Source organism: Silene latifolia, chromosome 1 (genome assembly GCF_048544455.1).
Source record: "Silene latifolia isolate original U9 population chromosome 1, ASM4854445v1, whole genome shotgun sequence".
Classification (NCBI taxonomy): Eukaryota; Viridiplantae; Streptophyta; class Magnoliopsida; order Caryophyllales; family Caryophyllaceae; genus Silene; species Silene latifolia.
Window position 1 is genome coordinate 162,349 of NC_133526.1, and position 127,237 is coordinate 289,585.

At 38.2% G+C, this 127,237-nt stretch overlaps 14 protein-coding genes, 1 long non-coding RNA gene and 1 other non-coding gene across 34 annotated transcripts in view; 5 read left to right on the forward strand and 11 right to left on the reverse strand.

Moving 5' to 3' along the window:
- The window catches only part of LOC141591274 (uncharacterized), a 7,189-nt gene extending 6,826 nt beyond the window's left edge, over positions 1 to 363 (forward strand). For 5 of the 8 annotated variants that reach the window (XR_012520810.1, XM_074411615.1, XM_074411619.1 and 2 more), the window contains exon 17: positions 1 to 363. This exon is cut by the window's left edge. The gene's annotated coding sequence lies outside the window, so the exon portion shown is untranslated. The other 3 variants (XR_012520811.1, XM_074411639.1, XM_074411621.1) reach the window with 1 other exon arrangement.
- Positions 364 to 2,178: 1,815 nt separating this feature from the next.
- Positions 2,179 to 4,203, reverse strand: LOC141591139 (uncharacterized). 2 transcript variants are annotated; one of them, XM_074411556.1, is made up of 3 exons: positions 3,585 to 4,203; positions 2,983 to 3,129; positions 2,179 to 2,843 (listed from the first exon to the last, which is right to left on the reverse strand). In XM_074411556.1, the coding sequence occupies exons 1-3, from the start codon at positions 4,028 to 4,030 to the stop codon at positions 2,384 to 2,386; spliced, it is 1,053 nt and encodes a 350-aa protein (XP_074267657.1). In that variant the 5' UTR covers positions 4,031 to 4,203; the 3' UTR covers positions 2,179 to 2,383. The 2 variants fall into 2 exon arrangements, with proteins under 2 accessions (XP_074267657.1, XP_074267653.1); XM_074411552.1 differs by having other exon boundaries at positions 2,983 to 3,132.
- Positions 4,204 to 17,936: 13,733 nt separating this feature from the next.
- On the forward strand, positions 17,937 to 20,327 carry LOC141591339 (uncharacterized). The gene is made up of 6 exons (XR_012520816.1): positions 17,937 to 18,244; positions 18,810 to 19,046; positions 19,164 to 19,311; positions 19,388 to 19,471; positions 19,563 to 19,635; positions 19,981 to 20,327. It is a non-coding gene; the product is annotated as an uncharacterized LOC141591339 (long non-coding RNA).
- Positions 20,328 to 22,578: 2,251 nt separating this feature from the next.
- LOC141591347 (dihydroorotase, mitochondrial-like) lies at positions 22,579 to 26,389 on the reverse strand. 3 transcript variants are annotated; one of them, XM_074411662.1, is made up of 8 exons: positions 26,301 to 26,389; positions 25,133 to 25,278; positions 24,872 to 25,053; positions 24,295 to 24,431; positions 23,723 to 23,888; positions 23,525 to 23,641; positions 23,233 to 23,393; positions 22,579 to 23,117 (listed from the first exon to the last, which is right to left on the reverse strand). In XM_074411662.1, the coding sequence occupies exons 2-8, from the start codon at positions 25,213 to 25,215 to the stop codon at positions 22,926 to 22,928; spliced, it is 1,038 nt and encodes a 345-aa protein (XP_074267763.1). In that variant the 5' UTR covers positions 25,216 to 25,278; positions 26,301 to 26,389; the 3' UTR covers positions 22,579 to 22,925. The 3 variants fall into 3 exon arrangements, with proteins under 3 accessions (XP_074267763.1, XP_074267778.1, XP_074267770.1); XM_074411677.1 differs by lacking the exon at positions 26,301 to 26,389 and adding an exon at positions 26,164 to 26,286; XM_074411669.1 differs by lacking the exon at positions 26,301 to 26,389 and adding an exon at positions 26,134 to 26,213.
- Positions 26,390 to 27,523: 1,134 nt separating this feature from the next.
- LOC141591159 (uncharacterized) lies at positions 27,524 to 29,074 on the reverse strand. 2 transcript variants are annotated; one of them, XM_074411565.1, is made up of 2 exons: positions 28,539 to 29,074; positions 27,524 to 28,499 (listed from the first exon to the last, which is right to left on the reverse strand). In XM_074411565.1, the coding sequence occupies exons 1-2, from the start codon at positions 28,981 to 28,983 to the stop codon at positions 27,754 to 27,756; spliced, it is 1,191 nt and encodes a 396-aa protein (XP_074267666.1). In that variant the 5' UTR covers positions 28,984 to 29,074; the 3' UTR covers positions 27,524 to 27,753. The 2 variants fall into 2 exon arrangements, with proteins under 2 accessions (XP_074267666.1, XP_074267662.1); XM_074411561.1 differs by having other exon boundaries at positions 27,524 to 28,220; positions 28,260 to 29,074.
- Positions 29,075 to 32,435: 3,361 nt separating this feature from the next.
- On the reverse strand, positions 32,436 to 53,252 carry LOC141591371 (uncharacterized). The gene is made up of 27 exons (XM_074411686.1): positions 52,862 to 53,252; positions 52,649 to 52,714; positions 51,604 to 51,690; positions 50,779 to 50,835; positions 50,556 to 50,620; positions 49,374 to 49,543; positions 48,234 to 48,295; positions 48,037 to 48,120; positions 47,670 to 47,829; positions 46,329 to 46,444; positions 44,593 to 44,721; positions 43,401 to 43,472; positions 43,108 to 43,207; positions 42,416 to 42,489; positions 41,390 to 41,518; positions 40,987 to 41,157; positions 39,545 to 39,748; positions 39,213 to 39,326; positions 38,888 to 39,120; positions 37,540 to 37,600; positions 37,206 to 37,454; positions 36,236 to 36,466; positions 35,519 to 35,610; positions 34,186 to 34,405; positions 33,407 to 33,763; positions 33,073 to 33,146; positions 32,436 to 32,983 (listed from the first exon to the last, which is right to left on the reverse strand). Exons 1-27 carry the CDS (start codon positions 52,955 to 52,957, stop codon positions 32,887 to 32,889), a joined length of 3,570 nt encoding a protein of 1,189 aa, XP_074267787.1. The 5' UTR covers positions 52,958 to 53,252; the 3' UTR covers positions 32,436 to 32,886.
- Positions 53,253 to 57,656: 4,404 nt separating this feature from the next.
- LOC141591179 (uncharacterized) lies at positions 57,657 to 61,945 on the forward strand. Of its 4 annotated transcripts, XM_074411580.1 has the most exons (5): positions 57,690 to 57,777; positions 58,323 to 59,381; positions 59,935 to 60,012; positions 60,347 to 61,157; positions 61,285 to 61,945. In XM_074411580.1, the coding sequence occupies exons 2-5, from the start codon at positions 58,323 to 58,325 to the stop codon at positions 61,398 to 61,400; spliced, it is 2,064 nt and encodes a 687-aa protein (XP_074267681.1). In that variant the 5' UTR covers positions 57,690 to 57,777; the 3' UTR covers positions 61,401 to 61,945. The 4 variants fall into 4 exon arrangements, with proteins under 4 accessions (XP_074267677.1, XP_074267681.1, XP_074267669.1 ...); XM_074411576.1 differs by having other exon boundaries at positions 57,657 to 57,777; positions 58,330 to 59,381; positions 60,347 to 61,945; XM_074411568.1 differs by having other exon boundaries at positions 60,347 to 61,945.
- A 12-nt stretch (positions 61,946 to 61,957) lies between these two features.
- LOC141591216 (pentatricopeptide repeat-containing protein At4g01990, mitochondrial-like) lies at positions 61,958 to 65,535 on the reverse strand. The gene is made up of 2 exons (XM_074411586.1): positions 65,146 to 65,535; positions 61,958 to 63,510 (listed from the first exon to the last, which is right to left on the reverse strand). The coding sequence occupies exons 1-2, from the start codon at positions 65,467 to 65,469 to the stop codon at positions 62,269 to 62,271; spliced, it is 1,566 nt and encodes a 521-aa protein (XP_074267687.1). The 5' UTR covers positions 65,470 to 65,535; the 3' UTR covers positions 61,958 to 62,268.
- A 2,759-nt stretch (positions 65,536 to 68,294) lies between these two features.
- On the forward strand, positions 68,295 to 69,536 carry LOC141591229 (uncharacterized). Its single transcript, XM_074411592.1, has one exon. The coding sequence runs from the start codon at positions 68,441 to 68,443 to the stop codon at positions 69,239 to 69,241; it is 801 nt and encodes a 266-aa protein (XP_074267693.1). The 5' UTR covers positions 68,295 to 68,440; the 3' UTR covers positions 69,242 to 69,536.
- Positions 69,537 to 70,265: 729 nt separating this feature from the next.
- LOC141591385 (pentatricopeptide repeat-containing protein At4g01990, mitochondrial-like) lies at positions 70,266 to 73,381 on the reverse strand. Its single transcript, XM_074411692.1, has 2 exons — positions 72,956 to 73,381; positions 70,266 to 71,986 (listed from the first exon to the last, which is right to left on the reverse strand). Exons 1-2 carry the CDS (start codon positions 73,280 to 73,282, stop codon positions 70,748 to 70,750), a joined length of 1,566 nt encoding a protein of 521 aa, XP_074267793.1. The 5' UTR covers positions 73,283 to 73,381; the 3' UTR covers positions 70,266 to 70,747.
- Positions 73,382 to 79,121: 5,740 nt separating this feature from the next.
- Positions 79,122 to 93,283, reverse strand: LOC141591241 (pentatricopeptide repeat-containing protein At4g01990, mitochondrial-like). Of its 2 annotated transcripts, none has more exons than XM_074411604.1 (2): positions 92,998 to 93,283; positions 79,122 to 80,585 (listed from the first exon to the last, which is right to left on the reverse strand). In XM_074411604.1, the coding sequence occupies exons 1-2, from the start codon at positions 93,277 to 93,279 to the stop codon at positions 79,356 to 79,358; spliced, it is 1,512 nt and encodes a 503-aa protein (XP_074267705.1). In that variant the 5' UTR covers positions 93,280 to 93,283; the 3' UTR covers positions 79,122 to 79,355. The 2 variants fall into 2 exon arrangements, with proteins under 2 accessions (XP_074267705.1, XP_074267700.1); XM_074411599.1 differs by lacking the exon at positions 92,998 to 93,283 and adding an exon at positions 82,695 to 83,078.
- Positions 84,911 to 90,542, reverse strand: LOC141617489 (pentatricopeptide repeat-containing protein At4g01990, mitochondrial-like). Its single transcript, XM_074434692.1, has 3 exons — positions 90,266 to 90,542; positions 90,118 to 90,176; positions 84,911 to 85,570 (listed from the first exon to the last, which is right to left on the reverse strand). Exons 1-3 carry the CDS (start codon positions 90,540 to 90,542, stop codon positions 84,911 to 84,913), a joined length of 996 nt encoding a protein of 331 aa, XP_074290793.1.
- Positions 93,284 to 102,846: 9,563 nt separating the features above from the next.
- On the reverse strand, positions 102,847 to 107,130 carry LOC141591405 (pentatricopeptide repeat-containing protein At4g01990, mitochondrial-like). Its single transcript, XM_074411715.1, has 2 exons — positions 106,745 to 107,130; positions 102,847 to 104,383 (listed from the first exon to the last, which is right to left on the reverse strand). The coding sequence occupies exons 1-2, from the start codon at positions 107,051 to 107,053 to the stop codon at positions 103,151 to 103,153; spliced, it is 1,542 nt and encodes a 513-aa protein (XP_074267816.1). The 5' UTR covers positions 107,054 to 107,130; the 3' UTR covers positions 102,847 to 103,150.
- An 884-nt stretch (positions 107,131 to 108,014) lies between these two features.
- LOC141591396 (pentatricopeptide repeat-containing protein At4g01990, mitochondrial-like) lies at positions 108,015 to 110,830 on the reverse strand. Its single transcript, XM_074411702.1, has 2 exons — positions 110,323 to 110,830; positions 108,015 to 109,552 (listed from the first exon to the last, which is right to left on the reverse strand). Exons 1-2 carry the CDS (start codon positions 110,650 to 110,652, stop codon positions 108,314 to 108,316), a joined length of 1,569 nt encoding a protein of 522 aa, XP_074267803.1. The 5' UTR covers positions 110,653 to 110,830; the 3' UTR covers positions 108,015 to 108,313.
- A 345-nt stretch (positions 110,831 to 111,175) lies between these two features.
- LOC141591412 (beta-carotene isomerase D27, chloroplastic) lies at positions 111,176 to 114,549 on the forward strand. Of its 4 annotated transcripts, none has more exons than XM_074411738.1 (8): positions 111,176 to 111,394; positions 111,629 to 111,736; positions 111,848 to 111,949; positions 112,373 to 112,472; positions 112,572 to 112,663; positions 112,778 to 112,858; positions 112,938 to 113,006; positions 114,027 to 114,162. In XM_074411738.1, exons 1-8 carry the CDS (start codon positions 111,191 to 111,193, stop codon positions 114,075 to 114,077), a joined length of 807 nt encoding a protein of 268 aa, XP_074267839.1. In that variant the 5' UTR covers positions 111,176 to 111,190; the 3' UTR covers positions 114,078 to 114,162. The 4 variants fall into 4 exon arrangements, with proteins under 4 accessions (XP_074267839.1, XP_074267822.1, XP_074267845.1 ...); XM_074411721.1 differs by lacking the exon at positions 114,027 to 114,162 and adding an exon at positions 113,082 to 113,383 and having other exon boundaries at positions 111,179 to 111,394; XM_074411744.1 differs by having other exon boundaries at positions 111,181 to 111,394; positions 111,644 to 111,736; positions 114,027 to 114,549.
- TRNAK-UUU (transfer RNA lysine (anticodon UUU)) lies at positions 111,996 to 112,067 on the reverse strand. The gene has a single exon. It is a non-coding gene; the product is annotated as a tRNA-Lys (tRNA).
- Positions 114,550 to 127,237: the final 12,688 nt, after the last annotated feature.

Below are 127,237 nucleotides of genomic sequence, written 5' to 3' on the forward strand. Positions count from 1 at the left end.
TCTGCTCTACTCATCCTTGCCTAGCACAGAGTATTATGGAGAACATTGTGTCAAGGGAAAACGTAAAGTACCCGATTAGTATCAGTTGACTATCGCAACTTTGTCGAGAGGCATTTATGGAATTCTAGTGAAGACCCCTTGATGTTCCTGAGAGCTGAGACTCTGAGTTACCTCCGTCATTTGATTAACTTTCCTAGATAATGCGGAACTCTTGACTAGTAGTTGTGGATCATGCTCATTGTTAGTTGTAACATACTTGTGTAGCTATCAAACCCAACTTTTGTATCATTTGATGGGCAGCTTACCCTAAGCTTGTTTCATCTGTGTATTTACTCCTGCGTGCAAAAGTGTCGGTCTTTTTTTAGCGACTTGTTTATGTCCTCTAACTTCTACCACGGAACTGCTCACCTTAGACTGACAAAATTACATGCATGTTTGTTTACATTGTTTCTTGTTTGGTCGTTCTAACAAGTTGGTTTCCCGAGTATAATCCCTACGGAGTACTATTTTAGGCCAGTTTTGGCGACATAAATTGGATAAATAGGCCCATACCTGCCTTTGTAGGGAAATGGGCCCACATTATTCACAAGGTTGGTTTATTTGTACATCATTTAGTCCTTTAATATAAAAAGAACTCTTAAAGAGTAGGTCCTATGAGAGACGGTTTTAATAAATGTATTGGCACAAAAAGTAATTAAACGCGTACGTTTAATAATATAAAATCGTTTAGAGCTATGATAAAATGAATAAGTTTGTTATAAAAGTTATGTTTTTACCAAATGAAAGAATTATTTTGAGTGACGGTAAATAATGAAAGGGTTGGGAAAAAATCATAATTCTATGTTTGGGAACCTTGAATTGAAATTGAATTCCAGAATTGAAATATTTCAAGTGTTTGGGAACCCCTAGAATTTGGAATTGGAATTGACTCAATTCCTTATCAATTCCAAGCTAGTTAAAATTTGGGGTTCTCAAATACCTACCATATACTAGTCATTTCAATTCCATGACTTCTTACGTTTTATTTTGTGACGCAAATTTCGTCACAATATTTTTATTTATGATATTTTTTTCGATCGCAAATATTTTTCGAGACAATATTTAATTTTTTCAAATATAAAACATCCAACGGTCTCGACCCATACCTGTCTCGCCCAAATTCAATTCCAATTCCAATTCCAATTCCAATTCCACGGGTTTCCCAAATGTAATTTTGGAATTGGATTTGGAATTGAATTCAAACATTTCAATTTCTACAATTGAAATTATGGAAATGAAATCAATTTCGTTTATCCAAACACTACCTAAAGGAATTTGGAAAAATTTGGTCTCTCAATTACACGGCGAGACTTGAGAGATTGTATTTTATAAGTGGTGAACTCGTGATCAGTTCAATCTATTTAGATTAACAATGCACTTGAAACATTAAGAAGCGAAGTCTATCATCAAGTTTACAATATTTGTACTACGTAACAAATGGAAAGGACAAAACAGAAGGAATGCACTTGAAACATTAAGAAGCGAAGTCTATCATCAAGTCTACAATATTTGTACTACGTAACAAATGGAAAGGACAAAACAGAAGGAATTCACCAATTGCTATGCATATATTAAGCTCAATTTCCCAGACAAACACATGCAAAACCTAACCCTAATCCTAAACAACACCTATTCTCCTAAACAGAAGGAATTCACCAATTACTCTTCCTCTTTTGCTTGCTTTCTTGCATTAATTATCCTTTTTCCCTTTGTATCTTCACTTGTTCCTCTATTGTATTTGTATACAAGCCACTAGCACATGTAGGCTGTACCTACTCACTCCTATTCATTATGATGTTACACATTGTTTTTTGGATAGTTTTTAAGAGAATTGAGATTTGGCTTATTCTTTATCAACGTTTGGCTTTACCATTAACCATTAGTACAAGGTAATCAAATGATTATTAAGACGCAGAAAATACTTGTGTGTCTGCCCTTGGAGTACAAGGTAATCAAATGATTATTAAGACGCAGAAAATACTTGTGTGTCACTGTAGCTTATCATAACTCATAAATACTAGTCTTATTCTTTATCAATCAACGTTTGGCTTTACCATTAACCATTAGTAGCCAATTTAGACAGGAAAATTAACCATTAGTAGCGAATTTGACAAATTACACTAAATAAACAAAAGAAAGTAATGTCAATGGGTACTACTACTACTACTAGAGTGAAATTTACAATGAAGTTTTTAGTATTTGTGAAGGCGAAACTAGGGAGTAGTAGAGAGATTAGACTACCTAGGATGAGTAATTTAAGAGAGTAAAAATATTACTGAACCAAGTCAGCTATAACTATAAGTGAAGGAACAATGTCTTGAATAAAGATATGATAATCTATCTACTAACAGTGGTCTTGCTGGTTGTTGAAAAAACAAGGAACAATGTCTTCAAGTAAGCCATTGTCAGTACTGAAAGCAGTAGCAGCATTACGCCTTTGTTGGGCAGACAACATAGGACAGCTTGTACTACTATTTTGTGACCACATATTTCCAAATTGGTTCATCTGATGAGGTACCACCATGCTATTCACATTATTAATATTGTTCATTTGATGAAGATGTTGCAATAATAAACTCGATGAGTTGTTATTACTGATTTGCATAGCAGGCAGCATATAGGAGGCGGCAGAGGCAGAGGTTGCTGCACCTACACCGGAGAGCGGCATCATACCACGCGGTAGGATAGTGCAGGGGTGAGTGTGTTGGCCTTCATAGGTAGTCACTACTATGGAAGGATCATTTAGTAACCTCTCCACTCTCTTCTTTACATTACATGATGTGCTTGTGCACCGGTAGTAACTCCTGTCACCATTTTAATGAGGTAGGTAAATTGATTGGAGGGATGACACTGAATTTAATGAGGTAAATTGATTGGAGGAACAAGTAAATAATGTAAAAAGTAGTAAAATGAAAGGAAAGGGGGTGTGATAAGTGATACTACCTTGGAAAAGGGCTGTTTTTGACAGCCTTTTGACCGTACTTTCTCCAACGATAACCATCTTCTAAATGATCAACTTCACTCTTTGTCATGAACGCAACTCTTGCTTCCCTCTCCCGCTTCTCTTTTGTCGTCTTTTTCTCATTTCTCCTTCTTTTTTTTTATTAAATAATATTAAAGGAAGGTTCTTCCGTCAGAAAATATACAACTCATAGTCATACAAATTAAAACATTATATTATACAGTAATTAATTAATTAATTATATAGGGAAATGATGCAGAAAACAAAGGACTATCATCTTACTGCAATGATCCAAGACATACATATGGACTGACTGACACTAGTACCACTAATAATCTGCTTATTATAAATAAAGATTATTATTTGTACCGACAAATCTTGATATAATTCCAAAATAAAATCCCGCTTTTCACGTTTTTGTCATACTCCTACACATTTCATGACTCACACAATCCCAGATCAAGGAAACATACATAATTACATACATACATACATACATACATACATACATACATACATGTCTTTATGTCTTAAGTGTGAAACGGGTATGTACAAAGGAGGGAGGGCGAGGGAGGTGACTTACTGTTTCTTAGCTTGTGGTGGTCCATCTTCCTCTTGTTCATCATTAGAAGCAGAGGAAATAGAAGACGAGTTTGGTGTCCCCGCATTATTATTATTATTATTATTATTATTATTATTATTATTAAGCACTTCTGAAGATTCCGGAGTAGGGAAAGCTTCAACCTTGTTAATCATATCTTCTTCCTTAGTATCATTATCATTATTATTATCATTAATGATAGTACTAAAGAGACAAGGGTTAATGTTAATCATATCTTGCATACCTAATAACTCCATAAACCCAACTGCTGCTGCTGCTGCTGCTGCTGTTGATGTTGTTGTTGATGTTGTTGATGATGATGATGGTTGTAATAATGAAGGGTCATTTTGTGTTAAATACTTGTACTTGGAATCACCCATTATTAAACTCTCAATCTTCACAGCTTCACCACCTTGTTTTGTTTCCATGTTTTATTTATTTTAAAAAAAAAAAGGTAACAAGGATGATAATGTTGTTTTTATCTTGTTTCAAATGAGACAATTATATGTCTCTTCCTCTTACAAGGATTAATAATAAATTAGGAAAACAGATATCAAATGAAAGGGACTCTTTTTGTATGAGACAGACAAAGAGTTTTGGATTCTAGGACCAACGCGTTTCTTACTAATATACAAGTAATTGTCTTTTTTTATACACTACGAAGTACTTCTCATTTATTTTAAACTAGGGTTATTAGCTTCATTAACAACATAGGACTTTAACTAAATACTACGTACATCTTCGTATATATGGAGTAGTTACTATATAATAAAAAGAAGTTCTTCCATACAAATAACGTTGCTCAATGCTACTTTAAAGATATTTTTATCTTCGAATAGAGACATTTTATGCGTCTTAATTTCAGACGTTTGTAATCATAATTTACCCTCTCTGATTAAAATTTTGAAGATGTCCCTTATTCATGGGGACAAGTGGAGATTGTGTATGGAGTTAGGAGTATAGTAGATGTTCATTTATGATAATTGTAGGCTTAGTAGCTCGATTGTGGAAAGGGACAGTTGACTGAAAAATGATACGGAGTACTACTAGGAATACAAAAACAAAAAAAATAATGAAATACGTGGCGTAAGTGGCATTAAATGCTGCGACGAGAGTGTTTGGTCGACGGACGGAAGGTGATGATGGTCACATACTCACACCCGTCCCCTTTCATACTTGTTGTTTACTATTCTACCTTTGACCATCATAATAAGTTGATAACTCTACTCATCTACCTACGTAATAGGGATTTGGGCCTCTTCTGCACCAGTCCGTCTCATTATAGTTATAGACGGATAATGGTTCTCTCACAAAATTAAAGTGGGAGAACAAGTGGGGGTATCCATTTCCCACACACTTACACTACCCACCTTTATTTGTGAGAGAGACACTATCCGTCTATAACTATAGACGGATAGTATCCGTCTATAATGAGAATTTGTGCTTCTGCTCCCACATTTGGGCTATACTTTTTCAGCTAATAGCTTCTCAATTTCATTCTTGCCTATCCTAACATCTTTTTCAACACGCTAATATTCATCGAGATAAATAGCAATGTCATACGATGAAGTTATGGGAGCGGGTAATCGAGCAGAGGCTTAGGAGATGTGTAGACATCTCGGAAAATCAATTTGGATTTATGCCCGGGAGATCGACTATGGGTGCGATTTTTATCATGAGGCAGTTGATGGAATACCATCGGGACAAGAAGAAGGACTTACATATGGTTTTTATTGACTTGGAAAAGGCATATGATAGAGTACCAAGAGAAGTACTTTGGTGGGCTTTGGCGAGAAAGGGTGTGTCGCGAAAATATATTGACCTCATAAAGGACATGTATGAGGGGGCTAGTGCAAGTGTTCGCACTAATGTTGGGAGAACGGAAGAATTTCCTATTACCACCGGGGTGCATCAAGGTTCCGCTCTTAGTCCTTTTATCTTTGCTATAGTTATGGACGAGTTGACAAGGGATATTCAGGACGACATCCCTTGGTGTATGATGTTTGCTGATGATATTGTGCTGATTGATGAGACAAAAGAGGGGGTGGAGAGAAAGTTGGAATTGTGGAGGCAGACTTTAGAGACTCGTAGGTTCAGGCTCAGCAGGAGTAAGACTGAGTATCTGAGGTGTCAGTTCACTAAGGTGGCGGGGTTGAGATCGACAGAGGCAGGGAGTATTATTTTCGATGGGAATGTTGTTGAGGGTTCGGATTTCTTCAGATATCTAAGATCTATTATTCAAAAAGATGGGGAGTTAGATGAAGATGTGGCTCACAGAATTAAAGCGGGATGGTTGGAATGGAATAGTGCTTCAGGGTTTCTATGCGATAAAGATATGCCCCAAAGATTAAAGGGAAAATTTTATCGCACGGCAATTAGGCCTGCCCTACTTTACGGCTCCGAGTGTTGGGCCGTGAAGCATTGTCACATTCAAAAGATGAGTGTGGCGGAGATGCGCATGTTGAGGTGGATGTGCGGACATACAAGGAAAGATCGGTTAAGGAATGAGGTGATTAGGGAAAAGGTAAAAGTGGCGCCAATAGAGGACAAGATGATGGAAAACCGACTAAGATGGTTTGGTCATGTGAGAAGGAGACCTATGGACGCATCAGTTAGGAGGCTGGAGACTTGGAGAACAGAAAAGGTCCCTAGAGGTAGAGGAAGACCGAGACAGACATGGTTGAGAGTGATTGAACACGATATGAGAGTTCTGGGGCTTGAGGAGAGTATGGTGACGGAGAGGGCACAATGGAGGGAAAGGATACATGTGGATTTTTAGTATTTGATGTTTTTTTGACAGATTTAGTATTTTTTTTATTTAATTTAAAGAAATTAATTTATTTATTTTTCTCCTCTTTATTACACTTTTTCACCAACCACTTTCTTATAGATTTTATTTGGTTCATTCCGGATCCTTAACTCTGTTTCGGTTTTTAAAAATCGTTTTAATCTTTTCTCTCGATTTAAATTTTAAGTTTTTATAAAAGAAAGACGGAATTTGATTTTAAAACCCCTAAGTTCACCTTGACTTTCCATTACATTTTCGTTCCTCCTTTTTGTTTTTCATCTTCCCTTTTTTATTCGCATTTTGAGGGGTGCGTTCACCCATGGACGGTTCGAAAAGATGATTCATGTCAACCGACCCCAAATCATTTTGGGATTAAGGCTCTGATGTTGTTGTTGTTGTATAAATAGCAATGTCATACCATTGTCCTAAATTCACAAGTTTGTGGCTAACTCGGTATTAACAATTTCAAATATCCTAAAAAGTATTATGTGTACAATTGAATACGACAAGTTATGTAATAAATATATTATTATTATTTGTAGGTATTATGTAACTATATTATTATTATTCTATTTTGTGGTTAAAGAGTGCTGGTAAATACTAAATTGTGAGAGTTTATATATTTAGGACACTAGAGTAAAGGTAGACGTGCACGTTGATGCACCTACTATTTTGCAATCAATTAGTCTTGCTGAAGACGGATCGGAGCAAGTAACGGGTAATGTCACTCACAAAACGGATAGGGGGGACAAGGTGGGGGCACCCCCATGTGCTTCCCTCTCTCCTCTATTTGGGTCATTTATGAGAGAATATGTTATCCGTCACTCCAAAGTGACGGATACATGCCGTCTTCAATAAGATTTTGTGTTTTGCAATAGGAAGTACAAAGCACATACCAACATACCATGCATGCAAGGACGCTTTTAATTACACAAATATGCATCATCATCATTCATGATCGCCACTCTTTTGCTTTTCTACGATTCCCCCATTCCTTTTTCACCGATCCCTATAAAGATAAAAACCAAAGTGTATTAATAAAAGTGCAATATGACTGTGGAAGGGAATTGCTAGGCCCACCCAGTATAAATAAAAAAAAACAATAAAAAACACAAAAATTACTTTAAAAAAAAACTACATGTGTCTTTTTCCGAAAATTTAAATTGAAGCAAAGAGAGCAAATAGGCGATAAAATGAACAATTGGTCTCCCTTGTGACGGGTTACCATTTGTGACGGATATTTTGTGAGATAAAATGGTAACAAAATGGGTTAGTGGAGAAAGGGGACCACATGAATAGTGTTGCAGAGAGAGAAAAAGTGGGTACATTGTGAGGTAAAATGGTATCCGTCTTCAGCTTGTGACGGATATGTCATGTCTTCAATGAGAATTTGTGTAAAATGAATGTTACGCCTCTTTACAAAAACTCATACTCCGTTTGGTCAACTTATTATACTTTTCCCAAGTTTTGTATGGATACTACAATCATTGTTTTCCCTAGTTATATCGTATCCTCGTAACAGATGATATGGTTAATAATTTATTGTACGAATTATCTCACAAAAAATGAACTATTGATTTCTATTTTGCAACAAAATGTGTAGGATAACTTTGTTATTAATTAATCAACCACTAAGCGCATTTTCTTAATTTTAGTGGGTAATGATCAATCCAATAAACCAGTACCACATCTTATTCCTGGAGAATCTACAATAGATTAATAGTAAAGTAAATCCATGATGGTTTGAAATTTGAAATCATCAAAGCAAATAACACCTTGATTACCTTTGACGTGACAAATGAAATATCCATCAAATGAGCAGCAGTACACACTACTGGAGCATGGAGCATTGAATCAGTTACAGGCCAAGTACCTCATACACGTAATTAAAGTGTCATTTGGTTAGCCTTAGTAATTAAAATACCTAGTACCTTAAAATACCTAGGTAAATTTTGTTGCTGAATACTTATCTATAGGGCAATAACGCAATTATATGTTTAAATAACTATTTGATGTTAATATCACTTTTAAAACAACATATAACGGAGAATATAACTTATTTCGACCATTAAATGTCTTTGTTTCAAACCATATGCAAAATCGGTTACCCGGAGTAAATGTTACTCCCTTTGTTCCGGTTATTTGTTGTCCATTTCCGTTTTGGGGCGTATCAGTCGTTTGTTGTCATTTCTATTTTAAGAATGAACTTGATGAGTAATTTGATCATTTTCATTCAATTTGTTCCACTTGTCATTTAGTTATTGGCTATCTCCTCTATCCTTGGTTTTTGTGCCAAAACCAAAGGAGTGAAATGACAACAATTGTTCGGGACAGAGGGAGTATATGTCAAAGAGGGGTTGTAATTTCAAGATATTTTATTCTAGGGCCCAGTCGACCCGAAAACCGTGAATAATAACCATCAAAATCTGCGGTTTTCGGCGATCTTCTGAATTCTAAAAGATCTTTTTCCTGAATATATACTTATCTATTGAGTCATTATTTGATTAAATAACTGTCGGATGTTCATATCCCTTTTAAAACAACATCTAATAAAGAATACAACTCGTTTCGGCTTTCACCGACGCTATTCGAGAAGTAGGCTTATGGTCCCTAAATATCTTTATTTCAAAGCATATGTCAATTTGGTTAACCCGAGTCATTTTTATACGTCATAAAAGGATTGCAGTGCGAATTTCAACACATTTTATTCCGGCGCCCAGTCGACCCGAAAACCGTTGATAATAACCTTCAAAATCAACGGTTTTCGTCAAATTCCGAAAACAGGATTTTTTTTATTATGTTTTTTGCAGAATACTTATATATATGTACATTTTGTGATTAAATGACTATCGAATGTTCATATCCCTTTTAAAACAACATAGAATGGAGAATACAACTTGTTTTGTCTATTACCGACACCATTCGAGAAATAGGCTTATGGTCTGGTCTCTAATGTCTCTATTTCAAACCATATGCCGATTCAGTTACCTTGAATATTTTTATATGTCATGATGGTTTGTAGTGATAATTTCAAGACATTTTATTCTGGGCCCAGTAGCCCGAAAATCGTGGATAATAAGTATTATAACCTTCAAAATCGAAAATGACTTTTTTGGAGCGAGAATACTTATCAATAGGGTCAATATGCGTTTAAATGACCATTGAATGTTCATATCCTTTTTAAAACCACATAGAATAGAGAATAGAACTTTTTTCGTCTATTACCGACATGATCCAAGAAATAGGCTTATGGCCTCTAAATGTCTCTATTTCAAACCATATGACGATTCAATTACTTTGAATCATTTTTATATGCCATAGAGGGGTTGCAGTGCGAATTTCAAAACTTTTTATGCCGGGGTCTAATTGACCCGAAAATCGTGGATAATAACCTTCAAAATCAGCGGATTTAAGTGATTTTCCGAAAAAGGTAAAGCTTTTCTATGAATACTTATCTATAGGACTATTATGTGTTTAAATGACGATCAGATTTTCAGTTTACTTTTAAAACAACATAGAATGGAGATTGGAGAATACAACTTGTTTCGTCTATTACCGACATTATCCGAGAAGTAGGCTTATGGTCTCTTTATGTCTCTATTTTCATCCCTATGCCAATTTAGTTAACATGAGTCATTTTAATATGTTATTGAGGGATTGCAACGCAAATTTCAAAACATTTTACTCCGACGCCCAATCGTCTCGAAAACCGTGGAGAATAACCTTTAAATCAGCAGTTTTTGGCGATCTTTTGAATTCGGAAAGATTTTTTTTTGTTGAATACTTATCTATTAGGCCCTTTTAAAACAACATAAAATGAGAATACAAACTGACAGAGGTAATCTAGTGCAGAGTTTGATCCAACAAATCAAAAGATTAACCAATTATAGAACGAATTAGGTAAATTCACATGCATTATATTGAAGTTATTTTATTCGTCTAAAATTCTAGTTTCAAATTAAAATTGTGTGATTAGATTATTAAATAAGATTAAACTCGTCATTAGGTAATGTCATCTAAATACGTTAATGATTAAAAAATTTCATTTAAACACATCTTAAGCTAAAAACAACATATTTTCATACTAATCTGTACTATATGTTACGGAGTACAAGATAAAATGGCAGGACTTGGTATTTAGTAAGACTAAGTCCTATATAATATATATGGCACCATGATTATTGTGGAAACGAAATAAGAAATAGAGGAGTGGTTGTTTGACTAGCGATATTGCTTCTTTTATACGTTTGGAATCCCACAAAGGACTCAAAATGAACTTTGTAATTTAGAACTAATGTCCAAGGCACTTCGTTTTGTAGTGGATAGTCTCATTACAAATATCGACATAGTGGAACAATACCAACCTAAAGGCATTTTCAATAGAATTAGCAACATACTAATTTTGTTTCTTAATGTGTTAAGCCTTATTCTTTCTGGTTTAATTTCACTTGAGTTCAATTTATTTCAGTTCAATTCAATTTAATTTAGTTAAGTTTCATTTAGTTCAGCTAATTTTAGCCGAAAAAACATGGCCTTAATGATACATATTTCGTTTTTTGTTTATACTTAGGTTAAGAGTATAATAAAACTGGTTTCACTTATTGGTGCAGCTACAAAGAGTTAGGCCCTGTTTGGCAAACAGTAAAAGCATATTCATGATAGCGGATAACGTCAGCAGAATACGGTTAGCAGATTTCAATAGCAGGTTTGACTATCAAACAAATCAGCAGAATTAGAAAAGGGTGTTTGGTAAATAGCAGGTTTTAAGGTAATTGGAATGATTATTTCATGAATAAAGCGACTATGCTAATGCAATATGCTGCTACTAGCAGCATATTCAAAAATAGTAGATTCTGACCAATATGCTATCAGAATACGCCGTTTACCAAACACATGAAAATAGTAGATTGCTTGGTCAAACTGCTAATTAGGCCGGAATCTATTAATTTTGCTCAATATGCTGTTTACCATGACCTCAATAATAATAAGACTTGAAATTGACTTAGTTTCTAGAAGGTTGACAAATTCATTCTTGTGCGGTTAATTAACACAAGACACTATACAGTATTATTTGTTTAATTATATTCAATGATGAGTCATCATTCACAATCCTGTTTTAAAATTAGTAAAACGAAGAAGAAGCACATGCACCCGATATTTGTTTAACTACCAAGTTGGAAGTCATTAGTCATGGCGCGACGCCGGTTTACGACTACTTCTATAGTTCTATTCACTATTTAATTTAATCAGACTACGACTACACTACTACGGAGTAGTTCTTTCCTTGTCTTATATGATCGATACTTGATTATATTATTCAGATTCATGAATAAGAATTTAATTAATTTGTTTATACGATCGATACGGCCTAATTATATGTATATGATAGGCTCTTCTAGTCTTCCTACCCTACAAGCAACATACATTTTATTATATTACGTAGCATTAGCATATTAGACTTTATTATTTTCGGTTGAAAAGAATTGAATTGAACTGAATTGAACTTAATGAAACTGAAATGAATTGAAAGGAGCTAAACTGAAGTAGGAGTTAAATTTGTGAGTATATAAGAGCTGAATTGAGCTAAACTGAATTGAAGTGAACAGAATCGAACTAAAATAAACTGAAATTAGGTACAAAAGAATATAGCTTAATTAATAATACTCCCACTACTCAATGTCATTAGTTTGATAACATGTTTAAAAAGTTGTTTCAGCAACACTTTCTTAAAAAATCATCCCAAATATTTGTAAATTGTACCATTACTACTCGATATATTAGAGCTAGTTGTGGACAAATGACGTTATACAAATTTTTAGTTTCATTTTACCTTTTTGAAGGTGTCCAAAACATGGCGATGACAAAAATATAATTTTTTTTTTACTGTACAATCCTTTGTTTTCGGGTTTTGTAAGTGATATCTTCACGTTTTTGAAATTCTACGTTACGAAGTATATGCTTAAACTCCATGCTTGCCCGTAACACTATCTTTCTCTCTAAAACCCTCTTTCTCATCGATTATATATCATCCTACTCTTCGCGATAAATTCATAAATCACTAGACAATTTTAACACATAGTCCGTATAAAGTATTTATAATTATCTGTTCCATAAAATATAAAGTGATAGATGTGGATTTACACTCGAGTTACAAAAACCAAATAAAGTAAATTACATGATTTACCCATTTGGCAACTTAGTATTAGTTGGGTTTGGTGTTAGGAGCAGGGACAGAGGCCCATGGGCCAAGAACTAAATAAAACCCAAATCAGTTGGTTTTTGTTTCAGCTCATAAGTATACCTACCAATTTCCAACTTAATTAGTAGATCGATCAGGTCTACTGGACCTACTGTTATATTGAGCCGGGCTCAGCTATTAAACTTCACCAAAATGGGCTGGGCCTTAAGCTAGGAATACAAGTATACTTAATCCCCTCCACCATTTTTTTTTTAACTATTTACTCCTTCCTATTCAGCCTAATGTTCTCCTTTCAGTATAATCCTACTCCTCACATATATTAAAGAAAGGGGAACATTAGGCTGAATAAGAGAGAGTATGTATTAGTCGATCAAACATTTCATTTTAGTACGTGTACGTCATTGATTCATTCTAATTTCATTTTAGTATATCACAGTGTTAGATAATACTCCTCTCTTGATCTTTAGATGATTCTACGAGAGGACATTCAAGGGGTTGATTTAGCTTCCTAATTCATTTTTCAATTTAGGTAAGAAGAGGCGCTCAAGAGATAATAAATACTCTACAACTCACGTTAGAAAACCATCATTTGGAAGCGTAAATGATCATGGATGTGTTTGAAAATTTGGTAGAAGGCCGAAGTTTGAACTCGTACGCTTCCTACTTAAATTTTTTAATGATGCAAAACATAGTATCCTTGGAAAACAATTTCAGGTATGCAATAATCAAACCTTAAACATTTGATTTCTTAACTAACAAATTTCCAACATTTGTCTACTTATCTCTCAATGTCTCTTTTACGCACTAATACAGTTGAATGTCTCACATTGCGATTTTTTGTCCAACTCGAAGCAGTTATGCATGATACAATTTCCTTAACCCGATCCCTGGTAAGCCCTAATTTAACAAATTACAAAGCACAGTAATACTTTTCTCATTTCTAATTTTTTTTAAAAACAATTTCAACAACTTGTTGCTAGCTATAAATTCAAATTACCATTTACTCCGTAATTTGTAAGGGGAGTCTAACACATTACCATAAGCGATTGATCTACATATAGTCGGTATATTTTTAAGAAGATATTTGTTTCAAACATTCATCTTTTTTTAGTCCTTTATTTTTAATTAGAAAAGTACATATAACGACCAAAAAGGTTGATGGGAGATATATAATATCATCTCATACACATACGTACGGATTATCTTGATAACTAGTTTCACTAATTAGCATGCATCACCATTTTGACGTACACTACTTATTATCATGCCTATAAGAATTGGAAACTGCCAAGAAACAAAGCTAAGGTAAGCAAGTACCTTTACAAACTATGCTAATTATTGATAGACCTAAATACTTGTATCATTGACCTTGTGACATAAAAAGAAGCTAGGAGCAGATGTCAACTAGCTTAGTTGGTTATGACCTGGATTTAAATCCCGTCATCATCAAAATCATCGCAATGGCTCTCTTTATACCAAAAAAACGTAATTGAGCTAGGATAATTTATATTGGAAATTCAAAACAAGAGAAAAGCTTAAATAAGAAAGAATATGATTTAAAAAAAAAATTCAAATATTATACTCATGAGAAGATGCGAACAATTGAGCTAGGAGTAATAAAGAATAATGTATGAAGCTTTACGAACAATAATAATGACAAGAATAAATAAAAATGATGAGAGTAGCTAATTAATATTCATGAGAAGATGCGAAAACATCAACCATAACTTGCATAACTCTAACCCTCATTTGTAAGGACATGATGTAGGTAGCTGTATCTCTAAACAATCCATCCAAATCCGACCCTTGTGACTCGGGTCGATTCGGGATTAATCTTTTAAGAGATCGAACTCGTTTCTCGACACGAGTAATAATTCTTCTTCTCATCAACACTCTTTCCTTCTTCTTCATATGCATTTGTTTCTTCTTTGTTTGCCTTAGCTTTACCCTTTGAATAGTAATACAATTTGTGCTACCCTTGTTTTCTAGGGCAATGCCCTTGTTATTTAGGGAATTTGGAGGTACTCCCATTTTAACAAATTGATATTTTATAGATAATTAAGATGGATTTTGTGTAGAGATTAGAAGAATGGAAGTAATGTTATATAGACTTTGATGGCTTTTTGAGTTGGTTACTATGAGGATAGGCCCTCACAATAAGCCCCTTTTATAAGTCGAGATGTTTGAGGAGTAATAATGAGTTGTTGGGCCAGTAAGGGGATTATACATCTGATGTATTACCTCCAATTCTATAGTTTATGAGCATTCTAATAAAGTTTTTGAGTTTTATTTTAAAGTTTATGAGTTTATTCATTTAAACATTATGCTCTAAAAAATTACAATAAAACTCAAAATTATTACTATAAGTTTAGTTAAATTTGAATTTTGACGGAAAAAATATTAAAATCTAACTTATAAACTTTAATATGCTCAAAAAATACACATATATGCTCAAAAACAAATAAAGTTTGAGGAAATAAGCGCAAAAAAAATACATATATGCTCAAAAAACAAAAACGTTGGAGGTAGTACATCCGATGTATGTTCCTTTTTCTCGTTGTTGGGCAAGTAATTATAATTAATTAATTAATTAATTATTGGCCCCCTTTCTTACAAATAATATACACCCTCATATATGGGAGAAATTTTTTCTTCCATGTGCTCTTTAACCTTTTCATAAGCCAACAAAACAATAATAATTGTTGAGATATGTGTCAATATGTTAAGATATCGACATATCAAAATTTATGAATACGGTATATTAAAATTACGTTGTATATAATCTTTCTTTTTTCGCGTGAATGTGAATAAAAAGATAGGCAAATTATACACAAAGTAATAATAAAAAAATCTGTGATAAATACAGCCTTTAAGGCATGGCCGGTATTTGAGAAACTAAAAGAAGAAATAGATTTTAAATACATGTAATTGTTGTATTGATGTATGTGTAATTTAGTTCTTAATTCTAAGTTAACAATACCGCATTTGGAAGATATTATATACTTAAATATACTGTAACTCTTAAGGGTTTTATTTATCATTTTCAATAAATAGCAATACCGAATTTAAGTACTACTGTAATAAATTAGAGGATAAATTGGAAAAATATAAGTCTAATTAATTAAGACTCATATTTGGTCTGGACAGCTGGACTCTGAAAATAAATACGGCCTTAATTTAAGGATGTATGCAGATTTATGGAGTATATTTTATAAATTTATTTTAAATTATTTCCAAAGAGAAATACAATAAAACTAACTGAAATAAAGAGTAGTATATTTGATTTGTAATACAAGACAGTTGTAGAGAAGGGTGAAGAACAATATTGATATAATGATTATTGCCCTACTATTAATTTTGATTGTGCCATGCTTAGCTTTTAGGCATGTTCTTCCACTCTAAAGAATAGCACATGTTTCCACATGACTTGAGCTCACCACTACCATCACTAATTAATCCTTAAGCATTACTCCCTTAGAAAGTCTCAATCCTACATCTTTTTATCACTAATAGTGACCCTAATATCATTGAATTGAAACACCCTGGGTTTTCCCTTTGCCACCTCTTAATTAAGAGGGAAGTAATGAATATATTCAAGTTAACAAAAATATATCTTCAAAATACATCTCCAGCTAATTAAACAAGTGCATCACATTATTAGGCAGCCTATTAAATTACGACAATTATACTAAAAATATACTGAAATGATTAAATGGTCAAGGCATTTATTATGATTTATATGAGAAAACCCTAAAAATATACGCACTAGGTATCATTTATTTATTTAAATTTGATGTGAATACGCCTTAAAAAAAGGTAAACAAATGATTATGATGGATAGAATAATAGGGATGGAAGTTGGAAGTATATATTTGAATTATATTGCATGGCAAAATGTCAGAGCAGAAAGTTTCAAAATGTATTAGCAAAGCAAAAATAAATGATGGGTGAATTAAGGACTTTTTTTTTTTCCCTTTTTTCTTTGGATAAGGAGGGGATGATAAGATACTGATCTTCTGACAAAACACATTCACCAACCCATCAATGTACTTGCTTACCTTTGTTTCTTCGCAGTTTCCATTTCTTTCCAAATCTATGCATCCCAATTATTACTCGTGTTTTTCTCTGTCTAGTAATACTAACACTTCTATTTAAATATACTGTATAGTACAAACTAAAGAGAGTACCAAATACGAATGTATAGTGTACAATCAAAATTTTTGTTTGAGACAAATCATTGCGGTTGAAATTAAGATGGACCAAATGAGATTAATTATTAATAAGATGTAAATATAGTCTGATAGAATGTTACTATCAAATTTTTTTGTTAAACATTGATAGTTTTAGTTATAACATTTTATCATGAAATAGTTACTTTCTATTTAAAAATGTTATTTTCTGGTTTTAAGAGAGGCTTACTCAAAGTATAAACATTTTATGCAGTAATTTGGAAAAGTAAATTAAAAAAAAGAATAACTTTTGTGAGGTTAAAAAAAAGAATAACATTTTATGCATTAATTTGGAAAAGTAAATTAAAAAAAGAAAAACATTTTATGCAGTAATTTTTATTACAACATTTTCTAAAATACAAGTCTCTACATCTCGCTAGTTAGTTATTTTGTCTTATTATGAGGTTAAGTGGGCACATCGCATACATTGCATCTAAATTTGTTGTACAATGTATGTGCATTTGGAGAATTGATATAATTCTCATAATAATTGATTATTAATTACAAGAATCAATTAAAAAGCTAATTAAGATTTGGATGGTGATAATACGTGAAACATAGGTTTATAGTTTAGTGAGGAAACAAGAATGAATAAGAATAACACGAGTGGCATGTATATATGTTTGATAGCAAAATGGGGAGTGCATAAGAAACATGCAAGCAATGCAAGCGACTTAATAATGCTTACCTGGTTTTGAAGGATGTGAGCCTAAGAACATGCAAGCACATGCATTTACATACATACGTCCAATTTCATCAACGTCATACCTACATACATACCCATGTTTAATTAGGTTTTTTGTGTTGACTTGTATCTTAGCTATTTTTTTGTGTCTTTACGTATGGTATGCTCTAATCACTTTGTGTAACCTAATCATCAGGAGCGTCTGTGGCCATTTTTAGCCATGACCGTGGAAACTAGGCCTTCAATTTATAAATACAGGCTTTATTGATAAAATTCAATTTAAACCCCTTAAAATATAGTAGTATAGTGTATTTAATTTGCGCATTCTTATTTAAAGACGTTATTGCTAATCATGGCAAAACCTTCTCAATTGAGACTAAAGTTTAGTTACATACATTTATATATGCTTAGTTTATTACTCCTCTTGGGTGATACAACGATTGAATCGAACGATAAATTAAAAATGAATACAGTGAATTGGTGATGCAGTACATACTCAGTACATTATCCCTACTCTTTAAAAAGAGGGGACTTGGTGGTACTGTAGCTATGAATAGTACCAGCCAAGTCCCTCCCTCTACCGTTAGATTTTTCCAATTAGATCTCAAGCCTCCATTTTTTTATTCACTCACAGCCACACCCTTAACAATTATTTCTATCATTGTACTCCAGTCATTCTTTTCAAACTCTTCCTTCTCACACCTCAACACAATTCCCTCGGAAAAACCTAGCATCTCACAGGTATTTTACTCCTAATCCCATTTTTTAGTCTTTTTGGTTTATTCTTTCTTGTTATTATTTATTATTGTTAGTAGGTTAACATATTTTGTTGGTGCTCTCTAGATCCGTTTTCATAGTTTCATTTAGGAATTTCAGATCTTTAAATTAGGTCTCAATTAGTTCTTAGATTGGAGTTTAGTCGATGTACTGTTGTTGTCGTCTGTGATTATTATTATTATTATTATTATTATTATTATTATTATTATTATTATTATTATTATTATTATTATTGTGATTATTATTGTGATTATTATTATTATTATTATTATTATTGTGATTATTATTATTATTATTATTATTATTATTATTATTGTTGTTGTTGTTGTTGTTGTTGTTGTTGTTGTTGTTGTTGTCGTCTGTTTAGGTACTGGTAGAGTCTGTAGCCAGCACGTCGGCTTACCTGTGGTGTCTTTGAACCCCTTACTGACTGTCATAAATTGTTTGTGTATGTTCTCCATTATTTTGATTGTTTATTACCTTGTTTTCAACTTCCTCGGTTTGCTTTTACAATTGTTTAACATTGTAGGTCCGGCCCTACTGGGGATCGCCCGTTCTATCTTGGCAACGTATTTAGGATTGACAATCATGTCAGCTATACCAGGGCATGAGGTACCGATTCCGTTGGCCTGATATGTATTTTTTTTCTCGGTAAATACTAATCTGTTTTAATTGACCCACTGACGGCTTTTCTCTTTTGTTGTGGTTGTATCCTGTGTATGCGTGGTGCCGAGACATGGGTTTTTTTGGTAGGGGAGCTGTTAAGGTAATTACGTGCTGCGTTTCCTGAATTTTTAGCGTATATTACCCTTTTCTCTGGTCGTTATTTTATGACCTTGATCTCATCTTCCTCTGTTGCATTTACAACTAATAAACATTGCAGTCCGTCACAGCTGGGGATCACCCATTTTACCTTGCCAGCACATTTGGAGGTATAATCGTGTTGGTGGTGCCAGAGCTAAGGTGCCAATTTGGTTGGGTGGATATGCTCTGTGTTTCACGCCAGTAGCATAAGCAGAGCTACATCAGAGGTGCAGTTATCGTTGGCTCATCTTTATTCTTTTCCTCTCTTGCCGAGTGTTAATTGTTTTGCTAATATTGTTACAGTCTACTACTTTTCCTACACCCGTCAGCCTAATTTATGTGTCGACAGGGGATACACACAGATTGTGGGGATATTCAGAGCGGCAAGTACGTGTTACACTTCTCCTTATTGGTTTCGTATCCTTATATTTTGAGCTAGGCCCGCCAAGTTTGAATTCTATAATTCTATGCATTGCAGTTTTGGTGTTGTCAGGGGAATGTAGAACTGTTATTAGCGGTGCTTTATGGTTGATGGCGGCGGGAGGACCCAGGTATCAATCTCGTTCCCATAATTTACATTGGTAAATTTGGTTGGGTTTGTCTTCCTTTACCAACTTCGATGTCGTTTGCGCTTTTGAATTCCATTTTTTTTTGTTAATTTAGTTTGATTTCGTTGTTATTAGGGTGTTATATTAATGCTACCAATTTTTGTTTTTTGTTTTGTTGTTTATTAAGTTTGATTTCCCTGGTGTTCAGGAATTGATTTATACATTCATTCTAGATTCCTTTATCTTGCTTTTTTAATGTTTTTTTATCCCCTCTTATCTTCTCTTATAAGCCAATCTGTATCTGGCAGCTCCTGTTCATTTTTAATACGCCTTTTGGTTTCCTTCCAGATTGGGTTTTTCAGGCTATATTGAGTCATTGTTGGCAACTCTTCATGAACAAGGACTTGGGCAAGAAAGGTCTCGTGGAAGCACCACATATGCAAGCTTTTAGTCCTTATCATCTACTATTGAGCATCATCCCATTATATGGTCTGCTATATAGCAATGTCTTGAGCTTTGTGAATTGTGATATGGTTTTGTTGTATTGAATATTTAATACTTTAGGTTTAGTCACAGTAATTGATCCATTGGATGCTAAAGTACACCATTGTTTATGAGTTAGTGTTGTTGGAGGAGCTATACCAATTTATTGATGTCAATCTTAAACATAAGATAAACATGTCATTCTTCGACAACTACAAGCTAATATTTTTACTTTTTATCTCATTGTTTGGTGGACTTGACAAAAATGATTGTATGCTATTATATTAATTAGTAATTTTATTTCACCATCTTGCTAGACGATAAGTATCTACATTTAGTATCCAGAGAAGAGTAGATCAGCATTGGCGCTTAAGGGGCTGTCAAGGAGTGTTGGTCCTCAAAGTAATGACAATCTTTGTTAGAATACTCTTATCTTTTTTGAGGTTTTTCATCGCCATTACTAAATCATTCCCATTTATTCAGAGATGACGGGGTTTGGTAGGGGTTGTAATGCATGCCAAAAAAATTGAAAATTTGAAATTCCCCATTAATGTAGCTAACGAATATACTGTTTTTTTTCGATTTAACGAGCGAAAATATGTCTCTTCCTAACGCTTCCACGTTCCACTCCCATCTTGTTATGTAAACAGATGAATTTGTCTCCCTCCAAATTCCAATATCTAAGTAGTCATTTATGCGGTCCAACACGTGCATTTAACTTATAAGTTCAGAGGCTACATAGTTTTTCTTATTATCGTAATTTTTTTTTTTGTAACATATCATTCTTTCCTAAGCAGTTAATCTTTTGCGAGAATTAAATGTTTTTGTGGCATGACACTCAACTTCTCTTAAGGTGCGTACTGTAGTTTAGGCGGTGATGTAATAACTTGTACGAGAGTCTATAGTTATTTTCAAGTACTTTTTAGTTTGTGTGTGTATGTGTGTGTGTTGGGGGAGTTATTATAGATGAATCCAGATTCCCTTGAATTGAATGGTTTATGAGAATCTGTAGTGATGCTGCTAATAAGTAAATTAGATTTTGAGTACTTTTTAATTTTCTTTTTAGTTCTTTTTAAGTGTTACGAGAGTTATTATAGATGAATCGATATTTCTTTGAGTTGAATTGTTTAAGAGGAGATATCCTTTTTAAAATAGTAGGGAATTCGGGTCAAAGTGCCAGAGGGATGAGTCGTTGGTGTTAGAGACCAGTAGTAGTATGTAGTTGTAGTAATAATAACGAAAGAATATTAATGTTGGTGGACTGATGAAGAGAGAGTTGGTGGTGGTAGTGGTGCGAGAGTGAAGGACAGACGACAAAGGGTTTGGATTACAAGAAGATAGATTCCAAGCTCAGGCAAAGAAGCTTCGTTTTTTCAATTTATGAGGGCATTGGTAGGACTTTGAAAGGGAAAGGTCTTTGCAGGGTTAAGAATTTTAAAAAGCCATATACTTCGTAGCTTGTATTGTCTTGGACTGGGGTGTTTTGATCTTTATTACTCTAAAACTGCATGTTCACATAACATTCTTCTAACACGAAATATTAAAGCTTGATTTTAGGTGCATCCTATTGTAGTATAGTACTTACTACTGTGTTCTATACAAGTCTTGGTCATGATGAAATTCAATATCCATTTTGATTGCGATGCTTGGTAACGAGGTCACCTACACGATTAACTGAATTGGGGCACCGCGCCCGGTAGGGCGCGGAGCAACAACTAGTATATTGAAGTAAGGCGTAAGTGGCCAAGTTTGCCTCTTGTACAAACTAAAACAAAAAGAATTTTATTGGTGCTCTTAAACAAAAATTAGGACCTCTGATTGAAATGTCATCGATAAGGGACCGCAACAAATATTGGACCAGACCAATTTGCTGGCAATTTGGAAGCGATTTGAATCCAATACTTGTGTTCAATCGGACTTGGACTGAATACGATTACGAGTCACTCAGATTTTAGCTTAGGGGCCATACGACGAAATAAGTAAAACAATACCATGATTTTTAAGCAACATTATCAGTATGCACGATTGAAGTATGAATTGGGTAAATCATGCATGGTCATTCTTGATTGATTAATGGGATGCTTGCTTTTGAGTTAAACAAATTAGGATGACGGCTGTGCACATGGAAACCCACCCTCATTTTAGGCCTCATTTTACTCTTTATTTCTATTTTGTTTCCTGTAATTAAAATTCAATAATTATGCCTTTTATTATATCTCCACTCACTTAGATCAATTGTTAAGAGGCGCTATATATCGAGTTCAATTTCCTCAAAATGTCGCAATGCTATAACTTGGGAGGCAAAAGTTTAAGGCAGTAGTAACCTTACTCGGCCTCAAGCTGAACTAAATTACCGTACTGTGAACTTACAGAATACATAGAATGTAGAAAGGACTAATCAAGTATGCTTTGCGGCAAAAAAAAAAGATGATGTTTACCCCGTAATAGTAAGCAATATTATATGGTCTCCCTGAATTTTTTTGTAAGATTACCTTTGATAGTAATTAACTTGGGCTGTTAGCTTCTTACAGATGTCAGCTAAGATAGCTGATATTATTAAACGACGGGACCAAGTTCCTGTAAACTATTGTTATGGCGAATTTGACAAAAGAATTGAGAAGACTCAGAAACAGTTCTATTATCCTACTTCCCTAAGTCAGCTCTGATAGTACATTTCCAAATTTCATGTTGGATACTTGGATCTTTAAAAATATCAAGAAACGAATTTTGACGACAAAATCTCGCCACTAGACATGACAAGGGTAGGTTTTTCATCCGGAGCTGCGGAAGTAAGAAAGGAGCCTTACAGATCAAGAACAAGGATGCCAATCGAGCGTCTCCCCAGCCCACATTGGAATTATTTCACCAAAACTAAAAGTTAAGCGCTCTGCCACCTTCCATGCTTGTCTAGCCAGCTTGATCTTCGATGTATTCCTTGGAAGACCATAGAAATCTGGTCCATTGAAGCTTGTAAATGCTTCTAACTTGTCTAGTGCACCTGCCTAAAAATGCAAATAACACACCAAAACCACTGTCAGGGAAGCAGTCAATGAAATATTATTCCGGCTAATATATTCATGGGGCCGCAGCTAGTTGCCAGCACTCCACAAGAATTACCTCTTCGAAAATTTTGGCATACAACGATAAAGCAACGGGAGCATTGAAGATTCCAGCACATCCGCAGGAACATTCTTTCCGCTGTCTCTCATGAGGTGCGCTATCAGTCCCCAGAAAATACTGTTTACTTCCACTCGTCACGGCTGTAACTATTTTCTGTCCTGTATCAGCCAATAAAAGTAAGAAGAAATCAAAGATTAGGAACACAACCTTATGTTGAGACATAATAAAAGCATATAGCCATATACAGTACATTCTGTTCGTTTGAGTTAAGGCAATACAGTACACATACTGTGGGTTTCTCTTTTGAGAACGGGAAGACAGTAATTGTGTGGTTGCAGTCCTCCTTGGAAGAGAGAGTTCCTATTGAGAATGAGGTGCTGTGGTGTCACAGTTGCAGCGACATTCCCTGAGATAGGCGACAAAGTGAGAGTTGAGATAGGCAGATTTACCCCTCATCAGAAAACGCTGTAAGAACTAAACAAGTTACCTTCTTTGCACGATTCAATAAAATTGACAGCATCGGCTGTAGTGATATGCTCCATCACAACTTTAAGTTGTGGTAGTTTTTGGATCAGGGGTCTTAAAACTGTTTCAATAAATACTTTTTCACGATCAAATATATCAACATTAGGATCTGTGACTTCCCCATGGACCTGTATAATGCACATCATATCAGTGTACGATGATGGGCTTGCTACTACCAGTCTACCATCAGATGACAGTTTAGACTTGAAATTTATAGAAGTTGTCAATCTATTTTGGGATCACCAAATTCAGCGCCAGACACTCTTAAGAAATTACCTGACGTTAAACAACAAGCAACATACATTATATGCAGTTTAGTACTCCGTATTAAAGATCCCATGTTTTAACACTAGGGAAGGTTTACACGTGTAAATTAAACGTACTCAGTGTTCAAGGTCCAAAATAAATGTTAGGACAAAGTGGTACAGAGTAAAAATTGAAAAAAACAAATAGAAAGAAAAATTAAGGCTGCGAGATATAACTACAGAAACATACGGCGTACAGAGTATGTTAGTTGATGAAAAGAAAACTTACCAACAATGGCATATTTTGCTTAGCCATCTCTTGGAGCACAGGTAAACATTTTCCGAAAAGATCAGTCACACCATCTTGCGAATTAGTTGTTGCTCCAGCTGGGTACAATTTGACAGCGTAAACCACCCCACTATCTCCTGTCACAGGAATCAGATTATCAGACATAGAAAATTGATGGCAGAATAGAGTTTGGTTGATTCATACATTTTAAAAGTCCATGTGGGCCAGTTGATGTAGTACTACGAGTTACAAAAAGTCTGTTTCTTATAAGAATGTGCTAAGCGTATTGAAGGGGAGGTGTTTTCCATTTCAGCACTGGACAATGCCTTGATGTTGGAAGAGAAAACATCATAGCAGAGAATGAAATGCCAGATTGTAATGCGAAAACCGTTACTGTGATAAAGTGAAGTTCTCTACAAGCTACATAGATACAGCCAGAGTACCCCCCACAAACAAATAAAGAAGCATATAGAAAAATATTGTTTTACGCTTCGACAACTGACAATCAACATTCAGTCATAGGACTATAGGAGCATGGTGAATATACTTTTTAGCTTAAACTAAAATGTAGACTTACTGGCAAGTTTGATCTCATCAGGTTCCATTTTGTCAGTCAGATAAAGTGTCATAAGTGGATTGAAGTCACTTCCATCTGGCAGTACCTTCATAATTGATTCTCGATAAGTGATAGCAGCCGCTGTAGTGGTAACAGGCGGCCTGAGATTTGGCATGATAATCGCCCTTCCAAAATGTCTAGCACTAAATTACAGAAGGACACAGCATGAATCTACCACATGTAACGTTAACATCATTCTTTGCATCATGATTTATGAGTTACCTGTAAGGAGCAACTGCTGCTAGAAGATCCCCATCACGAAGATGAAGGTGCCAATCATCAGGGCGTGTAAGATTGAGTTCCATCTTCCCTGCTCTGAAATCTGCCTTGTTAAACCTCACAATTCCAGGGACGAACAAACCTGACACCTAAAGAAGAAGCGGAAATGCTTCAGAACATTAATGTAGGTGTCACTAGAAACAATGGCCTTTAGAAACGAAAAACACAAATCCACGGGCTGTTGAACTTTTAGCTTACATACCAGAATTTCGGCCTAGAAAAACTTATGTCTCAATTGCTATCCTACACTAATTTCGTTTCCAAGCGAATGTTCTATTAAAAGCATAAATCTTTCCAGCCGTTTATCTTTCTAAATTAGTCAAGCAAGTAACAGTTTTAGAACAATCACTTATGGCTATATAATTCCTCAAAATACCAATCTTTAAAGCTCTTTTATTTAATTGTGAACGGAGGTAGAAGGCTAATGCAATAACAAAGGGAGGGAGGGAGGATTCAAACATGCGACCTATTGTCCACGTGTGATATTCAGCGCTCTCTTTACGACAACAACAAGAGATCCCAATTCCCACATACACGATCACTAGCGACTAGAGAGGGCATTAAAACCGAAAAATGAAAAACACTAGAAACAAATCTTCAAAGGCAAAATGACAGCGGATTTCAGTTTCATTGTTTTCCCTAATTCCTCCTGGTAGATCTATTTACCAATTATGTCACTATTGCAACCAACTCAACAAATTGTCAGTAATTTTTATTTCCCATGATAAAATCAAAGCGTAATTCCAAAGTCCGATGGAATCAAAGACTCGTTATTCTTTGTTATTTGACTATGATGGAACAAAGCAAAATGGCTCACTAAAACACTGACTGCGCTTCGTGGATGCAGAAATTAAATATGATCAGAAACACCAAATTATTAACAGCATTACAGCAACGAAGAAAAAAAAAAGACAGGACATCAGAACAATCAGTAAGTTAAATACTCAAAACTATGATTCGCAAATTTGGATTACAGCATAAAGAAGTGATCTTTGTTATGAGATAGATGAAGTAAGTTAATTGATGTTTGAAAGCTCCATTTCCAGAATCCTAAATCTTGATTCAATAAAAATACGGAGTACTAAATAATTGACTGAGACGGAGGGAATACCTTTTTTTTTTATCTGTGATTCGGACTTCCGAGTTGCAGACAATTGCAACGATTGAGAGGTAGAGCCTAATTATATGCTGATTTCTGAGTTACATTATTTTATAGTGTGATTAAGGGTATATTATAATTATACATATCGAAACGATTAGGCAATTGATTCGTTCACCTTTTAATAACAAGACAATATATAATTAAGATTTTAAAATTGCGATACTCGAATTAACACGAGGCAGAATTGACATTGTTAACTATAGTACCATTAAAACAAGAGATCTAATTATCTAGTAAGAGTTTCAGACAATTGAATTTTTAGAATTTCTTAATTACTTCGTTCATTGTTTTTCAATAAATCATTGCCCTAGAAATCTTAATAGAAATTTTCCCCCAAAAAAGAAATCTTAATAGAATTGCTCATTCCATTGCCAAATCGGCAATAGATTGATCGTGCCTAGCTTTCTATAGTGTCAAAAAAAAAATTATTAGAATTTTATTCTAAGATAGTATATCACCAAATGCCAATCGATGTCGGTTAGCTCCTTCATGATAACATTGAAGCAACTCTTGATATTAGATAAGCTAGGCTGAGTTTGAGGAGTCACAATGTTAATAATGGCGCAGCCTGCGCCCATTCCCATCCTTTGAACACGGTTGATAATCTTGATATAATGTAGTACATCAAAATCAGGTCCAATATCATAGTTTACAACCATTGAGACGTGGCTGATCAGATTAATTTGAGCAGCCAATGAGTCGGTCGTAATGACAATACCCCGAGGATAAGCTAGGAACTCGTACATGTTCATGTTGTCCTTAACATCGGCTGGTGAGAAGCTAAGGGTCGAAATACAAGGACTCGAACATGTCAGTGAGCATTAGAAGGGTACATTTAGTGTCGACATAAAAACACTTCTCCTGTTGGCTAAAGTGTTGTTTTGTAGAGCTTTCTTAGAACTTGTTGTTTCTTGTCGTTGTCTTCATTATCTGCAGTCGCGTGGAACTTTACACGCATTTTAAAACCATGCTTAAATCATATATATTCATTCATTTGGATATGTATATGTTAATTTTATATGTCCACTCCAAAACTATTGGAATGTTTTAATGCAACATGACACTGCTTGTGACTTGTTTGTGACTTGTGACTTGTGAGTGTGTACGTACCAATAATCAAATAAGTAGTTCATTTGCAATTCCTGTAAAAATTTCTCACGAATTGAGAAACATATAGCTACGTACTCAAACGAGTAAAGTCCTTTTATTTTCTAAATAAAGCAGAATAATAATACAATACAAGAACTATTACTACTAGACTTCCTTTAGCCATGCATGTTTACGTTGCATGGCGATCAACTAGTAACACAAATACCTAATACTCCATCTCCTTCAATTCATCACTTGCATTTTGGTTTCAACTATGACCATCTCCATCATATTACTCCAACTAATTAGCTTCTTAATTACCATCTTCACCTCCTCCATAGCCCCCTCCACCGCCGCCACCATATCCACCCCCACCGCCTCCTCCGTATCCACCTCCTACTCCACTTCCATGTCCTCCTCCAACACCACCTCCATAGCCGCTACCACCACCTTCATGGCCTCCTCCATAGCCACCCCCAGTACCTCCTCCTTGGCCTCCACCGTAGCCTCCTCCTACACCACCCCCATGACCCCCTCCATATCCACCTCCTTCATGTCCACCACCTTCATGGCCTCCACCGTAGCCACCTCCAATGCCACCTCCTACACCACCACCATGGCCTCCTTCATGGCCACCGCCAACACCTCCTCCATAGCCACCTCCATGACCACCGCCAACACCTCCTCCATATCCCCCACCAGTGCCTCCTCCTGCTCCACCTCCATGACCACCACCAACACCACCTTCATATCCCCCTCCAGTTCCTCCTCCTGCTCCACCTCCTCCATATCCCCCACCAGTGCCTCCTCCTGCTCCACCTCCATGACCACCGCCAACACCTCCTCCATATCCCCCACCAGTGCCTCCTCCTGCTCCACCTCCATAGCCACCGCCAACACCTCCTCCAGTACCCCCGCCAGTTCCTCCTCCTGCTCCACCTCCATGACCACCACCAACACCTCCTCCATATCCCCCGCCAGTGCCTCCTCCTGCTCCACCTCCATGACCACCACCAACACCTCCTCCATATCCCCCGCCAGTTCCTCCTCCTGCTCCACCTCCTCCATATCCCCCACCAGTGCCTCCTCCTGCTCCACCTCCATGACCACCACCAACACCTCCTCCATATCCACCACCAGTGCCTCCTCCTGCTCCACCTCCATGACCACCACCAACACCTCCTCCATATCCACCACCAGTTCCTCCTCCTACTCCACCTCCATAGCCACCGCCAACACCTCCTCCAGTACCACTACCATGACCACCACCAACACCTCCCCCTACACCACTTCCACCTCCATAACCACCACCAACACCGCCTCCCTCTCCACCTCCTTTGCCTCCTCCTCCATATCCACCACCAACACCTCCTCCTTGTCCACCACCAACTCCTCCACCATAACCGCCTTCGCTACCTACACAACCTTCCTTACTTATTTTCTCTTCCAAAGCCCTTCCCTCGGCTATCCCTACAAACACCACAACTACTAATAACACTAGAAAGCTAACACCACCAACACACCTCCCCAACTTCTTCATCATTTTTCACTCCCTCACTTACTTAAGCTATTACCACCTTTATTATACGGAGTATTTCTTTCTTGTTTTTGTTACTTGGTTTTGAATGAATACAACTACGGGACATGGTGCTTATTTATAGGAAAACTAGGATGACGTGGAAAATGAATTAATTACTCCGTATATGATTTTAATTGCAATCAATATTTTCATAACTACTTCTCCTTAGTCCTTAGCTGCTTCATGCACATGCTACATGCATGCATACGTGGTACTAGTAAGTACTGTAACTAGTGGTTTGCGGCAAATAGGCAGTGCAAATTTTTCAAACATGTTTGACCTAGCTTAATCACTCCATTTAATGCTCTTTACTTAATTTAACTACTTAGGCTCTGATCTTTCACCTAACAACCTACTTTTTGCACATTGCAGTGAACTCCGACTAATTATACATACTATGACCTACTAATAATGCACTACTATGCATGTTCTACGGTCTCATTAGTTTCATGATGATAATATCGTACTTCTTTAGTCCCGGTCAATAGTAAATCATTATTAGAAAGTTTCCTTCAAATATTTCAAACATTGATAACTATTAATTGGGACTAAGGGAGTATTATTCATATATGTGATCCGACATACGCTCGTGAAAATGAATAATTCACACTAACACCTGTTACATTCACAGTATTGAAATACTACTATGATTGTATGATTGTTTATATGCTTGTTCATCAAATTAATGAAGATATTGTGAAGAGGATAGACGATATAGATAGAACCATGAGCTTTATTATCATTTACTGTATATATTTATATCCATTTGACCTTTAAAATCTTGAATTTGCGCCAGATTTAATTAAAGCAAATTATATATAATTATAAAGAGTAAATTAAAGAAAGTAAAGTAGAGATTGTCGGCCAAAATGTTAGGACCTCTTTAGAGTCAAGTGAAAGGTTAATTAAGGTGAGGAAAAAAAGTTGGCAAATAAAGTGTGCTGAAATCCATACCATCTAGGAAAATGCCCCCATACATCCTTCTTAAATTTACACCCACACGAATAGTTACTATTCAGTTTCAACTTTCAAACTAAAACATGAGGATTGTCAATGTTGTAACAAAGATTTCTGGTTATGGAAGCGAAAAAGTTCAACATATATTATAACAAGCCAAATATTTAAAATTTTACTTAAGACAGTTCAAATTTTTCATCATCCAGTAGAGACGAGCACCCTTGCTACTCCCTTAGTTGCATTGCTAATCTATTGCTCCGCTCCGTACTACTAATAAGCAGGCAATGCAAGGAGCACAACGATTGAAAATCGGGCAAACTGAATAAAGTTAGGAAAGAGTGTAGGAAACGCGGAATGTATTAAAGATAATTAAGTAATTAATTAAGATATAATAAAAGACGATGGATTTGTGGGATCAGAGTTACTAGCAAATATCTCAACTGCTCTCACTCTAAGGTTATTAGGACTCACTGCATGCAACCTAATTTTTCTAACTTTGTCAATCTCATTAAATTATATACTATTTTATTAATCTAGGGTTTAGTTGGTAATGACGCGTTAATTATTGAGTTACCATTATTTTTATTTAATAGTTTTAGGTGGATCATCTTACAGTACCCCATGCATTTTGTCTGATTCATTAGGTCAACTTTGTCGGTATACTGCTTCTTTCTTTCTTAATCTTTTGCTACCATATTAAGGATTACACTTTAAAGAGACCACCCTTTGGAAGCTATTCCATTAAAATCCGAACTAAATTAGATGGTATAACAAAATATGCCCTGTTGTTTTGTAGTACTCCGTGGTTGCTTAACTCGCTTTATTTTACCTAGTTATTAATAACTTGTCGTATGCATACTTGATATCCTAATTTAAATGTGAGATATAATGTTGTATATTATAAGTATATAATAATGCATCTATATGTTAATTTTGGAGGTGAAACCAAATGCAAATTTAGGGTAATTATTGCTCTCTTAATTGCCATAGCTAGCTAATGATATACTAGAATATTTTGTTTGAAATTTTTTGCTAAGTGTATTCCATATTCCTTATATTACTCCGTATTTAGTGCTCTATACAAAATCCAACGTAAACATGAACCAAGTGGGTAATATATATTTCAAGTAATGCATGCAATTAGCTTAATAAGTTACGTTGTCGTAGCTAGCATGAGTGTTTGACTCATCATGTAGGCTTATTAATCACACTAGACAGACTTTAATTCCCTTTGATTTTAGTTATTAGGGTACATTATGCAGATTTACAATTGTTTGTATAAAGCCGTCTTTTACATAATAAGAATTTGTTTTAAACAAGTCTTTTTTAACTAATATTTTAATGTCTCTTTGTAATCATCTATTTATTTGTGTTGTAGTCTTGTAAATCCGTTTCGCTATATTACTCCGTATTTTAAACTACTTCACAGAATACGAATATTAGGTTACTGAATAATGTTGTAAGTTGTAACACATGATGCAACGGCGAAAGTATTCTTTGAAGGGCAGATGTGGTTGTCATATTTACTTTTAATGGTAAAATATCTTTAATTTAGTTGGATGAAAAGGTAAGAATAGCTGAATGGATAACCAGTGATATATCTTGCACGCTTAGATGATGTACCATTTCTAGAGGTTCATCCATTTATTTGACATACTCTTAAATATGAAAGGTTTCTCCAAGTAGCCATTTACGTCCAACTCTGGATATGTTTGTTGAGTTAATGTTTTCGGAAATAAATTAGTGGAAAGCTATACGAGTATTATTCCTTAGTAAGACAGTAAGGCTCATGCGCTCATGTACCTGTCAACTAGTTTACCTAATAAAATTAGTGTAACCAGCGTTTATAACTCAGTTTGAAAACGTCAGAATTAACTACTTTGGTAACTACAACAATAACACCAACATCAGAGTTAATTTCAAAATGGTTTGGCGTCGGCTGACATAAAACATCCTTTAAAATCGTCCATGGATGACTGCACACCTCAAAATGAAAAAAAAATAGAAAAAAGGAAAAGTGAAAAACAAAAGAGTAATGAAACATAATACAAAAGCAAGGTAGCCTTACAAGTTTTAAAATCGAAGCCCAAATTTCTTTTATAAAAACTTAGAATTTAAATCGAGAATAAAGATTAAAAACGATTTTGAAAACCAAAGTAAAACTCAAGGGTCCGAAATACCTTAAAGGTGAACCAAGTTTTAATATATACTCGTAAGAAAGTTGTAAAAAACGTGTAATAAATCCAAAAGAGCAAATAATGCATATGCTTGCTCGTGTTTGACAATTTCACGAGCTTATAACAACTCACGCACCTCGTTTTTTGTTACCATTAATGAAATGCTCAAGTTATTACAAGAAACCTAACTAATCGATTTTAGTTTTCCATTATAAATGCAAAAGTGCTTTCATTTATCTCACTGACTACATGAATTAAATAGGCGAAAAGATAGACAATCAATTGTCGAACCATGTTGTAATTGAGTGAGAATATTTATAGTGCGTCAGTCATACATGAGTCTATCATGCCGATACGAGTATTACCCAGAATAGAACTACAGTGATTAAAACCTTAAGTGACAAGTTGTAGCCCTACTATACTCCAAAATGAAGAGGAGATGGAATGGTACAAAAAATCTAACTCTGATATAAACGAAATGAATGCTTCTCGTTTCGGGGGCTATATAACTTGCCTATATGAATGAAGCCAAAACATTGTGCCACTGAAAGTACAGTGCTAATGCAGTTGCATTAATCTGCATTACTCTGGAATAGGCAGCTTAGCTCCGCAAGAACTAGAAGGAACGCAATAGGGCAGAAAAGTGAGAGGCTGAGTCAGTCAGTTTTGAAACTTGCCGTGCAAAGATGTCTATAGTATGCCCTTTTCCGATAGGCTATGAGCAAGGACGTTATTAGTAAGTCTTTTTCCTTATAACAGGTTTCCTTGCTTCTTTCTTTGTTGTCAACCCGGATCCTGACATTGCTATTCCTGAGGCTAAATCTTTTAACCTACACATCAAGGGTACTGAAGATATAATCTTGTGCAACATGCATTAGGAATAAAATTGAACTTTTGGCATGGAAAAAAGCTGGCCTACCTTGGCATACTTAGAAAAAGAAGAATAACTGAGACTCCAGCAACAAGAGGGAAAACTGATGCCAGCGTTAGTTCCTAGACGTAAAAAGAAAAACTTATCATCAGCAATGTGAAATCACATAAATGAGTCTAGACCACACTGCATGGAGAGATTCAATTCTGTAAGGCCAACAGAGGATCCGTCATAATCCACTTCGCAATGAATATAACTCCTTAGGTTTATAATGGGACACGACTTTCACCTCTTCCATCAATGTGTTGGAGTCGTTTCCAACAAAACAGAAATAAGGACACAACAGTAACAAGAGTTTGGTAGATCATGAGCGAAAACCAACCTGGGTATGGGTACTTTCTTCAACTCGGTATCGTAGAGGTCCGACGTGTAACTGGGTGTGCTTCTCTAAGTCAACCTCGATAGTATCAGATATAAATTTATGAGAGCTTAATGGAACACTGGACCGCAGCTGCAGCAAGTGCTTGCCCTTGGGCAAATCTCGAACCCAGAAGAAATGTGATAGTGGTAAGGGGAAGGAAGAGACGATTCTGGATGGTTCATTTGCGGACTTAACCTCCACCCAAAGTTGTGTATCTAAATCGCCAATTTTTTCACCCTCAACATGGCAACTCAAAATGCTCCTATCAGGCTCTTCAAAAACTATAAAATCCAATCCTTTGATGTCCGTCGTACCAACCTGCGAAAGATAAATTAATTAAATACAATGACCTAAACAATACGACATACTATAACGAGGATGATACTCCGTATAAATTTACCATGTTGCAAATATTTCAATTATTATAGGACAAATCAAAATCAACACTGACAGTAAGATACACTCGCTCGAAACAAATGAATTCTACCTATATTCCAAAATAGGAGAGGGAAGTAGTAGATTACCAACTAAAAATCATCGTCTAAAGTACTAGTTCGCCACTGCATGAGAAATATATCAATTTTAAATGCACAAGTACTCAACTTATATATATGAGTGTGTTTCTAAGTATAAAAAAGCAGCCGGCAATAAACAGAACTTTGCCCTGCTTATTCAAATATTTAAGCTAAGTGAAGGTACTCAGTTCTCGGGCATTCAAGTTGTCATGATTAAAACCTAACCTTCACAATTGAACTAGCTGGTGATGCACGCTCAATCCCAGCACCCCCTTTTTTAGTAACCTTGAGTACGTAAGTAGTATCTGGTAGAAGTCCCCTTAACCGATAGAATCCAGATGAATCACTGGTTGTCTCCTCATAATATCCTTCTAACTCAGCTCGTGCCTCAATTGTGATACCCTCCTTAGCTTGTCCAGACAATAAAGTGACCACACCCATAGCGCTGTTGGGAAAGGCAGCAAGTCAGCAATCAGACAAAAACTGAGTAGGACATTAAGCAGGATAGTGAAAATAGAGCTTATCAATGTAAGAGGCATAACACAGCCAAAAGGAAGCAAACAAACCATGTTCTTCAAATACCCGGTATAACTCGGAAATGACTTTGTGGTACTCACTAGATCCATTTGGTAAGATGCTGTGAACTAAGAGAGTGGTGATTTCACTAGGATGTGAAGAGGCGAGGATGAAAGTGATTGGATGAAATAGGCCCTCTTTAAGTTATGCTCATATTTTTCCACTACCACCAACTAGATCCGGCAAAACTGACCCGACCCGAATCGTACTCGGCTCGACACCCAAACTCAAGACCCGAGAATGACCCGAACCCGAATAGACCCGCCCAGTATAATACGACCCGAATGTTCATTGTTGCAAACTGATTATTATCCATAAAAAACATGATAATGTTGACCCGGAATGACCCGGCCTGAACCGACCCAAACTTTGCAAATCCGATATGACCCGACCCAAACCCGACCCGGTTAACCCGTTTGCCAGGTCTACCACCAACCAAGGGAGGATTAGGGGAAAAAAAGAGTGATTTTGTACAATTTTCCCATATCGATAAGCTACTTTGCATAGTTATTCTTAAATTTTTGAACAGTTTTTCTATACTATCCTTCAAACAATCACTTGTTACCAAACAAACCCCCACAGAAATGGAACATTGATATTTGTAAGACCAAGGTCCCCAATCCATGCCAACTAATTAGCATGATTTTTCCCGAGTGCCAAAGTGCTTCCAGCATTTTATACATCATTTTTTACTGGTCACTAGTGCACAACACCCAATAAAGGACTATTAGAAAATAGTCACCTAATGTTTTACCCTCAGGCGGTGTGTTTCCATTTCCAACGGAACCAAAGACTCATTACCCTTTGGTATAGGATTATCGTGAAATAAAGTAAAAGAGCTCATTAAACAGGTTGTGCTTCTGTTAATTGTTAAAGTACTAGTTATTTGATGCAATTCTCGAAGCTTTTTTCATTTTGGCCTCTCTGGAAACAGTCTCTCTCTGACACAAGGTAATCTTATACACTAGACCAATTGGCATACCTGTACGCAACACGAGTAGCTTCAAAAACAACTTCTCTAGCCTCCCCGGATCCCAATTCGATAGCCTGAGCACGTGGAGCAAAAGCATATTCCTGCAAAATATTTGTTTCAGTATATCAATGCAGCAATTCATGCCTCTGATTATTACAAGAATGGCTGTTTTATGATGCTACAATGTAAGTGCAAAACTAGTCGAGAAACCAACATCTCAACATCGTAAGTTCATTCTTCTACCCTGAATTCATGCAATCCTTCGTACATTGTCATAATTCCACCATACATATGAGTTTACAAAATTATACCATCAAAATTCATTTTATGTTATCAATTAAGTAAAAACAATTTTTTTTATTCAAAGATAGTTATTAAAGGACAACAACAGGGTGCTTGTATAAAAAAAATCCACCATGGGAGTGATGTCCGGGGACCCCTTTACAACATGTGAAACAAGTATTTGTGCTCTCGAGGTATCACAAGTAATCTTCTCTACAAAAAATGAAAGTTTAAGCACTAATCTAAGTACTACAAATGACTCAAATTAACTAGAAAATGAACTGAGATATAACAGTGACAATCTCAAAGAGCCAGACTCTTGCAGAATTATATGTCTTCTAAAGTTTGTACACTTGTAGATGCTCAGGAGACCATGGGAGCACAGAACACATTATAACACGAATTTACTTCTAATTCTAATTTCAGTTTCCTTCGAGGATGTACCTTCAACAAAGGACGGAGATAGAAACTTCCTGGGAATAAGTCTTCGAAAATGAACCGTCCACCAACTCCAGTAATGGAATTGTTCCTGTATCCATCTTCACCACTGAGTGACAATAGCACAGAAGGGAAAGGTTCCTCGGCATCTTCTTTAGAATATATGCGCACACACACTTGCCCAAGTTTCTGACAGGAAAAGGAATGAGGCCCAACAGCTTTCAAATGATACCCAGGCTGCAAGATAAAAAAAAAACATTGGCAACAAAAAGATAATTATTTTAACTATTTATCAATGAAAATAGTAGTATCGCTGTAATATTAAACAACTACACCACTGACAAGTTTTATGGACAGCAATAAAGGAGGGAGGAGGCACAAAGGAGGGAGGAAGGTGCAATTTGGATAGTGTTCCCCTTTCTCTCCCTCACCCAGCCTCCTTTTCTCCAAATCCTTCTATCCGATTTGACAAGCTTACTGAAAAGACCAGAAAAAGGAATCACTTTTCCTTTGCAGCCATAATTGTTTTTTTGGAGTAGGGTTCTCTACTATGATCTACTGTGATAATATATCTGTTCACCAGCTACAATTAGACTTCCTTAAAGTTTTGGGAACGTCTTCATGCATAACGTTACACAGAGAGAGTAGCCACAAAGAGAAGTAAAATTTTCTAAATTGAGCCACCACATGTTGCCTCTCGCCATTACAATAATTTGATATATGCGAACTCACTTTACGGACTCAAAAATATATAGGAACGAACAATTGGTGAACTTGTACTCAGGATGCAACAATGCATAATAGAGACCTACTGTACTGCAGTCAACAATCATACTGCAACACTACGATAAAAGGACGCTAATTCTAAGGTTGAGCACAACAGCAAAACAAAGGTCATTACACGTTGCTTTAAAACGGGCATTAGCATATTCATCTCACATTTTTAATCAAATCTCTTCAAATTGAGATTACTTACCTTTGAAGCTTCAACGGTGTAACTTATGTCATCATATAAAGGCCCAGCAAGGAAATCACCATCAGGTCCAGTTGTTGTTTCAAGAGCCAATTCGCCTTTCTTAAGAGGAGCATTGTGACTGTCTCCCGCTGCTATAATTCTCATATTAACACCAGAAATAGGGGGAGAGACAGATCCTTCAATATATAGACCTAAGCGGCCAGTAAATATAGGAACTGGAGCAAGACAGCCATCGTGTGCAACAATTATCTGAAAGATCACAAAGCTCAGTTAGATAAGCTACAGGATATGATTTCCACGACTAAACTTCGATGCTGCAGAAAAGTGAACTTACTTGAAATTGTCTTGGGTAGAACAAGAACTTCTTTACCACATCTCCGGTTGAAGCCAAGGTTCTATAAGACAAAAATAAGCTTGTGAGATCTGGAAGCACCACAATCAGACACGGAAATGAAAGAATATGAAATAAAACATACTCCCCTCTCATTCTTTGGATTCATACCATTTGAATCAAATACTCCTCGCATATATTCAATTAATAGTCGGAATCCAAAGAATGAGTAGTAATCTGAATGGTGGTCTATCACACAATTTATTGAAGAGATCATAAAAATGTCAGTCCATTATATAGAGGATGTTTAAGACGGTCTAGCGCTAGGACAGTATGAGGACATTAGACCTGAACTAAAGCTGAACTCACCCAGAAATTTAAAATCCTGCCTCATTTAACCACAAAATTTTCATATAAGACGTGTAGATTGAAAAAAAAAAAAAATCTTACAGTACCACTCATAGAGGAAAATCCATTATCTTGTGCTTGTTTTTGTGAATATATATACTATTTGCTACTATTATGATGCATTATTTTGAACTATCAGAGTTCCTCTGAATCAAATGGATTTCTCCCCTGCAAAGGATCTTCTTCCCCCTCAACTCGTTGAAGGGATTCTTCCCCCTCCACTGCCACTGCAGCATTAGCATCATACTTTTCTTCCGAGGATACTCACTTCCAAAGTCAAAGATTACCCAAAAGGAGGTTAAAGAGTAAGATTCGCAAATGTGGAACTCCCTTGTAACGAGTGTCCCCTACGTTAAAATCCTCGAGTGGGGGTAATTTCGAAGTTTTCTAAATATCTTTACATTACTGAATATATTTTTACTTTCTAAGCATCTGCATACATTTTCTAGAATTGTCTAAGTTATCCATAACCTATAGACAAAGAGTACATAGGGTCCCAAACAGTGCACGAAATTATGCCTAAGAATGACGTCCCCTATTCAAACAAACCTTATACCTTCATTTTTAGGGAAGGATCCTCTCCATTTATTTTTATAAATGGAGAGGTCCTTTTCCTCTAATAGGTTTATTTAATATAGTATCACACCTAATTCACCATCCATTGTCCTGTTTGGTTGGAATATGGGAACCCAATTCAGGAAGTTCCACTAATCAAGGGGAGGCTAGATAAGTGAATTCCTACATTATGTAGGAACTGGAGTTCCATGGGAACTTCAACTTCCCATGAATTGGGCAACCAAACAAGACCTCATTTTTACAATTCCTAGGAACTTCCAATTCACATGAATTTGGACGGCAGCCAAACATTACATTTAAACTTAACAATTGGCACAAGCATAAAGAGTAAAACCTGTATAAATCTCAATACCAGCAAGCTAAATACCTCGAGTCTCTTGGTGCAAAAGTAACTTTCTGCCCACGATTAGCCCATAGAGAATAATTATACACAGCAACATCTGTCACATCATCAGGGGAAGATGCAAGTCTAGCAACCACACCATCGCCGTCAAGAACATCGACGAAGATGCTCTCTGGTAACTCGTGTGAGTTTACTGAAGATGAATCAACCTGTATTTCTCCTCTGACGAGAAATTTTTCACCTTTCAAGGTAACCGGCTGCAATCAAGAAGAGACTTATTCAGCACAAACATAGCAGCATCATAGAAGGGAAAACTTGAAACAAGAAAATATTAAAACGGATAACATACAGTTAGGTTTCCTGTATCTATCTTGATGGAAGAGCTCCCAAAGAAAATGCACGAGTTAACAAATTCCAAGTAATGTATTCCAGGAGACTCCACACATAAACGCTGCGAGCCTTTCTGAAGAAGAAAGAATGAAGAGCCATTTAAGGTATAGTAAAGGCAACCGTAATGGTCATGTTATATTAAAAAAACCGGCAGAAGTGTACTTGCTAATTTCATCAACCTCACATTGCAAAAGTTAAACCATACAACATATTATTAGGTTCAAATAGACAGGCATCATTCTCTTGAAGTATAGAGATTTAAGGCAAGAGTAATTGCTAAGAACAGCCAACCTTAATTTTCAAATAAACAGGCTCTCTATCTTGATGAATGATGCGAGCATCAACATCATGTGAAGAAATGACATCAACCAAATAGCCTTTCTGTGTAAACAAAATCCCTTCAACATCCTCCATGCCGACATCAACATCAATGGAACTCTGCTCCCAGCACCACTCATCTTCTTTCTGGCCGGCGTCAGCAGTATCATGCTTTGCCTGAGTATAAATATTAGCCAAGAAGCATAAAACAAGATTGAGTTGTGCTTCGAAACTCATTACAAAACATCAGAAGTATACTTAGCACCTCGCTCTTCCATTTTCTTTGAAACCAAAGTTATAATTACAAATCAATAGTCCTAAATAGTCAAAAATATGTGACAAAGTGTTAACACAGACAAACAGACGCTGAATATAGCATGAACCTAATACAAGCCATGCCAAAAGTAACAGAAGCAAGGTAAAGAGAAGTAATAGCATGTGAAGGATTAAGACACAACTACAAAACAAAAATTATGATAGTTATACATTAAAAAAGGATCACGATAAATAGCCCATTATGATGCAAATATGACTACTAAGTACTAACACAATTTTCTGCTCACAATTAGCTAAAGGCCCATGCCATGAAGACCTAACAAAACAACCCCTAAATTCATTCATATCCTTTACCAGTCTATTTCAAACTCTCGCATTAATCATGTGCGATGACGATATCTTACGCAAATTGTCCAGTATCACATGAGAAGTACAATACTATTACTTTGTTCAACGGCTCCCAATGCATGTTAATACATATTACACTCTCTATCTCATTGATTTCTTCCATTTTCATGTATGGCACGAGATTTAAGGAAACCAAGAAACAATGAAAAAGTAGTGAGAAAAAAAAAGTGGGCCACTTACACTGAGTTACACCAAAGAGATGTGGAAGACATCAAAGAAACACAACAGATAGAAATTGGAAGACATCAAAGAGGTGGAAGACGTATTTACATTTCAGCTAGTTTAATACTACCAAGGTGGACATAATCCTAGCTAGATTTCAGAATTTATTACCATCCCCAAACTAAAAACTATAAAGCACCCTGCTCAATGCTCATTGATACGAGTGATATTTAACTACAAATTTAACATGTGCCACTTTAAGCAAATGCACCGATCTATTCCAGATGCACTGAGAGTGCCAATAATCTAGCAAAAATGTAACAAATTTCATCTGAAGGTTTAAATTCTGAAAATGACTACTTATTGAAACACAACGCTAGGACAGAATCTATGCACGCGCATACAAATCAGCAAATAAAAAATGAATTAATAAGATGGCTGAATGAGCAAGAGGTACATCCATGATCCATCTAAAAGCAAAATAGTGAATTTTTCTAGTTCAACAACAAAACAAGGGAGCTGAGACATTAACAGAATATAGATAAAGTTAAGAGACTGGAAACCTTTACCTCAATCCTGTACTTTCCAGGGAAGACCTTTGGAAATGTGAACTCATTACTTTCATCGGTCAATCTGATTGTATTTGTGTTGCCTTTTGCACCCAATCTCAAAAGCGTGATGGATACAGATGAACCACATTTCTCCTTACATACAACCTTTCCATGAACAGTTACTTGAGCCTGAAGTTTAAAAGTGGTACATAATAAAAATGATGCAGAAGTTTTTACTTTCAATACAATAAAAAAAGGACTACCTCCAGATCAAATATAAAATGCTTTCTAAAGACGCATTCAGCACCAAAATGTCCCCTATATGTTTCAACTTTCTTATAGGTGGTTACTTTACATGTTACATGTTGTCTATACACAAACAAATACAGACAGCTTTGATGAATGAACCAGTCAAACATACCTGAGAAAATTCAATGTGTAGTAGGGGACTCCTAACACTGACATCAGTGTATGGAGGCAAAAACATGAGTTCTGAAGAACTTTCAGTGGTGGATGCCACAGCAGACAAACGATAATCACCTGGTGGGACCTGAATCATGTGAAAGTTAGTTGGTCAACATGCAAAAAAAAATTCCATTGTCAGGAATGAGCCTGAAAAGCCATCAAGCGGGCACATAGTTCAGAGTTCAGACTAAGGAAATACATATTAAACACAACTAAATGTCCCTAGTTGGCATTAAAGACAAAATTTAGCACCAACTTCCGTTTGAGATATGCTATAAATTAAGAGGAGCTCTTGGGGAAGAGCAAAGAAGAGCTAACTCTCTATTTAAATTAGGTCATAAAAAGTAAAACTGTGAGAAAGAAATTTGTTTTCATTTATAATGTGTGTAAGGGGTTGTTTGGTTGGTGAGAGGGTAAGGGAGTGGAATCGTAAGGAAAACAAGGGGAAAACATGTTTGGATGGAAACATGTTAAAAAAAAAAAAAACACTCACTGAAACCACCACAACCCACACACCCCTCATAACCACCGCCAGCACTGGCGTCACCTCTACCATCACCAATGCACCTACTGGGGTGGAATATAAATTGCGGTAACAAAACATCAAGGGAAAGAATAAATTTTATTCCCTTTTCAAAAACCCTCCAACCAAACGCTTCCTAATATAAATGGGACAGACATTTGAGATGGAGAACATGTAGGGAGAGTTTTGCTATTGTAGGTGTAATATTGATTTGTTGCTCTCCAAGGACAGATTTGTTGCTCTCCAAGGACAGAGTTTTATTCCCATTTTTATTATTGTACATGCTGTAAGAGAACATCACGTATAAGAGTGCTTATGGCGAGGATTGATACACAAACAAAATAATGACCGACTTACATCTTGTAACTCTAACAATTGTCACAAGGTGGTACATCTGAAAACAAAAAGGAAGTGCACAGAAAGAATGAGACTGAAGCAATTTGAATAAGTTGAGAATACCTGGAAGCAGAATTTCCCATACTTGTCTACCTGCTTCATCTGAGGTTTAACATTCTCTGGTCCATGTGTTAAGCCTACCTAGAATTTAGAATGCAGACAAGTATAATATGTTAATCACCGAGATGTTTGGCAACTTTTGAATACCAACAAACGAGATGATTACATCTTGTTTACATCGCATAACACAGATATAATATGTTATAGTCTAGGATTACACTTCAATTGAAAGTGCAAATAAAATACAGTGTGTATCAAACAAGTATCACTTTTGAATTGCTACCTCACCAACCAGTTAGCAGGGAAGGGATAGTGAGAAGGATGCACAAAAAGCACTCAAATTAGTATAAAAAGGGAAAGGGATCAAAACTAACTAAGATTTCAGTCTTAACCAAAACATAAGAGAAACTTTACGTTACAATATTGCCTCTGTCAAAACATAAGGGAAAGGGATCAAAACTAATTAGTTAATACCTCTGTCAGCCAAAAAAGGAACTACAGTCTAAAATTCAACTCAGAAAGAGAATTATCATATGGGATGCAAGAGGGTTCAACTATTGATTAGGAAGTTGACAGTATGAGACAAGTCTACAAAAATTGTATTATACCTACCTTGGCATATGGGATATAAGAGAGTTCAACAAGTCAATATGGAGTTAACAGTGTGAAATACCAAGTAAACAAAAAAGGTGTACCTACCTTAGCATGATAACTAGCATCAGCCATATGCACGATGCCACATACATCATACGACACTGCTTTGATGTCTGGAATGTATGCCATGTTGGGTAGCACCTAACATAAATAATAACTCATTTAAACACCAAATTAAGAAAAGATTTAAACATTACGAAGCCAAACAGAGTTTTGGCTATTTCTCCAGTGGGGGAGGGAAAAAAGAACCAAATCAAAGTTTTGGTACAATAATTTCTCCAATGGAGAGGAGAGAAAAGAGACGGGGTTTAAATCAACCACAGGAATTTCATACCAAAAGGTCACTCAAAATTTCAAACTTGTAGTGCTTCTTCCTGGCTTCTATAATGTAGCGTTTAGAAGTGACCTATATGTTCATAGCATTGATACAAGTGAGAACCAAGAAAACACATTCAAAAAGAAGACTAGTCCTCTTGAATCAAGATAAACGACAGCAATTACATACTCTAAGGTATATTATCTATATGGCTATACCTAGTGCTACATACAGAGTACAATAGAGTGCTACCATTCAAATATAAATGTAGCTTCTACAAGTTATAATATGGAAATGTTTCATGTGTTTGTATTGTTTTATAAACTATTCCGATAAAAGAATGGAAATTATGGAAAAATACAGAGCCAAAAGAACACAAGAGGTCCTCATATATAAGCATTTACAAAGACGCCTGATAAGTGATACGTACAATGTAGCGGGAATTAACATTAATGTTAAAATTACCTGCTGATTTTGTTCACAAATAAGCCAAAAATAATTAAGAAAATGCCTTATAGTTGAAATAAACAGGAATCACAGTCCAACAAGAAAAGGTTCACATAAATAGTACCAGAATCTACAGATATCAGGAATCAGACACATGCATACACCATGATTCATGAAGGTAATGCTAGGTGGCAGGATAAACAGTGACCTTTTAAAACCAAACGGTTTGAACCCGAGTTTTGAAACAACAACATCTCGGCCTTAGTCCCAAAATGATTTGGGGTTGGCTGACACAAATCATCTTTTGAACTAAAATGTTGAAAAAGAAATGATATTGTTTATAAAGCCTTGTCTTTTTTATTGTAAAATCTAACCAGTGTGTTCATAACCTTATGGTCAAACCATCCTACACAAGTTGAGTAGACTGAAAAACATTACTGACCAAGTAGAAACACGGCAAATATTTCGAAGGCCTGAGATTGAAATCAATATACAGGAAAGAAGTAATGAACTTGTTCTATGAGATCTCCAAGGGACAATGAGAGTTAGACATCACGGGTGACAAATGAACTACAAAAAACTAGTATTCAAAGTTATAATGCATACTGTACACAATCCTGATTTTATAACTTCACAAACTAGATATGAAATATAAACAATTTTAAATGGGCAGGTGGTCACAATCAGCAGCACTCACTCACCATAATGTTGGAGAAAAAGACGATTAATTCCTACGGGCCACTAGATCATTAGCATTCAATACCTGATCAAGCTTGTAATATCCGCTTTCATCAGTAACAGACCTTTCTTGACCATCTACTATAAGTTGAGCTCCATCGACTCCAGCACCATTTCCATCCACAACTCTTCCACCAATCGAAAATCCAGTAACCTACAGATTTGCAGAGTGAGAAGCCTATATGAGAATCATAATGTTGTTCAGTAGAGAAAAGAACACACTTAGGCCTCAGAAATAAGCAGCAGCTGTGAACTCAAACAAGGACAAATAGAGTCAATAACATTAAATAAGACGATGTCATTTTAAGTTTTAACAGTATATGAAATCTGTTCATTTCCTATGAAGCTAAAGCGATACTATTCTTTTGGCTTTGGGATAAGGTGGACTAAATCAAAAAGGCTCCCATTGTGGACTAAAGGTCACTTGGAAACAGCATCCTGTTATTCCAGCAGATGATCTGACCTCTCTTATCCTGCTTTATGAGTTATGGTGGAGCCATTGAGTAATAATAAGATATTGAAAAAAATTGACATAAACACAAAATCAAAGAACTTTGCGCCAGTAAGCCACACTGTTGAGTATGTTGACACTTGACAGTGTTTCCCAACACATACGAGTAATATATTTGGACCCTACTGACACAGGAATTAACTAATTTATAAATTGAAACAAGCTTTGAAGGGAAAGGAAGTTTGGCTAAGCCCAGATTCAACTAATCAATAATAAAAGACACTCCGGCTCAGTAAATTTACGTTGTCCTCGATCTTCGTTACCCTGAGTCTACTTAAAAGGTAGTTTACAAATTTGACACGAAAACTAAAAGCCGATCCCTACGTTTGCAGGTTTGCAGCGCCTCCCAATCCCATGTCCATCAATCAGGGAACAGATCTTTGATCATGTATCGTATGGTGATTTTCAACTTCACATTCAGCTTCATGGCGTCATTTCATATACGGATATCACCCCATTGGTGTGCTCAATAGACTCTATCCAAGAAATAATAATTGGTGTTAATGTCACTTGACTAGTTGACTTAACACCTTATCTAATTTATCATGTAGCTCCCACCTCCTTATATAGTGAAGAAGGGTCGCAGGAGAATTGTTCTAATGGAGAACACAACAAAAAGCATTAGAAGCCTGAAGCTTTCCCAAGCAATGACTTGGAATAAGTGGGTAATAGAATAAAATGGGTAGGTGGATGTATGGATCTATAACATACATTGAGATTGGATATCTGAAACAGACTGGAAACCAGAAACACTGCCTAATATTAAGCATTTTTTCTGGAAAAAAAAACCTCATAAACTAGACAACTTTTTTTTTTTGGTAAAATGTAAGATTAAAAAAAAACGAAATTTCATCATTCTGAATTTGTGGGGTATATAATAAGCAATCGCAGGAGAGCCGTGGATTCCAAGGCACTAAAAGGAGGGCGCGGTTTAAGATTTTGAGTGACTAGTCTTTCTTACATAATCACACAGTGCCCTGTACTATTACATACTCCATATAAAAGTCTGCCTGGATTGAAGGTGTCTTAGATTGCTTCTAGGTTATCTGTTCCTCACCGTTTTGATAAAAAATTGTCAATGACTCAACCGTCACCTAGTTACCAAAATTCAGTAACCAAGAAGTTCATCTTGGAGCTCGAGAATAAAAACTTACTCTGAAAGGGGATTTAAGAGGCAGAAAACTTACTCTGATAGGCTTTAGACTTTGGATATAATACAAAAACTCAAACAGTCAATAAAGTCCTCATACCTGAAATTTTTGTGGTACTGTAACATGGGAGTGCTCAACAGATACAGTAGCAGATGATGGTGAAACATCGAAGACTGTGTTTTCTCCCTTATAGAATGGAACGAGCTCGTAAACCCCTGCAGGAAACAAAAAAAAGGGTATATAATTGTACCTTGACAAAAGAAGAGCAAAGCATAACATTTTCTTAAAAACAACTTCATGAAGTCAGACTATGAGAGTATTGGAATAGAAGATAACTCTTTTGGTACTATGTTCCTTGGGTCGAAGAACACAAGCAGCTCTTGGGACTGCGATCTACATGGAAAGCCTCACAATCAAGAGAATGAAGGGAAATCTTCCTTAACACTTCTAGTGGACTCTATGAAAATCGCTTGAGAGTTGAGATGTTAAGGTATTAGGGATGAGTCGTCGATGGTAGGATTCCTTTACATATAAATCAATCCTTAACCATATCAACAAACTTTCTCGATGTGCACCTTCCCCAATTGCCAATTTCATTTGAAATTCAAAGCTCCTTTTAAGATTCAAGTTTTGTTTGGACTATTGTGTTGGGTCATAACATGACATGTTGCAGCAAAGAACCCCTGGAAGCTACCTTTCTCTTACTATATGTATGATGTGTCAACACAACTATGAAGATATCTCACACCTATTTTCGCACTGCATCATTACTTGATCTTTCTGGATACACATGGACAAATCTTGCACGTTGGACGGGAGAGATGAGTTTGTCCTCTAGAATCAAGGACCATTTTTAGAATCTTATTGTGGTATGCTACCAGATGGAAGCAGGAAAAAGTTATTTGGCATTGTACCATGTTTATATGGTTGGAAAGAAATTCTTGCATCTTCCTCAAATTGTTTCATACTACAGATTTCCTAGCGGGAGAATCATTTACTTTGCATCTTTATGGGCAAAAGCATTTAGGTTTAACGGAATCCCTACAGCAATTTTTTAGCACAATTGGAAATATTTGTATTATCTCTCTTTTGAGGATGTCTTGTCCTCATTTCTTCTATTTTGATTAGTTCATCAATTCAAAAAAATCCTAAAGAGAGACTGAGTACGAAATTTCAATGTTCCTTGACACCTCATATTACAGAGAAGAGTATATATCTCTTGACGTATTTCGAGTTATAAGGCAAAGGAAATTTGGGCACAAATGGACGCATAATTACACATTGAAATAATCAAAATTCAAAATGCAATGGAGCGAGACAACCAGCTCAATCATGGATGAAGCTAACCAGGCAAACTAATGTTCATGATACGACATGGCTAAGTAAAAAAAAAAAAAAAAAAAAAAAAAAAAAAAACGGAAAAGAAAAAGAAAAAATTACCGCATGGTATAGACTTAAATGTGAATTTTCCATCTGCATCCGAAACAGCGTGGCAGAGAGCTTTTTTTATCCCAGGACCGTGACCCGCACCCTGGGGGCATTCAACTTCTACGACATCATCTGAATATAGATATATGTGAACGCCCAAGATTGGATTACCCTAAATGAAGAGACGTGATATATTTAGAAGATGGTTTAATGTTCGAGAAAACAACATTAGAAAAGATGAGCATGATTGGTGTAGAAGTCAAACCGTGAGTGTGGCGACAGTTGTTAATAAAATTACAAGAAAAGGCGAAGGGAATAAAGATAAACTTGATGCGAGAAGAGAATTATCAAATATGCTGCCAAAGAAGGAGAGCCCAACCTGAGCGGCAACAAACCCACGAATTTCATATCCAAGAACAGAGAAAATATCGTCAAGAACAAGATTTCCAAAGCCCAACTCTACCTGTACATTAAAATATCGATGTAACTGTGTCAGCTCTGACTCTTGCATCTATGGCCACAAGAAAGCAGAATATTAAGAAGCATGTAAAGAAAAGCAAATGAAGCGATAACGACCTCAGTAGGACCTCTAACTTCCACAGTCATATCAGGATGAGAAGCTCGTAATTTATACCTCCCTGCAATCAGAAAACCCAACTATGAGATAAAGTGAACTAATCATGGACTCCGGATCAGTGATTAAGAAGCTAAATACATGATCTTGACAAACTTGAAAGAAAGAAACACGACGAACTATTAATTCATTTCTGAGTAGCTGTAATAAAGTTCAACACCTGCGAAATTAGAACCATTCTTTTTGTCCATCAAAACTAAAACTATCCAACATTTTAGATAAGATAAGATCTTAAAGAAAAGAAAAAAGTAACAGGCAACAAACGAGGAGTCCTGTAATGAGGATTAACACAAGAAAAGCTTCATGTGTCACACCGTTAACCATTAGAGAGTAACAGCAAAAAGACACGTATGGAGGTTAGAGGGTTACCAAAGTGAAGCAGGGTAATCCACTATAAGTACATACTTTACTCCTCAAAATTTTAGCACACCCCCAAAGCCGCCAAACCCAAAGGATACTTAAATAAGTTATATCCACAAGAAAATCCAAAGCCTTATAACAATCAAGTGTAATACAAAATATAACAGTCGTTCGTAGATGAATCAATTCATTCCTATGAAACTAAGAAATTTATAATAAAAACTGTAGGCAGATCTGAAGAATGTCAAAGTTTCAGTCTTTCAGAGGTCAAAGGAAGGAAAAGTCAAAAGGAAATCCTAGTGAAATCAAGCACTTAACTATTACTAAATCTGATAGGGAGCTTATATACGTTTATATAAGTTGAATTGTTTATGTAATTTGTTATTTATTTCACATTCTTTAAGTAACCATAAGAGACTAAGAGAGGGAAACCGGATAAGTGAGAAAGGGATCTCGCATTTAGAGTCACTACTATCATAAACGCATAGGAACAATTAAACGTAAATTTCTTTAAAAGAAATTTCAGATTGGCCAATCATATGAATACCAGTATATTAAATGAAGATTAACCATGTAACGCTAGTTATTCTTCACATTCAATGGGCGTTGAGACAAACGAAGAGTGGTACAGGCGTACAGCTTCACAAACTGTTGGTTAAAAACTGTACCACAGAACAAGAACAGCTAAGGATGCTCAACATATAGTAAGGTTATGTATAAACCTGGAGTCACATTCTTGAAAAAGTAATCTCGTGTTGAAGATGTATACACAGAAGAAACAAGATCATCTGCGGAAGAGAAGAGCTCAACAGCAACATTAGATGGACCACCTTCTTTTGAAACGCAACTATCTCCTCCAACAACCCCCAAAACTCTTCCAGACACAGAAAATCTGTAAACAGACAGAACAAATATGAATAATAAAAAATAATCCAAACAAAAAGTTAAAATAGAAAAAATGGAACTTTTAACATATATTGTGGAACAGTCCGTCTTGCTTCAGACCGCCATATTTCAGACCGCAATAAGACCTCTCACAAGTGAGAAGCACATGGGTGGTGGGACACCCCCATGTGCTTTCCCACTCACACCCTAAATGGGTTTTTTGTGAGAGAAAATGGTATCTGTCTGACAATTTCAGACGGATATGGCGGTCTGAAATAAGAATTTGTGATTGTGGAAACATAAGAGCCTAGAGAGTGACATCCACTTATGTTATAGTTTTTTTGAGAAGTTAGATATAATATTTAATTAAGGGACACCAAGGGGGTGACACCCATGTATTAGTTCTTTAAAGCAGGAAACCACGAGACTCGTGACCACAAACAGTCAGGTATAAACTTTATAACTATGCGCTTTCGGAAACAAGTTCAGTAAAAAGATCTAAAGTTTAACACAACTTCTTGAATTAATCTCAGCTGTAGTTCCCAAAACATTCTCAAGAACACCTTCTTTATTGCACCACCACTAATCACTCTCACAGCACGTCCTTCCCTAAACTCTCACCTTCGTAGATGGCGCCCTCCCTCCATGCCACCATTCGACTTCTCCCTGCAACCTTATAATCCCTAAATCTCTCACTAATCAAACTTCAACTCAATTAGGGTTTCCCTCCTTGATTCATCTCTCCTAGTATAATGTAACTAAAGGGTTATAATTTTAATGGAAATATGAGGCGGACAACAGAACGGGATCGCAGCAAAAGATGCTGATGGGGTCTTCATTGTTGGTCATTGATGATTTTGTAGTGTTCAAGTCTTCAAGAAGATGGTAGTTGGTGGTTAGTGATCGTGATTGGGTAATTCTAAAATTTATAGGAATTGGGGATGCAAAATCAAAATTAATGAATCAAACTTGGGTTATCTCGAATAGGAAGGTATGAGGGGCAGTGGATGGAAGCCAACCCTGTGAACCGGAAATTGATATCTTCATTTCCGTTGCATCCCATTTGATCAACCACAACAGAAGCCTACAATTAACATGGTCCAGTTCAAGTTAGAAACCAGACCATTTATTTGAAAAGAAGTTAGAAACAAGCACATCAATTAATTAACCATAAATTAACCACTAAACACTCGGAGAAAATCTACTTGAACAGAATATTTCAGACCAGAACAGAGTTATTACCATGTCAGGATCCCATGTCCATCCTTTTGGTCCCTTGATCTTTATCATGAAGGATCCCTGCAGGAATGATAAATGTAAGTAAGGAGAGAAGAAAAAATTATGGCTAGTACATGAGTTGCTTCCACAAGCAAAAGAACAGAAAGGCAAAAATGGTTAAGATGATCGCACAAAGCCACAAAATTTATCCCTCATATGTAATTTGTAGAGGTGAGTTAATAATCATTAGAGAGGTTTTATTGGTCAGTTGGTGTATGATGGTATTCCCTCTATCTCTTCGTGTTATGCACTAATCTTTTACAAATTGGGGATGACACCTGAACACATAAGCGGTGCCAGATGCTTAAGCCCTCACGAGTAATCTTATCAACACAAAAATAAATTAAAGATAAGAGTGGAGGACTTGACTTCAACTATTCTCCCCTATCTCTACTTGGGTCTCGCACTTTATGCTCCTTCTCTTCTCTCTGTTTATATTAAATTGTGAAAGCCTTCCTCCCATACCTAATTCTATCTACCAATGAACACACTCCTAAAAATCCCTTTGTCTAAATCCAATTTAACAGAAATCATGAATTCGTACCTTCTTTGATCCAGCCTCAAGACTTCAAATATTTCACTTATAAGTTATAACCAATATATCGAAGAGTTCAATAAAACACAGCTGAGATGATACGTTTTATAGATTGACCAGATAGGGATTGACAAAAAATGTTTGTCCAGTGGTATTCGATTTCATAACCTCATATCTCTAAATAGACTAATTCTAGAAACCAGGTGCTCCTCCTTCTTTTTTCGGCCACTATATCAAGAAAACTTTGGAATTACCTTGTCATAAACTGGAATGAAATAGTAACCGTTAGGAGCACACTGAGTCCTGTCCTTCACCAACCCATCCAATGTCTGAAGTTCAACCTGAGACACAGTAAACACACAAAAGTGGTCATTTTAATATCAGACATTTATGTAAATCTGTAAATCCTCGAAAATCAGATCACAGACAAGCTCGATGAATAGATTCAAGTAGCTAATATAAGAAGTCTATCTATCAAATGCCCTCGGGATGGGGAGAAAAGACAAAAGATTCAGAAATATAGTAAAATAGAAGAGACATTGCAACATTCCATATGTAATACTACAAATGTGAATTTTTGAACTACCCTTACAAGCAGCAATCTGATTAATAGAAGTGCGGGTATTATGGAAAGTTCAGAAACGTTCCCCAAGAGACAAGGAGAATAGAAGATGACATAGAAAGTAGGACTATAGGTCTATGCTTTTTTCGTTAGAGATCAGACAGAGAATCGCAAGCATGCTTATTACTATTACCAATGAAGACTAAATGCTAGCTACTGCAAATTATGGAGCCTGAAAGTTTCCATGGTTGTCCAAGAAAAAAGAAGCCCTCCAAAAAACCAACAAGTCAATGACCGTATATGAGTGTATTTCTCATCACACTCTTGCCTACTCTACTTCCCATATCAATTAATCAGAACACACTGATCAGTAAGAGCGTCAATCTCCCAGCATAACTTCTCGTCCGCAATAGATGTCATCCTCATTTTTTAAAGGTTCTTAGGGAAATTGAAGTATCGTAATAATCCACAAAGGCAAGCAATACAAAGCACTCATGGATTCACTATCATTTCCACAACCTCTAAAATTATTTATCATACTCCGAATGGTGCAATACAATGACGAATTCCCAACCAATAGCCAAAAGCTGGAAACATCTATAAACATCATAATTGCAAATCACATTCGCAGCCGACTAACAAATCATAGGTTCACTAATCACTACTACTCCAAAATAACATTACATTTAATAAGTCAACAAACATAAACAAAGTAAATAAAGCAACGAGTGAAGTACGGTGATATGAGAATAATCCAATTTGGCATCGCTTGACTTCCTCGATTTGATCAACGGAGAACTGGCCTGCGTACAAAATTAACGAAATGAAGTTAACAAATGATTGAAGATTGGTTAATTCAGCAATTAAAAAGAGCACAAATTCTTGTTGAAGACGGTCATATCCGTCTTAAACTTAAAACAGGTGAAATAAAGATGGGAGTGAAGAAGTACCTCAATGAAACCGCCACAACCGTGAATGGAATCAGCATAGGATGAAGTAAAATGGAGTATGATTAAGAGTGTTATTATTGAATTTACGAACGCCATTAACTCCGATCAACTGTGGATCGGAACTGGAAAGAGAAGGAAGGAGGGAGAGATTGGATCTGGTGATTTTTTATTAATTATAAAAATTGAGGGTTTATGGTTTTACAGTCCTCAGCTCATCACCTCATTTGCCTACTTCTGTCCACGATTATTGATTTGTTTAATTTACAGAAAATATATGCTTCAAATACCTGTGACTTTGTGAGTTTGGTTGAATTAGTCACGTTGTTTTAGGTTTGGATCTCTTCTCTTTTCTTTTTCTTTTTTTTTTTTTTTATAAAACCCGAGAGTCAATGGCATCACGTGAGCTAATTCATACACAATCTTAATAATTAACCAGTTCGGAAAATCCTCCTACTAACTATGTTTACTAGTACCCCAATGGCATCACGTGAGCTAATTCATACGCAACCTTATTAAAATTTCTACGAACGAAAGAAAAAGAAACAAACTAAAAACTATTACAAAGCACCCATATGTCCTCATAAATTAAAAACAACTTGTTACGTCCAGATTTTCGATTCTTCAAGTCTTCAACAACACTATGGCAATCATATTTTTCTAGCACGTGTCTAGGGTCACTTCAGAAATTACCATATTCGATTTCAGTCTCAAATAACACTATTAATTCTTGATTTCTAATTATCCGATTTTCGTCCGAGTCTGGTTTATCGCATAAGGCACCCTTAAAAATCTATGTTGCTCTTCGAAATTTGTATGGACGCTTTATCTGACCCGATAGGCCGTTCGTGTGATTTATAAATATTTTTGCTTCGGGCCATAAAATCCTCAAAACTGTGTATTATACACTTCAATTTGAGCCGTACTAGAGGTCGTACCAGGTCATGTTCTTTTTCAGCCATTTTTTTCTACCACGTGCCTGGGTTGGGGTCATTTCAAGAGTTACCCTATTTGATTTCAATCTCAAATAACAACTAATAATTCCTTGTTCCCAATTATCCGACTTTCTGTAGAGAATTGTTAATCGCATACTCGCACCCTCAAAAGTTATTTGTTGCTCCTCGAAATTTGTATGACACTTTATCTAACCCGAGAAACCGTCCATGTGATTTATATACATTTTTGTCCCTGAACCGTAAAATCTCCTAAACCGTGTATTATACACTTCAATTTGAGCTATTATCAGGTCACGTTTGTTTTTCACTCGATTGTATCTACCACGTGTCTTTGGTCATTTCAGAAGTTACCCTATTCGATTTCAGTCTCAAATAACAACTAATAATCCCTTGTTCCTAATTATCCGATTTTCGCCCGAAACTAGTTTATCGCATATCGGCACCCTCAAAAGTTATTTGTTGTTCTTCGAAATTTGTATGGACGCTTTATCTGACCCGAGGAATCATCTTTGATATTTACAGACATTTTTGTATGGGGAGCTTAAAATCTCCTAAACCGTGTATTATACACTTCAATTGCAGACGTTCGGGAGATCGTACCAGGTCACTTCAGGAGTTACCCAGCTTACCCTGTTCGATTTCAGCCTTAAATAACAACTAAGGAGTATTAATCATTTGTTCCTAATTATCCGATTTTTGCCCGATGCTGGTTTATATCGCATACTCGCACCCTCAAAAGTCATTTGTTGCTCCTCGGAATTTGTATGGATGCTTTATCTGACAGAGGAAGCGTTCGTGTGATTTATATACATTTTTGTTCCAGGACCTTAAAATCTCAGAAATCGTGCATTATACACTTCAATTTGAGTCGTTCGGGAGTGGTACTAGGTCACGTTTCTTTTTCACCCGAATTATCTACCAAGTGTCTGGGTCATTTCAGGAGTTACCGTGTTCGATTTCAGTCTCAAATAATAATTAATAATCCCTTGTTCCTAATTATCCGATTTTCGCCCGAGGCTGGTTTAATCCCTGACTGTTAATTATTCGATTTTCGCCTAAGGCTGGTTTATCGTATACCACCACACTGGCACCACCAAAAGTCACTTGATGCTTCTCGAAAGTTGCATGAACGCTTTATTTGAGCCGAAGAACCGTTCGTGTGATTTACAAACATTTTTGTTTCGGGACCTTAAAATTTCGTACTAGTTCTCGTTTGTGTTTCACTCGATTTTTCTATCATGTGTCTGGGGTCACTTTAAGAGTTACCCTATTTAATTTCTACCATTTGTCATGTTATGGATAGAGCTAGAAGCCTAAAAGTGGTAAAACTGACCGCTTTGAATGGATGATACCAATAATATGATTCGTTTTTGAAATAACATCCAAGCTGATGAACAAGCTTGAATCGTGATCTGAAATAACCCGGTTTGAATGTTTATTGTTGCACTCAGACACGCTCTATCATTATCCTTAAATAAGTTGAAATTATTTGACCAAAACCCAAAATGACCCGAACCTTCTTGATTTGACCTGAATTCTTGTAAACCAAAGTGATACGACCCATTTGATACATTTAGGTACAACCGAGGGTCACGCTAAGGTTTACCTTGAGCTGGCTCGACTAACCCCTCCACGTCCCGATTAATGATTACTCGGAGTGGTCAACAGTATAAATTCAGGATGAGTCTTGTTTATTTACAAGTAACGTCACCGTAATTTTAAAATAGTTGTTCGAGGTAAAAAGGAAAGGGTAGTTAAAATTGGGTCCAACATAAATTAGGTGGAGTTTGCTCATTACGATTATTATCATCGTGGAATTGTGTTCTTCTATCGTCGGCTGGTAGGTTGGCTTTGATTTCTTCGGTCTTGTCTTCCCTTTCTGTTTACTTTCTATCGGTATTCAAAATACCGATAAGTGTGACAAAAGATTAGATGCTATATTGTCACATTTTTGGTGGGCGGGTCAAAAGAAATCTCCTTCTATTAGTTGGTGTAGTCGGCTATTCCTAAGCCAACCTAAAGGGAATGGTGGTCTGGGTATTAGACGTATGAAAGAGTTCAATCAAGCTCTCTTAGCAAAGATTGGATGGAGAATGATCACACACCCAGATTCTATTCTTAGTAGGTCTATTGGTGCCAAATATGGCCTAAGGTGGCGAGATGGCGACCTGATTTTTAATAATGGTAAGAGTAATTCTTCATGGGGATGAAAAGGTATTGTTTGGGGTCTGCAACTCATTAAACCTCTTTTAGCTTGGAACATCTCTCCATCTTCTGATCTTAGTGTTTGGAACACTAGATGGGTTAATGGAAGGGTGCCGAAACCACGATGTTTAGAGCTTCTTACCGATCCCCCTAATTTGAGTAACTTGAGAATCAAAAACATTATTCTTAACTATAGGTGTTGGGACCGTAGATTAGTGTCTATGTTTTTTGATGAAACCTCGGTGAAAGACATTCTTGCTATTCCGATTCGATGCTCTGAAGGCAGTGATAACTTCTTTTGGTCGGCTTCTTCGTCTGGAGATTACTCTGTTAAGATTGGCTACCACATTGCTCTAAAAAACTCCTGGAATACTAAAGCTACACCGAAGGACCTTTCAAGAGTTCCAGCTGCGTGTATGGGTGTTTTTCAGAAAATCCTATGGAATCTTCCAGTAGAAAAGTGGATCATTCTTATTTGGAAAACTCTCACTGAAACTTTGCCTTGTGGGGAGGGTTTCTTAAAGAGGGGTTTTGATGGTCCATTTACTTGTGTGCTTTGTGATTCACAAGAAACGGAAACGCCTGATCATCTTTTCCGTGATTGTTCATTTGCTAGTAGAGTTTGGGCTGGAAGTGTTTTGGGGATCCGGGCTCAATCAGGGGATAATTTGAACCTCCAGTCTTGGGTTTGCAATTGGCTTTCTGTTCTTTCTAAGGCTGATAATAAACAAGAGGCTTGTCTTTCCTTTTTGTGTACCTTTTGGACTATTTGGGTGGTAAGGTGCAGAAAGGTTTTTGATAATTCTGAGTGTTCCCCTATTGGTGCTATCTTACTATACCAAGATTCTCTTAAATGGGCTCTTTTGGCTGAGGATAAGAAATCAGACTCTATAACATTCCAAACACCTTTGGAGGAAGAATTGACTAACCTTAGAAATGGAGTTATCTTTCCTTTGATCCAGGGTTCTCTTAACTGCTCACAATCTCATATTTATGTGGATGCTGCATGGTCAAAAGAGCTTGTTGCTGGTTTGGGTGGGTGTATCATATTTGATAATGAGGTTGTGTCTGAATTCCGTATCAAAGGAAGTCTTTGAGAATCTTTGAGCAGTTCAAGCTTTGGCAATTAGGGAGGCCTTGAAGTGGGCGCTCTCTCGCAATATCCTCCATGTTACAATTTTATCTGATTGTCTACAGGTTCTTGCTCAAGTTTTGAAGTGTTCTCAACTCAAACATTGGATTAGGAATACTGTTGAAGATATCACTGAATTAGCGGCAAACTTTCACTGCGTTTCTTTTGCATGCATGTTCTAGAATTTGTAATAAAGCGCTTTCATAGATTAGATTAATGCAAGCGTCTTTGCTAAATTGTAGAACTCTTTTAACCCGATTGTCAAAAAAAAAAAAAAAAAAAAAAAAAAAAATCCAACATATTTAGGTCGTGTCCGCTTATTACAATTGGGTCCAAAATAAAAAGGGTCGGGTCATGTATTATTTTGGTTGTGTCAGTTACAATTGGGTCCAATATAACTAAGTCGAATCCGCTCGTTTTGCTATTTTGTTCTAATTGGGTCCAATGGGCTAACCTAACCCATTACCATCAAAGAAATATTTGAATTAGTAAACCCCAAATTAAGAAATCAAATCAATTTGATTAATTAATTAATTAATTAAGCCCTAAATTAGTATCACTACCTCCATAAACAACCAGCTCTGTTACTCAACACTCCTCTTTTCTCCACCAACACTTTGTAACAGGTATCTTCTTCTTCTTCTTCTTCTTCTTCTTCTTCTTCTTCTTCTTCTTCTTCTTCTTGCTTTTTATATGCACTTTTATTGTCCTTTATTCCACACTGTGTTTTATTTTAAGCTTGTTACTACACCCTTACCTCCCTTATATCAGTCGTATAATTATTGGGTATTTCAATTTCTGCTGTAAGATATGAATGGATTTTTACAGTGGCGGACCTAGGATTTGTCGTTACCGGGCAACTGAAAATCTAATATTTTCAATTACCCTCTCTAGCTCTACCACTAGGTTTTAGTGTAAGCAAATGGTAATATACTCCCTTCGTCCCAATCATTTGTTTACCTTTATTAAAATACCGATCACACGATGAATAAAAAAGGTAAATAAATGAATTGGGGTGAAGGGAGTAATATATTTTGTTATACCTTTCTGAAAGCGCCGAATCATTTGGATTTATGAAGGTATCAACTTTGAGGACCCATTGCTGGCAGTAAAATAGATAAAGATCAAACCTTGATGCTCAAAAAGTCTAACTCTATATGTGTTTTTGGAGATGGTAGGGTTTTTCTGTGAATCTACTAAAGAGGGCGCAGATGGTGTAGTCAATAACCTCAAGACCAAAACGCTAAACGATTCTGAAAGAGATAGCTTTGGTTGTGAAGATCATTCAACTGAATTGGATGGTTTATCTCTTGCCTCTCTTGAACCGTTTGTAGATTTTGATTTCATTAAGGATTGGATTGAGGAAATGCAAGTCCCCGATAGTGCGGAGTGCAATAATGCTGAAGTTGGAAGTGGGCTTGGTGAGAATAGTGCCTTGGGCAACTCTACTGGCAATGTTTTAGCTCAAGGTATGGATGACCAGGAAACGTGTGGGACTGTGAAAGCTGAATGCTATGGAACAGATGAGCTCCTACTGGAAGATAGGGGTGGGATAGTTGACATTGTGAAATCGGATAGTTTTGAAGAATCTAGCTTGTCTGATTTTGTAAAAGTTGAGTTAGGAAGTGCTGAAACCACGTTCAATGATCACCAACGTGACATAATGTCATCAGTCAAACTTGATGATGGGACTGGCGGGGCCATGTTGGATATTAGGTGTTGTAGCAAATTGGGGAGTTTGAGTTGCTCTATTGAGGAAGGCCTGGAGAAAGTATCTTTGGGTGGTGGTACTCATGGCTTGGTCATTGATGTAAATGACAAAATTGAGATGGATTCCAAAGTTGTCAGTAAAGACGCAGGAACAAATTCAAACTCAGAGTCTGAGTCTGAGTCAGAGAGCAGGACTTCGTCATCATCATCATCATCTTCTAGCAGTGGAAGTGCTGACGAGGCAAAGGAGATGATTAAAGTGGAGGTCTTAAGTAAAACCAAGACAGACAGCAATAAACAGAAAGTTGAGGTAGAAGAAGGTGAAATAATGGATTCCGATGCAGAGAGGATGGTTTCTTGGACTGATAATGATAAGGCTGACGATGATGACAACGACGAGGATCAGGATGATAATGCTACTGAGAGTTCTTACGATTTGGAACTTGGAGATATTCTTGACGATGAAGATGGAGATGCTGAGTTGCCTAAGGGTCCTATCAGGTCAAAGAACGAGTTACAGGTAAATTAAGGCCTGTTTATATATTGCATTCCCATTATATATTTGTTTTGCTTTTTTGCTCTGACCGATATGTTTTTTCACATAACTTCTAGCATAATTTGCTGATCACTAGGTTCCTTTAGTTCATTGTTTTAGGAATAGTGTTGAAATTGTAGTTTCAGAAAAATTGTTTGTGTCAATTATGATAAATTAACTGTAGTCAGAGAGGAACTCCTTCACCCAGGTGTGATCTCTACAACTTGTATGCCTTTTGATCTTACTTTTGCATCAGCTATTTTTTCTGTATATAAAGTCGCATGTCAACTCCATTCATCAATCTTTTGGAGGCAGCCTTTCGACTAGTAGGGTATGCGATTCATTATTTTGTCAGGGAATGCGCTGATGTGTGACTTCTCCTAATTCCAATAATACAGGTTACTTGTCTGGCATTCTGCTGAGTTCTCTCTGTCTAGTGTAGTGTCATGAGCCGCCTAAACTGTTCCTTTTTTATTGCCTTTGTTTTACACATTTTTATTAATTTTAAAGACTAAATTGCTTTTGATATAAATTCCAGGATCTTCCTCCAGTGCCTCAAGTCACAGTTAGTTTGCAGCCGAGCCACCAGATATCGCCAGTGGGAGTTGTCTTATCGGTAAGATCTCATAAGCATGAGTCCCCAGCCCTTTGATGTCACCTTGTTTTTATCGGCATCCTTACTGCTAGTTTCCTTCTTATTCATGGACTCATGCCGAATTAGCATGTCATAATCAACATCAGTTGTGGATTTTTTTTCCTTTTTTTGGTGTAAAGAGAGCCACATTCCACAAGGGATGTTTTTTACTGTCGGTTTTCAAGGCTAGGCTGAGTACAGCACCCAATGACTTTACCATCTTTGCTAGTTGACCTATGTAGGTTGGCAATTTGTGTTACTTTATACGGTATAATTGCCCCCTTGAGTAAACACATTCATGTCTATTATTTGTCAGGTCTTAGGCACTCAAGTGATTGTTGAAGGATCAGAGAAACACAATCCGATCAGTGAAGGTTCAATATTATGGATAACCGAGACAAGGTTGCCACTAGGCATAATAGATGAGATATTTGGACCTGTCAAAACTCCATATTATATAGTTCGGTATAATTTGGAAAGTGAAGTCCCCTCCGATATCCAAAATGGCACGAGGATAGGGTTTGTGTCAGAGTTTGTTGGTCATGTTCTCAATGAGAAAAATCTCTACCAGAAAGGATATGATGCTTCTGGTGAGAATGATGAAGAAATAGATGAGACCGAGTTCTCTGATGACGAGAAAGAGGCTGAATTCAAGCGAATGTTGAAGATGTCCAAGAGAGGAAACAACAATGAGAGTCGGGGGCCTGGGACCAAGAAAAAAAACACAAGGAACGTCAAAGGTACAGAAAACACATGGACTAAGAATCAACCTTCTGCCTCTCAGTCCCCAATGCTCGAAGTCCCATCATCACAACCTAGTAAAATGCAGCAGCATTTGCGGCCTCCTTCACCGTTCTTCACTCAGGGTAATCAGTCAGGTGGCCCTTCTGCACAGTTCTTCAGCCAAAGCAATCAGTCAAGCTCGTCTCCTTTGGGTCCTATTTTTCCGGGTGGGCCCAACACATTTAACCAGATGCCACAGCAAGGTCCAGTCACGTTAAATGGTAACTGGACTAATGGGATGCCATCACAACCCCAAAATATGCCTATCTCTAATGGCTTTCAACTTAATGGCAACTGGGCTAGTAATGGAATGCCATCACAACCCCAAAATATGGCAATGTCGAGTGGCTTTCAACCCAATGGGATGCCATCACAACCCCAAAATATGCCTCTCTCTAATGGCTTTCAACTTAATGGCAACTGGACTAATAATGGAATGCCGTCACAACCCCAAAATATGGCAATGTCGAGTGGCTTTCAACCCAATGGGATGTTGTGGATGCAGCAAAATTATCCTCAGCCTTCAAACGTCCCTGTTCCCTGGCAGCACCAACAACCTGCTTCTCAGTTCCCTTCAGGAACTCTAGGACCATCTCAGCCCCAATACGACCTCAGCCAATTACCCACAGGATGCCTTCTTGGTCCTATGAATTTCAATATGGGCGCCCCAAATTCACCTTGGTCAGGCATGGTGGGTCCAAATCTCTCTGGTCAAGCTCCCTTTGTGAGCCCAAATGCTCAGTTGCCTACGTTTTCAGGATTTATGCCCAACGGACCTCAACCCACAGGGCTCAACACTAATTATCCGACTGGAAATGAAGAAGTATCCTCACAAACTCATCAAGGTGTCTCTTCTGGTAGAGGTAGAGGTCGAGGAAGGAAGTCATTTCAACAAAGAGGTGGCCGTTTCGGGGGTAGAAGAGGCCGATAATAATGTTACCGACTTTGTATAAGTTTTTCTTATATCTTTTGTTTCTACTGCATTCTTGAGTCTTGACACTGGATTCCTGTGGTTTTTGATTTACATTCTGTTTTTTCAAATACACACAGTTACATTGTAGATTCTTTTTAAGTTGTATTCCTTCATTAAGGGCAGTTTGAGATTGAGTTTAGCAAGGTTATATAGGATCAAGATTGATTTACTTGAAATTTAATACTACGTACAAAAACAAAAGACGGCAAGTACAAATGATGAGGTCTAATAAGAACGAACGTAGCGTCTATCTTCTGACCGTAACAACAATTTATAACCGTCTACCCACATCAGAATGTGCTGCGAAAAACAAACTTACCTTAAGACTAATGCCAACTAAGCTACGATCTAAATCTAATGTATCACGAGTACTTCTAAACCAATTTCCACGCTTGTTACCACTCTTGTAACACAATTTAACTGCTGCTCTTATCATTCTCCATGTGCTTGGTGAAGCGTACATGAATTAAAAAAAACTGGCTCTAAAATCGATTAGGGCAAACCCGCTCAAGCAACTCCTCAAGCTCGTGAGTAACATTAATGCCATCTTCCTCTATCCTTTCACGCATATCAGGCGCTGTTTTCTCAGCATCCACGTAAGTCTGAAGGAGCCATAAATAGGCTTTTATGTCCAAGGCCTGGGTCCTCTTTAATAACTGGCAAAACTTCTCTAGACCATCAACATCTTTTTGATCTTTGAAGTGCTGGAAGCAAGGATCAAGCTTCTCAGCAAGTGGTTTCCATTTTGAAACAATGGCAGCTTCCATATGCTTCAGTGCACACTCCGTCTGACCCTTCTCGAAGTAGTAATTCATGAATTTGACATGTGGCCAGCGTAATACTTTTCCTGCTTTCTCTGTAGCATCCTTCAGCAAAAGGTCAGCCTCCTCGAGCATGTCGTGCCTCAAGTACGCACCTATTAGAACAGCCGGTACCCTGTCATCATAATTCGTCTTGCAGATAGATTCCCACTCACGGAAGTAATTTTCAAGGCCTTTAATATCGTCTAATCTTGACAAAGCTTGAAGTAGTGAAAGGTAACTCTGTTTGCTATCGACTTTGAACTTTGACTTGAGCTTGTTCCAAGTTCGGATGACGGAATCTAATTTACCAGCACCAGCATACAAGCTAATCAGATGTTGGAATGCATTGCGACTCAGATTATCGGAATTATTTAAGTCATTTTCCAATTTTTCCAAGTGTGAAAGAGCTTTCTCGAATTGGCCAAACTCGATAAACACTGAGGCGACGTTGCTATGTATTATCCATTCATTCTTTACAAGGCTATCTTCTTGAGCCTCGTGAAACACTCGTTCCACTCCTGCGAGATCTCCAACAAGTCGATAGCTTTGGATCCAAAAGCTATATGTGTGGCCGTTTAGAGGTATTTGTTTTTTCTTCATTTCTGATATAAGTTCTGGAACCTTTTCAGGCTGTTTGATTTTTACATATAGATCAAGAAGATTGTTGAAGGCAAGAATATTGGATGCAAAACCCATTTCATCCATCTTTTTGAATGTAGCCAGGGCTTTATCAGCTTCCAAATCAGTACAGTAGCATCTTAAGAGTGACCCATATACATAATGGTTCTTAAAATCAGAGGGAATGCCATCAAAGTACTTTTCAGCTTCGGCAAGACCCTTTAGTTTGTGCAATATATCTATGCGCAAAGCAAAGTCTCTACCTGAAGAGTCAAATCTGCCTTTCTCAATCCAGTCTAAAATCTGCATCAAACATAAAACGACAGAAATAAAATGTCGCAAGAAAGAAACCGATACTTTTTTATATATCATTAGGGTGTACTGTAATATCTATTAAAGCATTCAGTATTTCAGTGAATCAGTGACCCAATTACCCGAAAGCATATTAAACATCACTGAGCAACAGCAACACCATCAGCTGTATCACAAAGCAAAAGCAAAAGAGACAGAAAGGAGCACTCAAAGAGACGGAACAAATACAAGAACAATGCAAGTTGTACTCAAGCTCCTTTCTATTCCAGTCGCTACAGAGTACAATAAATAGGCCAATACCCAATAGGGCCAGGAGTCCAAGACTGCAATTTAGCAAATTCAGACAGAATCAAGCAGAAACTACTCTCAGCACAAGCTAAAAAATCAAACTTTTACTACTCTGTACAACATTTCGCAAAAGAGAAAAACAAAAGGAAACACACAAGTTTCGGATGGTGTATTCCCTAAGAAATGGTGTCGCTTACTCAGTCACTAGTCACTACAAATGGCTACATTTCGCAAACTGTCCAATTTTTTTTATTGGATACAGATTGGTCTGAGCAACATTATGCAGCTGTGAAGACACTCGAAAGCAGTGAACAACATAAACACAAGCTAAAACCCCAAAAGAATGTTTTGATTTCGGGTTACTACCTATTAGTTATTACTCCGTACTAACATCTCACAAATGTAGATTCACTCAAGGAAAAACAATATGTCCACATGCTCATAAACTAAAAAGAATCCATCTTTTTTTCCTTAGAGATGGTACTAATTAGTAATTAACCATCATCATAAACTAAACAAATATAGTAATTATACTAATCAAACACCAATAAAACAATATGATCAAATATAAAGTTAGTATCTTTTTGGCAAATTAATACTGCCTCCGTCCTTATCATTTGTTTACATTTGATTAAAATACCCTCATAAAACAAAAACAAAAAGGTTATTTCAGGAGAATAATCTAACCCAAGGCTCCTGTTCTGATATTAATCCATGCTAGTGTTGAACTTTGACAATAGGTCTTGGTATAGACGGGTGGGGCGAACAGACGGATACAGACCTCTAATAAAATGGGTAGGGGGACAAGGTGGGGCACCCCATGTGCTTCCCACTTTATGGCAAATGGGTATTTTGTGAGAGAAAGTGGTATCCGTCTATACGTATAGACGGATAGTGTCCGTCTATAATGAGAATTTGTGTAACTTTGACCTCATTTAACTTATACTAATATCTTGAAAGGCATACCTGTAAAACCGGTTACCTTTCATTTGAATGAGAAACAAAAACATCACCCAACATCTTCATCCCCTTAATCAATCAAAAACCCTAAATTATTTCCCCCCAAATTGATTTCCTCACCTCTAAAATATTTTCTCCCAAATTGATTAAAAGACTCTTTGATACGAACCCAATCAAAAAAAAAATTAAACGAATCATCTTTTTTCCTTACTTTTATATTCGTTTTGAGGAGTATTTTAACAATAGTAAACAAATGATTGGGGCTATAGTAATTACACTAATAAAACAAATATAATGAACAAACAAAAAAAGCAAACAAATGATGGAGACAAAAAGAGTATTTGATACGAATTCAATTAAGAAGAAAAGGGAAAAAACCTCAAGACATTGTTGGTAGCGGCCATTTTTGCGGAGGTCTTTGAGACAATCAACAAGGTTACCTTTAGTGACACATTGACCTGTTCTCACGATACGGTGCAAAATGTTGGACACTTCGCCACTTTTGTTCCCCAGTTCATGTATCTTTTTGAAGATATACTCCTTTGACGCCTTTTTCGGCTGCGCCGCCGCGGTTTTGGTGGTTGTGACGGTGGCGACGTCAGTGGTGGATAAATGGCGGATGTTAGTGTTGAATATCCGGGTGGCTATGATGGTTGAGAGTCTTGAGACCTTCATTTTTGTAAGCTTCAATGCTTGTTGCATCTTTTTTGTGTTGTTAAAGTGAGGGGTTTTGGTGGGTTTTGTATTTGTATGATTGAACGAGTTATTAGGTTAAATGCATTAATTAATGTAGGCTTTTAAGATTGGCCCATTGGTTAAAAGGGGTTCAGAAGTACTCCCTCCTATTCCAGATAACCGTCTCATTGTCCATTTCCGTCTATTCACAATAATGTCCCATTGTTCATTTTTGGTAAGTGTTGTGTGGTCCAAATTCAATTTAATTTCCGTCTATTCACATAACTGTCCCATTGTCCGTTTTGTGTGGTCTAAACTCACTTTCTTAATTCTTGTGCCATATTCACAATGGGACGGTTATCTGGAATAGGAGGGAGTATGTTACTTCGGAACTTCACTTATGTGTCACGTTGCGGGTTTGATATAACACGACATTTCGACTCTTCAATTTAGACTAAAAAGTAGAAAAAATTGCACAAAATAGTTACATCCAACAGTTGACGCGTGTCAAACCCGACACCCGTATCAGAAAGACAGGGTAATCGAGGTTGTAGTAGTTCATTACTCTACTAAGAGTTCCTCCTATGAGGAGCTTGGAGGAATAAGATATACATTTACCCTCTCATAAAGTCATAAGGTTCCTTGTCTTGTCTTCGTCCTTTTGGATTTCATCCCAGAGGTGATCCCTCAATTTCCCCTACCTCTGGGCTGATTTTCTTGCTGTGTCGATGAGTATAGCTCATCTGTGTGCTGCTTTGTTGTCCTATATGATTTTGGGTCTGATATGGTGATCCCCCCATTTCCCCCACCTATCGGTCCTTTTTTGTTTACCAATAGTGTCTGCAGTGTCGTCTTTTTCTTTGTTCTGTTTGCATGTTTTACGGTGGTCCTGGGAGGAGTCGGTTAGTGTTATGAGTGACTTTGTAGCGTGTTTTCCACTTTTTGAGTTTTGCATGTCCCTGTGTCGGGTTCTGTTGTTTCATTTGGGGCTTTGGAGTGTTCCGGGTGTGTTGTTGTCTTGTGCTTCGTGTTTCGGTCTAGGACTGTTGTGGAGATTATGGTCTGATGTTGTTGATTTGAAGGAGACTCTTTCATCCTTCTTTGACTCGGGTTCATCCTGTTTTGGTCCTTTTCAGTTTTATGTTTGGAGTGTTGGTCTGACTTGGTGGTTTCAATATGGGACGGGTTGTAGTGTCGGGTTGGTTGGTTGTGGTGGTTACTTTCCTTTTATCTCATGACTTTAGTTATAAGTGTCCTATTTATTTTTGTCTTTTTAACTTGTTTTTCCTTAATAAAGATTTCCTTGAGTAAGCGTCTCCTTCAAGGGTTTAGGGTGTCCTGTCCCTCTATCATTTGGAGTTTGCTTCCGTCTTGGAATAATGTTATGGATCCTCTCAGTCAAGTGTGGGTTGGTCTCGTCAGAGGCTGGTGCCTTTCGGAGTATGTGGAGGGGAGTTTGGTTGTGGGGTTGTCCTTGTTCTCATCTATCTACATTCTGATTTTCGTGGTTTGCTGGTCTTACGACCCAAGGGTTCGATCTCTAAGGTGTAGGAGAGTTATCTCCACCGATGGCAGACTTCATCGTCTTACTTGTCACCTTTTATTTCTACGTTCTTTTCGCAAGAGCGTAAGTATACCTTGTTATTGTCACCCGGCGGTTTTTACGTATCAGTGGTTTATGGAAGTCAAGTGTGATGGTGGTTCAAACACTCGCTATCACTATTCCGTTCTACTCCATGCTATCATAGTTTTATTAGTTTGTATTAATAATGTTGTTTTAGTTTTACACAATGGATGTATTATGGGCTCTGAGAGCCAAAACATCATGTAATACATCTTTTCCTCTCTGACAAAAAAAAATAAAAATAAAGTCATAAGGTTCAGTCCCGAGACGGCGAGACTCTTTGCCGTCGCGGTCATAGAGTACAAAAAAAAAACTAAATAGTAATGACATTAATTCAAATGAAATAAAATTAGTAACACCTTCGTCACATACTAAAGTCTTCTTATGGAATTCCATTTGTTGAGTGAGTATTTAGTGTTGATTATCAGAAGCTCGTGTTTGCTAATGATGTGTGTTTCCTAGTCTAATTCGCTTGTAGGTATTCTTGATGATGTTAAGATAATCAAAAGTGTAGAGATTGCCTCATTAAAGATCATAATCATTCCACCAAAGTTGGCTGGTGTAAATGGTAAGGGCTCTCATCTCTTAAACAAGTGATCAGGGGTTCGAGTTCTAACTCTTGCGAATGAAAAAGCCAAATTTGGAATGAGTCAACCCATTTAACTGCCTTCCACTATGATTTTTGATTTAGCCGCTGGAAAAATATCGAAATATTTTACTCTTTTAAAACAAGATTTCTAATTTTCAAAAGTATTTGTATTTCTACATGAGAAAATAGAGTAAACAACTGACTTTAAAATATTCCAATTGTTCTAGGATTTTCCTCACCCGAAAACACACCATACCGATAATACCCTACAAAAAATTAAAAGCCTTACTATAAAACCAACTTAACTGCACTCAAAATAGCTTGATAACTACTTTGAAAATGATAGCTATGTAAAATAACTAGCATTTTTACAATAATATTACTAAAACCGCCTTAAAAATTATTTAGGATGAATAATAGGAATAACATTCATCCACATATCCCATCTAGAATCTCATTTGAAATAGGGTAAATTTATTATAACTCCCATATATAATTAATATTTAGGGGCGCACTCAGAGTTTGGAATTTGGTGTAGCAAAAATATACACAACACAAAACAAATTTCACGTTTGAATAGCAAAGTTAAAAAGTCAAATGGCAGCAGTTGAAATTGGGATTCCCTTAGAAGATTTATACGACCCAACCAAAACCCAACGCACGAAAGTGACGAAACCATCCCTTTCATGTTTCTCCTTTTTATATTCTTTTCTTCTCTTGATTACCCACCCTTCTCTTCTAAACAAACCTTCACATCCTCTCTCAAAACAAAAAAACAAAAATAAATGCCTCAAGTTGACCTGTCTTCTGTATGTTCCGGCAGCGGCCTCACCCAAGTAGCGGCGGCCGACGAGGATGCTCCGCCTCCGCAGTTAGATTACGCTCCTGAATCATTCTGGCTTTCCGAAGACGCCGAACTTGACTGGCTTGATCGCAATGCCTTCATTGACCGCAAAGATTCCGGAAAAGCAGCTTCTCAACAATCTCATTCAACCAATCTCAACCCGGCTCATCCTTCCTCCGCCGGTTCAAACCGTTATTCTGCCAAACCTTCTATAATCGGTCTGCCTAAGGCTACTAAGCCAAACTACGCCGAAGCCAAGAACCGTCGCAAATCCAAGACGGCTTCCATTCGCCTCTTTCCAAAACGGTCTGAGTCTGTTGGGAGTAAAACCGGTGCTGGCTTGTCCGAGCCGTCTTCCCCGAAGGTTTCTTGTATGGGAAGGGTTAGGTCTAGGAAGGATCGTAGTCGGAAGGGAAAGAACCGGAGGAAGGTTACGGAACCGGGAGGGTTAGAGCGGAACAAGAGCATTAAAGTCAGGAAACCGGGGTTTTGGATCAACTTCCGGTCCATTTTTACGTCAAAGTCGCAAAATAAGACGGAAGAAAACAAGGAACCGGAGTTGGAATCAGCAACAAAGCGGTCGAATTCGAAGAAAAAACGAGGGTTTAGTAAAAACGAGGCGGTTGAGGCACCAGGGATAGGAGGGGTAAAGCGGTTTGCTTCGGGTAGAAGATCGGACGGATGGGCAGGGGAGTTGGTTGTTGATGTGGCGAAATCGTTGGATAAGGGGGTTGCATCGTGATTAGCAGTATGTGGGCCCCGCTTTCGTATGAAAGTCCGGAAGTTGTTTTCGATTTGTGGGTCCTACCCTTGCTATGAAGATAGCATACATCAGTAGTTGCGAGCGGGCCCCTCTTTTTTGGAAATTTGGTTTGCGTTAGTCAGTCAGTAAGGATGGCGTGTGTATATTTTGTCAATTCTCGTGGGCGATTAAGACACTGTTAGTCATTGTTTGTTGTTTACTCTACTTCTTATAGATTTTGTATTTTTTTGGGTTAAAACGTTTTTGTATAAAAGGAAATGTGCTCGTTATCAAACTTGAGCTTTAACAAATTTGTGATTGTGCAATAATTCAGAAAACAATTAACTTGAATACGTCCTTACTTAAACATGAGACAACTGCTAGAAACTCAAGACGGAATCGATTATAACCGTAATTTGTATGGTAGGCTACCTATTATTATTGTTAGGGGTGTTAAGGAGCCGAGCCCGAGCTTGGCCTTGCTCGGCTTGTGCTCAAGAACCAAAACTCGAGCTCGAGCCGATCTTGAGCTTACCCGAGCTTGTAAAAAATGTGCTCGTTATCAAACTTGCGAGCTTTAACGCGAGGTCGAGCCAAATTCGAGCTCAAATCGAGCTTATATATAATTGTTAATTTTTAATTTTTGTTCTTTCCATAGTTTCAATAACAAGAAGCGAAGGTTATATGTAAAAATATTTGGTAAATCATTTAGACATTTGATATGTGTGATTTAAAGATATAAACCATGATAAAATATTTTTATAAAATATGAGCAATATCTTACCTAATAACACAAGTTCGAGCCGCTCGCGAGCTTTTCGAGTCGAGCCAGCGTTTGCTTAGCTTGGCTAGTTAAGCTCTCAAGCCGAGCCCGAGCCAAGTTCGCACGAGCCGAGCTTTGACCGAGCTTTTACCGAGCCGATCTCGAATTACTCGTGAGCTGTCTCGTCTCATTAACACCCTAATTATTGCTGTCTATTTTGTTAACATAAATCATCTTAAGAAAATAAAAGATTATTCAACATAATATCACATGTAGTGCGTTTAAAATCTTATGTACGCAATCGCGCCCCTTTACTTGGGTTCTTGCACCCCATCCTAACGTAGTAAACATTGTGCTCATAAGTTTACTCATTGACCTCTATAGAATGGAAGAAGACCTGACATGTTCTATGCAGGAGGCTTCAAGGTATGTCATTATGACTACGAATTCAAAGAGGAAGACCCTTCTCATATTCGCTCGACTATCCTTTTCAAGTTAAATGCATGTTCAGAAACAAAACTACTGCATCTTCTGATTGCACCAACAATTCATAAGAGTCTTACCACATGATTAAGCTGGAGGATATTTCCTGCCACATCTAATGTATCACGACTACTGCTAATGTATCACGACTACTGCTAAGCCAAATCCACGCTTACTACCGCTCATGTTGAACAAATTTCACTGCTTCTTACCATTCTTGGTGCTCTTATTCGAAATCTCAATGAAAACCAACCCTGACTCTAAAATTCATTAGGGCAAACCCGCTCAAGCAACTCCTCAAGCTTGGGAGTAACATTAATACCATCTTCCTTAATCCTTTTACGCATATCAGGCGCCGTTTTCTCAGCAGCCACGTAAGTCTGAAGGAGCCGTATATAGGCTTTGGTGTCCAAGGAATGAGCTCTCTTTAATAACTGGCAAAATTTCTCTAGACCGTCAACATCTTTCTGATCTTTGAAATGCTGGAAGCAAGGATCAAGCTTCTTTGCAATTGGTTTCCATTTAGAAACAATGGCAGCTTCCATATGCTTCAGAGCACACTCAGTCTCACCCTTCTCGAAGTAGTAATTCATAAATTTGACATGTGGCGAGCGTAATACATTTCCTGCTTTCTTTGTAGCATCCTTTAGCAAACGTTCAGCCTCCTCGACCATGTCGTGCCTCAAGTATGCACCTATTACAACAGCCGGTACCCTCTCATCATAATTTTTGCAGGTTGATTCCCACTCCCGGAAGTAATTTTCAAGGCCTTTAATATCGTCTAGTCTTGACAAGGCTTCAAGCAGTGAAGCGTAACTCTGTTTGTTGTCGACTTTGAACTTTGACTTAATAGTGTTCCAAGTCTCGATGACGGAGTCTAAACTACCAGCACCAGCATACAAGCTAATCAGATGTTGGAATGCATTGCGGCTCGGATTATCAGAATTATTCAAGAAAATTTTCAATTTTTCCAAGTGTGAAAGAGCTTTCTCGAATTGGCCAAACTCGATAAACACTGAAGCGACATTGCTATGAATTACCCAATCATCCTTTACAAGGCTATCTTCTTGAGCCTCTTGAAACACTCGTTCCACTCCCTCGAGATCTCCAACAAGTCTATAGCTTTGGATCCAAAAGCTATATGTGTGGCCGTTTAGAGGTACTTGTTTTTTCTTCATTTCTGATATAAGTTGTGGAACCTTTTCAGGCTGTTTGATTTTTACATATAGATCGAGAAGATGGTTGAAGGCAAGAACATTGGATGCAAAACCCATTTCATCCATCTTTTTGAAAGTAGACATGGCTTTATCAGTTTCTAAATCAGCACAGTAGCAATTTAAGAGTGACCCATATACATAATGGTTCTTAAAATCAGAGGGAATGCCATCAAAGTACTTTTCAGCTTCAGCAAGACCCTTTAGTTTGTGCAATATATCTATGCGCAAAGCAAAGTCTCTACCTGAAGAGTCAATTCTGCCTTTTTCAAACCAATCTAAAATCTGCATCAAACATAAAACAAGAGAATTAGACGCCGCCAGAAAGAAACTTATACTCCGTACTTTTTTATATACTGTAACATTAATTATAGCATGCAGTGAGTCGATTACCCGAATGCATATTAATCACCACTGCCACTAGAAGAGACAGAACAAATACAAGAACAATGCAGATGTACGCAAACGCATTTCGACTCCAGTGGCTACAGAATACAATAAGTTGGTCATTTACTAAGTGACTACACAAGACAATTATTAAGCAAATTTAGACAGAGAACACTCTCAGCACAAGCTAAAAATCAAACCTTTATTTTAGCTAATAAAGTCCACTGAGATCAGGAATTCGACTTAGCTCCTGAAAGGAAATACGCCAGTTCAGATTGCGAGTTCCTTTAGAAACGGTGTCGTTTACTCACTAGTCACTAGTCACTACCAATGGCAACATTTTGCAAATGACACAAACTAAAGGTAAAGCTACAAGTCTACAACCTAAAAAATCCAATCTTTCTTCTTGGATAGTAATGCTTTCAATCACCCACAGTAACATTCAAGTTTCAACAGCTGTGAAGTCACTAAAAGCAGAGAACAACCTAAACCCCCCAAAAGAAATCGTTTCGGTTTCGGTTTCGGTTTAGGTTTATTACCAATTACTCCCTACAGCATCTAGGAAATGTAAATTCATAATCCAAAAAGAATCCATATTTCTTTCCTAATAAATTGTACTCCTATTAATTGCTCTTACTAATTAGCATCATCTTACACTAATCAAACTCAAACAAAACAATGTACTTGGATAAAAAGTTGGCATCTTTTGGACATATTAATACCGCCATTATGACTCCGTCCCAATCATTTGTTTACCTTTGATTAAACTACTCTCACACATGATAAAAAATTACTGAGTTGTAAACAAATGATAGAGACGGAGGCAGTATTTGATATAAATCAAAGTAAGAAGAAAAGCAAAAAAACCTCAAGACATTGTTGGTAACGGCCTCTTTTACGGAGGTCTTTGAAACAATCATACAAGTCAACTTTATTGACACGTTGACCTGATCTAATGAGACGGTGCAAAACATCGGATACTCTACCACCCGTGGACCCCACTTCATATATCTTATGGAAGATGTACCCTTTGGGCAGCGTGTTTGGCTTAGCAGCCGCAGATTTGGTGGTTGTGACGGCGGCGGCGGAGGTGGATATGTGGCGGAGGAACGAGTGGAGGTTGGTGTTGAATATGCGGGTGGCTATGCTGCTTGAGACCTTCATTTTTGTAAGCTTTACGGCCGCCTGATGCATCGTTTCTGGGTTCTTGAGAAATGAGGGGTTTTGGTGGGGTTTATGTTTATTCTCGAGGATTTAACGGCCTATTTCGGTCGGATCACCCGTTAAATTTTGGCTTATTTTAGTCGGGCCAGCTTGAATTTTAGAGATTTTTTTGAAATAAGCAATTGTTAGGTTGGGTCGGATTGTGTCAGTTTTAGGTGTGTTGTTAACTTGTTATCGAATTATTTAGGGTTTACAATTTGGGTTGAGGATGAATATCAGATCCTCTCTTCAGATGGATCGGGTGCCGACATTGTGGCGAAGTATAATTTTTTAGAGAGAAAAACGGGGATATCTTTTTTTTTTTTTTTTTTTTTTTTTTTTTTTTAATTTCAAATTAATATCCGCTAAAGCCAAAATAGCAAATGAAAACTACAATTACTTGTATAACAAGACTATCTTATAACCCAAGATGTGTGAATTTAGTGGAATTCCAGGGTAACCTCAAAGCCTCCTAAGGAGGAATTGCGAGGTCTTGGGTTCGATTCTCTAGATGAACACTTTCCTGGGGACCTGACGCCCGGAGAGGGAATAATCCCCGCGGGAAAGAACTCACATGACATACAGGCGCCAGCGGGGGGTCTGTGTCCGGGAGGATCCAACCTCCCCGTCATAAAAAAAAAAAAAAAAAAAAAAAAAAAAAAAGACTATCTTATAGCATAAGACTAGCTCATAATCCAAAAGTCCAAACAATTAACTTATAACTCTCTTTTTTAATCAAATTACCAAAACCCCAAAAAATTAGTTAATAGATTTGTAAAAAAAGTATTTTATTTTGATAACCTAAAATTTTATATTAATAACTTGTACTTCGTATATTTTATTTTGATAACCTAAAACTTTATTATAGTGTTCAGAAACTATACAACTAGTTACATCGTACAATCTACTTGCTGGTGGGTTTATGGTGAAGAAATATGAGTGGTAAAATTTGAAAATGGAAACGAGATACATGGTCGATTCTTACTTAGATGTGAGTATGTATATAAGCTAAAGTGCTAAACCTATTGTAAGGTACATGTCTAAGTACATAATAATCCGGCGTGTTTTGACCATATCCATCAGTTGATTTTTAGGGTATTTTAATTCCGATTAAGAATGTTAATCTTGTAAAATAGAGGTTAATCAAACAAACACAGTCATACATTCACTTACAACCTGTACAAACCTAGTTTTCATAAACAAAAATATCGTATTTTCCTAAAACGACTTATTATTAATGAGTGTAGGAAGATATTATACCATATATACAACTTATGTGCCTAATAATTTTTTTATTTTTTTGTTGACAGCTAATATTGCCTAATAATTATCTAGAGCATTGATCAAGATTTTAGGGAATGAATATGAATATTACTGATGGATAAACCGTGTCCCTTACTCCCTTTTATGGAAAGAAATTAACAATTTCATTATTTCGTTATTTTACCATAAACCCTGGCTCTTGAAAATCCTAATTCTACAGTTCTATATATATACCCTCCAATATTATGGGATTCATAAGTTCATTCAATCATAACCATAACCATAATCATAATAATAATAATGGCGTCTACAATCCATGAGCTTGAACTAAATTGCATGGTTTCGTCGGAAAACAATCTCAGCATGATGAAGGAGACATCCTACATGGTTACAACACTCTTCCGTGGTTCTTCGAAATTACAAAAACATAAATCGGACCTTAATGCGAAAGAAGGGGCTAACTTGAAGTTCAAGGACGTGAATCTCGAATCCGATTATTTCCGTTTTCAACTCTTCAATAAGAGCAGCAGGTGGTTTCGGGATAAACACGTTGCTACTATCAATGTTCGTGTGTCCGAACTCGTGTCATCGTGTGACGGAAAGATCAACGAAGAAGGTTCAGCTACGTATGAAATTGTCAAGTCACCCAAACAACATAAGAAGTGTGATCTCAAGTTGCGGTACAAGCAGTCAATGACACAAGAAGCGGAGGCCAAGGACGTACCTAGGTTACTAAACATGTTTCCGAGTTTTCGGAGTCATCGTTTTGTTTCTATTGATTGGGGTTCTTAGTTTGTTCCATTGTAAAAATAATTTTATCATGTGTTATGGAGTATAATTCAATTGATTTCAATAAAATTGATCATGTCATTGTGTAGCTAGCAGCTTTATCACCTTTTATCAGAAACTCTCGACTTTTTTTCTAAAATGGGGTTTAAAACCCAAGAAATTATCAAAATGAGTTGAGTTTCAAAATAATTACCCAAAATGGGTCCACGTCAGCCCGAAGCTAGCCTCGGATTTAAGTCGCTCTCCCCCTAAGCGACTACATCCGGGATGACATGAAAAATTGAAAATAAAGTTGCTCAAGATTTTAGTCCAAGTCGCTCAGCCGGCCGGCGATTAGAAGACAAGTCGCTGTGGGCGGCAACGACTTTAGACGTAAAGTAGTATTTTTATTAAAAAAAATTATCAAAAAAATAGAACTTATGGGGAATTGAACCCTGATCATAAGTAGACTAAACCTTGCCTCTTCTCCACAATGCCAACAGAATATTTATGCTTAATATTTGAAATCAAATAAATATATTCTTTCTAAATATATAACTGCTGCATTTAATATGTAATATAAATGTTTAAGCGCTTACATAAATATTGAAGCACACTTGCTGTAGTGGTTAAGAATTTAGGCATTTATATCAGTAGATGAGGGATCGAATCTCCAAACATACACAATTATTTTTTTTACCCCAAAATATTGTAGTCGCTCAATGGGGGAGCGACTTTAGCCCAAGTCGCCTACCGGCACAGCGATTTGGGTCAAAAACATCCGAGCCATAACATCACTAATATTAACTTGTTGCCCGGGATGTAGTCGCTTAGGGGGAGAACGACTTGAATCCGAAGCTAGCTTCGGTGCTGACGTGGACCCATTTTGGGTAATTACTTTGAAATGCAACCTATTTTGATAATTTCTTTGGTTTTCAATCCCATTTTAGAAAAAAATTCGAAACTCTCATATCTAAGAGATGTCTTAGAAACAATCAAACATGGTAAATCTAGTGACCCGTTAACCTGTTATTATGTTTTGGTGCGGCAAAACATCGGCTACTTTGCCACATGTGGTCGCTTCCCCATCTCCTTAAAGGTAAACAAATGATCGAAACGAAGAGAATATGTATTCTTACGATTATTGTGTTAGTGATCTCGGATATAAGATCAGTAAGGTAAACATTCCCAATAAACTAAGAATTACTCAAATTTTTTCCGCTTAGTTGATTGACAAAAAAGTGGGCTCCTATTGAAATAATCTTTTAATTAATTCACACAATTCCGTCAATGCTGAATAAAATCTTTCATACACAATTGATTATTGATTACACAAGGTGGACCCATAGTAAATAAAATCTTTCAATCAAATAGGAGTACTTCGTACCTATCTAATAAAGCATTTACACAATGTAAAAGACGAAAATAATATACAAGATCAAATCAAAAAGATAACATACTGATATGTTAAAAATATTAAGCATCTCCCTAGAATATTTGCCTAAAATATTTTGTACTAATATCTTATAATTTCATATTTTAAAATAGAAATGAAAACAAAAAACAACATTATATACTACAAAATCAAAATAAAAAAGATGACATACTTATATGTTAAAAAGATTAAGCATCTGCCTAAAATATTTTACAATAATATTTAATTTTATTATAGTTTCATATTTAAAAATAGAAACAAAAGCAAAAAAACAAGTATTATATACTACAAAATTATATACTAGTATAACTTTATTGCAGTATATTCTATAAGAAACAAGTATATCCTATAATTTTATACTACGAATTATAGACTACAAAATTAACTCTCTAAATGTTGATTGATGAACGATTTTTGCAGTATATTATATCCTTCCCAAAAATACCAATTCCTACCGCCAGGATAAGATTAGGATATTCACTATATTGGTATTGGTATTTGCTTGTTATTAGTAAAAATAGTATTTTTAAAGGCTGTAAATGTATTTTTTTTATTATAAATAAAAAAGTGATAATTATTTTAAAAATTTGTATATCATCTTTTTTGATGTATGTGTTATATTTTGTTTTGCCTGTTTTTGTTAGAAAGTAAATACGTTTTCATTAAATTTTATACTTAACTTAAATGTACTATTAATATCATAAAATAGTATTCCATCCGTTTACACTTACTTTATTTTGTAAAAGCAAAATAAAATAGGTGTAAACTATTAAGTAGGTCGGAGAAGTAGCATTTAATGAGATAGCTTAACGTCTTATAATTATAGCCATCTTTCGTTTTCTACCTTTCATAACATCAAACTAAAAGTACAATTAGTTTATAAAAATGTCTTCAATTAGAGACATATTTATATAAATAGATAACCTAAAAAATACCGTGCTTCAGGACCGGCCCAGGGCACGTGCAACCTGTGCGGGCGCACAGGGCCCCTGATTTCTGGGGGCCCAATAGATCCTGTGATTTGTAATATATACTTAATGGACGCAAATATTTCAGTGTTTCGCTAATGGGCTCAGTGGTCGTACAATCCATATAGAACATTTACTTTTTGTCTTTCATTCGCGTGTTCGACCCTCTTTATGAGCGTAAACCAATTGAACTTTAATTTCCAGCTGGATGGTTGCTTTAATTCACAAGTGTCTCTTTAAGTCTTCAACTGAGCAATTAGTCTATCATAGACGGATATATCCGTCTAAAGTGAAAGACGGGTTAAATATATTTAAAGTGGTGATATTTTTAGGCCCTACCATGCAATTTGTTGTTTGCCTTATCCTTAAAGTGGGTAAATATTTGGCCCGTCTATAAATTATAGACGGATATCTCCCGTTTAGAATGAGAATTTGTGTCAACTGAGAGCATTGTCTACTATTATGAATTACTTTTACTATTTTTGTCCCAAGTCTTATAGTTTATACAAAGTGCTACTCCATAATTACGATATTTTCTCAAATGTGAAATCTTGAATATTTTTAATTTTTAACTTTAAAGTTTTTGTAATTATATAAAATATTGTATTCTGAAATTGAAAGATTTTATGGTAAATTTTTTAATTTTATACTCCGTACTAAGTAATACTCTCTCCATTTTCACTATGTTATTCTCATTTACCTTTTTGGGGTCGAAGTATATATCCTTTGACCGTTAATTTCCTAAAAGTATAAACTTTTGTAACAGAATTTTCATTTGATTACATTTGATATCAATATTTTTTTATAAAATTATAGTTTCAAAAAAATAATTATAAAGTATAGCTAAATAATTAGTAAAATATGGTCAAAATATCATCTCGAAGACCGTGAAAAAAAAATAGGGGACGAATAATGTGGAATGAAGGGAGTATATAACATTCGAAAAACTGAAATATTTTTGTGATATTGATCCATAGGGCCTCATTTTCCGCTTTCGCACAGGGCCCCCGAATCCACCGGGACGGCCCTGCCGTGCTTAGCACGCGATCTTTACTAGTAATAAATATGCAAATAGTAGAGTCACTCCATGTTGAAGATTAGAATTATAGACTTTTGTTTACTAGCCAAATTCTTGTACGTAGGAATATTATTTTATTTAGTTTTGTCTCTTTTTCTTTTTTACTTTTCATTATCTTCTTATAATTAATATCCGCTAAAGCCAAAATAACAATCGAAAAATGGAGTTACTTCTCTCTCTGGTCAAGCTCTCTTTAGGAATCCAAAAGCCCAGTTGCCTATGTTTTTTCGGTTACATGTGGTTTTATTTGAGGACACAATAGAAATATAGAATCACAAACTGAGCATTCAGAGGTTTGAATACCTTATTGCCAATGTATACTTGAAAATTAATACCATCTGCCAAAGGACTGCAACTACTTATAATTAACCATCTGCATTTCTGTCAATCTTTTGATCTACCACATTTTTAAGCTGGAGGATGTCTCCTACTATACCATCATGTTCGAAAAATAAACTTAAGGGAATCATGCTAACTAAGCTACAACTTACACCTTATCTATCACGCATACTTCTAACCCAAATTTCGCTGCTTCTCTTACCATTCTTGGCTCTAAACTCCACCAGGGCAAACCCGCTCAAGCAACTCCTCTAGCTCCGGAGTAACAATAATGCCATCTTTCTTTATCCTTTGACGCATATCAGGCGCTGTTTTCTCAGCATCCACATAAGTCTCAAGGAGCCATAGATAGGCTTTTATGTCCAAGGCCTGGGTCCTCTTTAATAACTCGCAAAATTTCTCTAGACCAACAACATCTTTCTCATCTTTAAAGTGCTGGAACCAAGGATCAAGCTTCTCAGCAAGTGGTTTCCATTTTGAAACAATGGCAGCTTCCATATGCTTCAGTGCACACTCCGTCTGACCCTTCTCCAAGTAGTACTTCATGAATTTGACATGTGGCCAGCGTAATACTTTTCCTGCTTTCTCTGTAGCATCCTTCAGCAAAAGCTCAGCCTCCTTGACCATGTCGTGCCTCAAGTACGCACCTATTACAACAGCCGGTACCCTGTCATCATAATGCTTCTTGCAGATAGATTCCCACTCGTGGAAGTAATTTTCGAGGCCTTTAATATCGTCTAATCTTGACAAAGCTTGAAGCAGTGAAAGGTAACTCTGTTTGTGTTCGACTTTGAACTTTGACTTGAGCTTGTTCCAAGTCCGGATGACGGAATCTAATTTACCAGCACCAGCATACAAGCTAATCAGATGTTGGAATGAATTGCGACTCAGATTATCCGAGTCATTTTCCAATTTTTCCAAGTGTGAAAGAGCTTTCTCAAATTGGCCAAACTCGATAAACACTGAGACGACATTGCTATGAATTACCCAATCATCCTTTACAAGGATATCTTCTTGAGCCTCGTGAAACACTCGTTCCACTCCTGCGACATCTCCAAGAAGTCGATAGCTTTGAATCCAAAAGCTATATGCGTGGCTGTTTAGAGGCAAGTGATTTTGCTTCATTTCTGATATAAGTTGTGGAACCATTTCAGGGTGTTTGATTTTTAGACATAGATTGAGAAGATTGTTGTAGGCAAGAACATTGGATGCTGCAAAGCCCATTTCATCCATCTCTTTGAAAGTAGCAAAGGCTTTATCAGTTTCCAAATCAGTACAGTAGCAATTTAAGAGCGATCCATATACATAACGGCTCTTTGAGGGAATGCCATCAAAGTAGTCTTCAGCTTCATCAAGACCCTTTAGTTTGTGCAATATATCTATGCGCAACGGAAAGTCTCTACCTGGAAGGTCAGTTATGTCTTTCTCAAGCCAATCTAAAATCTGCATCAAACATAAAACGGCAGAATTAAACACCACTGCCACTAGGAGAGACGGAACAAATACAAGAACAATGTAGATGTACTCAAACTCATTTCAATTCCAGTGGTTACAGATTACAGAATACAACAGTTGGTTATTTACTAAGTGACTACACAAGACTACTAATCAGGCAGAGAACATTCTCGGCACAAGCTTAAATCAAACCTACCTTTATATCAGGAATTCGAATTAGCTCTTGAAAAGAAACCCACCAGTTCGGATGTCGTGTTCTATTAGAAACGGTGCCGTTTACTCACTACTTACTACCAATGGCAACATTTCGCAAATGACACAAACTAAAGGTAAAGCTAGAACCGGAAAAAAATTCCAATCTTTCTTCTTGGACAGTCAGTATTGCTTTCAATCACCCACAGTAACATTCCACAGCTGTGAAGTCAGTAAAAGCAGAGAACAACTTAAAATCCAAAACAAAATCGTTTTGGTTTAGGTTAATTACCAATTACTCCATACAGCATCTAGCAAATCTATAAATAATATTAAAAGGTTAGATTGAAGAGTCGACGTGGCAAGATAATAGAGCCACTAATCTCATATGTTACTGAACAAAGATAAAAGTAAAACATTCAACACTATGAAATTAATGTGTGGCTTTTTTATCTCATCTTATTAAACATTTAACATTATGAAATGAATGTGTGGCTCTTCATCTCATCTTAGCTTTTCCACAAAATAAAATCCTAAGGATCAGTCCAAAATAAAATGCATAAAGACAGTAAATTAAAAGAATATCTCAGCATGACCCTATTTTTTATAGCTTATTAGAATTTCAATGCAATCTCCCATTCTTTCGCATACATGTGATTTTCAAAAACTAACTATCAGGTAAAATTGATCGGAATATTCTTATAGATTGTTCTTGCTAATATACTTGGAATGAATTGCAGGGAATGATATAAAATGACATTAAAGGGATGTTCATTTTTAAAATAGCCAAGATGTATATATGCTGTGTTAATCATGATTGTCATTACCTCATGTAGGATAGCATGTTGATCTTATTTATCCCACCATGTACTTGAATTAAGTGGTTTGTCTCATCGATGGTGGATATCAAAAATCGCAGATTATTTGATTTTTATTAGAATTTCACGATTTCATTCAATTATAGTGTTTTAATTTCAACAACTATTTTATATTGCATTATTTTAGATTTTATTTTTGTTGCCTCAATTTGAACATAGAATCAGAAACCATGGTGAAATACTACTGTATAATTTAGTGGCAACTTGGTACAAGTCAATGCATTAAGGGTGTAGTTGGATACTAATGTTAAACTAAGGTACTTGTTTGTGATTTTGATTATTTATACATTAAGTTATAATGTTTGACCAGCGTAGTATAACTTCACTTCAAAGGCAGTACAAGGCCATGAAATGCAGTCGCTTATGTTGAAGAATGTAATTGTCCAACCTCACAACATGACTAAGGTCAAACTTTTATGTCACATACATACACTTATGGTGGAGTAGTATATTTTCATTTGTCTTACCAAATGATCATCAAAATAATCTCCCAAGTGTTGCGGTGGATTATTTGACGAAAGCATTCAAGTGTTGTTCTCTATAAGTGTTTGATTTGGCTATGCAATTTCTACCTAAGGTTGTGTCTTTTTCCCTTATATGATTGCTAATCAGTCTATGCTAATTCTAAAACCATCTCATTACACGAGTCACAAAACTAGTGTAAACTCATAAACCAAAATAAGAACCCATCTTGTTTCCTAGGAAGTGGTATGTATATCATAATTCATTAACAACCAAATAGAGTAATTACACTAATCAAACTCAAACAAAACACAATGCAATGTGTTTAGATAAAAAGTTCGCATCTTTTTGACAAATTAATAATTACTCCATCTCAATTATTTATTTAACTTCGATTAAAATACCCTCACACAAATAAGAGAGTGTTCCATGGCCCAATCATTTATTTACCTTCTATTTATAATAGAAGGCTAACAATGAATTTAAAAGGTAAACAAATGACACTTGAGACGGAAAAACTAGGAGTTAAACAAATAAATCAAAGTAAGAAGAAAAGCAAAAAAACCTCGAGACATTGTTGGTAACGGCCTTTTTTACGGAGGTCTTTGAAACAATCAATAAGGGTAAATCTAGTGACGTCTTGACCTTTTTTTATTATACGTTGTAAAACGTCAGACACTTTGCCACCAGTGGACCCCACTTTATATATTTGATTCATGATATGTTCCTTCGTAGCGACGGTGGCGGCGGTGTCAGTTGATATTTGGCGGAAGAGAGGGCGGAGGTTGGTGTTGAATATGCGGGTGGCTATGCTGGTTGAGACCTTCATTTTTTTAAGCTTTAGGGCCTGATGCATCGTTTTTGTGTTCTTGAGAAATAAGGGTTTTGGCGGGGTCTTAATTTTTGGGATTTAACAGGTTATTTCGGCCGGGTCAGCTTGAGCATCGATTTTTTTTTTGGATGAAGCAATTGTGAGACAAACATCTAGGTTATATTAGGTCAACAGGTCCGGTTGTGTCAGTTTCTGGTAGGGATGACAATGGATATGATTCATATCCTTATGTCATATGGTGGATCCAGATCCGGTCCATATCCACAGGGTCTGCAATTGTCAGATTCATACCCAGATCCTTAGGATATGGACTGGATCTGGATCTAACCCGTATCCATTTTATGGTAAAACAATCATTTTTTAAAATATTAAAATATTATTTTTTGGGTTATACTACAATTTAACATGCTATTTTTTTTATATTGGAGTACAAATGCTAAAAATAAAGTTGTCAAGATAGCGAAATAAAGTTTTATAAAATATAAAATACAGTAGTGATAACAAATAATTTTTCACAATTGAAAAATGTTAATAAAAAAGAAATCATAGCTTATTATATGAAAAAACTTTAAGAAATGAATACATAATTTTACTATTTATTTAACTCATTTTTTAAATTTCATTTAAAAATTGAATAAAAATGGATCCAGGGTAAGATCTGGATCTCAATCATATGGATCCATATCCGGATTCGTTTTTATGCATATGGATCCGATCCATATCCATATCCACTGGATCCAAAATATTGAGATCCAGATCCGACCCTTAGGATCTGAATCCCAGGATCTGGACAGGATCCGGGATCCATTGCCATCCCTAGTTTCTGGTGTGTTATTATGGTGTTATTTCGGGATAATTATCTATGATCGTGAGAGGGTGGCGCTAAGCCGCTAACATTTGGATTAGATCAATTAGGGTTGGGTTGAGGATAATATCGTCTACATCAGGTACTTCAATCCCAGCAGTATCCGACCGGAAATGAAGAAGTGTCCTCACAAAGGCGTCTCTTCTAGAAGAGGTTACAAAGAGGTGGCCGTTTCTGGGGGTAGAAGATCAAGAGGCCCGTAACAATCTAATCGACTAATTTAAGAGTTTTTCTCGTTTATTTCTACCTGCATTCTTGAGTCTCGACATTAAATTCCAGCGACTGCTTTTCAGATACATGTGGTTTTATTTTAGGAGTCTTATTAAGTTGTACGAGTACTCCTTTATCAAGAACACGATAGAATCACAAACTGATCATCATTCAGAGGTTTGAATACTTAATGGCCAATATATATACTTGAAATTTAATACCATCTGCATTTGCGGATGCATGTACAGAAAGCAAAACGACTGCAAGTACATATAATTAACCTAGAAGACGTCTCCTACTACACCATCCGCATTTGTGTCAATCTTCTGATCTACCACATCATGATGCTCCGAAAAATAAACTTAAGGGAATCATGCTAACTAAGCTACAACTTACTCGTATTACTTGCACCTAATGTATCACGCATACTTCTAAACCAAATCCCATGCTTGTTAGTTGTTACCGCTCATGTTCAACTAATTTTACTGCTTCTCTTACCATTCTTCGCACTCTTACTCAACTGTCAACGAATAAGAACCCCGGCTCTAAAATCCACTAGGGCTAACCCGCTCAAGCAACTCCTCTAGCTCCGGAGTAACAATAATGCCATCTTCATCTATCCTTTCACGCATATCAGGCACTGTTTTTTCAGCAGCCACGTAAGTCTGAAGGAGACATAAATAAGCTTTTGTGTCCAAGGCCTGAACTTTCTTTAACAACTGGCAAAATTTCTCTAGACCATCAACATCTTTCTCATCTTTGAAGTGCTGGAACCAAGGATCAAGCTTCTCTGCAACTGGTTTCCATTTGGAAACAATGGCAGCCTCCATATGTTTCAGTGCACACTCCGTCTGACCCTTCTCAAAGTAGTAATTCATGAATTTGACATGTGGCGAGCATAATACATTTCTTGCTTCAAGTACGCACCTATTACAACAGCCGGTACTCTGTCATCATACTTCTTGCAGGTTGATTCCCACTCCCGGAAGTAATTTTCGAGGCCTTTGATATCATCTAGTCTTGACAAAGCTTGAAGCAGTGAAAGGTAACTCTGTTTGTAATGGACTTTGAACTTTGACTTAAGCGTGTTCCAAGTCTGGATGACGGAGTCTAATTTACCAGCACCAGCATACAAGCTAATCAGATGTTGGAATGCATTGCGACTTGGATTATCAGAATTATTCAAAACATTTTTCAACTTTTCCAAGTGTAAAAGAGCTTTCTCAAACTGGCCAAACTCGATAAACACTGAGGCGACATTGCTATGAATTACCCAATCATCCTTTACAAAGCTATCTTCTTGAGCCTCGTGAAACACTCGTTCCACTCCCGCGAGATCTCCAACAAGTTGATAACTTTGGATCCAAAAGCTATATGTGTGGACATTTAGAGGTACTTGTTTTTTCTTCATTTCTGATATAAGTTGTGGAACCTTTTCAGGCTGTTTGATTTTTAGACATAGATTGAGAAGATTGTTGAAGGAAACAACATGGGACAGGTGGTTGACGTAGCAAAACTGAAGACACTCCTGGACCTAATTGGGAGTGCACCAGCTCACACAGGCACGCCGACACGAGCGACGGAAGCCATCCAGGAGACCAGGGCCCAAGGGCGTGACTCCAAGAAACTTGAACGAAGCACTGGGAGAAGCAGACCCTATCAAGACGCCGGAGGAGCCCAAGGTGGTCGTGGTAAACATAAGTCCTTCTCGCACTCGGGAGAGGACATCGCCGCCGCAACATCGACGAGGCACACCCCGGGAGAACCAGCGAAGCCCGACTCAGGAGAGTCGGAGAAGAAGTCCAAGTCGAAGAAGGAGCCCTTCCCGCTACGAGGAGAGAAGCCGGACTAGGAATGCGAGGAGTCGGTCGCCGCGTGTCATTCGACACGTGGTCAAACAGCCCCTCAGTGACTACGTCCTAGACACCGCCGTGCCACCCAAGTCAAGTTGCCGCGCTCACATACAAAGGAGATAGTGACCCAACCGACCACGCCGAGGCCTTTGAGTCTCACATGTCGGTATGGGAGCAGCCCGATGAAGTCTGGTGCCGGGTCTTCCCAACGACTCTGCATGGGATGGCTCAGAGTTGGTACAAGGGGCTTCCTGACGGCTCGATACATTGTTTCGCCGACCTAAAGGACGCCTTCTTAGCCCAGTACTCTTGTAACAAAAGGAGGGCCGTAGAGACATCGGACCTCCTAACTATCAAACAGGAGGAAGGCGAGTCTCTACGGGCCTATGTGAAGAGGTTCGACGGCAAAGTTCAAAGAGATTCGGAGATCAACCCCGAACCGGCGGCGACTTCAGATCGATGAAGGGCCTCCCAAAGGGAAGCTTAAAAGACGAGCTCATCAAGCACGGGGGCCTGGGCCTGGACGCCGCAAGAAAGATGGCCGACCAGGCCATCAAAGTGGAAGACTACCACAAGACCTGGGTAGGCCCCAGCGAGGCCGAACCCTCAGAGAAGAAAAGCCGCCGGGATGACAGCCCGGATGAGAGACGCCGCGACACTAACAGGTCGCGGTCTGATGAGAAACGCCGTGACAATAACAGGTCACGGTCCGATAGATCTGCCAGGAAGCAGGACAAGACCGGCGCCGGGGGGAGTTCGGGAATGTTTTACCAAAGGCATTACCATGATAAAACCCCTCTGGTCACATCGGCCGCCGAGGTCTTCGCCCTGAGTAGAAACGAGGGCCAGAAGTGGGAGCGGCCTCCCAAGCCCAAGGGAGACGGTGACGCGAACCAGTACTGCGAGTACCATGGTTGCGCCGGCCACCTCACTGACAACTGCCGGCACCTGAAGAACGCCATTGAAGAGCTAATCCGAAAGGGGTGCCTCGACAAGTATGTGGCCAAAGGCCAGAAGATTGACGCCAGCGGCTCGGATAAGAAATCCGTTTTTCAACGGATAGGAGTTATCCACGTAGTCATCGGAGGTAACGAGAACGGTGGGTCGGCTCATGGGCACAAACGGCACCTGAACGAGCTGTATCAGGCCATCAACTTTGTGCCCAACACAGCGACCCCCGCCTCTAGCATTCCCGATATGACTATTGGAGGGAAAGACTACGAGGGAATCATCGCCCCTCACAGCGACCCGCTGGTAGTCAACTTGGACATATCCAACCACCTGGTAAAGAGGTGTCTGATTGACACAGGCGCCTACACGAACATCATGTTTAGGGAGTGCTTTAACAGCCTCGGCCTTAGACTCAAGGACTTGAGCCCCTGCACCCATCCACTGTACAGCTTCTCCGGGGCTGGCCTGGTACCCCTGGGTTCAATTAAGCTCCCGGTGATGTTCGGCGAGGGGAATGCGGCCAAGAACGTCCTAGCCGAGTTCGTCGTCATCAACGGCTCATCCGCCTACAACGCCCTGATAGGCCGAGTTACTCTGAGCGATGCCGACGCAGTGATATCCATCCGGCCCGACACTAATGTATGTCTCGGACCGGGGGGAAGCGCATAAGCTCGTCTCCAAAGACGAGAAGGACGAGGTGGTCAACATCCAGATATCTGCCAGAGGATGCAACATGCAATCCCTCAAAGTGGCGAAGCAGTCGGAGAAGGGGAAAAGCCCATCCTCACAACCAAAGGGCGACCTTATGGATGCAACCGACGGCTGACGGGGTAAGAGCGCCTCTAATAAGGCATTAGGAAACTGATAAACCTTGTGTAGCGCCGGAGGTGCCCAAAACAGCTGTGGGCACCCCGACGCATGTTAATATCGAATGTAAAAACGACCAAGTCTTTCATCAAAATGTTCATTCTTTTTCAGGCTAGACGCCATCAAGAAGCCGACGCCGTCTCATACTGTCGATTCGACAAGAGCGGCAGTCGTTGAAAGAAGCCGATGCCGTCTCATCCGTCGATTCGACAAGAGCGCATCGTTGAAAGAAGCCGACGCCTCTCATACTGTCGATTCGACAAGAGCGGCGCCGTTGAAAGAAGCCGACGCCGTCTCATGCTTGTCGATTCGACAAGAGCGGCAGTCGTTGAAAGAAGCCGACGCCGTCTCATACTGTCGATTCGACAAGAGCGGCAGTCGTTGAAAGAAGCCGACGCCGTCTCATACTGTCGATTCGACAAGAGCGGCAGTCGTTGAAAGAAGCCGACGCCGTCTCATACTGTCGATTCGACAAGAGCGGCAGTCGTTGAAAGAGGCCGACGCTCTCATCATCACACCCGACAAGAGCGGCAATCGTTACAAAGAATGAAGCCGATCCGACTCATACTGCCGATTGGACAAGAGCGGCAATCGTTAGAAAAACGACGACGCCGACTCATACTGTCGATTGGACAAGAGCGGTGGTCTCCATGAAGAAATGTAGTCTTTGTGGCAGTCACCCCAAATAGTAGACGCTTTCTGGTCACTTAAAGTGGTAGACGCCGCGTAACACACTATCCAGACGCCACTCACACATCGTCATAGACAAGAGCGGTGGTCCCCATGAAGAAATGTAGTGTCTTTGGCAGTCACCCCAAATAGTAGACGCTTCGGCAGTCACTTAAAGTGGTAGACGCCGCGTAACACGCTATCCGGACGCCGACTCTTACTGTCGTACCGACAAGAGCGGCAGTCTCCATCAGAAAGCAGACACCGCGACAGTCGCGGCCAGCGCAGTTGGTAAACAAATGAAATGCCTAAAAAGCGTTAAAAACAGTTGAGATGTACACTCTAAACCGCCTCGTCCAAGCCAAGTCGGAAACAAAAAGAGACGCTCAATTAATGACGTAAGAGGGCAACTCAGACAAAAACGAGAAAAGACCTCGGCCAAGCCAGAGGCAAAGTGGAAACACTAAATACCATTGAAAACGCTCAGAAGAAATAAGGTAAAGACCTCGGCATGCCGAAGGCAAAGGAAGAACTCTTATTAATAATAACAGTTTACAGGTGAGAAGAATGGAGATGACGGCCGTCCCCATTGGGATAAGCCTAAACACAACCTACCAAAGTTGTACAAAATACAAGAAAAGAAAAGCAAAAATTACAAGTATCATTTGAAGCGCCAAAAGATGGCAGGGAGGGAGGGCTTAACAGTTGGCTCCCGAGCAGCTGAAGCAGATCTGCTGTAAACTTGTTCTCATCAAGCAGCACATGGTAGTATGTGAGGAGCTGAGGCAGATCTGCTGTAAACTTGTTCTCATCACTGCGACCCTATGCCTGTTCTCGCTTACCATCGCAGCGTAGCCGCATCTTCTTCAATGGGCAACCCAAAGCTTTCCTAGCGGCCTCGCTTTGGCCTCGGCGTCATCACCGCCCTCATTCTATCGACTTCCTCCTTGGCCGCCTTAGCCTTCTCGGCGAGAGCGACTCTCTCCGCGCCGCCTCCTTCTCAATCTTCGCCCTCACCGCCTCCTGGGCCTTCTCCGCCATAGCTTTCTCCTTAGCCGCAAGCTTATCATCAAGCGCTCGTTATATCCGTCCCACGGAAGGAATCTTCAAGAGGGAAGAGCTCCTCAATCACTTCCCGGCGCTCCTTCGGCCCGAGTCCCGGATCAGCGCACAGATTGGGAGCATGACGGTTTGGAGCATCTCAATGTCCTCCTCCTTCGCTTGATGACGGCCTCTTTGCTCCGGATAACCTCCGCCTGGGCCTCAAACAAGTCCCTGAACTCGTTCCTCTGCCGAAGAAAGAGGTCGGCGCGCCCCTGAACAAAGCTATACTTCTCCGACAGCTTCACAGCTTTGGCTGCCGCAGCCTCGGCCTTCGCTCTCTCGGCGAGGACCTCCTTTTCAGCGTCCTCCCGAGTTTCTCTCTCAAGAGCGCCTTCTCGATCTCCCTAAGCGTCCGCTCATTGAGGAGATCCAGCTTTGCCGACACAGCCACCTGCTTAGTGACATTACGCTCATGAACGGCGCGAGCCACGGCCTTCTCCTGCTCCTTAAGACGAGCACCGGTGGCCACGTTCCACCTTGCCAGCTCCCTAATTAGCTTCGTGCCTTCCTCTATAAGCTGGGAGACGGAAGCCCTCTTGGATGAAGGGACGGTGGTAACAATTTCACCACCAGCCTGCGGCTGGGAGGGGGAAGCCTTTCGGGATGAGGGGTTGACGGTGACGCCTCGATCACCAACCTGCACAGAGGACCCCTCCACCTGCTGCCCAACAAGAGCAAAAGCCGACTGCGGTTGGTCTGCACAAATTTAATAAAGACATCAGTATCTACGTATACCGACATATCAGAAAGCCCGGCTAAATTTGAGTCACAAGCTAGATAGGTACCGTGCTTGGCCTTCTTGGCCGGAGGAGACTTTTCCTTGCCAGCAGTAGAGGCAGTCCCTTTCCTCTTTCGGATGAGGGAAGATTCCTCCTCATCGGAGTCCTCATCAAGAATATCAACAATCTCCACCGTCTCCTTCTTGGGGGGAAGGATGGGAGGTGGAGCCGGCGTTGACGTCTTCGCCGCCGAAGACGTTGTTTTCCGCGTCCGACGCACTACACCGCTAACGACCCTCGCCTGAGCCTCCTCCACGCTCAAGCCCTTCAGCCGTTGTTCCATGAGGTCACTCGCCGACTTCCTACGGTCGTGGGCTAGAGCCTTCGGATGCAAGTTAGCAACGGTCCCATCTTTGTGCAGCCCCATTCTCCGAAGAAGATCCTCAGACAAGTCCTTTCCAAAGTGGTCTGCGAAAGAAACAAAGCAAGAGTTAAGTACGCGGATTTGAAGCGAAATTCGAGGAGCAAGAGCATTAAGAGCGGCGATGGGCCTCACACCGACCCCACTTACCCTGTGCTAGGGCCGGTATGAGGCCGACATGGCAGAGCGGCTCATCCTGAAGGATGATCTGCGTCGGGGAATCCATTTTTTCTAACACCCCACTCTTGTCCACCTCAAAGAGCCTCATTGCCACCTCTCATCCTCTTGGAGATGACACTGCTGGCATCCATTTTGAGCTTCTTCCGGAAACCCATCTATCGTGCTCCTTTGAGTCTCACACCGCAAGTTAACTCGGTCTTTGGAAAAAGCGAGGCGGATAGTCATCCGGCACCTTAACGTACGCCCACCGGCCTTGCCAGTCCTTGCAAGAAGAAAGTTTGTTAACAGAAACATAACCCGACTCCATCTCCACACTGTACCATCCGACGCGGCCAGAAAATGGTTTGAGATGGTGAAGTCGGCGGAATAAATTCACCGTTGGGGCCTCTCCCTTGAAGAGACAGAGCCAGACAAAGCCGATTATGGTCCTCATAGCCAACGGGTGCAGTTGTGCAACGGCAACGTTCATGGCTCTAATAATGGCCATAACGTACCCATTCAGCGGAAACCGGAGCCCATACTCCAAATGCTGCATATATACGCCGGTATGGCCCGGTGGAGGGCAACAGACGGCCTGACCCTCCTCAGGGATAACAATTTCGTATCCCCTACCGAAGAAAAAATGGCCCTCGAAAAATCTCTCGCCTGAACAACTGGCGAGCTTATGAGTCCAAGCACGGTCAAGATGAACCTTACAGGCGTTGCCGTGATCCATAACGTACTGCCTCCCTTCATTACGACGGGGCCTTTCCACTTCATCACCGAAATCATCACCAAAATCGCCATAGGAATCAGAGTCCTCCCATTCCTCAAGAATTTGAGGATCAACTTCAGGAGAAGGAGACCTAGGGCCCCCCGACGCAGGTCTACTAGGTCCAGCATCAACAGAAGACATGTTCACAACAAATTACTAACAAGAAAAAAAAAAAAAAAGAATTTGTTTGATTACCTTGAAGAAATACACTCGCCGGATCGAAGACCGAAGATTGGAAGAAAAGAAAGCCCTTGAAAGTTTAGAGAGATGAAGATTTTGGGAGAAAATTTTCGAAAATTTGAAGAAATGAAAGTAATGGCCAAAATCACGGAATAAACTCGCCCTATTTATAGGAAAAGCCCACCAAGAGGGACCAATCAGGGCACACCCATGAAGCGTCAACCAATCAAAGAAGCGTACACGTGTCAGACATGCAACCACGGAATGTCAATCGTTGCAACAGTTGAATGTCAATCAATGCTACAGTTACCAAGCGTATTCAACACGCCCATCCACATCTCTTCGCCTGTTCATCTCCCACAACAAATTCCTAGGCACGTGCTCTCCGCCGGCCACATGATCGACCAAGCCAGGAAAAACACACGCCGGGGGGCAATCGAAATAACCGGCACTCTCAGCCCTGGTCTCGGCCGGCATCACATTCTTTCCCACATCGGATACCCTTTACGCATCCATGTGGAGGGGGGATATGGTAGGCCTACGAATGATCAAGCCGATGCATCAGAAGAAGCCGACGCAGAAAATTTTTGCATAATACTTGCGCAGAATATACGCTCAACATACATCGGAGCCCATGCCACGGCATAGACTACGCTGGGGGCAAATTGATGGGGCATATTCTGCACCGCTGACCAAGTCAACATATTGAGCAAGGTCAAGGGTATCCACAGCAAAGTCAACGACTTAGATCTGCCTAGCCGATGGAGCCCATCGGCCTGTCACTGGTCTCGGCCGGACAATCGCGCCCGACACAAATCCGCGTACTCATATCCAAGACCCTCGGCGAGCCTGCCACAGGTCCATCGGCCGAGGGTATAACGGTCTTTTCACCTAATAGCCACTTGGCCACCTGGCCACTACGTGACAAAAGGTGAATGCCTATAAATACTCCTCAACCTTCATAGAGGAAAGGATCCACAAATTGACCTAATAACCACTATTCATCTGGTAATATCTTCCTTATCTCTCTACAATACACTCTTAGCCAAGTTACAACAACTTCTCTCTAAGTTTACTGACTTGAGCGTCGGAGTGAGTACGCTCGGCCAAAGCCGAGCCCTCAGTTTGTTCATCGTTTCAGGAAAGATCAAAGGAGAATTTCAGCAAAGACATCATTCTACGAGCTACGAGTGGTATCAAATATCTGCTCTGGAATTACACCCGGAACAAAATAAATAATGGAGACGAAAGTAAAGAAAAAACCTCAAGACATTGTTGGTTATGGCCTTTATTTAGAAGCTCTTTGAAACAATCAACAACAGTATCCCTAGTAACCCTTTGACCTGATTCACTGATACCCTGCAAAACATCGGTCACATTGCCACCTGTGGACCCCACTTCATTTATCTTTTGGGAGATATATTCCTTCGACGCCACGGTGGTGGATATGTGGCGGCGGAGTAGAGGGTGGCGGTTAGGGTTGAATATGCGGGTGGCTATGGTGGTGGAGACCTTCATCTTTGTAAGCTTAAGAGCTTGATTCATTGTTTTTGTGTTGTTCAAAACTGAGGGGTTTTGGTTGGGTTTAATACTTTATTTATATAGTGCATGATGGATCAGGTTAGTTTAGGTCGGGTTAATTTCGGTAGAATACATCAATTTTAGGTAAAATTGGAAACTTTTTGTACTCCGTCTACGTTTAGGAAAATATTATTGGGGAGGTTTTAGATAAGAAGATTAAAGAAGACTCAACTTTTAAGATAATTTTTAGGGATGTCATCTAAAACATAACCCTCAGACGTAAAACTATTATTATATTTTTTTTTAAAAAAAAAACCCACGTCAAAAGTAAAGAGTTGAGCGATAATGTATAAAATCTTTGAGAAGAGAGTGAATAGTAAAAATTTGTGAGTAGTTGATATGATAGAGTCTTAAAGCTAATTAGAGTTTATATATTACTTAAAATTTGGCTCATTTTGAACGGGACATGTTGAAATTCGAGATTTTTATGGGGTTAAGATGTATGGATCCAGCAATTGGGTTATTTCTAGTCGGGTTATTTCCAGTCATTTGAGTTTGCAAGCATCCAAGTTAGGTTGGGTTATTGTAGGTTATGTGAGTTTTAAGTTAGTTGTTATCAAGTTTGATGGGGCATATTCTGCACCGCTGACCAAGTCAACATATTGAGCAAGGTCAAGGGTATCCACAGCAAAGTCAACGACTTAAACAGCCTAGCCGATGGGGCCCGTCGGCTGTCACTGGTCCCGCCAGACAACCGCCAGCCCGGGACACAAATCCGCGTACTCATATCCAAGGCCCTCGGCGAGCCTGCCACAGGTCCATCGGCCGAGGGTACAACGGTCTTTTCACCTGATAGCCACTTGGCCACCTGGCCACTACGTGACAAAAGGTGAATGCCTATAAATACTCCTCAACCTCCATTGAGGAAAGGATCCACAAATTGACCTAATAACCACTATTCATCTGGTATTATCTTCCTTATCTCTCTACAATACACTCTTAGCCAAGTAACAACAACTTCTCTCTAAGTTTACTGACTTGAGCGTCGGAGTGAGTACGCTCGGCCAAAGCCGAGCCCTCAGTTTGTTAATCGTTTCAGGAGACCGCAAGGAGGATTCAAGCAAGGACATCATTCAACTAGCTACGAGTGGTATCAAACATCTGCTCTGGAATTACACCCGGAACAATTGGCGCCGTCTGTGGGGAATCTAGACACTAAAAGCTAGTCACATTCATTCCCAAACAACAAAAACAAAAACACAAGAAAAAAAAACCCACCCCAAAAGCTAAGAAGATGTCAAAACAACAAATAGTCGTGACCGACGAAACCGAGCTACCCCAGGATGATACATTTCACCATTCTGGAGTAGTACAACCCTCCACCGGCGGAGTAGTCCAACCGGAATTCGGAATGCCGATAACACCGGACACACCGCCGCCCGTCAACCAGGTCACCATCATGGGACAGGTGGTTGACATAGCAAAACTGAAGACACTCCTGGACTTAATTGGGAGTGCACCAGCTCACACAGGCACGCCGACACGAGCGACGGAAGCCATCCAGGGCGTGACTCCAAGAAACTTGAACGAAGCACTGGGAGAAGCAGACCCTACCAAGACGCCGGAGGAGCCCAGGGTGGTCGTGGTAAACATAAGTCCTTCTCGCACTCGGGAGAGGACACCGCCGCCACAACATCGACGAGGCACACCCCGGGAGAACCAGCGAAGCCCGACTCAGGAGAGTCGGAGAAGAAGTCCAAGTCGAAGAAGGAGTCCTTCCCGCTACGAGGAGAGAAGCCGGACTAGGAATGTGAGGAGTCGGTCGCCGCGTGTCATTCGACACGTGGTCAAACAGCCCCTCAGTGACTATGTCCTAGACACCGCCGTGCCACCCAAGCTGAAGTTGCCGGCGCTCACTTACAAAGGAGATAGTGACCCAACCGACCACGTTGAAGCCTTTGAGTCACACATGTCGGTATGGGAGCAGCCCGATGAAGTCTGGTGCCGGGTCTTCCCAACGACTCTGCATGGGATGGCTCAGAGTTGGTACAAAGGTCTTCCTGACGGCTCGATATATTGTTTCGCCGATCTAAAGGACGCCTTCTTAGCCCAGTACTCTTGTAACAAAAGAAGGGCCGTGGAGACATCGGACCTCCTAACTATCAAACAGGAGGAGGGCGAGTCCCTACGAGGCTACGTGAAGAGGTTCGAGGACAGGGTACAGCAGATTCGGGAGATCAACCCCGAATTGGCGGCGTTCGCACTAATGAAGGGCCTCCCAAAGGGAAGCTTAAAAGACGAGCTCATCAAGCACGGGGCCCGGGCATGGACGCCGCACGGAAAATGGCCGACTGTGCAATCAAGGTGGAAGATTACCACAAGACCTGGTAGGCCCAGCCGAGGCCGAGACCTCGTAGAAGAAAAGCCGCGGGATGATAGCCCGGATGAGAGACGCCGCGACACTAATAAAGTCGCGGTCGATGATGAGAAACGCCGTGACAAAAACAGGTCACGGTCCGATAGATCCGCCAAGAGGCGGGACTCGACAGCGCCGGGGAATTCGGGGATGTTTTACCAAAGGCATTACCATGACAAAACCCCTCTCGGTCGCATCGGCCGCCTGTCTTCGCCCCGAGCGAAGCGAGGCCGGCGGAACGGCCTCCCAAGCCAAAAGGAGATCGGTGACGCGAACCGATCGCGAGTACCACGGATGCGCCGGCCACCTCACTGACAACTGCCGGCACCTGAAGAATGCCATTGAAGAACTAATCCGAAAGGGGTGCCTCGACAAGTACGTGGCCAAAGGCCAGAAGACTGACGCCAGCGGCTCAGATAAGAAATCCGTTTTTGCTCGGATAGGAGTCATCCACGTGGTCATCGGAGGTAACGAGAACGGTGGGTCGGCTCATGGGCACAAAAGGCACCTGAACGAGCTGTATCAGGCCATCAACTTTGTGCCCAACACGGCGATCCCCGCCTCCAGCATTCCCGACATGACTATTGGAGGGAAGGACTACGAGGGAGTCATCGCCCCTCACAGCGACCCACTCGTAGTCAACTTGGACATATCCAACCACCTAGTGAAGAGATGTCCGATGACACAGCGCCTACACGAACATCATGTTCAGGGAGTGCTTCCACAGCCTCGGCCTGAGAATCAAGGACTTGAGCCCCTGCACCCATCCACTATACAGCTTCTCCGGGGCAGGCACGGTACCCCTGGGATCAATCAGACTCCCGGTGATGTTCGGCGAGGGGAGTGCGGCCAAGAATGTCCTAGCCGAGTTCGTCGTCATCAACGGCTCATCCGCCTACAACGCCCTCATAGGCCGAGTTACTCGAGCGATGCCGACGCAAAGATGTCCATCCGGCCCGACACTAATGTATGTCTCGGACCGGAGGGAAGCGCATAAGCTCGTCTCCAAAGACGAGAAGGACGAGGTGGTCAACATCCGATATCGGCCGAGGGATGCAACATGCAATCCTCAAAGTGGCGAAGCGATCGGAGAAGGGAAAAGCTCATCCTCACAACCAAAGGGCGACCTTATGGATGTAACCGATCACGACGGGGGAAGAGCGCCTCCGATAAGGCATTAGGAAACTAATAGACCTTGTATAGCGCCGGAGGTGCCCAAAACAGCTGTGGGCACCCCGACGCATGTTAATATCAAATGTGAAAAGGACCAAGTCTTTCATCAAAATGTTCATTTTTCGTGCTAGGCGCCATCGAGAAGCCGACGCCGTCTCATCTTGTCGATTGGATAAGAGCGGCGTTCGTTGAAAAACGACGCGCGCCGCTCACACCGCGATTGACAAGAGCGGCGATCGTTATAAAGAATGAAGCCGACGCCGTCTCATACAGTCGATTGGATAAGAGCGGCGTTCGTTGTGAAAACGACGCGCGCTCGCTCACACCGTCGATTGGACAAGCGGCATCGTTATAAAGAATGAAGCCGACGCTGTCTCATACTGTCGATTGGATAAGAGCGCGTTCGTTGTGAAACGACGGCGCCGCTTTGCCACACCGTCGATTGGACAAGAGCGGCAGTCGTTATAAAGAATGAAGCCGACGCCGTCTCATACTGTCGATTGGATAAGAGCGGCGTTCGTTGTGAAAAACGCGCGCCGCCACACCGTCGATTGGACAAGAGCGGCAGTCGTTATAAAGAATGAAGCCGACGCCGTCTCATACTGTCGATTGGATAAGAGCGGCGTTCGTTGAAACGACGACGCGCCGCTCACACCGTCGATTGACAAGAGCGGCAGTCGTTATAAAGAATGAAGCCGACGCCGTCTCATACTGTCGATTGGATAAGAGCGGCGTTCGTTGTGAAAACGACGGCGCCTGCTCACACTGTCGATTGGACAAGAGCGGCAGTCGTTATAAAGAATGAAGCCGACGCCGTCTCATACTGTCGATTCGACAAGAGCGGTGGTCTCCATGAAGAAATGTAGTGCTGTGGCAGTCACCCCAAATAGTAGACGCTTCGGCAGTCACTTAAAGTGGTAGACGCCGCGTAACACGCTATCCGGACGCCGACTCTTACTGTCGTACCGACAAGAGCGGCAGTCTCCATCAGAAAGCCGACACCGCAACAGTCGCGGCCAGCGCAGTTGATAAACAAAAATCAAAATGCCTTAAAAACGTTAAAAACAGTTGAGATACACACTCTAAACCGCCTCGGCCAAGCCAAGTCGGAAACAAAAAGAGACGCTCAATTAATGACGTAAGAGGGCAACTCATACAAAAACGAGAAAAGACCTCGCCAAGCCGTGGGCAAAGTGGAAACACTAAATACCATTGAAAACGATCAAAAGAAATAAGGAAAAGACCTCGGCATGCCGAAGGCAAAGGAAGAACTCTTATTGATAATAACAGTTTACAGGTGAGAAGAATGGAGATGATGGCCGTCCCCATGGGGATAAGCCTAAACACAACCTACCAAAGTTGTACAAAATACAAGGAAAGAAAAGCAAAAATTGCAAGTATCATTTTTTAGCAACAAAAATGGCAGAGGGAAAGGGCTTAACAATTGGCTCCCGAACAGCTGAAACAGATCTGCTGTAAACTTGTTCTCATCAAGCAGCCCACAGTGTTAGTGAGGAGCTGAAGCTATCTGAGACACCGAGTGACCCTGGTGACGACCGCCCACCCCCTATGCCTGTCGCTGCTCATCATTAGCAGCGATACCCGCATCCTCTTCAAATGGGCAACCCAAATAGCTTCCCTAGCACCTCGCTTTGGCCTCGCTTCATCACCGCCCCCTCATTCTATCGCCTTCCTCCTTGGCGCCTTAGCCTTCTCAAGAAGAGCGACTCTCTCCGCGGCCGCCTCTTTCTCAACCTTCGCCCTCACCACCTCCCCGGGCCTTCTCCGCCATGGCTTTCTCCTTAGCCGCAAGCTTATCGTCAAGCTCCTCATATCTCTGTCCCACGGAAAGGAACCGTCAACAGGAAAAGCTCCCGATCACTTCCCTAGCAGCTCCTTCGGCCAGTCCCGAATTCAGCGCACAAATTGGGAAGCATGACGGTTTGGAGCATCTCAATGTCCGCCTCCTTCTGCTTGATGATGGCCTCTTTGCCCCGAACCACCTCCGACTGGGCCTTAAACAGGCCCTCGGACTCGTTCCTCTGCTGAAGATAGAGGTCGGCACGCCCCTGAACAAGGTTACATTTCTCCGACAGCTTCACAGCTTCGGCTGCCGCAGCCTCGGCCTTCGCTCTCTCAGCGAGGACCTCCTTTTCAGCGTCCTCCCGAGTTTTCTCGCCAAGAGCGCCTTCTCGCATCTCCCCTAAGCGTCCGCTCATTGAGGAGATCCACTTTGCCGACACAGACCACCGCTTAGTGACATCACGCTCATGAACGGCGCGAGCCACGCTTTCTCCCCGCTCCTTAAGACGAGCACCGGTGGCCACGTGCCACCTTGCCGCCTCCCCTAATTAGCTTCGTGCCTTCCTCTATAAGTCGGGAGACTAAGCCTTCTGGGATGAAGAGACGGTGGTAACAATTTGCCCACCAACCTGCGGATGGGAGGAGGAAGCCTTCTGGGATGAAGGGTTGACGGTGGTGCCTCGATCACCAACCTGCGCAGAGGTCCCCTCCACCTGCTGCCCAATAAGAGCAGAAGCCGGTTGCGGCTGGCCTACAAAAATTTAATAAAGACATCAGTATCAACATTGACTTACCAGAAACCTATCATCAGGAGCACCTAATGGCACGGCTAAAATTAAGCCGCAAGCTAGATAGGTACCATGCTTGCCTTCTTGGCCGGGGACTTCTCCTTGCCAAGAGAGACTGTCCCTTTCCTCTTACGGATGAGGGAAGATTCCTCCTCATCGGAGTCCCCATCAAGAATATCAACAACCTCCACCGTCTGCTTCTTAGGAGGAGGGGTAGGAGTTGGAGCCGGTGTCGACGCATTCACCGTCGAAGGAACTGTTTTCCGCGTTCGACGCACGACACCGCTAATAACCTTCGCCTGGGCCTCCTCCCTGCTCAAGCTCTTCAGCCGCTGCTCCATAAGATCATTCGGCGACGTCCTACGGTCATGAGCTGAAGCCTTGGGGTGCAAGTTAGCAACGGTTCCATCTTTGTGCAGCCCCATTCTCCGAAGAAAATCCTCAGACAAGTCCTTTCCAAAGTGGTCTGCGAAAGAAACAAAGCAAGAGTTAGGGTAAGGGAAATAAATCAAAACCGAGAAACAAGAGCTTTAAGAGTGGCGATGGGCCTCACACCGACCCAACTCACCCTGTGCTAGGGCCGGTATGAGGCCGACGTGGCAGAGCGGCTCATCCTGAAGGATGATCTGCGTCGGGGGAATCCACCTTTTCGGCACCCCATTCCTGTCCACCTCAAAAAGCCTCATCGCCAGCTTCTCATCCTCCGTAAGAAGGACCTTGCTGGCGTCCATCTTAAGATGCTTCCGGCTGACCCATCTGTCATGCTCCGCCTTAGTCTCACACCGCAAATTAACTCGGTGCTGGAAGGAACGGGGCAGCGGATAGTCATCCGGCACCTTAACGTACACCCACCGACCTTGCCAGTCCTTGCAAGAGGAAAGTTTGTCAACAGAGACATAACCCTGCTCCATCTGCACACTATACCATCCGGCGCGGCCAGAGATCGATGGTTTGAGATAATGAAGCCGGCGGAATAGATTCACCGTTGGAGCCTCTCCCTTGAAGAGACAAAGCCAGACAAAACCAATTATGGTTCGCATAGCCAACGGATGCAGTTGGGCAACGGCAACGTTCATGGCTCTTATTATGGCCATTACGTACCCATTCAGAGGAAACCGAAGCCCGAACTCCAAATGCCGCATATACACACCGGTACAGCCCGGTGGAGGACAACAGACGGCCTGACCCTCCTCGGGGATGACAATTTTGTATCCCCTTCCAAAGAAAAAATGGCCCTCGAAAAGTTTCCCGCCAGAACAACTGGCAAACTTGTGGGACCAAGCACGGTCGAGGCGGATTTTACAGACATAGCCGTGATCCATGACGAATTGTCTCCCCTCACAAGGACGAGGCCATTCCGCTTCGTCACCAAAATCATCACCAAAATCGCCATAGGAGTCAGAGTCCTCCCATTCCTCAAGAATTTGAGGATCAACTTCAGGAGAAGGAGACCTAGGGCCCCCCGACGCGGGTTTACTAGGTCCAGCATCAGCAGAAGACATGTTCACAACGAATCTAACGAAATAAAAGAAAATTTGTTTGATTACCTTGAAGAAATACACTCGCCGGATCGAAGACCGAAGATTGGAAGAAAACAAAGCCCTTGAAAGTTTAGAGAGATGAAGATTTTGGGAGAAAATTTTCGAAAATTTGAAGAAATGAAAGTAATGGCCAAAATCACGGAATAAACTGCCCTATTTATAGGGAAAAGCCCACAAAGAGGGACCAATCAGGGCACAGCCCATGAAGCGTCAACCAATCAGCAAGCGGACACGTGTCAGACATGCAACCACGGAATGTCAATCGTTGCAACAGTTGAATGTCAATCAATGCTACAGTTACCAAGCGTATTCAACACGCCCATTCACATCTCTTCGCCTGTTCATCTTCCACACCAAATTCCTAGGCACCCGCTCTCCGCCGGCCACATGATCAACCAAGCCAGGGAGCACCGGCCGGGGGCAATCAGAAATAACCGGCACTCTCAGTCCTGGTCTCGGCCGGCATCACATTCTTTCCCACATCGGATACCCTTTACGCATCCATGTGGAGGGGGGATATAGTAGGCCTACGAATGATCAAGCCGATGCATCAGAAGAAGCCGACGCGGATAATTTTTGCATAACACTTGCGCAGAATATACACTCAACATACATCGGAGCCCATGCCACGGCATAGACTACGCTGGGGGCAAATTGATGGGGCATATTCTCGCACCGACCGACAAGTCAACATATTGAGCAAGGTCAAGGGTATCCACAAAGAAAGTCAACGACTTAAACATAATTAGCCGATGGGGCCCGTCGGCTGTCACACTGGTCCCGGCCAGACAATCGCCAAATGGGACACAAATCCGCGTACTCATATCCAAGGCCCTCGGCGAGCTCGCCACAGTCCATCGGCCGAGGGTACAAATCTCTTTTCACCGATAGCCACTTGGCCACCCGCCACTACGTGACAAAAGGTGAATGCCTATAAATACTCCTCAACCTCCATTGAGGAAAGGATCCACAAATTGACCTAATAACCACTATTCATCTGGTATTATCTTCCTTATCTCTCTACAATACACTCTTAGCCAAGTAACAACAACTTCTCTCTAAGTTTACTGACTTGAGCGTCGGAGTGAGTACGCTCGGCCAAAGCCGAGCCCTCAGTTTGTTAATCGTTTCAGGAGACCGCAAGGAGGATTCAAGCAAGGACATCATTCAACTAGCTACGAGTGGTATCAAACATCTGCTCTGGAATTACACCCGGAACAAAGTTATTTAAGGAATAATAGGCAATATGCAAATATAGACCTTGGATCAAATTGGTTGGGTTGAGGATCAGTATCGGATCATCTATTTAGCTGAAGATTGAATACGACTTGAGTAGTTCGATCTAGGCGGTTTTGCCAAGGGTATAATAGTAAGGCCCTGCAAAAGGAAATTGCATTATGTAATTTTGAGAAGTAGATCACAACCACAAATAGGATTATACATCCAATTGTACCATAAGCATGGTACAACCAAGTATAAGAATTCGAGCTTATGTGTATTCTTTCTGAGCTAATTTAAAGTTCATGTTTTTAATGTGTAAATGGATGAACTCAATACTTTCTAATAGCTCATATTCTTTAACATAAAGCTCGGATACTTTATCACAAAGCTCAGATTTTACACCGTACAACATATACAACTGGTTGTATAGTCCATGAATTGGATCACAACAGTCGAGACCATGTCTTTTGTTTGTAAACTAAATACTCCCTGGTGATTAAGAATATAAAAGGTCAGCAAATAGGGTCACTCACAGAAGTAATCTCATTTCTCTAGAGAGAACACAATTGCCATATTCCACTGCCACTGCCACAATGACTAGACCCGTACATCATAACCCTATAAAAATTTCGAAATTCAACATGCCCTGTTCACAATGAACCAAACTTTTGCTCATTGTTAAATCGTAATTTCAATATAGCGAAATACAACATTGTTTCACTAAAAGAACTAGCAGTGAACATTTTTTGCAAATTGGAAGATCAAAAGCTATCATAAGACTCGAGCCAATTACGCTACAACTTACATCTAATGTAGCACGATTCACGAGTACTTCTAAACCTAATACCACGGGCTTGTTACCACTCATGTCACACAAACTTCACTGCTTCTCTTATTAATTTTGGCGCTCTTGTTCGAATTGTTGTTGATGAATAAAAACCCTTGCTTTAAAATCAATTAGGGCAAACCCGCTTAAGTAACTCCTCAAGCCCAGGAGTAACATTAATGCCATCTTCCTTTATCCTTTCACGCATATCAGGCACCGTTTTCTTAGCATCCACACAAGTCTCAAGGAGCCATAAATAGGCTTTTATGTCCAAGGCCTGAGCTCTCTTTAATAGCTGGCAAAATTTCTCTAGACCACCAACATCTTTCCGATCTTTGAAGTGCTGGAAGCAAGGATCAAGCTTCGAAGCAAGTGGTTTCCATTTGGAAACAATGGCAGCCTCCATATGTTCCAATGCACGCTCCGTCTGACCTTTCCCGAAGTAGTAATTCATGAATTCGACATGTGGAAAACGTAATACATTTCCTGCTTTCTTTGTAGCATCTTTTAGCAAAAGGTCGGCCTCTTCAAGCATGTCGTGCCTCAAGTACGCACCTATTAAAACAGCCGGTACAATGTCATTATAATTCGTGCAGGTTGACTCCCACTCGCGGAAATAATTTTCGAGGCCTTTAATATCATCTAGTTTTGACAACGCTTGAAGCAGTGAAAGGTAGTGCTCTTTGTAAACAACTTTGTACTTTGACTTGAGCTTGTTCCAAGCCTGGATGACAGAGTCTAATTTACCAGCACCAGCATACAAACTAATCAGATGTTCGAATGCTTTGCGACTTGGATTATTGAAACGATCCAAGAAATTTTCCAATTTTTCCAAGTATGAAGAAGCTTTCTCGAATTGGCCAAAGTCTATAAACACTGATGCGGCGTTGCAATATATTACCCAATTATCCTTTAGATGGATATCTTCTTGAGCCTCTTGAAACACTCGTTCTACTCCCTCGAGATCTCCAAGAAGTCGATAACTTTGGATCCATAAGCCATATGTGTGACCGTCTAGAGTTACGTGTTTTTTCTTCATTTCTGATATAAGTTCTGGAACCTTTTTGGGCTGTTTGGTTTTCACATATAGATTGAGAATATTGTTGAAGCTAACAATATGGGATGCGAAACCCATCTCATCCATCTTTTTGAAAGTAGCCAGGGCTTTATCGGTTTCCAAATCAGCACAGTAGCAAATTAAGAGTGACCCATATGCATATTTGTTCTTAAAAGCAGACGGAATGCTGTCAAAGTACTTCTCAGCCTCAGCAAGACCCTTAAGTTTGTGCAACATATCTACGCGCAATGCAAAGTCTCTGCCTAAAGGGTCAATTCCATCTTTCTCAAGCCATTCTAAAATCTGTGTCAAACATAAACAAGAGAATTAAATGTCGCCAGAACAGCATATCACTGCCATTAGAACAGCAACACCATCAGTAAATAAGTTGTAAGATTGGGAATTTGAAACATAGCTTCCATAAAGGGGACACGCCATTGACCAGTGGCAACACCTCGGAAATGAGACAAACTAAAAGGTAAAGCTACAAATCCGAAAATCCAATTTTTTTCTTGGATAGTGTTGCTTACAGATTACCCACAGCAAGTAGAGAACAATATAAACAAAAGCAGTACTTATCACTCCGTACAACATCTCGCAAATGTAGACTAATTCACGGGAGATCAATGTGTGCACATGCTACTAAACCCAAAAGAAACCATCTTTTTTCCTTAGAAATGACATTGTTTACTACCCCCTCCGTCCTAGTAATTTGATAATCAAATTGCACAATAGTCCACTTGTCATCCATTAACAAATGGTCCCCTTCTCTTTCCTTAGTCTTTGATAGCTACGCACATATACTATTAATGTAGTAATTAAACAAAAGAAACAATGCTATTAGATAAAAAGTTAGCATCTTTTCAACATATTGATACTCACTCTGTCTCAGACTCCGAGTCATTATTTAGCAAAAATGGGGTTGTATGGAAATTATTTAGCAAAATAGGGTCTAGTACGAATAGGAATTCGACTTGGCTCCTGAAAGGAAACATGCCAGTTCGGATGGTGCGTTCCATTAGAAACCAGTGGCGGAGCTAGGGGATAGCAGGCCCCCTGCTAGAAAATTAAAGTTTCAAACTCTTTAGTTAAAATTTTACATAGTGTCTGTGTGTTTTTGCGATTTCTACGTGGTATTGGTACCCCTTCCTTTTTTGAAATATACGTGATACCCCTAACTTCTGTCATTAACCATCGTAACCCTAAACTTTTATTCCGGCAATTTGTTAAATTAATTAATGACCTGGCTGCTTATTAAGATTTCTTTGGGTTTAGTCACAATTAACCTTTACTAATATTAATAACTAATCTTAACATTAATACCTAAACCATCTCATCTCACATCAAACACCATAACTGTCGGTGGCTGCCTTAAGCAGAATAGTGGTACTGGTAGTCTGGTACAATACCCATTTCCATTCTGCCATTCACCTAACACCCTATGAAGTTTGCCATTCGTGGACAATTACCTGTTGCTAGTCACATTCCGGCATGGTTACAAGGTCAGTCGTCTGACACCAATGCTCAGCCAGCAGCTATACTTAACAGAAGATTAGTTAAGCATCATAATGCAGCTCAAACACAATACTTAGTTCAGTGGGAAGGGACAGATGCCGCTGATGCAACCGGGAACCAACAGATGCTTTTGAAGCTAGGTTTCCTGATTTTGCTATAGGCTAGAATTGCTTTGACTTGCGTACAAGTCAATTTTGAAGGAGGGAGATATGTTAGAGGGCCTGGTGTCAACTAATATTTACTTCCGTAGTTAGTTAAAACTGTCACAATAGTTAGTTATACAAACCCTATAAATACCTTTCAATGGTATTCATTTTCATTCTCATGAAGTATATCACACATTTATCTCTCTTCTCATCTCAATAATTTTTACTTTCTCTTCTCTCTCAACTATCCCAACTATCCTACCATTGTTGCTCCTGAAACTGCACCAACAACATTCAGAGAATGCAGCTAAAACTCAAGCCAAAACCCTAATCAAAATCCCTTGTTTTGATAGCAAATGAGGGTGGAGGGAAATGGAGGGGGAGAGATTTGGAGGGATCCAATTTCCCTCCTCCAAGCCTAATCAAAATCTCTCCACAATAGGCAAGATTTGGAGGGAAATTGTATCCAAAAACACCAACATCCTATTCCCCCTCCCCTTCCCTTCTCTCCTTTTCCATTCCCTCCATCCTCCTCCCCTCCCTTTCCCTCCACTTTTACTATCCAAACACACCCTAAAAGAAATCATTTTTTGGTTTCGTATTCGTATTAGGTTTACTACCTAACAAATGTAAACTCATGAACCAAAAAGTATCCATCTTTATTTCCAAACAAATGCTATTGATTAACCTTACTAATTACCATCATCACAAACTAAGCAGCAACAACAACAACATTCCGCAAATTTCCCATACCCTTGTGTTAGCAACACAAAGAGCCTATTTTTGAATGACCCAGGATGAAAATTGCGTCGAGAATTGCATTAATACAGTAATCAAACTCAAACAAAACAACAAGATCAGATAAAAAGTTGGCATCTTTTCAACATATTAATAATAACACCGTCTCAATCATTTGTTTTCCTTTTGATTAAAGTAACCGTCACACGGAATTAAAACAGGTACTCGTAAAATATAAATAAAAGAGGGAGGGAGTATTAAATACCTCAAGACATTGCTGGTAACGGCCATGTTTGCGGAGATCTTTGAAACAATCAAACAGTTCAGCTCTATTGACCTGTTGACCTGTTTGTATGATACGGTGCAAAGCATTGGATACTGTGCCACCTTTAGACCCCACTTCATTTATTCTTCTGAAGATAAACGCCTTCGACGCCGTTTGTGGCTGCGCCACCGAAGCTTTGGTGGTTGTGGCGGCGGCGGTGGATAAGTGGCGGTAGAACGAGTGGAGGTTGGTGTTGAGTATGCGGGTGGCTATGGCGGTGGAGACCTTCATTTTTCTAAGATGCATCATTTTTGTGTTCTTGACAAATGAAGGGTTTTGGTTGGGTTTTATTTTGGGAGGACCAAACGGGCCGTCTCGGTCGGGTCATTTCTCACTTCATTGTGTCAAACTGTCAACTCATTATGTTATTTCACTTCATTCGAGTTTGCAAGAATTATAAGGACTTGAGGTCGGGTTAGGTTATTTCAAGTTATGTCGGTTTTATGTTGAGGTGGTAATCGGGTTAGCCGAGTTGGGTTAGGGTGGAGTTGAGTCGAGTCAGGTCATATGGGGTTTGGGATATTTTGGGTTGGTCAGTTTGAGTCAAATTATGTATCGGGTTTGTGTCGGGTTATTTATCGGATTCGATTATTTGAGTGCACAAGTTGTTGCTCCGCAAGAACGCCAATTTATACATTAGAATCTCTATACGTATTTTATGTTATATCGGTTACTGAACTCGCCTTAATAATTTAGTAAGTGCATCCCATTTTTGAGCTTTTTATACGTTATTGATGTTATAACTTTTGCAATTTTAAAGACTTTTATGTTATATATGTCCGGTCCATAGTCCGGTTTGCGGTTTTGGTTTGGTCTAGAACCAGATTGGAGACCAAAGTAGAATAAATAGACGGACCGTGGACCGACTAAATAAAATACGGTCCGGTCAGGTCCAGACCACATGGTCCGATCCGGTCTAGTTTTTGTTCCGAACTACTTAGTGAACACCCCTAGTGACATATATTATCCGTCACAGATGAGAATTAGTGTATAATTAATGGCGTGATTCAATTTAAAATTGAAAACACCTATTTTGTGCCTCACTGCCTTGCCAATTGTTTGGTACTCATTTTTTTTCCCTAAGGACGTGGTCCTCATCTGTGACATCAATGCCACTTTTAAACGAAAGATTATTTATCAAAATAATACTCCGTATTTAATACTCCCTCTGTCTACAATTGACTGTGACACCCTAAAATGAAAAACGACATCCAAGAATGTATAGGGTAGTACATTTCATTGATGAAACATTGAAACTTGCTGTAACAGGCCAGTCAAGCTGCTGTATGTCCACCTTCTGATCATACGAACAATATATCAGCGTCTTCCAACATCAGAATGCACTAAACTACGACTTACATCCAATGTATCACGAGTTCACGACACGAGTACTTCTAAACCAAATCCTAGGCTTGTTACCGCTCTTATTGAACAAACTTCACTAATCGCTACTTCTCTTACCATTCTTGGTACTCTTACTCCAACTGTCAACGAATGACAACCCTGACTCTAAAATCTATTAGGGCAAACTTGCTCGAGCAACTCCTCAAGTTCGGGAGTGACATCAATACCACCTTCCTCTATCCTTTCACGCATATCAGGCGCTGTTTTCTCAGCGTCCACGTAAGTCTGAAGGAGCCATAAATAGGATTTTGTGTCCAAGGCCTGAGCTTTCTTTAATAACAGGCAAAATTTCTCTAGACCATCAACATCTTTCTGATCTTTGAAGTGCTGGAAGCAAGGATCAAGCTTCTCTGCCATTGGTTTCCATTTGGAAACAATGGCAGCTTCCATATGCTCCAATGCGCACTCCGTTTGACCCTTCCCGAAGTAGTAATTCATGAATTCGACATGCGGAAAGCATAATAAATTTCCTGATTTCTTTTTAGCATCGTTTAGCAAAACGTTGGCCTCCTCGAGCATGTCGTGTCTCAAGTACGCACCTATTGGAATAGCTGGTACCCTGTCGTCATAATTCTTGCAGGATGATTCCCACTCCCGGAAGTAATTTTCGAGACCTTTAATATCGTCTAGTCTTGACAATGCTTGAAGCAGTGTAAGGTAACTGTGGTTGTAAATGACTTTGAACTTGGACTTAAGCGTGTTCCAAGACTGGATAACAGAGTCTAATTTACCAGCACGAGCATACAAGCTAATCAGATGTTCCAATACACTGCGACTTGGATTATCAGAACTATTTGAGATATTTTCCAATATTTTCAAGTATGAAAAAGCTTTCTCGAATTGGCCAAACTCGATAAACACTGATGCGACGTTGCTATATATTAGCCAATCATCCTTTACAGAGATATCTTCTTGAGCCTCGTGAAACACTTGCTCTACTCCCTCGAGATCTCCTAAAAGTTGATAGCTTCGAATCCAATAGCTATACGTGTGACTGTCTAGAGGTACTTGTTTTTTCTTCATTTCTGATATAAGTTCTGGAACCTTTTCGGGCTGTTTGATTTTTAGATATAGATTGAGAACATAGTTGAAGGTAAGAACATGGGATGCAAAACCCATCTCATTCATCTTTTTGAAAGTAGCCAGGGCTTTATCAGTTTCCAGATCAGCACAGTAGCAACTTAAGAGTGACTTATATACATATTGGTTCTTAAAAGCAGACGGAATGCCGTCAAAGTACTTTTCAGCTTCAGCAAGACCCTTAAGTTTGTGCAATATATCTATGCGCAATGTAAAGTTTCTACCTGAACTGTCAAATTTGCCTTTCTCAATCCACTCTACAATCTGCATCAAACATAAACGAGGGAATTAAATGTCGCCAGAAAGAAACTTATATCCTTCGGGTGTACTCTAACACCTATTAAAACATGCAGTCACCCGATTACCTGAAACTGTGAAAGCATATTAAACATTATTGCCACTAGAAGAGCAACACCATACTGCAAATTCGAAACTTAGCTCCAAAAAGGGAACATGACACCGACCAATGCCAATATATTTCACAAATGCGACAAACTAAAGGAAAAGCGACAAACCGGAAAATCCAATTTTTTTTATCTTGGATAGTGTTGATTACAGATTACCCACAGCAACATTTCACAGCTGTGAAATTTAAGCAGGAATAACCCAAAAAATGTACTTGGTTTCGTTTCGGTTTAGTACTTATTATCATACAACATCTCGCAAATGTAGACTAATTCAAGGGAGATCAATGTGTGCATATGCTACTGAACCAAAAAGAATCCGTCTTGTTTTCTTAGAAATGGCATTGCTTACTACTCCCTTCATCCCCTTAATTTGATAATCAAAGAGCACTATTGGACTATTGTCCACTAGTCATCCATTAACAAAAAAATACAAAGGTACCAATAATCATAGCTAAGCAAATACTTATATTAATTAAACTAATCAAACTCAAACAAAACAATGGGATCAGAGAAAAAATTAACATCGTTTCAACATTTATTCTCCTTTGATTAAAATACCCGTCACACATAATAAAACGTACTTGAAGAATATAAATAAATGATGGAGACGGAGGGAGTATTTGATACCTCAAGACATTGTTGGTAACGGCCTTTTTTACGGAGGTCTTGGAAACAATCAAACAGGGTAACTGTATTGACCTGTTGACCTTTTTTTATGATACCGTGCAAAGCGTCGGACACTTTGCCACCTGTGGACCCCACTTCGTGTATTTTTCTGATGATATACGCCTTCGACGCCGTCTGTGGCTGCGCTGCCGCAGATTTGGTAGTTGTGTCAGTGGTGGCGGCGGCGGATAAGTTGCGAAGGAGAGAGTGAAGGTTGGTGTTGAGTATGCCGGTGGCTATGGCGGTGGAGACCTTCATTTTTGCAAGCTTCAATACCTGATGCATCATCATTTTTGTGTTCTTGACAAATTAGGGGTTTAGGTTGGGGTTTATTTGGGAGGACCGAACGGGCCGTCTCGGTCGGGTCCGTTCGGCTAAATACATCAATCTAGTCTAGCCGTCTAGGTAAAATGTGAGACTTTTTTGTATATGCTTGAAGAGGTGTGGGTTGGCTCATTGGGTTATTTCACGGCATTCGAGTTTGTAAGAATCTAGGTCGTGTGAAATTATTTCAGATTGTATTTAGTTTAAGTTTTATCTTGTTATTTAGTGATAATGATAAGTACGTGACAAACTGATAAGTAATACTCTTTGCTAATACAAAATCTCACTTTAGTCGGACCTCTATCCGTTTAAAGTTATAGACGAGTTAAATATGTCACCAATTTCATAATAAGATAAACAACAAGTGAGATGGTGTGGGTTGTCTTATTATGAAAGTGATGACATATTTGACCTATCTATATCTTTAAACAGATATATTCGTCCACAATGAAACTAATTGCCTTGCTAAAGGATATGAAAGGCTAGGAATGTCCTAACTAGTCATATGATATCATTCAATTATATCAAAAAGTTTGGAGCTTTTGGAAGTGTGCTAGGAATTATGCAGAACATCACCCATCCCTACCACTCCCAAACTCCACACTTACTCTCCATTTCATCAAAAACATCAAACTTCCCAATAAAATCTCACTCCACAACCTTATCATTTCAATTGTCATGTTCATCCTCATCATCAACCAAATTAGAAGTACACTCTCTAATCTTAACTTAGGCTACCTCTAGTTTTTCATCTAAATTACTTTTGAACTTATGTAATTCCCTCCATCTTAATCATTTGTTTACCTTTTATATTCTTTGTGACGAGTAGTCAGAGGTAAACCAATGATTGGGAGTTTGGGATGAAGGAGTATGTGTTAATTGGGCTTGACTCAATCTAAATTGGAGCCTTTAAGACATTGGGTTAATGTTTTGAGTTAAATAGGGCCATTTGGTGCAGGTAAATGACCAAAAGTTGGGACCGAGGCCGGAATACAAACCCACTTGGCTAGACGATTTCTTCCTTAATTCATTCAGGCAAAAGCTAGTAGAGGTAATTAAATACGGAGTTGGTAGGTAGCCAAACAATTTGTGAGGATTTGTAATTCTCGACGCATTTTTTATTATGTTTTAAGAAACGTCTTATGATGAATACTAAACACAGGAGGTTGGATGGGAATCAGAGAAAGAAGGATATGATGGGTTAATTGAACTTGCAAATGGTCTTTTGGTGGGACGAAGTAAAGAAAAAGCCAGTCAGGCTGCGGTATGTCTATTTCTAACCAAAAAGTTAATAAATGGGTAAAAAATTGCGCCGTCTGTGGGGATCGAACCCACGACCACGTGGTTAAAAGCCACGCGCTCTACCACTGAGCTAAGACGGCATTCATGCTCTTAAAGTCCAACGTTTTAATTATACCCGTACAACTAGTTGTGTTTTATGTACTTCACCAATGTTAGTCATTGTAGCATATATATTTGTTCAATTTTAGTATTTAATCATTCAATCATTCATTTTAAAACAAATTCTTGTATAAGAGGCGACCTTAACATATAAAACTAGTCAAATATGGAGTAGCTTGTTAATGTATTACTATGTAGTAACTCACTATACGTCTATACGCCATACACAAGTAGTACGTAGTAGACTCGTAGTTTAAGACGTTTGTTATTTTACTGGCTATGATAGGTAAGGATACTCAAGTCCCTATTCCCTCCATTTCTACTTGACCTTTACCGGACACTAATAACCCCAATCGGAGGAGGAAAGATCGCTGCCATCATGGTCGGTATGTATGTCAATCTCGTACGAATCCAATGACTCCTTATATTTGAGCAACTAAGACCAATATATATACTTACTGATCCTGATGTCTTTGATTTCAAAGCCAGAGTAACGGCATTCACATGTCAATGGCTCATGGGACCTTGCTCCGTAAACTCCATCACTCTTCCTGATGGATCCTCGTGCCAGAGCGGGGTGGGTTATTATTAATTTATTACTGCTCAGTTAATTAATTTACGATGTCCTGTAACTTAAACCAAGATCATTAGTTCTTCTTAAAAGGCGTAGTTTGGTTTTGAATACTTGTAGGTGTTCGTCGAGAGATGCAAATATTTGGAGGAAAGCAAATGTGTAGGAGTTTGTGTCAATACATGTAAACTTCCGACACAGGTCAGTAGCGTTGATTCTCAGTATTTCATACATAATCTTACAGTCTGTTCATTCTCTACTGATTTTGTCGCGTTTTCAGACTTTCTTCAAGGATGAAATGGGAATTCCTCTGCTTATGGAGCCAAACTTCAAAGACTATAGCTGTCAGGTAAATTCTTAGCATACAGTCTATACACATTAGCATCATAAACATTGATATTTCCGGAATTCTGTTGCCTTACAGTTCAGTTTCGGAGTTCCCTTTCCTCCCTGTGAAAACGACACCTCCATTAATGAGCCATGCTTGGAGATTTGTCCCAATGCTCCTAATCAAAGAGAAGGTTTTATCAATGTAAAACAATGCCCAAGGTCATGAGCATTGGATTACGTCTTGCTAATTCTTGGTTTCGATTTCAGGGAAGATTTTGTCAAGTATATGGAGTATACATATACCTATATATGATCCTGGTACAACTGTATACTGAAATCTTGAGACATAATGTACAATCAGATTTTTTATTCGATAATTTCGATTCCATTGATTAATGCTTTGTTTCTGACACTGCTGATTTACAGGAATTTGCTAAATATTTCCCAGTATACTTGATTTTCTTCATCCTTCCCAAGTAGTTAATTGTTCATTTTTCTCGTTATTGTATTTTGTTTCGAGGAAAAAAAAAACGAAAACTGAAATTAATCCTAAAGAATTTAGTAATGTGCTCAAATGTATTTATTCTACAATTTTTTGTCATGAAAGTAATCAAAAAATGATTTATAGTTTTGTTTGTACATAATATAAGTCCAGTTACTCTCAAATAATCGAATCAATAAATAATTTAATAGTTTATATTTTTATATTATTTATATTTTAATTAAAAAAATTATATAATGAAATACATAATAATTATTAATTTACTTATTTAGTTAATATAATTAAATTATCATTAGCTGCCTTATTTAAAAAAAATGTATTTTGGAGGAAAATTTGCAAGTTCAACTATTCTTTTAGTAAATAGGGGATTTGGCGCAACAAAAACTTTTATTAAATCCGTACTAACTCATTACAAGCATATCCGCATTAATCAATGAGCTACTGAAATAAAAGATCAGAAAGCAAAACTATGTATCTTTTCGCATGTAATTCTATGAAACGAAATGGTAGCAGCACTTAAAGGTTTTGAATGTTTAGGCAAGTTGCGGTTCCAATACAACAATGCACCATAAACGCAGTCGTATGTAACTTTCTTATTGATCGGATCCCTTCGCCATATCCGCATCTTCAATCTATAAGCAGTTTCCCCTTGCTTGACATTCAAGTACTCGGCTTTCAACACGCTCCGTAGACGTAAACTGAAATGATGTTTTTCCACTGGTGTCCAGTAATAATATGAAAAGATGACTGATTGTGCAAGTTCGAGTACATGGGCATTACCGTAGTCTTTCTTGTCAATGAGTGTATATTCTCCGGGTTGTTCGGAGGAAGATGGTGACGGTGCTAAGGCAGGGCTTGGGCTTGGGCTCGGGCTCGGGCTTCGAGCAGTGGCTGTGACTTGAGCCAAGGCAAGGAAGAGGGGAAGCAAAAGTACAAGTGTGAGTTTTGTCATGTTTGCTTTACTTTTGGATGATTATTTGTAGTGAATGTGCAATTGTGCATGTCATTGATGTAAATGGTCTTATTTATACAACTTTTTTAACGGTTTTTCTAACGTGAATGTACACGAAATCTCAATTATTAATTGGGTTTTACAATCTGTTGGTTTAATACAATGTATATAATGGTCTTATTTTCATTTTACAAAATCTACTTTATGATATGTTCAATAATTATGAGGGGATCTTGAGTTACTTATTTTGGTTACAAAACAACCATAATTGGCCAAATTGAGGACCTTAAAGGAAGCTACAAATTTAGTGAGGACTTCATCATACAATCATACACTACCATATATACTTCATACACTACCATGTATACTAGCTAGGCTTATTCTACCAAATAATATGTTTCTATATGTACACATTATTTTATAGTTATAAACGTAGGATTTTAATTTTATAAAAGTGTTGGATATTAAATTAAAATAAATGAATGTAAAATTTGGCATTCTCATTTACCACTCAAATCCATCTTTTAATTAATCTCTTTCGACATCTTATTCCTCGTCTAAAGAACATCATCCCACCCCCAAATTCAACTCATTTTCCACCATAAAACAACGCACTCTATTCACCTTAAATTCAACTTGATTCCGTTTGAAAGTGTGCATAAAATGTGCCCAGATACCATGGATACAGGTCCAAAATGCAGTTAGTCTTGCTGAAGACGGGTCGAAGCAAGTGACGGGTAATGTCACTTACAAAACGGATAGGGGGGACAAGGTGGGGGCACCCCCATGTGCTTCCTTCTCTCCTCTATTTGGGTCATTTGTGAGAGGAAATGGTATCCGTCACTCCAAAGTGACGGATACGTGCCGTCTTCAATGAGATTTTGTGTCCAAAATGTGTCCAAGTACCATGGACACATGTCCAAATAAATGAAAAAAGTTAGACTCGACTTTATATGTGTCCAACACGTTTAAACACGTATCTGATGTTATTTTTCTGTTGATGTTATTTCAGCCTAAACAAAAGTAGCCTAACCTAAAAACAATGCATAAAAACTTTAAAAAAACAGTCTCTACAATGAGTGATGATTATTTAAATGAAGAGTTTGGTAAATATTTTCTAGTATACTTCATTTTCTTAATTGTTCTTGATAAACTCTATATGTTTTAATATTGACGAAATTTGAACTCAGGTTATGAATGGTGAACACCATCGTTTAAAGTTCTGCAGTTCAGAATGCATTTTTCCTAGCATCATTTGACGACAGATTTATGTGCTACACTATTAGTAGTCGTAATCAATTAATCATAATAGATTCGTTCCAACAACACAAAATCTTATTAAAACCATACTAACTCATTACAATCATATTCGCATTATTAATCAATGAGCTACTGATATCGAAGATTAGAAAACAAAACTATGTATCTTTTTGCATTTATCTCGAGAAACAGCAATGGTTTTGAGCGATGAATGTTTAGGCAATTTGGGGTCTGAATATATAAATGCATCATAAACACAGTCCTCTAAAACTTTCATATTCTTCAGATCCTTTCGCCTTACACTTAGCTCCATATTATAAAAAGTTCCCCCTCGCCGCTTGTCTTTCAAATACTCGACTTTCAACACATTCAATAGAGGTAAACCGTAGCGCTGTTGTGGTGGTCTCTTGGAGAAAAACCAAGAGATGGCTGAATCTGCTAGTTCAAGTATATATGCATCATGGTAGTGCTTCTTATCAATAAGTGTATATTTTCCGGATTGTTCTGAGGGCGATGGTGACGGAGCTAAGCCTGGGCTTAGGCTTCGAGAAGTGGTTGTGACTTGAGCCAATGCTAGGAATAGAGGAACCAAAATTATAAGTGTGAGTTTTGTCATCTTTGCTTCACTTGATGATGATTGTTTGTAGTGAATGTGCATGTTATTATTGATGTAAAATGGTCGTATTTATACACTACAAGAATTCATGACACGGGCCGACTACAAATTTTCATATCAAGTATATAGTGATCATATCTTCATTTTACCAAATCTACTTGATTATGATATGTTTAGTAATTATGAGGAGATCTCCAGTTCCATTTATAGAGTTCTACTTATTCTGGTTGCAAATAAAGAAAACCCAATTGTTACAATTTTCCAATATTTGTAACACAAAAATAGAACAAAGTGAATGAAAACAAAATTGTTTCACATATGCATGCTCAATATCGCGTGTCCTTGTGTGTACTGAGTAAGTACAACAATTTTTGTATAAAACTGATGTAAAATTAATTATTTTTTGCCTAAATAATCCCATCAACATAACTTCCACTAACCACTTAATTAGTACCATGTTCCAACATTAATCGGGTAAAATTTGATCATACTATAATTCATTCTCATTTCTTACTCAAATTTATCTTCTAATCAATCTCTTTCGACATTTATTCCTCGTCTAAAGAACATCATTCACCCCAATTCAACTCATTTCCTCACCTTAAAACAACGCATCTTATTCACTTAAATTCAACTTGATTTCTTTTAAAAGTGTGCATAAATTGTGTCCAGATACCATGAACACGTACAAATCAAAACATGTCCAAATAGTCAAATACCATGGGCACGTTTAACCGTAAATGCACTAACATTTAATATATATCTATCAAAATGCATCAATAACACACACCAGCAACTCTCCTATAGGACCGTTCTATAGCATAGGACTAGTCCAATAGGAGAAAAACCCAAGCAAAAACATTAATATATTAAGTTTTGTTTTTTTATTTTGATAACTTTATAACTTATAATGAAAACTAACATAGTTAATTATGTAAGTTATTAATTTAAAATATTGGGTTACTAAAATAAAAATATTCTTTCAAATTTTTATTAAGTAATTTTGTTGGGCCTTATGCTATTGGGTTAGTCTTACCTAAATATAGGTCTTATAGAATAATTTGTGCACACTTGTGGATCTCTTTAAACCAAATAAAAAAATACAAAAAAATGTAAGTTCTATAATCTTAATTAACATATTCTAATCTCTTAATAAACATGTGTAAACTCAATGCAGAAGCGATAAAAAATTGATTTTTATTTTTAGTTAAATTTTTCGAATATGTTTAAAATTACCTTGTGTTATTACTCTCTTGTTCCCGGTAACTTCAAATTCTAGCTCCGTCACTGTCTCACTGATACTGAGGGAGTGAGGGCTACATTGATGCTTGACTAGTTATCAACCTTTGGTTAAACTATTTTTTCTAACGCGTTTTTCAACATTTATTATGAATGATACGGAGTATGATTATATAAATATGTTTTGAGTATTCAAGTATTGGCTTGTTAAATTGTTACAAATTATCCTAATTGTTATTAAGAAAATTATTATTTTTGGTTCAAATGAGATCATTTATATTGTGGGTACCCCAACTTCATGATTGATGATTAAACATATGGTCATTTTATAAGAAAAATCGTCATATAAAAGACTTAAGTTCTATTTTCTAAGTAAAAATACCTCGAGCCAATAGTCATGCATCGTATTATGTGAGGTTTCTTATGATGTTATTTCAAAGATAAACAAAAGCCTAACCTAAAAACAATGACGATAAATATTTAACTGAAGAGTTTGATAAATATTTCATGTTATATTTTATTTTCTTAACCCTTCTTGAATCCTGTATTTTAATGTCAACGGGATTTGAACTCATGTCATGAACATCACCGCTCACAATCCATAATTCATATTTCTTAGCATCATTTGACAACGGATTTATGTGTTACACTATTAGTAGTAATCAATTAATCATAATAGATTCGTTGCAATAACACAAACTCTTATTAAAATCATACTAACTCATTACAATCATATTCGCATTATTAATCAATGAGCTAATGAAATCGAAGATTAGAAAACAAAACTATGTATCTTTTTGCATTTATCTCGAGCAACAGCAATGGTTTTGAGCGATGAATGTTTAGGCAATTTGGGGTCTGAATATATAAATGCATCATAAACACAGTCCTCTAAAACTTTCTTATTCTTCAGATCCTTTCGCCTTACACTTAGCTCCATATTATAAAAAGTTCCCCCTCGCCGCTTGTCTTTCAAGTACTCGACTTTCAACACATTCAATAGAGGTAAACCGTAGTAATCAGCTAAGTTGTTGTGGTGGTCTCTTGGAGAAAAACCAAGAGATGGCTGAATCTGCTAGCTCCAGTATATAGGCATCATGGTAGTGTTTCTTATCAAGAAGTGTATATTGTTTGGGTTGTTCTGAGGGCGATGGGGACGGAGCTAAGGTGGGGCTTAGGCTTCGAGAAGTGGCTGTGACTTGAGCCAATGCTAGGAAGAGGGGAAGCAAAAGTACAAGTGTGAGTTTTGTCATGTTTGCTTTACTTTTGGATGATTATTTTTAGTGAATGTGCAATTGTGCATGTCATTGATGTAAATGGTCTTATTTATACTACTTTTTTAACGGTTTTTCTAACGTGAATGTACACGAAATCTCAATTATTAATTGGGTTTCACAATCATTGGTTTTTCATACCATGTATATAATGGTCTTATTTTCATTTTACAAAATCTACTTGATTATGATCATATGTTCAATAATTATGAGAGGATGTCGAGTTACTTATTTTGGTTACAAAACAACTATAATTGGCCAAATTGAGGACCTTGAAGAAAGCTACAAATTTATATTAGTGAGGACTTGATCATACAATCATACACTAACATATATACTTTATACACTACCATGTATACTAGCTAGGCTTATTCTACCAAATAATATGTTTCTATTTCGTATTAAATTTATTGAGAGTTGTGCTCAAATGAAATGAGACAAACTTCTCCGTATTGATGGAGTCTAGCGGTTAAATTTGATTGAAATTCCCAATAAACTTATGTTCAAGTTTTTTAAAGATCAATCTTATGGAGTATTTATGGCCTGAATCTATGTCTTCTAAATTTCGAGTTTATCACTCTCGGATGACTTACATGTTATATATACGTAAAAAAAATTGAGAAGAACCGTTTGGATGATAATATCTAGGTAGCCTAAAAACGGAATTGGACACGGCATTCCATGAAATTTAGATTACGGGACACATTATTTTATAGTTATAAACATAGGATTTTATTTTTATAAAAGTATTGGATATTAAATTAAAATAAATGAATGTAAAATTTGGCATTCTCATTTCCCATTCAAATCCATCTTTTAATTAATCTCTTTCGACATCTTATTCCTCGTCTAAAGAACATCATCCACCCCCAAATTCAACTCATTTTCCACCATAAAACAACGCACTCTATTCACCTTAAATTCAACTTGATTTCGTTTGAAAGTGTGCATAAAATGTGCCCAGATACCATGGATACGAGTCCAAAACGTGTCCAAGTACCATGGACACATGTCCAAATAATCGAAAAAGTTAGACTCGACTTTATATGTGTCCAACACGTTTAAACACGTATCTGATGTTATTTTTCTGTTGATGTTATTTTAGCCTAAACAAAAGTAGCCTAACCTAAAAACAATGCATAAAAACTTTAAAGAAACAGTCTCTACAATGAGTAATGATTATTTAAATGAAGAGTTTGGTAAATATTTTCTAGTATACTTCATTTTCTTAATTGTTCTTGATATGCTCTATATATTTTAATATTGACGGAATTTGAACTCAGGTTATAAATGGTGAACACCATCGTTTAAAGTTCTGTAGTTCAGAATGCATTTTTCCTGCATCATTTGACGACAGATTTATGTGCTACACTATTAGTAGTCGTAATCAATTAATCGTAATAGATTCGTTCCAACAACACAAAATCTTATTAAAACCATACTAACTCATTACAATCATATCCGCATTATTAATCAATGAGCTACTGAAATCGAAGATTAGAAAACAAAACTATGTATCTTTTTGCATTTATCTCGAGAAACAACAATGGTTTTGAGCGATGAATGTTTAGGCAATTTGGGGTCTGAATATATAAATGCATCATAAACACAGTCCTCTGAAACTTTCTTATTCTTCAGATCCTTTCGCCTTACACTTAGCTCCATATTATAAAAAGTTCCCCCTCGCCGCTTGTCTTTCAAGTACTCGACTTTCAACACATTCAATAAAGGTAAACCGTAGCGCTGTTGAGGTGGTCTCTTCGACAAAAACCAAGAGATGGTTGAATCTGCTAGTTCAAGTATATAGGCATCATGGTAGTGCTTCTTATCAATAAGTGTATATTTTCCGGGTTGTTCTGAGGGCGATGGTGACAAGCTAAGCCTGGGCTTAGGCTTCGAGAAGTGGCTGTGACTTGAACCAAAATTATAAGTGTGAGTTTTGTCATATTTGTTTCACTTGATGATGATTGTTTGTAGTGAATGTGCATGTTATTATTGATGTAAAATGGTCGTATTTATATATACACTACAAGAATTCATGACACGGGCCGACTACAAATTTTCATATCAAGTATATAGTGATCAAATCTTCATTTTACCAAATCTACTTGATTATGATATGTTTAGTAATTATGAGGAGATCTCCAGTTCCATTTATAGAGTTTTACTTATTCTGGTTGCAAATAAAGAAAACCCAATTGTTACAATTTTCCAATATTTGTAACACAAAAATAGAACAAAGTGATGAATGAAAATAAAATTGTTTCACATATGCATGCTCAATATCGCATGTCCTTGTGTGTACTGAGTAAGTACAACAATTTTTGTATAAAACTGATGTAAAATTAATTATTTTTTTACCTAAATAATCCCATCAACATAACTTCCACTAACCACTTAGTACCAGGTTCCAACATTAATCGGGTAAAATTTGATCATACTATAATTCATTCTCATTTCTTACTCAAATTTATCTTCTAATCAATCTCTTTCGGCATTTCATTCCTCGTCTAAAGAACATCATTCACCCCAATTCAACTCATTTCCTCACCTTAAAACAACGCATCTTATTCACTTAAATTCAACTTGATTTCTTTTAAAAGTGTGCATAAATTGTGTCCAGATACCATGAACACGTACAAATCCGAAACGTGTCCAAATAGTCAAATACCATGGGCACGTTTAACCGTAAATGCACTAACATTTAATATCTCTCAAAATGCATCAATAACACACACCAGCAACTCTCTTATAGGATCCAATAGGAGAAAAACCCAAGCAAAAACATTAATATATTAAGTTTTTGTTTTTATTTTGATAACTTTATAATTTATAATGAAAACTAACATAGTTAATAATAAACACGAGATGGGTCTGGCCTTACCCGCGGTGGAGGAGAGAAGTCTAACTCACAAGCCCAAGAATGTTCTTATCTCCCAAAACCAATTGGCAATGGGAGAAACACCCCTAGGCCTTATAAGATAGACAATCTCTCTCTTTTTCACCGATGTGGGACTCACAAGTGGATTTATACTCCAACAGTTAATTATGTAAGTTATTAATTTAAAATATTGGGTTACTAAAATAAAAATATTATTTCAAATTTTTATTAAGTAATTTTGTTGGGTCTTATGCTATTGGGTTAGTCTTGCCTAAATATAGGTCTTATAGAATAATTTGTGCACACTTGTGGATCTCTGTAAACCAAATAAAAAAATACAAAAAAAAAATGTAACTTCTATAATCTTAATTAACATATTCTAATCTCTTAATAAACATGTGTAAACTCAATGCAGAAGCGATAAAAAATTGATTTTTATTTTTAGTTAAATTTTTCGAATATGTTTAAAATTACCTTATGTTATTACTCTCTCGTTCCTGGTAACTTCAAATTCTAGCCCCGTCACTGTCTCACTGATACTGAGGGAGTGAGGGCTACATTGATGCAGACTAGTTATCAACCTTTGGTTAAACTATTTTTTCTAACGCGTTTTTCAACATTTATTATGAATGATACGGAGTATGATTATATAAATATGTTTTGAGTATTCAAGTATTGGCTTGTTAAATTGTTACAAATTATCCTAATTGTTATTAAGCAAATTATTATTTTTGGTTCAAATGAGATCATTTATATTGTGGGTAGCCCAACTTCATGATTGGTGATTAAACATATGGTCATTTTATAAGAAAAATCGTCATATAAAAGACTTAAGTTCTATTTTCTAAGTAAAAATACCTCGAGCCAATAGTCATGCATCGTATTATGTGAGGTTTCTTATGATGTTATTTCAGCATAAACAAAAGCCTAACCTAAAAACAATGACGATAAATATTTAACTGAAGAGTTTGATAAATATTTCATGTTATATTTTATTTTCTTAACCCTTCTTGAATCTTGTATTTTAATGTCAACGGGATTTGAACTCGTGTCATGAACATGACCGCTCACAATCCATAATTCATATTTCTTAGCATCATTTGACAACGGATTTATGTGTTACACTATTAGTAGTAATCAATTAATCATAATAGATTCGTTGCAATAACACAAACTCTTATTAAAATCATACTAACTCATTACAATCATATCCGCATTATTAATCAATGAGCTACTGAAATCAAAGATTAGAAAACAAAACTATGTATCTTTTTGCATTTATCTCGAGCAACAGCAATGGTTTTGAGCGATGAATGTTTAGGCAATTTGGGGTCTGAATATATAAATGCATCATAAACACAGTCCTCTAAAACTTTCTTATTCTTCAGATCCTTTCGCCTTACACTTAGCTCCATATTATAAAAAGTTCCCCCTCGCCGCTTGTCCTTCAAGTACTCGACTTTCAACACATTCAATAGAGGTAAACCGTAGCGCTGTTGTGGTGGTCTCTTGGAGAAAAACCAAGAGATGGCTGAATATGCTAGTTCAAGTATATAGGCATCATGGTAGTGCTTCTTATCAATAAGTGTATATTTTCCGGGTTGTTCTGAGGGCGATGGTAACGGAGCTAAGCCTGGGCTTAGGCTTCGAGAAGTGGTTGTGACTTGAGCCAATGCTAGGAATAGGGGAACCAAAATTATAAGTGTGAGTTTTGTCATCTTTGCTTCACTTGATGATGATTGTTTGTAGTGAATGTGCATGTTATTATTGATGTAAAATGGTCGTATTTATACACTATAAGAATTCATGACACGGGCCGACTACAAATTTTCATATCAAGTATATAGTGATCATATCTTCATTTTACCAAATCTACTTGATTATGATATGTTTAGTAATTATGAGGAGATCTCCAGTTCCATTTATAGAGTTCTACTTATTCTGGTTGCAAATAAAGAAAACCCAATTGTTACAATTTTCCAATATTTGTAACACAAAAATAGAACAAAGTGAATGAAAACAAAATTGTTTCACATATGCATGCTCAATATCGCGTGTCCTTGTGTGTACTGAGTAAGTACAACAATTTTTGTATAAAACTGATGTAAAATTAATTATTTTTTGCCTAAATAATCCCATCAACATAACTTCCACTAACCACTTAATTAGTACCATGTTCCAACATTAATCGGGTAAAATTTGATCATACTATAATTCATTCTCATTTCTTACTCAAATTTATCTTCTAATCAATCTCTTTCGACATTTATTCCTCGTCTAAAGAACATCATTCACCCCAATTCAACTCATTTCCTCACCTTAAAACAACGCATCTTATTCACTTAAATTCAACTTGACTTCTTTTAAAAGTGTGCATAAATTGTGTCCAGATACCATGAACACGTACAAATCCGAAACATGTCCAAATAGTCAAATACCATGGGCACGTTTAACCGTAAATGCACTAACATTTAATATATATCTATCAAAATGCATCAATAACACACACCAGCAACTCTCCTATAGGACCGTTCTATAGCATAGGACTAGTCCAATAGGAGAAAAACCCAAGCAAAAACATTAATATATTAAGTTTTGTTTTTTTATTTTGATAACTTTATAACTTATAATGAAAACTAACATAGTTAATTATGTAAGTTATTAATTTAAAATATTGGGTTACTAAAATAAAAATATTCTTTCAAATTTTTATTAAGTAATTTTGTTGGGCCTTATGCTATTGGGTTAGTCTTACCTAAATATAGGTCTTATAGAATAATTTGTGCACACTTGTGGATCTCTTTAAACCAAATAAAAAAATACAAAAAAATGTAAGTTCTATAATCTTAATTAACATATTCTAATCTCTTAATAAACATGTGTAAACTCAATGCAGAAGCGATAAAAAATTGATTTTTATTTTTAGTTAAATTTTTCGAATATGTTTAAAATTACCTTGTGTTATTACTCTCTTGTTCCCGGTAACTTCAAATTCTAGCTCCGTCACTGTCTCACTGATACCGAGGGAGTGAGGGCTACATTGATGCAGACTAGTTATCAACCTTTGGTTAAACTATTTTTTCTAACGCGTTTTTCAACATTTATTATGAATGATACGGAGTATGATTATATAAATATGTTTTGAGTATTCAAGTATTGGCTTGTTAAATTGTTACAAATTATCCTAATTGTTATTAAGAAAATTATTATTTTTGGTTCAAATGAGATCATTTATATTGTGGGTACCCCAACTTCATGATTGATGATTAAACATATGGTCATTTTATAAGAAAAATCGTCATATAAAAGACTTAAGTTCTATTTTCTAAGTAAAAATACCTCGAGCCAATAGTCATGCATCGTATTATGTGAGGTTTCTTATGATGTTATTTCAAAGATAAACAAAAGCCTAACCTAAAAACAATGACGATAAATATTTAACTGAAGAGTTTGATAAATATTTCATGTTATATTTTATTTTCTTAACCCTTCTTGAATCCTGTATTTTAATGTCAACGGGATTTGAACTCATGTCATGAACATCACCGCTCACAATCCATAATTCATATTTCTTAGCATCATTTGACAACGGATTTATGTGTTACACTATTAGTAGTAATCAATTAATCATAATAGATTCGTTGCAATAACACAAACTCTTATTAAAATCATACTAACTCATTACAATCATATTCGCATTATTAATCAATGAGCTAATGAAATCGAAGATTAGAAAACAAAACTATGTATCTTTTTGCATTTATCTCGAGCAACAGCAATGGTTTTGAGCGATGAATGTTTAGGCAATTTGGGGTCCGAATATATAAATGCATCATAAACACAAATCCTCTAAAACTTTCTTATTCTTCAGATCCTTTCGCCTTACACTTAGCTCCATATTATAAAAAGTTCCCCCTTGCCGCTTGTCTTTCAAGTACTCGACTTTCAACACATTCAATAGAGGTAAACCGTAGCGCTGTTGTGGTGGTCTCTTGGAGAAAAACCAAGAGATGGCTGAATCTGCTAGCTCCAGTATATAGGCATCATGGTAGTGTTTCTTATCAAGAAGTGTATATTGTTTGGGTTGTTCTGAGGGCGATGGGGACGGAGCTAAGGTGGGGCTTAGGCTTCGAGAAGTGGCTGTGACTTGAGCCAATGCTAGGAAGAGGGGAAGCAAAAGTACAAGTGTGAGTTTTGTCATGTTTGCTTTACTTTTGGATGATTATTTTTAGTGAATGTGCAATTGTGCATGTCATTGATGTAAATGGTCTTATTTATACTACTTTTTTAACGGTTTTTCTAACGTGAATGTACACGAAATCTCAATTATTAATTGGGTTTCACAATCTGTTGGTTTCATACCATGTATATAATGGTCTTATTTTCATTTTACAAAATCTACTTGATTATGATCATATGTTCAATAATTATGAGAGGATGTCGAGTTACTTATTTTGGTTACAAAACAACTATAATTGGCCAAATTGAGGACCTTAAAGGAAGCTACAAATTTATATTAGTGAGGACTTGATCATACAATCATACACTAACATATATACTTTATACACTACCATGTATACTAGCTAGGCTTATTCTACCAAATAATATGTTTCTATTTCGTATTAAATTTATTGAGAGTTGTGCTCAAATGAAATGAGACAAACTTCTCCGTATTGATGGAGTCTAGCGGTTAAATTTGATTGAAATTCCCAATAAACTTATGTTCAAGTTTTTTAAAGATCAATCTTATGGAGTATTTATGGCCTGAATCTATGTCTTCTAAATTTCGAGTTTATCACTCTCGGATGACTTACATGTTATATATACGTAAAAAAAATTGAGAAGAACCGTTTGGATGATAGTATCTAGGTAGCCTAAAAACGGAATTGGACACGGCATTCCATGAAATTTAGATTACGGGACACATTATTTTATAGTTATAAACGTAGGATTTTATTTTTATAAAAGTATTGGATATTAAATTAAAATAAATGAATGTAAAATTTGGCATTCTCATTTCCCATTCAAATCCATCTTTTAATTAATCTCTTTCGACATCTTATTCCTCGTCTAAAGAACATCATCCACCCCCAAATTCAACTCATTTTCCACCATAAAACAACGCACTCTATTCACCTTAAATTCAACTTGATTTCGTTTGAAAGTGTGCATAAAATGTGCCCAGATACCATGGATACAGGTCCAAAACGTGTCCAAGTACCATGGACACATGTCCAAATAACTGAAAAAAGTTAGACTCGACTTTATATGTGTCCAACACGTTTAAACACGTATCTGATGTTATTTTTCTGTTGATGTTATTTTAGCCTAAACAAAAGTAGCCTAACCTAAAAACAATGCATAAAAACTTTAAAGAAACAGTCTCTACAATGAGTAATGATTATTTAAATGAAGAGTTTGGTAAATATTTTTTAGTATACTTCATTTTCTTAATTGTTCTTGATATACTCTATATATTTTAATATTGACGGAATTTGAACTCAGGTTATAAATGGTGAACACCAT

Bases quoted from the DNA above. Each gene is read 5' to 3' on its own strand.
- LOC141591139 (XM_074411552.1), bottom strand. From the start codon at position 4,030: ATGGAAACAAAACAAGGTGGTGAAGCTGTGAAGATTGAGAGTTTAATA. The intron at 3,133-3,584 runs GTAAGTCACCTC...ATAAAAAAAAAG, and splicing joins CCACCACAAGCTAAGAAACA to AAGGAGAAATGAGAAAAAGA. The intron at 2,844-2,982 runs GTAGTATCACTT...AAATGGTGACAG, and splicing joins AAAAACAGCCCTTTTCCAAG to GAGTTACTACCGGTGCACAA.
- LOC141591347 (XM_074411662.1), bottom strand. From the start codon at position 25,215: ATGGAACTCAATCTTACACGCCCTGATGATTGGCACCTTCATCTTCGT. The intron at 25,054-25,132 runs GTAACTCATAAA...TCTGTAATTTAG, and splicing joins GCAGCAGTTGCTCCTTACAG to TGCTAGACATTTTGGAAGGG. The intron at 23,642-23,722 runs GTAACTTGTTTA...CGCCTATCTCAG, and splicing joins TATTGAATCGTGCAAAGAAG to GGAATGTCGCTGCAACTGTG.
- LOC141591159 (XM_074411565.1), bottom strand. From the start codon at position 28,983: ATGATGAAGAAGTTGGGGAGGTGTGTTGGTGGTGTTAGCTTTCTAGTG. The intron at 28,500-28,538 runs GTGGAGCAGGAG...GATATGGAGGAG, and splicing joins TGTTGGTGGTGGTCATGGAG to GTGGAGCAGGAGGAGGAACT.
- LOC141591371 (XM_074411686.1), bottom strand. From the start codon at position 52,957: ATGGCGTTCGTAAATTCAATAATAACACTCTTAATCATACTCCATTTT. The intron at 49,544-50,555 runs GTTGGCTTCCAT...GTCTGTTTACAG, and splicing joins ATCAATTTCCGGTTCACAGG to ATTTTCTGTGTCTGGAAGAG. The intron at 43,473-44,592 runs GTATTGAATGCT...ATGAACATATAG, and splicing joins GATATTACAAGCTTGATCAG to GTCACTTCTAAACGCTACAT.
- LOC141591179 (XM_074411568.1), top strand. From the start codon at position 58,323: ATGGTAGGGTTTTTCTGTGAATCTACTAAAGAGGGCGCAGATGGTGTA. The intron at 59,382-59,934 runs GTAAATTAAGGC...TATAAATTCCAG, and splicing joins GGTCAAAGAACGAGTTACAG to GATCTTCCTCCAGTGCCTCA. The intron at 60,013-60,346 runs GTAAGATCTCAT...ATTATTTGTCAG, and splicing joins CAGTGGGAGTTGTCTTATCG to GTCTTAGGCACTCAAGTGAT.
- LOC141591216 (XM_074411586.1), bottom strand. From the start codon at position 65,469: ATGCAACAAGCATTGAAGCTTACAAAAATGAAGGTCTCAAGACTCTCA. The intron at 63,511-65,145 runs GTTTTTTCCCTT...TGTTTGATGCAG, and splicing joins GCTACCAACAATGTCTTGAG to ATTTTAGACTGGATTGAGAA.
- LOC141591229 (XM_074411592.1), top strand. From the start codon at position 68,441: ATGCCTCAAGTTGACCTGTCTTCTGTATGTTCCGGCAGCGGCCTCACC.
- LOC141591385 (XM_074411692.1), bottom strand. From the start codon at position 73,282: ATGCATCAGGCGGCCGTAAAGCTTACAAAAATGAAGGTCTCAAGCAGC. The intron at 71,987-72,955 runs GTTTTTTTGCTT...TGTTTGATGCAG, and splicing joins GTTACCAACAATGTCTTGAG to ATTTTAGATTGGTTTGAAAA.
- LOC141591241 (XM_074411599.1), bottom strand. From the start codon at position 82,985: ATGCATCAGGCCCTAAAGCTTAAAAAAATGAAGGTCTCAACCAGCATA. The intron at 80,586-82,694 runs GTTTTTTTGCTT...TGTTTGATGCAG, and splicing joins GTTACCAACAATGTCTCGAG to ATTTTAGATTGGCTTGAGAA.
- LOC141617489 (XM_074434692.1), bottom strand. From the start codon at position 90,542: ATGGAACAACGGCTGAAGGGCTTGAGCGTGGAGGAGGCTCAGGCGAGG. The intron at 90,177-90,265 runs GTACCTATCTAG...AAATTTGTGCAG, and splicing joins GGCCAAGAAGGCCAAGCACG to ACCAACCGCAGTCGGCTTTT. The intron at 85,571-90,117 runs GTTGGTGATCGA...ACTCCCAATTAG, and splicing joins TGGAGGGGTCCTCTGTGCAG to GTCCAGGAGTGTCTTCAGTT.
- LOC141591405 (XM_074411715.1), bottom strand. From the start codon at position 107,053: ATGATGCATCTTAGAAAAATGAAGGTCTCCACCGCCATAGCCACCCGC. The intron at 104,384-106,744 runs GTATTTAATACT...TGTTTGACACAG, and splicing joins GTTACCAGCAATGTCTTGAG to ATTTTAGAATGGCTTGAGAA.
- LOC141591396 (XM_074411702.1), bottom strand. From the start codon at position 110,652: ATGATGATGCATCAGGTATTGAAGCTTGCAAAAATGAAGGTCTCCACC. The intron at 109,553-110,322 runs GTATCAAATACT...TGTTTGATGCAG, and splicing joins GTTACCAACAATGTCTTGAG to ATTGTAGAGTGGATTGAGAA.
- LOC141591412 (XM_074411721.1), top strand. From the start codon at position 111,191: ATGATATCATTCAATTATATCAAAAAGTTTGGAGCTTTTGGAAGTGTG. The intron at 111,950-112,372 runs GTATGTCTATTT...TGGCTATGATAG, and splicing joins AAAAAGCCAGTCAGGCTGCG to GTAAGGATACTCAAGTCCCT. The intron at 112,473-112,571 runs GTATGTATGTCA...TTGATTTCAAAG, and splicing joins GATCGCTGCCATCATGGTCG to CCAGAGTAACGGCATTCACA.